Source organism: Thalassophryne amazonica, chromosome 2, assembly GCF_902500255.1.
Source record: "Thalassophryne amazonica chromosome 2, fThaAma1.1, whole genome shotgun sequence".
In the NCBI taxonomy this organism is placed as follows: Eukaryota; Metazoa; Chordata; class Actinopteri; order Batrachoidiformes; family Batrachoididae; genus Thalassophryne; species Thalassophryne amazonica.
The window spans coordinates 114,656,460-114,800,638 of NC_047104.1; the positions used below are offsets into that span (position 1 = coordinate 114,656,460).

The 144,179-nt window shown below is 42.4% G+C and overlaps 3 protein-coding genes across 3 annotated transcripts; 1 reads left to right on the top strand and 2 right to left on the bottom strand.

Annotated features, from left to right (window-relative positions):
* Positions 1–22,879: 22,879 nt before the first annotated feature.
* On the bottom strand, positions 22,880–44,619 carry LOC117504036 (NEDD8-activating enzyme E1 regulatory subunit-like). The gene is given in 20 exon segments (XM_034163398.1): positions 22,880–23,366; positions 23,469–23,518; positions 23,651–23,765; positions 27,637–27,729; positions 27,864–27,950; positions 28,282–28,321; positions 28,624–28,699; positions 30,144–30,277; positions 30,442–30,501; positions 30,642–30,733; positions 30,812–30,837; positions 30,839–30,873; positions 30,993–31,055; positions 31,147–31,256; positions 34,828–34,937; positions 35,388–35,467; positions 35,641–35,712; positions 37,454–37,484; positions 37,566–37,625; positions 44,594–44,619. Coding segments are annotated over 20 exon segments (1,470 nt in total). The 3' UTR covers positions 22,880–23,256.
* A 792-nt stretch (positions 44,620–45,411) lies between these two features.
* On the bottom strand, positions 45,412–62,531 carry nae1 (nedd8 activating enzyme E1 subunit 1). Its single transcript, XM_034192374.1, is given in 23 exon segments — positions 45,412–45,508; positions 45,622–45,675; positions 45,807–45,921; positions 49,782–49,833; positions 49,835–49,878; positions 50,013–50,099; positions 50,429–50,468; positions 50,772–50,847; positions 52,285–52,418; positions 52,583–52,597; positions 52,599–52,643; positions 52,783–52,874; positions 52,954–53,017; positions 53,137–53,199; positions 53,291–53,361; positions 53,364–53,399; positions 56,971–57,080; positions 57,535–57,614; positions 57,786–57,857; positions 59,617–59,647; positions 59,729–59,789; positions 61,964–62,067; positions 62,445–62,531. Coding segments are annotated over 23 exon segments (1,593 nt in total). The 5' UTR covers positions 62,495–62,531.
* Positions 62,532–65,066: 2,535 nt separating this feature from the next.
* Positions 65,067–89,412, top strand: ca7 (carbonic anhydrase VII). The gene is made up of 7 exons (XM_034192364.1): positions 65,067–65,112; positions 75,199–75,396; positions 83,231–83,349; positions 85,131–85,226; positions 87,884–87,946; positions 88,051–88,206; positions 88,815–89,412. Exons 1-7 carry the CDS (start codon positions 65,076–65,078, stop codon positions 88,932–88,934), a joined length of 789 nt encoding a protein of 262 aa, XP_034048255.1. The 5' UTR covers positions 65,067–65,075; the 3' UTR covers positions 88,935–89,412.
* The last annotated feature ends 54,767 nt before the right edge of the window (positions 89,413–144,179 follow it).

Consider the following 144,179-nt stretch of genomic DNA (forward strand, 5'->3'; position numbering starts at 1 on the left):
TCACATCCCACAGATAATAAGAACACGATTCCTCTCAGCTGAACCGGCTGACAGAAGCATGAAAAACACATGAATAGTCAGTGAAGCCAGACTGTTTTACTCCAGAATTAAATTACAATGCTGTGTTTCTAATTAACTTCAGCAATGAATAAAAAAAACAAACTGCTGGAAAATATCTTTTTTTTTTTTTTTTTTAACAATGTATGAAAAATAAGTCATATTCTCGTCAAAATTGATACAGCGGGAAATAAGAGAAAAATACAGTATGTGCTAGCAGCTCCAGGGTGAAACTTGAGAGTGTTGCAACCCACCCCATCTCTAACTCCTTACTAACCCCATCATAACCCCATTACAAAACTGACATTGGCCATACGAAATACTGCTCCCCCCCCACACACCAACATCATCTTACAGATGTGGTCTCATGGCGGTCTCACACATGCAACTGTGCCTACTCACATATGCCTGTGTTTGTTTTGGAGAGATGTACGTTATTGCAAATAATCACAATTTATGTCACAGGTCCATAAATCTTTTTATCATTTGTACTTGTGCAAAATATTAATATGTGTGAATAAAGATGACATACAGATGAGGACAAAATTATTGACTGGCCTGTACAAAGCCCTGTGTGTGTGTGGGGGGGGGGACCATCAAATCTGGAGGAGTTTGATAGATTAGCCATAAAAGAATGGGCTGGGATCCCTCAGAAGACATGTCTGAGACTTGTTGAAAACCACACAATTGACTATTAAGGTGCACTGACACTTGATGCACGCACTTGCATGCATGTCGTCGTGATGATCCCACCCGCTGTGTTCCCAGCTGGACGCCGTTCTTTATTCTACTGGCTGCCACACACTCTGTGCTGGACGCTGCGTATATAAAGTAATTATTTCATAGTGGATTAATCATTTTCTCTGCAAGTTGGCTGCTGAAAACGGCTCTAATCGCTTCCTGATCACAGAGGAGCGCGCCAGCCGGAGCCGTTCATGCACGCGCTGAACGAGCTGGAGAAGCATTTGGACCTGTCTAAAAACGTAATTAGTTGTCATGTTTACATTGTCATGGATTGGTAAAACGTTCTTTCCTTCTTGTGTGCATCTGTTAATGTATGTTTATGATAGATTTAACATCAGATTATAATCGTTCAGATGAGCTGCGCTCTGATGTGGTGCACTGATGCAATCACTCGCTCTGTTCACTTCTTTACACCACTTGACGTGCTGCATTTCGTCTTCGCGCGAGCAGATTGTGCCACATTGCATGACATTTATATGTGTGAAAGATTTTTTGAACATTTCAAAATTCTCTTTGCACAGTTGCACGTGCCGGCGCCCCTCTCACATCAGTCTGCACACGTTAAAGACAGTTACTCTCCTGCACGACACAGGTCGTGCAAGTGCGTGCATCAAAGTCGTGCAAGTGTTCAGTGCACCTTTAGTATCAGGAGGGCTAATAATTTTAACCCTGGTAGTTTTAGTGAAATAATTTTGTTTCTGTGTACAAGTAAAATAATGGAAGATCCTAAACTAAGATGTTAGAAATGCTGTATTGAAAATTCCTCTGTGAAAAAAAAAACGAAAAAAAAACCTGAGAATTTTTTTTTTTTTTTTTTGCGATTGTTAAATTTCACAGCGGGGCTAATAATTTTGTATTCATTTGTATGTGACAATGAAATGGCAACAGATGGACAGGCAGCGTTATCAACAAGCGTTTGAAATGTTGAAAATGTTGACGTTTGTGGGTCTCTGAGTGTGGCCCCTGGGTAGGGTTTCACTCTGTGGGTGTGGGTTCTTGACTGGATGTTGTTTGATGGTTCAGCTGTTGCCTGGTGGTCCCTGAAGTGAGGAAGGGGGGTGGAGGTGGGTGTGCTGCTTGATGTCAGCGGATCGAGAATGCCCTCCCTTTGGCCTCAGTGGTGCATCTTCATTTTTAAGGGACACTATGGTGGTTGAAGGTGCTGTGTGGTCTTGCCCTGTTGGGGAGACTTAGTTGGGGCATTGGCCCACCCTTTCAGTGGGGTGTGAACCCTGTCTTGGATTGGGGAAGGGGATCTGTGTCCTATATTTTGTGCTCACAGGGCTGGTCTGCTCCTACAGGCAGGAAGAGTTGGTGCCCCACTCCATGTGGCTGGTCTGGGTTTGCTGAGGTTACACAAGCTCTCCTGTGAGACACTGACTCTCAGGCTGTCTGTCTCTCCATTGCATGTGTCCTCGTCCCACGGGGATGGACCATTTGATTTGGGACATCAGTAGTGGTCTTTGGGCTCCCTGTGTGGCCGAGGGAGGCACTGACACAACTCCTCATATTCACTCACTTCATCACACATCTAATTATCACTCTCACACTCTGCACATCGATTTAAAGCTCTCACACACGTAATGTACACCTACATTCATGCAAATGACATTTACTTGTTACACCTCCTAACTCGAGGCAAAACCGTCATACAATAAGCGCTGTTCTCACAACTGTTTCTGCCATGCACATTGTATATGTTACTGTTCTTGTGACTATCTGCTGTTTTCTTAGTTACCAACTAAAATTTTGCAAAGATATTAAAAATTGTATATATTCTAAAGGGTATGCGCTCAATGTCAGTCAAAATGGAGTAATATATACAGACAAGAAGGGAGGGTGGAAATGTTCCAAAATGTTGATAAGCCACAATCAGTTCACACATTGACCCCAAGGCTGTTGCCAGCTGCCGCACACTGTCAGCAGCTGTTAAACACAGACACAAAACAGAAAAAAAAAAGAAAAAGGGTGATATCACATTTAGAATCCTAAATACTGACAAACTGCTACACTGTTTACTTAAACAACTGTTGTGCTGCTTTTGTGGAACATAAGTGAGAAGTGCTATAGCATCCATGTGTTATTGTGTCCACAGCGATCAACTGGACAACGTCACACTACACTCACATATGTAAATATAACGCAACGCTAAAATACCCTTGGCTGTATGAGCATTGTCTTCTTTATTATTTGCTGGAAAGGAGGGTTTGGTCGATAGTCAAATCTCTGATTGAAGAGGAACAATGCGGGTTCCATCCTGGTTGTGCAACAACCGACCAGCTCTTCACTCTCATAAGGATTCTGGAGGGGGTCTGGGAGTATGTCCATCCAGAATACATGTGTTTTGTGGACTTGGAGAAGGCATATGATCGGGTACCCCGGGAGCTACTGTAGGAGGTGCTGCAGTAGTATGGAGTGAGGGGTCCCTTCTCAGGGCCATCCAGTCTCTGTACTGGAAAAGCGAGAGCTGTGTTCAGGTGCTCGGCAGTAAGTCAGACTCATTTCTGGTGGAGGTTGGCCTCCGTCAGGGCTGCGCCTTGTCACCAATCCTTTTTGTGATATTCATGGACAGGATATCGATGTGTAGTTGGGGGTAGGAGGATTTCCAGTTTGGTGGGCTCAGGGTTTCATCGCTGCCTTTTGCAGATGATGTGGTCCTGTTGGCTTCATCAGCCTCTGACCTCCAACACTCACTGGATCGGTTTGCAGCCAAGTGTGAAGTGGGATCTTGTTCACAAGTGCATATAATGATGCTGAAAAAAGGTGAAAAAGTCATCATAGACTACTAGAACAAATTTCTTAACACACTTTCATTGTAAAGATAACTATAAAAGTGTGAAATTTCCCCTTTTTTCTGTTTTTCATACAATATGATCAAAGGACATAATAAGTGCCCGTAGTCTAAGAATCACCCATATATACACACACATACACATTATATATATATATATATATATATATATATATGGGTGATTCTTTAACTACGGGCACTATTGGCCTTGTAAATGTGTCAATGTGTAATGTAATGTGTCACATTAAATGTAATTTCCACCACACCATTGCCTTACAATATAAAGCGCCTTGGGCCAACTGTTTGTTGTGATTTGGCGCTATATACATGTATATATATATATATACATGTATATATATGTATATATATATACATGTATATATATACACACATGTATGTATATGTGTATATAGATATATAACACACATACACACACACACACACACACATTATATATATATATATACGAGGGCTGTCAATAAAGTTACGGTCCTTTTTATTTTTTCAAAAACTATATGGATTTCATTCATATGTTTTTACGTCAGACATGCTTGAACCCTCGGCGCATGCGTGAGTTTTTCCACGCCTGTCGTGACGTCATTCGCCTGTGAGCACTCCTTGTGGGAGGAGTCGTCCAGCCCCTCGTCGGAATTCCTTTGTAGGAGAAGTTGCTGAGAGACTGGCGCGTTGTTTGATCAAAATTTTTTCTAAACCTGTGAGACACATCGAAGTGGACACGGTTCGAAAAATTAAGCTGGTTTTCAGTGAAAATTTTAACGGCTGATGAGAGATTTTGAGGTGATTGTGTCGCTTTAAGGACTTCCCACGGTGCGAGACGTCGTGCAGCGCTCTCAGGCAGCGTCGTCAGCCTGTTCAAGCTGAAAACCTCCACATTTCAGGCTCTATTGATCCAGGACGTCGTGAGAGAACAGAGAAGTTTCAGAAGAAGTCGGTTTCAGCATTTTATCCGATATTCCACTGTTAAAGGAGATTTTTTTAATGAAAGACGTGCGGAGGGGTCCGCGCGTCGGGGACGCAGCCGCCGCGACGCTCCGCCACAGGAAAAACACCTCTGTTGAAAGCCTTAAGGACAAGTTGGAACATGTCCTGCCTGTTAAACAATTTCTCATATACTCACTCCACTGAAAGCCATCAAAAGCCGCCTGGATTTACAAATGGTTATCAACACGGAGGTGTTTTTCCTGTGCCGCCGCACCGCGTCGGCTGCGTCCCGACGCGCGGATCCGTCCACACGTCTTTCATTAAAAAAATCTCCTTTAACAGTGGAATATCCGGATAAAATGCTGAAACCGACTTCTTCTGAAACTTCTCTGTTCTCTCACGACGTCCTGGATCAATAGAGCCTGAAATGTGGAGGTTGTTCAGCTTGAACAGGCTGATGACGGCGGCTGAGAGCGCTGCGCGGACGTCTCGCACCGTGGGAAGTCCTTAAAGCGACAGTATCACCTCAAAATCTCTCATCAGCCGTTAAAATTTCACTGAAAACCAGCTTAATTTTTCGAACCGTGTCCACTTCGATGTGTCTCACAGGTTTAGAAAAAATTTTGATCAAACAACGCGCCAGTCTCTCAGCAACTTCTCAGACAAAGGAATTCCGACGAGGGGCTGGACGACTCCTCCCACAAGGAGTGCTCACAGGCGAATGACGTCACCGACAGGCGTGGAAAAACTCACGCATGCGCACGAGGGTTCAAGCATGTCTGACGTAAAAACATATGAATGAAATCCATATAGTTTTTGAAAAAAATAAAAAGGACCGTAACTTTATTGACAGCCCTCGTATATATATATATATATATATAGATAGATAGATAGATAGATAGATAGATAGATAGATAGATAGATAGATAGATAGATAGATAGATAGATAGATAGATAGATAGATAGATAGATAGATAGATAGATAGATAGATAGATTATGTTTATTTTCTTCTTCTCTACTGGTGGTTGGCTCTTACTGCGGTATTGAATCACTTCCTGTTCCGGAGCACAGCGGTGTTTTTCTGTATCTGTTAGCTGTTTAATCTGCACAGTTAGATTGATCTAGTTATCTAGATTACGATTTGTTTCCCAGTGTAATCTTTACGTGCCTTAACTAAAGCACTCCTTCTGCTGAATCACCTCTAAATTATTTACACATTATTCACTTTGCGTGTTTTTAGGAATCTGCTAGCTTAGCGTAGCTACTAGCTCTTAGCCGGTTTAGCATGGCGGCTTCTCCTGTCTCTCCCGCACTTTTCTGCTCTGGGTGTGAAATGTTTAGTTATTCCTCGGCCTCCTTTAGCAGTAACGGTACTTGTAATAAGTGTAGCTTATTCGTAGCTTTGGAGGCCAGGCTGGGCGAATTGGAGACTCGGCTCCGCACCGTGGAAAATTCTACAGTTAGCCAGGCCCCTGTAGTCGGTGCGGACCAAGGTAGCTTAGCCACCGTTAGTTACCCCCTGGCAGATCCCGAGCAGCCGGGAAAGCAGGCTGACTGGGTGACTGTGAGGAGGAAGCGTAGCCCTAAACAGAAGCCCCGTGTACACCGCCAACCCGTTCACATCTCTAACCGTTTTTCCCCACTCGACGACACACCCGCCGAGGATCAAACTCTGGTTATTGGCGACTCTGTTTTGAGAAATGTGAAGTTAGCGACACCAGCAACCATAGTCATTGTCTTCCGGGGGCCAGAGCAGGCGACATTGAAGGAAATTTGAAACTGCTGGCTAAGGCTAAGCGTAAATTTGGTAAGATTGTAATTCACGTCGGCAGTAATGACACCCGGTTACGCCAATCGGAGGTCACTAAAATTAACATTAATCGGTGTGTAACTTTGCAAAAACAATGTCCGGACTCTGTAGTTTTCTCTGGGCCCCTCCCCAATCAGACCGGAGTGACATGTTTAGCCGCATGTTCTCCTTGAATTGCTGGCTGTCTGAGTGGTGTCCAAAAAATGAGGTGGGCTTCATAGATAATTGGCAAAGCTTCTGGGGAAAACCTGGTCTTGTTAGGAGAGACGGCATCCATCCCACTTTGGATGGAGCAGCTCTCATTTCTAGAAATCTGGCCAATTTTCTTAAATCCTCCAAACCGTGACTATCCAGGGTTGGGACCAGGAAGCAGAGTTGTAGTCTTACACACCTCTCTGCAGCTTCCTCTCCCCCTGCCATCCCTCATTACCCCATCCCCGTAGAGACGGTGCCTGCTCCCAGACTACCAATAACCAGCAAAAATCAATTTAAGCATAAAAATCAAAAAAGAAAAAATAATATAGCACCTTCAACTGCACCACAGACTAAAACAGTTAAATGTGGTCTATTAAACATTAGGTCTCTCTCTTCTAAGTCCCTGTTGGTAAATGATATAATAATTGATCAACATATTGATTTATTCTGCCTAACAGAAACCTGGTTACAGCAGGATGAATATGTTAGTTTAAATGAGTCAACACCCCCGAGTCACACTAACTGTCAGAATGCTCGTAGCACGGGCCGGGGCGGAGGATTAGCAGCAGTCTTCCATTCCAGCTTATTAATTAATCAAAAACCCAGACAGAGCTTTAATTCATTTGAAAGCTTGTCTCTTAGTCTTGTCCATCCAAATTGGAAGTCCCAAAAACCAGTTTATTTGTTATTATCTATCGTCCACCTGGTCGTTACTGTGAGTTTCTCTGTGAATTTTCAGACCTTTTGTCTGACTTAGTGCTTAGCTCAGATAAGATAATTATAGTGGGCGATTTTAACATCCACACATGCTGAGAATGACAGCCTCAACACTGCATTTAATCTATTATTAGACTCTATTGGCTTTGCTCAAAAGTAATGAGTCCACCCACCACTTTAATCATATCTTAGATCTTGTTCTGACTTATGGTATGGAAATAGAACACTTAACAGTATTCCCTGAAACTCCCTTCTGTCTGATCATTTCTTAATAACATTTACATTTACTCTGATGGACTACCCAGCAGTAGGGAATAAGTTTCATTACACTAGAAGTCTTTCAGAAAGCGCTGTAACTAGGTTTAAGGATATGATTCCTTCTTTATGTTCTCTAATGCCATATAACAACACAGTGCAGAGTAGCTACCTAAACTCTGTAAGGGAGATAGAGTATCTCGTCAATAGTTTTACATCCTCATTGAAGACAACTTTGGATGCTGTAGCTCCTCTGAAAAAGAGAGCTTTAAATCAGAAGTGTCTGACTCAGTGGTATAACTCACAAGCTCGTAGCTTAAAAGCAGATAACCCGTAAGTTGGAGGAGGAATGGCGTCTCACTAATTTAGAAGATCTTCACTTAGCCTGGAAAAGAGTCTGTTGCTCTATAAAAAAAGCCCTCCGTAAAGCTAGGACATCTTTCTACTCATCACTAATTGAAGAAAATAAGAACAACCCCAGGTTTCTTTTCAGCACTGTAGCCAGGCTGACAAAGAGTCAGAGCTCTATTGAGCTGAGTATTTCCATTAACTTTAACTAGTAATGACTTCATGACTTTCTTTGCTAACAAAATTTTAACTATTAGAGAAAAAATTACTCATAACCATCCCAAAGACGTATCGTTATCTTGGCTGCTTTCAGTGATGCCGGTATTTTGGTTAGACCTCTTTCTCTCCGATTGTTCTGTCTGAGTTATTTTCATTAGTTACTTCATCCAAACCATCAACAATGTTTATTAGACCCCATTCCTACCAGGCTGCTCAAGGAAGCCCTACCATTATTTAATGCTTCGATCTTAAATATGATCAATCTATCTTGTTAGTTGGCTATGTACCACAGGCTTTTAAGGTGGCAGTAATTAAACCATTACTTAAAAAGCCATCACTTGACCCAGCTATCTTAGCTAATTATAGGCCAATCTCCAACCTTCCTTTTCTCTCAAAAATTCTTGAAAGGGTAGTTGTAAAACAGCTAACTGATCATCTGCAGAGGAATGGTCTATTTGAAGAGTTTCAGTCAGGTTTTAGAATTCATCATAGTACAGAAACAGCATTAGTGAAGGTTACAAATGATCTTCTTATGGCCTCGGACAGTGGACTCATCTCTGTGCTTGTTCTGTTAGACCTCAGTGCTGCTTTTGATACTGTTGACCATAAAATTTTATTACAGAGATTAGAGCATGCCATAGGTATTAAAGGCACTGCGCTGCGGTGGTTTGAATCATATTTGTCTAATAGATTACAATTTGTTCATGTAACTGGGGAATCTTCTTCACAGACTAAAGTTAATTATGGAGTTCCACAAGGTTCTGTGCTAGGACCATTTTATTCACTTTATATATGCTTCCCTTAGGCAGTATTTTTAGACGGTATTGCTTAAATTTTCATTGTTACGCAGATGATACCCAGCTTTATCTATCCATGAAGCCAGAGGACACACACCAATTAGCTAAACTGCAGGATTGTCTTACAGACATAAAGACATGGATGACCTCTAATTTCCTGCTTTTAAACTCAGATAAAACTGAAGTTATTGTACTTGGCCCCACAAATCTTAGAAACATGGTGTCTAACCAGATCCTTACTCTGGATGGCATTACCCTGACCTCTAGTAATACTGTGAGAAATCTTGGAGTCATTTTTGATCAGGATATGTCATTCAAAGCGCATATTAAACAAATATGTAGGACTGCTTTTTTGCATTTACGCAATATCTCTAAAATCAGAAAGGTCTTGTCTCAGAGTGATGCTGAAAAACTAATTCATGCATTTATTTCCTCTAGGCTGGACTATTGTAATTCATTATTATCAGGTTGTCCTAAAAGTTCCCTAAAAAGCCTTCAGTTAATTCAAAATGCTGCAGCTAGAGTACTGACGGGGACTAGAAGGAGAGAGCATATCTCACCCATATTGGCCTCTCTTCATTGGCTTCCTGTTAATTCTAGAATAGAATTTAAAATTCTTCTTCTTACTTATAAGGTTTTGAATAATCAGGTCCCATCTTATCTTAGGGACCTCGTAGTACCATATCACCCCAATAGAGCGCTTCACTCTCAGACTGCAGGCTTACTTGTAGTTCCTAGGGTTTGTAAGAGTAGAATGGGAGGCAGAGCCTTCAGCTTTCAGGCTCCTCTCCTGTGGAACCAGCTCCCAATTCAGATCAGGGAGACAGACACCCTCTCTACTTTAAGATTAGGCTTAAAACTTTCCTTTTGCTAAAGCTTATAGTTAGGGCTGGATCAGGTGACCCTGAACCATCCCTTAGTTATGCTGCTATAGACGTAGACTGCTGGGTGGTTCCCATGATGCACTGTTTCCTTTCTCTTTTTGCTCTGTATGCACCACCTCTGCATTTAATCATTAGTGATCGATCTCTGCTCCCCTCCACAGCATGTCCTTTTTCCTGGTTCTCTCCCTCAGCCCCAACCAGTCCCAGCAGAAGACTGCCCCTCCCTGAGCCTGGTTCTGCTGGAGGTTTCTTCCTGTTAAAAGGGAGTTTTTCCTTCCACTGTAGCCAAGTGCTTGCTCACAGGGGGTCGTTTGACCGTTGGGGTTTTACATAATTATTGTATGGCCTTGCCTTACAATATAAAGTGCCTTGGGGCAACTGTTTGTTGTGATTTGGCGCTATATAAAAAAAAATTGATTGATTGATTGATAGATAGATGCTGTCTTGTCTTATAAGATCCTACTGTCTTACTTACAATTTGTACATGTTCAATAAAGCCGCTCTATCTATCAATCAATCAATCAATCATAAACCATATTTATGTTTATGAGCTTCTGACAAGAGCAGAAGTTAGCTTTGAGTTAGTGGACGTTAGCGTGCAGTGTGCGAAATGTCATTTGAATCACGCTACAGGTGTTATGAATTTACAAAAATAGAGTTTTTAGTTTTAGAAGTGTTTATTTCTCACTAGCTTTTATATAATATATGACAAAGAGGTTATATTTACTCACAAATGAAACAGAGTTTGCAGCTCGCTACCAGCCTATGATGTCACTATGCTAGCACCTGCTAAATGTCTTGTAAATTACTTCAGAGGTGATATTAGGTTTCAAAAACAACGTTTTAAGTTTTATAAGTGTTTATTTCTATAGAATATATAAAAACATGTTATATAAACACATAAATGAAACATTTTTAGACAGACCTGCCACTGACGTCACTCTGCAGCTCTTCTCTGATTGGCTGTCACCTCAAACTCAAAAAAAAAAGGGAACAGATAGAAACAGAATATATCTTTTTAACCTTTTAAACCATTTAATACTTCTTAAAATAGGTCAAGGTTAGCCATCTTTGAACTTGTCCAAGGACTGTGTCCCAAGAATGTTTCACATGAATTTGAAGACTCTGGCAAAAGTCTTCGCAATACCCGCTGGCCATATTTGATGGCCTCAGGTAAAAATCAATCTTTCTCAAACATGACAAACCAAACAACCATGTGTTTCCTTCTTCATTATCACATGTGGCTTCTTGTGATGTATTTTGTGGATGCGCAAATGTGTGTATTTGCAGGATGTAAGGCGACACTCAGGTCTCGTAGGGAGAGACAATGACTGACCCCATTTGGAACGGCTGACTTCCAGACTCTCCAAAGGCCTGGCTACTAATGGAACAGGAACGCAGATGCATAGATCTTAGAAGTGTACAGGCAATAAGCCTAATAAGCCCCACCTCCACCCAGATAAAGTGTGCAACACACAAAGATCTGTTAAAATGCAACATTCCATTTGAATGCTTTTTTTTTTTTTTTTTTGTCTTGTGTCCTGTTCTGACTTCACTAGCATGGTCCACATCATGTAGCTGAATTACATCATAATTTCACATGGCTCCCATTAAACATGGTTATTTCTTCTGCTGGTATAGTCATCTTTTCTTGGTATTATGTTTGAAGAACATTTTGGCTCAACTCTACTTCAATATCAGACAAAACATTTAAAATGTTTTTATTTAGATTACAAGGAAGTGAGAATTGGTTGAACTAGTAGTCACAAAGCCAAATGTTAAGAGAAATACCATGTGGCTTGGATGCCCCGATTGCAGCTCTTGAAAAGCTGAATGAGAAATCAGTGTCTGGGTTTCCAGCTATCCAGGATCAAAACTAAGATCCATGCTTTCAGTGACTAATGGACCCAACCACACTGTAAAAAAAAAAAAATAGTTGAGAATACTTCAAATTTGCAGGCAACAGTCTGCACTAAGACTTTTATGTTATGCCGATGATGAAATATATGTTATATAGTTCATCAACATAAAACAACATAAAAGTCTTAGTGCAGACTGTTGCCTGCAAATTTGAAGTATTCTCAACTATTTTTTTTTTTTTACAGTGCATAGGAAGGTATATACAGCGGATAAAATAAGTAGAAAAGCTGAGGAGTTGGAGTGCTACTTGGAACTATACCTGTTTTAAGATGGTGCTCTTTGGTAGAGGGCTTGTTCAAATAAAGTCTTGAAAAGATACCAAGGCACTCATCTAATAAAAAAGTTAAAATGCCTTTATTTTATGGGCAAATCATAATTAAAAATGCACTTTTTTTTTCTTTAATATTTATTTCATTCATTTAAAAGAAAAACAGAAAAGCAAAAAACAAAAGCACCACAATACCAGAATGAAAAAGGAGCAGAAAGAAGAACAAGTCTTATGATTCTGCCCCTTTTAACAATACAATCTTTCAATATACAGCATCATAGTCAACATTATTTAACAGATTGCATTTCTTTAACTTGTCACATACCACTGACCCATTTCATAATTATGACCATTAATTAATAGATTACATCACTGACAGGTTACATTTAAACTTAAGACACTCCAAAAATTATTAACAGTTTACTTTTTTTTTTTTTTTGACTTTCTTGCAGCCCACTGACTTACTTCATAGTTTCATACTTACTTAATACATCTAATTAATATGTTTTTAAATAATGTAAGCGACCTTAATTCTTTAATTTCTTTATTAAGATTGTTCCATAATTTGACACCATTTACTGCAATACTCCTTTCCTTACTTTGGTTCTAAATCTTGGTTTTTAAAGACTTCTATTCCTTTCAATTTATAACTACTTACTCTTTTTTCAAACATATTTTGAATGTTTGTTGGTAAAGTATTTTTATTAACTTGGTACATCGTTGTAATATTTTTCAAATCAACTAAATCATGAAATTTAAGTACCCTATACTTAATAAACAATGGATTAGATGAATCTCTAAAACAACTGTTACTAATCACTTTTAAAGCTCTTTTCTGCAAAATAAATAAAGGTTGTATATAGGTTTATATGTTGATCCCCAGATTTCTACACAAGTAAGTTAAATATGGGACAATCAATGAATTGTACAATGTTAATAAACCATAACTATTTAATGAATATTTTACTTTATGCAAAACAGCAATGGCTTTCGCTATTTTTCCTTTTATGTAATTTATGTGTGACTTCCATGTAAGATCTTCATCAATCATGACTCCTAAAAATTTCATTCTTTTACCCTTTGTATATCCATTCCATCTAGTTGTAATGACACATTATTTTCTTTCGCTCTATCATTAACAATATGAAATTTGTCTTATTAATATTTAGTGACAATCTGTTTATATCAAACCAATGTTTAACTTTTTCCAACTCTGTATTTATCACTTGTGCTACTTCCTGTATATCTGATCCAGAGTAAAACAGCGTTGTATCATCAGCAAATAAAATGCTGCCAAGCACATTGGATACATTCACAAAATCCTTGTGGTACTCCATAAATAATGTTACACAATTCTGATTTGGTATTATTTATCTGAACAAACTGTTTTCTATTTTCTAAGTAGCTTTTTACCCACTGATGTGCAACACCTCTTATTCCATATTGTTGTAACTTGTGGAGCAATCTTGAGTGGTCCTATAACATCAAAAGCCTTTTTCAGGTCAATAAAAATACTTACAAAATATCCTTATTATCTATTGTTGTTGATATTTTCTCTATTAGTTCCATAATTGCCATAGCTGTCGAATGTTTTGTTCTGAATCCATACTGAGCATTATTTAAAATATGATGTTTCTCAATAAATTTATCCAATCTTGTTACAAAAACTTTTTCCATAATTTTAGAAAACTGTGGAAGCAATGATACTGGCCTGTAATTAGAAAAATTATGTTTGTCTCCATTTTTATATAATGGGACTACCTTAGCAATTTTCATTTCATCTGGAAAAACCCCAGTTGACAGAGACAGATTACAAATATAAGTAAATGGTTCAATAACAATTTCTATTATACTTTTTACAGTCATCATGTCTAAATCTTCATGGTCAGTTGATCTTTTGCTTACACAGTTTTTTACAATATTTCTTATTTCATCTTTTTCCACATTGTCCAGGAAAATACTATTGACCGTATTTACCAATGTACATAATTTATCTTCTATTATTGGTTATTTCCCACCAGACTTGACCCTACATTTGAAAAAATAATCATTAAACCCATTTGCAACTTCTTTTATATCATATATCTCTTTATTTTCCTAACAAAGTAATTTGGAATAGTTTTCTTTCGTTCCATCACTATCAATCACACTTTTTATAATTCCCCATGTTACCCTCATATTATCTTTACTCTTATTTAGTTTTTCACTGTAATAATCTTTTTTTTGTTTCCTAATTATTGTTAATAGTTTATTTTCATATTTTTGTATTTATGTTCTGATTCCTTTGTTTGCAATTTTAAAAAGCACCTGTATAAATAGTTTTTTCTTTGCACAAGCATTTTTATTCCCTTTGTCAGCCATGGTTTATTTACTCTTTTCTTACTAATTTCAATTAATTTACAATTTTTATTGTATGATTTCATCAATATTTTCATAAATGAGTTATATGCTACATTAACATCACTGACATAAAACTTCTTCCCAGTTTTGATTTTTAAGGTCATATTTTAATGCCTCTAAGGCTTTTACTGACTTATCTCTTTTAAAGTTTATATCAGTTTTTTTGTTGTACCTATTTTTATATTTAAATATTGAAAAAATTGGTAAATGGTCGCTAATATCTGTCATGAAGATCCCATTCTTGATAATTTCATCTGTTTCTGTTTGTAAATATATTATCAATTACCGTTGCACTTTGCGATGTAATCTGGTTGGTTTGTTATCAAGGGGAATAACCCCAAACTATACATTGTATTCACAAAAATCACTTGATCTTTGGCAGCTGGAGCTTTCTATGTTAATATTAAAGTCCCCACACATAAAAGCGTTTTGTTTTTAATTTGATGGAATAATTCAATTATTTTATCTGTAAGTTCAACAACACAAGAATCTGGTGCTCTGTATACACAACTACTAAAATATTCTTAGATGTTTCATGTACAAGTTCCACTGTTACAATTTCTATGACATCATTCATAATTGCCATTTCTTCAACAATTGTACACATCAGATCTGTTTTGTATACAGAGCAATACCACCACCGCCTTTTTTATATCTTCTGTTTACAAAATACAGCTCATATCCCTCCATTTGAACTCCATCCATGAGATCATCATTAAGCCAAGATTCAGTGATTGCAACAATACTAAATCTATTTTTAAACTGATTTAAATAATCTTTTATTTGTGACATTTTACAATACAAGCTTCGACTGTTTATATGTATGAGTGACAGGGTATCTTCTGCAATTTTTTTCACTATTCAGCTGTTCTAGTGTATAATACTCACAACCAATCGTTTTTAAGTCAAATATACTTTCATCAATATTAGTGTCTATGTCATATATTTTATCCTCTGTTTCCATGCTTGATCTGATTTTTTGTTGGTCCAATTACCAACAGATGTTATATTTTATTGTCTATTCAGGTCTGTATTTCGTAAGGTCCTCCATGTTTTTGATTTGTATACCGTTTGTTCCTTCTTTCACTCTAATCCACACCCTACAATTCCAGACCCATGTAGCAACAATATGTTTCTGTTTTCTTAGTAGTCTTGCTTCCCTAGCAATATCTGCATTTTTTTTTTGTTAGATGCTCATTTATATAGACACTCGTTCCTTTCAAATTCTTTGCCTGTCTTAATAACTCATATTTATATTTTCTGCTTGTAAATCGTATAACAATGTTAGATAGTTTATTTTTTCTATCTTTAGTTGGAATAGTATAACAGTCTGATATTGTATCTTGATGGATGACAACACCTTTTTGATATAAAAAGTTTGTAACTTGTTGTTCCAATGATTGTCTTTCTTCAGGTGGTGCATCCTCCCCACTGGCTACACCAGAATCCACCACCCTTGCATATGTCCGATGCCTTGTTTCTAGTCCAGATATTATAACGTCATCTTTTCTAGTAAATTGTTCAAGTTCATCTACACGTTGCTCAGTTTCTTAATGATCTTGTCCTTCTCTTTAACCAGATTTTGGAGTTCTTTAATTTCCACCATCAGTTTGTCTAGATTAGACATGTCTTTTGATATATGGTTTAATGAGGTCTTTATCTCCTCTATATCTTCCTCGAGTTTATCTGTTTTCCTGGGTGGTGCCATGCCGACTGTCGTGGCTCAGTATGGCCACTATTGATTACAAAAACAATTCTCACCAGTAGCCTCCACCACCACAGGTCCGGTAGCCGCACCCCAACCCTCCCCGTTGCTAACCTCGTTCACTTCAACGCATTTCGGCTAGAAGCCTTCATCAGGAAGTGGATAAAATAAGTATTGAACATATCACCATTTTCTCAGTAAATACATTTCAATATATTTCAAAAACTATATATTTCCAACACTCACTGGATCAGTTCGTAGCCGAGTGTGAAGCGGCTGGGATGAGGATCAGTACCTCTAAATCTGAGGCCATGGTTCTCAGCAGGAAACCGATGGATTGCCTATCTCCGGGTAGGGAATACGGCCTTGACCCGAGTGAAAGAGTTCAGTACCTTGGGATCTTGTTCACGAGTGAGGCGACGATGGAGCGTGAGATTGGCCGGCGAATCAGTACAGCAGGGGCGGTGTTGCATTTGCTCTACCGTTCTGTTGTGACAGAAAGGGAGATGAGCCAAAAGCGAAGCTCTCTATCCTGGTTCAATCTTCGTTCCTACTCTTACTTATGGTCATGAGGGTTGAATCATGACTGAAAGAACTAGTCATGGATACAGCGGATGAAATTTGCTTCCTCAGGAGGGTGGCTGGTGTCTCCCTTAGAGATAGGGGTGAGAACTCGGTTCATCCGTGGGGAGCTTGGAGTAGAGTCGCTGCTCCTTCGCATTGAAAGGAGCCAGCTGAGGTGGTTTGGGCATCTGGTAAGGATGCCTCCTTGGCGCCTCCCTAGGGAGGTGTTCCAGGCACATCCATCTGCGAGGAGACCCTGTGGAAGACCCAGGACAAGGTGGAGAGATTATGTCTCCACACTGGCCTGGGAACGCCTGGGATCCCCCAGTCAGAGGTTGTCAATGTGGCACGGGAAAGGGAAGTTTGGGGTTCCCTGCTGGAGCTGTTGCCCCCACGACCTGAACTCAGAAAAGTGGTTGAAGATGAAAAAGATGATATTTCAAAAAGAAATTTTCAAGTTATTCACACATGCATAGAAACCAAAAAAGATAACGACAGAAATTATGTGTAATAAATGGAATGGCGAAGGTAAAAAAGTATTGAACACGCTTACTAAAATGTGAGGTTCATGGCTGGTGAGGCACTGATTTCATCACATTCTGATTTACAAACATATGAACCTTACAGAGTAGCTTATTTACCGTTTGACAGCAGTTAACGGGTTATGTGTAAAATCTCATATCAGCATTCTTTACACATACACACTGTAGCACACAAGTTAATTAAAATACCTTATTATGGTCTTACCTTTACTTATAAATGAAGTCCACATGTGCCGCTCCTTTTGAACAAAAGCATTGATGACTTGCTGTAAGTGTTCCTTATATTCTTTCAGTTTTAAAGTCTCTCTGTCTCAGTGGAGATCACTGCCAGGGAAGAAAGTCGTCCTTTCTTGCTTTGAATGTGAGTGGTCGACCGCTCGTGTTTGATGAGAAAATTCTTGAGGTCACAATATTCCATCTGAATCCAGACAGTTGCAAGTTGAGAAAAGAAGGCAGGAGAAAAGGCGTTTTCTTGCTGGACGTCCACACAGCCAGACTTTACGTATGTCCCACTCCGTTTGAAAAGAGCAGGTCTTCTGTCCCGCAGTCTGAAACAAATCTTTTTGGTCTTCAAGTCCAGTTTAGAAAATTGTTTCAGTTTGCATATATAATCCTCAATTCTGAAAGTAAATAAATGGACCACTGCTCTGAACTTCCTAACTGCAAATTGTAGCTTGCTGTCACTTATTCTGCAGCTGAGGAGATGCTGCAAGAAAAATCCCTGGGATCACTAGTGCCCCCTAACATGAGGCAGGAGAACTGCGTGCCTCACTTGGTGCCTTTTTTTCAGCCCGTTTTATGATCACTCAGCACACAAAACACATTAAACACATACAGCTGTTGACAGAAACACTGCCCTTTATGTACATCAGCTAAACTATGGAATTTAAGTTCAAACAGCCAAAGTGTTTGACCATTTTAATAGGCTGCTGCCTCACTGCACGTCTGCTTAGTATTTGAATGGCAAATGTGAAAATTACATGATTTTGAATAAAAATATAAAACTGGGTGAAGTTAAAAGGAAAATACTTTATAGTACAAATCACTGCATAAATATAACCATTTAATTAATTTTTTCATTTTACATTTTTTCTTTCCATGATGACAGGTGAGGTTGTCCCTCACCTGCCTCCCCTGACTGCATGTCACTGCCTTCAGCCTGGTTCTGTCTGCACTGCAACTCCCTGCTTTCCACCGCCTGGAGCGGGCCCTGTCCTCCACTCTCAAGGCTTCTTGATTTCTCATCTAACTTTTGTTGCACATTTATTGTAAATAATTCTTCGTTTGTTCATTCCAACTCTCTTCATTGCTCCCTGCATTTGGGTTCATTACCAGCCTAGTTCGGTTCCGCCCAGACCCCCTAACCATAACACAGACAGTCTTCAAATCATGAAGGTTCTGTGGACCTCTTCTATGAACTCTGATCTTTAGTTCTTTCCATAGATTTTCTATTGGATTCAAGTCAGGTGATCGGCTGGGACATTCTAGCAGCTTTATTTACATTCACTGAAACCAATTGAGAGTTTCCTTGGCTGTGTGTTTGGAATCATTGTCTTACTGAAATGTCCACCCTTGTTTCACCTTCATCATCCTGGTAGATTTTTTTTTATCAAGAATGTCTCTGTACATTTTTCCATTTATCTTTTCTTCAATTATATGAAGTTTGCCACTGGCGTCTACTGAAAAACAGCCCCACAGCATGATGTTCCCACCTCCAAACTTCAATGTTGGTATGGTGTTTTTGGGGTTATATGCAGTGCCATTTACGGTGTGTCCAAAGAGTTCAATTTTGGTCTCATGTGACCAGACTATGTTCTCCCAGTACTTCACAGGCTTGACTAAATGTTGTGCATCAAAGGGTTAAACGCGCTTCAACATGCTTTTTCTTCAGCAGTGGAGTCTTCTGTGGTGAGCGCGCACAGAGGCCATGGTGGTTGAGTGCATTAATTATTTTCTTTGAAACAAGTGTTCAGTTACTTTCCACAAATTGTCCTTGGCTCTTGGGCAACTCTTCTAATTCTTTTCACTCCTTTGTCAGAAATCCTGCAAGGAGCACCTGATTGTGGCTGCTTTATGGTGAAATGATATCCTTTCCACTTCTGGATTATGGCCCCAACAGTGCTCACTGGAACATTCAGAACTTTAGAAATCCTTCTGTTACCAATGTCATCAGTATGTTTTGCAACAATAAGGTTGTGAGGTTGAGAGAGCCCTTTGCTTTTGCCCATCATGAGATGTTTCTTGTGTGAGACCTTGGTAAAGGCATCTTTTTATAGGCCATCAGTTGGTACCAAACCAGCTGATATTAATTTGCACTGACAAGGGGCAGGACTGCTTTCTAATTACTGATAGATTTCAGTTTGTGTCTTGGCTTTCCATAACTTTTTGTACCTCCCTTTCTTCATATGTTCAATACTTTTTTTCCTGTGTCATTTCACATTATTACACAATTTCTGTACATATTTGTTTTGGTTTCTTTATATGCGTGTGTTACTTGGGTTATTACTGACATCAGGTGAAAATTTCTTGTCAATAGCACCTTTCTAAATATGTTTACAGAGAAAACTGGTGACATGTCAAATACTTATTTTACCCAACACTGAGTTATCGCTGCAGTGACATTCATGTTCTGGTTCCTTGGCCTTTGAATTCAGAAAAAGCCTGGGAAGAGCTTATGGAACCATGAGGTGCTCGACAGAGGCGTTTGGAAGGAAGGTCCAAATCTATAGGGCCTGCTTCACTATACTGCTGTGAGACATGGATGCAGTGACATAAGGTCCAGGTTGACTGACCAGGTCTCTTTGGAGTGTCCTTTGGTAGCACTGGAATGGCTTTGTTTCACAAGAGCAGTTACATAGGGAGACTCAAATGAGGAGTATTACTTGCACTGAGGCAATGTCAGCTATGACATTTTGGACGTTGCACTTTTCTCTATGCATGATCCAGCACGCAGACACCTCAGCGTTGAGGACATCAGTAGCTGGACAACACCAAAGGCATGTCCTTGTTTCACTTGGCTACAGCAAATAGGCGGTTACTTTTGAGATGTGAGGATCAGATGTCTGACTGGGTGGCTGCCATCCAGGACTCAAGGCCATTCTGTGGTGTGGTGGAAGTGGTGACAATTTGACACAAGCGCATGATCCCAGACATGACAGACGAGATAAATTTCTGTTCCCTAAAAGTCATTTTTTCCAGGTACCTCCAAGCTCGTCATTATGTCCGAAGCTTGTTTCCAGAATTTCTGGCCCTTCATAAGCCCTCTGATTTTGAGATGTTTCTGAGGCCTCTCCCCTCAATGAAAGGGGTGATCTATTCAATATATTTAAGTATTTCTAACCTTTTAGGCTGTTCCACTGTGCTCAAAACTATATGGGAGACAGATTTGGTACTGGTGATCCCAGATGATGTTTGGAGGGAGGCATGGGTGGCTTGTGCATAAGGGTAATTTTGGCGATCCACTGCCACACGGGAAAAGGAGAGATTTTTCCTTGGGGGGGGGGGGGGGGGGGGGGGGGGTCTATCCCAGCAGTCACAGGGTGTGAGGCGGGGTACACCCTGGACAGGACACCAGTCTGCCGCCGGGCCACATATAGACAAGTTTTATCAAACACAGCATAATCACTGCACAGCAATTTACATTCAAAAACAGCAACTTCTGCAAATTCAAGGAAAAGCTTTTCAATGACAAGGAGGCAACATATTTTCACCGTTAATATGGTTTTTAAACGTTCCCATTTTAATGATGAGGAAGCCAAAATGCTGCTGTTATCACTGCGGCTTCCTTGGTTTCTGACTGGGTTTTAATGCATTGTACATATGCATTCCACAGTCACAGCTCCATCTGGTTGTAGGAAGAACAGCGGGACCCTGAGGGGTTTAAAATATGCTGGCCCCCTGCTGTTTCATGGAAAACATGCTGCATTCTCTGTTCTGGCAAGCCACTTTTAATTCAGTCCCGACCCCTTGAAGAGGTGAGTGCTGAAATGGTTGGAAAGCACCTAGAAAAACAGTTGACACTATCCAACATCCCCCTCAATCTCCTTCTGCCACTCACTCTCTTTTAGTCCTCTCAGACGTGTGGCTCTAAGTTCAACTAGTCAAAGTGAACATCTGACCTCTAACCTTGCGGGTAATATGAACACCGACCTGACACCTTACTGATCAGTTTGCCTCATTTCACTACGCAGGTTCATCCAACTCCCTCCTGTTTCTTGCTCTCCCTTTATTTCTCTCTCCTTTGCAGAAGCTGCCAGTGAATATTATTGTTGGCATTGCAGCCATTCTGCCTTCAGTGTGCTTGATACGCTGACTGATTTTAGCATTAACCACTAGCCTCCCCCCCTACGTTTACCCGCAGTCAGGCCTCCCCTGTGGCTAAAGATAAAGCTAGAGTCTTGTGGTAATGCAAGGATGCAACAGAGATAGAGTACAGATGTGTGTGCAGAAATATCGTCCATAAGGTTTCTCCATCTCAGGCTTCACAAGAATGTCTGATCTATGCAGCATGTGTGAGTTTAAAACCTTCAGCAAGCCTACGTGTGTCCAAGTTGCAGTGATAAATCTGACCTCTTAATATGGAACAGAGCAGCCGATTAAAAATAACAAAAATATGCATTCTAATTTACAGAATTATTTTTTTTTTGGGGGGGGGGCTTTTCACATGCCTGCCTGGGCTGTTTTAGACGGATTATGAGGATAAGTCAAGTGCCCTGAAATAATCCTTCAGTTATTGAATAGAAAATTTGAATAAGAGGCTGATTAAAACAAACAACGAACGCAAACACAAAGAGGCCAACATCAGCCTTTCGTGATGGAGAGTGAAAGCTGAAGGCTTCCTTTAAGAGCCTGGTGTTTACAAGCTTTTGCCTACAGCCTTTCGGGCACATGGGTGCATTGTTGGACTATTTTATTTTATTCATTTTATGTTTTTTGTTGTTCTTGACCTTGTGTGCCAATAAATTCTTTCATTCATGCTTTCAAAATGGACTAGAATGACATGTTCTTTCATCCCTTTACACAGCTCAAATCTGTTTCTTCACAGCCTGTCTTGCTTTGATGAAACTAACTTCAATGTCAAGTCATTACTCAGCTCTTCCCCTGAATGCAGCTGATTGCTGAATAGGCCCCTTCTTGACACAGAATGAAGTCACAGCATATAGCCATGAACAAGTAACTGGATATTGCAACAATCTTGTATTTTTCCATGAATTATACATTACCATAGTGCTTGTATTATTTAAAGATTGATGAAAACGAAATCTAAGACATACTTGGCGCCAGAAATCTTCATTATCCATTTTGCAAAATTACATATGGCCTCTGAAAATGGAGGAACTGTGTATAAAAAAAGGCCCCAATTCCTAAATAGCTCACGCAATAATTTTGTTAAACCCTACTTGCTCAGTGTTGGTCATTATACTTACAGCACAATGCATAATAATACACACAATTCTATTTCTCAAACTTCACAGGAGTCAAAATACTCTCATACACTATGAATAAAAATCAAATTAGTGTTTGTCTTTAATAGAAGAAAAAAATAAAAACAGTTTGAAGAATGTCTAACCTAATGAAAAACGTCAATTCAAAAGACAACTAGACAAAAGACTTGCAAAGTGCCACATTATTATGGAGAGATGGAAAATTTGACCCTTCACTCCGACCACCAAAAAAAACGACACAAGCCAAAAAAAAAAAAAAAAATAATCCATTGCAAACTTTTTGGTCTAGGTTTTAATCATCTGTACATGTGGAATGGGAGATAAAAAAAGAAAAATTACATTAATTAAGCTTTGATTTGCAAGTTTAATTTTCATTGTTGCACATCTAAGTTTTCTAAAGCTAAATGACAATCTCTCTTCAAGAGCTTCTGTGATGATGGCGAGGCTCTACTGATGTTTACTCAAAGCATTCTGTGATCTTGTTCATTACAAGCTCAGATCAATTCTAAGTAAATACATAAAGTAGGAGCATGAATCCAACTATAAGTTTTAAAATGCAGTCAGTTTTTCCTTTCCAAAAGATGAAGGTGCAGTTTACAATTTGAACTGAGTGAACAGGTTTCTTGAAGCAGAGTGAAGCTCAGTAACTACATTTACAGCTGAAATGTGGCAGAGGTCTGAGACATTGCATTGTAAAGAAAAGTGTTGTTGAAGGGCACAAACTGGTGGCTGATGATCTTGACAGCCTCCTGAGCAGCTGATCCTTAAAAAACAACAAAAAAAAAATCCAAGAGAACAATCATTTCATTTTTATTAGCCCTAAATGTCCGAGGTACATTTGAATCTACAAAGTCCTAAAACTTACCTCCCAAAAATGCAGCAACTGTGTGCGGCTCTGCGGCGCCATAACGACAGCTGCAGGAGAAAATGGATTGATTTCAACTTATCTAAACATGTTTGACATTTTACAAAACTTTCAAATTTAGTATTATGCAGAAATGTCAACAATTGGTCCATTGTGTAAGTGCAGCAGCGATAAAGACTTACAATTCATGGATATAATCATCTTTGATGTTGATGTTGAGGTTGTATTCCTGCAGCAGGCTGTTGACACAGAGCTTCAGTTTGCTGATGTCATCCTCCACCTGGTAGTTATAAACGCCTGGTAACAGAGAACAGGTCCAAGAAGGTTGTAATGTAGCCTGACAATTCTGTGTATTATGAAATATTATACATACTGTCTCAATGTTTTAAGGACACATACGCACGTCCTACGAGACACCTTAACAAAAGTGTCCACATATCAATCAAAATAAGCTTACGTGCCCTATCTTCCAAATAGGACAAGTGTCACGCCACGGCTTGTTTTCAGCTGATGCATTTGTCATTTTCACTCCCATCAGCCAAATTCTTGAACATTAAGTGTAGCTGTGCTCATATGTGTGGTGAGGTGCAGCATTGGTGCATTGCCGTTGCGAGGTAACATGAAGCAACTGCACCACATCCCACCAAAGGTTTACCAGAAAGTAGCACTTTATATGGTGGGATATTCAAACACACCTTACATATGTGGGTTTCTAGACATAAGAGTTCTGGGTTGTATGTACAGGGATGCACACTGGTGCATCAAAGTGCAATGAAGCTAAATGTAAAACAATATAAAACTAAAAAATAAAGAAAAAAAATGCTTTAATGACTTTGGTATGTACCAAATATTTATGTTTTCTTTCTCCCACGATGGGGTCAGCTACAGCAGTTACACCTCTGCTTTCTTCCAAATAACACACAACTCATTCAAAATATTGTAAATACAGGTCCATAATTCATGCACGTTTTTCTGAATTGGCTAATAAAAATAGGTGACACAAAATTATTATGTGGTTTAATTAAGAAAACTGTCATCAGCTGCACAATTCAGGAAGAGAAACGAGCAAAGGATAAAAGGTATGCAACTGTGCTCTCTGTATGATTAGAGTATCCATGTCATGAATGGTATGTTTAGGAACTGAGGACACTAATTGTTGAAGCTTTGTAGGTGGAATTCTTTCCCATTCTTGCTTGATGTATGACTTCAGTTCAACAGTCTGGGGTCTCTGTTGGCGTATTTTGCGCTTCATAATGCGCCACACATTTTCAATGGGCGACAGGTCTGGACTGCAGACAGGCCAGTCTAGTACCTGCACTCTTACTATGAAGCCACGCTGTTGTAACACGTGCAGAATGTGGCTTGGCATTGTCTTGCTGAAATAAGCAGGGACGTCCCTGAAAAAGACATTGCTTGGATGGCAGCATGTGTTGCTCCAAAACCTGGATGTACCTTTCAGCAGTTATGGTGCCATCACAGATGTGTAAGTTGCCCGTGTCATGGGCACTAACACACCCCCATACCATCACAGATGCTGGCTTTTGAACTTTGCACTGGTAACAATCTGGATGGTCTTTTTCCTCTTGTCACGACATCCATGATTTCCAAAAACAATCTGAAATGTGTACTCATCAGACCACAGCACACTTTTCCACTTTGTCTCTGTTCATTTCAAATGAGCTCGGGCCCAGAGAAGGCGGCGACGTTTCTGGATGTTCTTGATGTATGACTTTTGCTTTGCATGGTCGAGGTTTAACTTACACTTGTAGATGTAGTGACGAACTGTGTTAACTGATAATGGTTTTCTGAAGTGTTCCTGAGCCCATCCGGTAAGATTGAGCGTTGTTAGAAGGAAAGGTGATGTAACACAGTGGTAAACATACCACTGTTCCAGCTTTTTTGAAACATGCTGCAGGCATCCATTTCAAAATGAGCAAATATTTGCACAAAAACAATAAAGTTTAGCAGTTTGAACATTAAATATCTTGTCTTTGTGTTGTATTCGATTGAATATAGGTTGAAGAGGATTTGTAAATTATTGTATTCTGTTTTTATTTACATTATACACAACATCCCAACTTCATAGAAATTGGGGTTGTAGTAATGTGTGTACAATTAACACATGGTTCAATAGAATAACTCATACTTGCAACAAAACTGTTACAAGTTCAGCTATTATTTATATCCATCATTTGGATAATGTTGGGTCCTGTAATTAGCCAACAGAATTTTCATATCCGTAGGTAGTTTCAAAGATGAACATTTGCTGCAACTCTATTTTGTAGCAAAGCATGTTTTAGCCAAGCATAGAATTTGAGGCAGTAACCAAGGAGCTAATCGTTCCTCCCTGAAAGAGAGATTAATAAAGAGTCTAATGACAGACATTTTGCATATAAGTGTATGTTTATTCAAATTTGCAAGTCATGGATGTTTTGTTTAAGAGTTATATTGTAGCCTGGGGTTTTTTTTAATGTCAATTTCAATTGCAATTTAAGGGGCACTTCTAAAATTTTATGTTTGTGCAAAATTTGGTGTGTTTTTTTTGGGGGGGGTGACCCGGATGAGGAGGTGCTCCAAATGCATCACCTCAGGGAGCTGAAGGGAAGCTTTATTACCTGCCTTGCCAAAACCTCTCACTTCTGAGTTTCCTGTATAAATAGTGGTGCACCTGTCTCTAGGAATGAGTGTGATTAGGATTTGTTTAATCTTTCAGTTGCCCCTGTTTTTTCAGGGTCACCACAGCAGCACAAGTACAGATCCACATTGGGACGAGTACTAATCAGGACATACTCTGCTGAGCTTCTGAGATCTGGTGGGATCAGGTTCACACAAAACAGAGCAGCTGCTGACTGTCTGATTAACTCATGCACATGAATATGCTCAAAGCACTTTATACAATTACCCCTCACCTTCACACACACACACACACACACACACACACACACACACACACACACACACACACACACACACACACACACACACACACACACACAGAGAGAGATGTCAGGGTGCTACCACGCAAGGTGCTCAACTGACCAAGATTCAAACAGATGATCCTCTGGTCTAACCTGTAGACCACAGGTGTCAAAGTGATTCCAGAAAGGGCCAAGAAGGTGCAGGTTTTCTTTGTAACCACCATGTCCACCGGGTGATTTCACTGATTAACATCACTTTGAGCAGATTGAATGAGTTGGCAGTTTCTGGAATCAGTTTGACAACTATGCTCTAGAACATGTAACACCCAAAACATACCTATGCTTAGTTAAATGACTTAATACAATTGTTTGTACCTTTGTTGCACTCAGAATATGTGCAATGTAAACTGCAAAGTGTTGCTGGATGCACCCCAAATGCACTTGCGCAGGACAATTAGGGAATAACCCTGTTGTGTCTGATGATTTGCAGATGTTCATGCGGGTTATATGGTCGCAAATTGAGCTTTACCGACACCCCGTTAGTAGAGCCGGTAAAAAGAAGTTTTAAAACAAATATTTGTGACCGTAATCCAGCATGAACGTCCGCAAATCATCATACACAACAGGGTTATTCCCATTCTAAGCCAATTCCATCGTCTGCAAGCTTTATTTTTCCGTAGGTAATTCCGTTGGTGAGGCTTACCTTCGAGCCAAGGCAGTGTCACTTCAACAGCGGTCAGGACGCAGCGTAATCCATCAAACGTGAAAATCCATCAAATGTGAAACAGTACTTCTGTATCAGAATCCATATCAATACCTTTGTATGGTAGCTTACAATTCACCCGTTTTACCATCGTCGTCTGTACGCAACTTTCTTTCGCTCTCAGCTGACAGCGCCATTATTGACATCTGCATAGCAGCGCGCGCGGCCAGCCAGAGCGCGGAGTAATACATTAAATGCGAAATGGTAGAATATTTTGTCACTGTTACCCCGATATTATATGGTCTGAAATTTCACACAATTAACCAATCAGACTTGTGGAAAAAAATGTAACTGGATTAGAATGTACCAAAATAGAAATGGAATGATCCGCACCACCACAGCACTCCCATACAAAAAAAAAGCTTTATTCAAAGATACGTGATGTTTCAGGCGAACTGCCTTTCCTCAGATTAGAATGTGCCATAGGATGCAATATCACAAGAGGTGACAAAACTTAGACAAAAGTCTGACTAAATCTTAGCCGTACCTGGGTGGCGACAATGCTGCTGATAAAAGCGATCAACAGCACGAAGCATGAGGTAGAGGACCATCTCACTATCTGGACTGTCCATGCAAGAGGCTGAGAAGACATCAGTACTGTTAGTACATGAACTGCTTTAGGGTTTTTCTATAAAGATGTAGAAACAGGACACACACACACACACACACAATAAGAAGAAATATGTTAAGTAAGGAAATTAATCTGCAACTTACTGATTTCATCTTTATTTATTAAATCAGCACTATATTCTTCAGCCAAAGATCTGCAGTGCACCACCCTCAGAAAGAATGCATTCTTACCTAAATGCCAACAGAGAAGGCTAGAGATCAGGCTGCAAGGTAGTACATAAAACGCAGTATCACAGAAATATGTAACCTTGATGCCTGAATGCAGATGGTGCTATGATCAAACATGTCAGCATAACAAATCTCTCACAATCAGCGCTTAAAGAAATCAAATACCAATGCAACAGGTCAACACAGGATACTGTCTAATGGAGCTAAATGAGACGGCTTTGTGCTTCTGATTATATATTAATCACGCAATGAAGTCGTTATGAATTAGACTGTTGGTATCACAACCATCGTGCACATTAAGAGGAGGTCGTTTGTGAAAACATGCGATACTTACAGAATAGTTTGATGTCATTTTCAGAGATGCTTTCAGATGGCTAACGGAAAGAAAATTCATTAAAGAAATTAAGACATATCTCGAACAAAAAATATTTTCAATTAAATCATTGTAGACAATTTCACCGTCAGGCTGTACAGGTGATGAGGGTAATCTCACAAAAAATGTATTTATTTAATCTTGTTCAGGTAAAATACTGATATCTTGATTTAGTATCTGATATCAAAATTTAAGCACACTGTATATTTAATTAGGTCTTTCATTAATTAATTTTCCTTTAATTTAGACATTTTTTTTTAAACTAATGATTCCTAAAGCCTAGAGATATCCAGAATATCTCACCTTTCCAACAGACAGCAACAGATGTTGTACATGCTTTGAAACTGCTGCTGCATCCTGCATGGCCTTTTCCCTGTAACTGCAACAAACACAAAGGAATGATAACACACAATTATCACATCAGACACAAAGCATGCAACTTTACAAATACACACACAAAAAAAATCAGACTGTGTCATCAGAGTGCCTATATACGTCCTGTTGACATGGCAAGAGAACAGAACAACACAAACCTAGAAATGTTCCAATTATTTTTGTAATAATCATTGTGCAATTTCACTTATCCACTTTGCCCCTGCTACATCCAGTTGTGCTCAAAATCAGTTAAACACTTTATTGCTGCTTTAGCACCTTTTACGTACACTCAACAAAAATATAAACGCAACACTTTTGGTTTTGCTCCCATTTGTATGAGATGAACTCAAAGATCTAAAACTTTTTCCACATACACAATATCACCATTTCTCTCAAATATTGTTCACAAAACCAGTCGAAAATCTGTGATAGTGAGCACTTCTCCTTTGCTGAGATAATCCATCCCACCTCACAGGTGTGCCATATCAAGATGCTGATTAGACACCATGATTAGTGCACAGGTGTGCCTTAGACTGCCCACAATAAAAGGCCACTCTGAAAGGTGCAGTTTTGTTTTATTGGGGGGGATACCAGTCAGTATCTGGTGTGACCACCATTTGCCTCATGCAGTGCAACACATCTCCTTCGCATTATCCGTGAAGAGAACACCTCTCCAACGTGCCAAATGCCAGCGAATGTGAGCATTTGCCCACTCAAATCGGTTACGACAACGAACTGGAGTCAGGTCGAGACCCCGATGAGGACGACGAGCATGCAGATGAGCTTCCCTGAGATGGTTTCTGACAGTTTGTGCAGAAATTCTTTGGTTATGCAAACCGATTGTTCCAGCAGCTGTCTGAGTGGCTGGTCTCAGACGATCTTGGAGGTGAACATGCAGGATGTGGAGGTCCTGGGCTGGTGTGGTTACACGTGGTCTGCGGTTGTGAGGCTGGTTGGATGTACTGCCAAATTCTCTGAAACGCCTTTGGAGATGGCTTATGGTAGAGACATGAACATTCAATACACGAGCAACAGCTCTGGTTGACATTCCTGCTGTCAGCATGCCAATTGCACGCTCCCTCAAATCTTGCGACATCTGTGGCATTGTGCTGTGTGATAAAACTGCACCTTTCAGAGTGGCCTTTTATTGTGGGCAGTCTAAGGCACACCTGTGCACTAATCATGGTGTCTAATCAGCATCTTGATATGGCACACCTCTGAGGTGGGATGGATTATCTCAGCAAAGGAGAAGTGCTTACTATCACAGATTTAGACTGATTTATGAACAATATTTGAGGGAAATGGTGATATTGTGTATGTGGAAAAAGTTTTAGATCTTTGAGTTCATCTCATACAAAATGGGAGCAAAACCAAAAGTGTTGCGTTTATATTTTGTTGAGTATACTTCTCTTATGAATACAAGCAGTACCCACTGATTCCACACTTACACATTTTGAAGGCTGACAAACTTCTGAGAATCTGCCATCATATCTGGAATGGTTCCACGCACAGGCAGGTTGCCGTTCCCTTCATTGTCAACAAACTCCTTCACAGCTCGCAGCATCACCCAGAAGGGTGGAGTCTGTAAAACATACACACCAATAAAAAAGTACTGCATGCTACTTACAAAAAACAAAAGAAATCACAAAGAGCAATCATAACTCATTTTGGTAAGAACGTCATTCCCAGAGTACAAACTTAAATAAATAAATGTCATAAGTGTTCTGATGCCGTGGCTAAAGTCACCTCTGATGTGATGTTCATACACTCTTCACTGTTGAAGAGGTTGGTAATAACATCAGGAACCTGTAAAGCAAGTTACTTGAGATTTGTCACTGTGCTTCATTTTTACAAAGACGACACGTTTTGAATGAAGAGATGAAATAATTTTAAGGCAACCACTGTTACATGTGAAACAAGAAAAAACAGAGCAGGAGTTCTGGCACCTTGGTTGGATTCAAAGCAGTATTGACATTCTTTATGGCTTCCTCGAAGTTTTCTTCATCTTCAGGTACACCATTCTCATTCTTCAAGATCCCTGAGGAACACCAGAAAAGAATTAAATATAGTACATGTATGAGCTACAAAATCAGGTTCAACTTACAGGTGAGGATACCTTCTCGAATAAACTGTCTAAGGCCTCTTTCTCCCGGTAACTTTTGGTGGTTGACAGTCGTGCTACAAAGAATAAATTCCAATGTTATTCAAGTGTACACAAACAATAAATATCCACAAGAAGAAATATCAGCAGGTTCGTATCAGACATCATTGCAGAGTGCACAGAAAATCTACAGTACCTCACAGAGCCATTTCTCCAAGTATCTGGCAACAATGATGAGCCACGGTGTGTGACTGTGGTCCTACAAATGGGAAAAATGAACAACATAAAATGTCTACCCCTGAGACAGTCTACCATAAAGACATTAATATACCAAAGCCAAATACACATACTCTTTTTTCCATGGTGTCCAAGTCATAGGAGCCAATGTGATTTTTAAATTCTACAAACGGCTGGTCTAACCTTAGGTCTTCCAAGGTATTGTCTGGGTGCGATTCTATCACTGAAGGCAAATGCAGGAGAAAAGGACAATCTTTGAGCAAAGTGAAAACAGCTATGCTTGGCAGATAATTATAAATCATTTCCTTTGTTTATAGATGTGCAGCAGTACTAACAAATGAATTAAAATAGTCTCTACTGCCCTCTAGTGCCTTGTTGGAACACAGCAATTTAGCCACCTCCACTATATACATCACTAAGACGTCATTAAAAATTCAATGTACAACCCCAATTCCAATGTAGTTGGGACGTTGTGTAAAATGTAAATAAAAACAGAATAAAATGGTTTGCAAATCTTCTTCAACCTATATTCAACTGAATACACCACAAAGACAAGATATTTACTGTTCAAACTTACAAACTTTGTTTTTGTGCAAGTATTTGCTCATTTTGAAATGGAAGTCTGCAACATGTTTCAAAAAACCTGAGACAGTGGTATGTTTACCAATGTGTTACATCACTTTTCCTTCTAACAACACTCAATAAGTGTTTGGGACCTGAGGACACTAATTTTGAGTGTCATGATTGAGTATAAAAGGAGCATCCCCAAAGTCTCAGCCGTTCACAAGCAAAGATGGGGCGAGGATCACCACTTTGTGAACAATTGTGTGGAAAAAATACTCCAACAGTATTCCAATTTGAAATGGACAGACGCAAAGTGGAAAAGTGTGCTGTGGTCTGATGAGTCCACATTCAAATTGTTTTTGGAAATCGCGGCCCGGGTTAACAACGTCCGCCACTGGTGTTATTGACATGCAGGTGGTTGGTGTGACAGAGGAAGATACAGAGGACAGGGTGAGATGGAATCGATTGATCTGCTGTGGCGACCCCTAACGGGAACAGCCGAAAGCCAAAGAAGAAGAAGAATGGACGTTGTGTCCTCCAGACAAAAGAGAAAAGACCATCCAGTCTGATACAGCACAAAGTTCAAAAGCCAGCATCTGTGATGGTATGGGGGTGTGTTAGTGCCCTGTGATGGCACTATAAATGCTGAAAGGTACATCCAGGTTTTGGAGCAACACAGGGTGACTTCCAAGCAATGTCTTTTTCAGGGACGTCCCTGCTTATTTCAGCAAGACAATGCCAAGCCACATTCTGCACGTGTTACAACAGCGTGGCTTCATAGTAAAAGAGTGCGGGTACTACAGTAGATTGGCCTGCCTGCAGTCCAGACCTGTCACCCATTGAAAATGGGTGGCGCATTATGAAGCGCAAAATATGACAATGGAGACCTACAAAGCTTCAACAATTAGTGTCCTCAGTTCCCAAACGCTTATTGAGTGTTGTTAGAAGGAAAGGTGATGTAACACAGTGGTAAACATACCACTGTCACAGCTTTTTTGAAATGTGTTGCAGGCATCCATTTCAAAATGAGCAAATATTTGCACAAAAAACAAAGTTTATCATTACATTACATATCTTGTCTTTGTGGTGTATTCAATTGAATATAGGTTAAAGAGGATTTGCAAATCATTGTATTCTGTTTTTATTTTAGTGTAGCAAATAAATCCATTTTATCATTTTATTTTATTTTGGACAAAGAAGCATGAACTTTTTTGCAGATCTCCTCCTCAGGCTAAGTCTACAGATTTACTGGATAGCCACTCAAAATTTCAAGATGGCCGCCAATCAAGTTTTTAATCACACAGGGTATGTGATTGTGGTCATGTGTTTATGATTTTTTGTTGGTTTTATATAGCCTATGTAATGTCAATGGACAGGAGCATAATGTATTTTTTGCTAAAGATTTGATTTAGCATATATAAAACAAAGTTAGCAGCCAACATGGGCAGCCAAAATCCTTTGTCGTTTCTCATATTTCACACAGGGTATGTGCTTGTGGTCATGTGTTTATGAATTTTTGTTGGTTTTATATAGCCTATGCAATGTCAATGGACAGCATTATGTATTTTTTGCTAAAGATTTGATTTAGCATATATAAACAAGATGGCAGCCAACATGGCAGTCAAAATCCTTTGTCGTTTCTCATATTTCCAGTCGAAACAAAAAATACTCTTTTCATAAATGTTTGTTAAATGTGAGAATGTTCTATGTAAGTTATTGTCCACACATACCTTTGTGGCTATTAATTCATGTCTATGTCTAATTTAGATGTGGTGGTTAGTAATATATTTAGTTTGAAGGAGCGAATGTTAGCACACAACCAGGGCACAGTGGTAACTTTCACTGCTGTGAAACTCAGCGTGAGGTTCAGTCTCAGTTAATCCTGCTTTACTAATATTCACCGAGGTTTACTAACTCCAATATGGTAGAATAGTACTTGTTTTAGTGTAGTTTAGCTTAGTTTAGTGTCCCACATGCTGTCTAATAGTCCCATATCAATTAACTGGTAGAAAGTAGTTGGTAGATTTAGTTATTGTACCGAAATTCGTACAATCGTGGCCATCTTGAAAAATGGCCGGCATACTGAAATTTTGTGTGGCTATCCAAACTTTTCAAAAGAGAGGGTCTTAATCAAATCAAATCAACTTTATTTATAAAGCACTTTAAAAAAAAAACAGCTGCAGCTGAAAAAGTGCTGTACACAAGGGGACATATAAAGGTAAACTACAAAATACAAGCCCCCCCCCCCCCCCCCCCAAAAAATGAGCAATTGTACCAAATTTTATGATTCTTTAACAAACTGAAGTATTTTTCTGCTTATCTGCTGCACTATTACATTTTACACAACGTCCCAACTTCATTGGAATTGTGGTTGTACATATCAGGGCAAACTGGTCTTCAGGTTTAGTCTTCAAGACATTTAACTCATCAAGAGACTTCTGTAGTTTAAACTGAAGAAAACACCTGAATGGGTGGCAAAACACTGTGAAGTCCAGCTGGATTAAAGAAACCTTCTACATATCTCCTGGCTTAATGACTGAGAACCTCCATTGACTTTAGTCATAATTTTTTAATTTATTACCATGTGACATTCAGTGGAGTGTGGTTTGGCCTTAATTATTACTTAGAGATAAGAAAAAGATTATGATTTTCAGGTGCTGTCATGCAGACTATGGCTTCTGTACCTGTGCCTCAAACGATTCACTCACAAAACTGATTAGATATGTGCCATTTTTGTTTCTTTATCAGTTATTCTAACCTTATTTAAATGTGGTGCAGTAAACTTCAAAGATGCACTGAGGGCTCTTGCTTTTGTGTGTGTGAGTGAGAGATGGGGGGGTTACATAGTTTCTCAATCTCAGGCATCTTTCAAATTTGTGTAATCAGTGAGCAACACTCATAATACTTAAGTTACTAAAATAAGACTATGCTGGTTGTGGTTGGTCACATACATTGAGCCCCTCGTGCACACATATCTACAGCACAGGTAACAGCAACAAATAACATTTGAAGATTGTAACACCCAAAAGTTGATTGTGGCTTCTTCTTATTGCAGTTTCAGAAACATCCCCTTTTAATTTTTTATTTTTTGGTATTGGGGCAAAACATGATATTTACAGTACTATGCTTAGAAATTAGCACTTGCATTGGATAACGATCGAGAGAAGTTCATAATGCAGCTTCATAATGAGAAAACAAAACGCTGTAGGTATAATGGTGGTGATACTAACCTGTATGTTCTTTAACCACTAGTCTCATGTAGCCAACAAGGCCGTAGGCTTTACAGACTAGAAATGGTACAGATGCACTCCACAGAAGTGCGCCAAGTCTCAAACACGTACTGTTAAATATAAAAAGCACTTCAAAAAAAATCTAACATACAATATTGCTTAAACAATCAAGTGAAACCATATGCAATCAAGACAGAAGATGTAAACACACAAAGGCCCACCCTGACTGCGTGCACAGAATAAGGGATGCTGAGTGGTGCAAATACTTTAAGGGTGTGTAAAGGTTCTATATGCAATTGAGAGGGTGAATAAACTCATCACAAAGCTGAGCATAAACAGGCTTGAGTTACCATGTTTATTAGCATGTTGGAAGATAGGCCCATAAAGTCAAAGGGCTTAAAAACCAGCTGGAAGAAATTATAACAAATGGGTTTGAATATTTATCAAAATTAGTGTAGTCTAATTAAAAAAAGTATTAGTTGTATTTGAAGAACAGCTTAAAATAGCCAAATTACACCATAAATATTGTCCTCCAAAATATTCTAATATAGTGTGCTTACCTTTGTGACAACTGGACACCAATGACCAAGGTAAATCTATAGAAAAACTCTGGATCATTGTCCAGGAGCTGTTCAGGGCTCTACAGGAGAAACATAATTCAAACAAATAAATAAAATAAAACAATAAAATCAAAGTGAAGAGAGGAGTCTATTAACTACATTTACATACCTTCATAAGATTAGTATTCCTACAATTAATCTCAAGAGAAAACACTATGAATGCATGCACAACACAAGCTTGAACAATACAAACCTCTTCAACAAAGTTTAAACAAACATCACTGTTAAGTTCTTGGAGCAGCTCTGTGGCAGCCTGTGCCCTGTTCTGCAATGCAAAAACAGACAAACACACTTACAAAAACGAAGAATGAAAATTTAAACGCATTAGTAGAATAGAAACATGATCATATTTAAGCAAGAGAAGAGGATTTATATTCTGTAGTGATGCATGAACGCTAATACACGTGTTCGTATTGGCATTGATACTGACTAAATTTATGGACAAGATGATGATCAGATGTGACAAAACCACATTAGATACATCATCTCAATTTGATGTAGTCAGTGGAACAGCAAGGTGATGTCTGCAATATCTACAGCTTGTACGGACGAAAGTGAGGTTTCATACAGAAGGAATGCACAGTTGTGGTCTGATATTACAGACTGCACCAAATTATGCATTAACAATTAAACTACATGAAATTAATGAAGACTGAAAAGACTGTTAAAGCATTTCAAAACCACAACTAAAGCTTGTTGAAATTTTGAAATCATGATATAAATAACATACCTTATAGTAAAAAAGTCACATATTCTTGTGTAAATTCCTGTAAATCCATTCAAAGCCACAATGTCTTTTTTCCAATGAAAGAAAGTCTAGATTAATTAAAAAAGTCACATAATCTTGTCTGAAATCCTGTTTGATAAGGAATTTTTTTTTTTTCTCCAATGAGAGAAAAATTCTTACCATATTTCCTGACAGCACAAGATGCAGTTTGCTTTTCCCATTTCTTTTATCTTTCGGATGTGTTCATGAAGAGGACTTTAAATTCAAGCCAGCACCAATTCCACGGATTCTTGTCCTTATTAAACTTTTTCACAGTCTTTCTCGCCATCATCCCTCTGTCCGACGTCGCTTCGTGACACAAACATGCCGCAAAATTCTTCTTTTAAAAACTTAATAGCTCTAAAGGTATGCAATGTCCACATGCTACATTTAGCTTAAGAACAGCATTTGGAGCAGGCGCACAGCATTGCCATAGCAACTAACCAGTCCCACTTAACGACAACTGTCGTAACAGTCACGGTTTGAGTGAGGCATTTTTCTTCGCAATGATTTGTATCCGTTATACAGACCAGTAGCCGCGGATTTATAAAACTTGCATGATGTCGTTAAAAAAAAAAAGAAAAAAAAAAAAGAAAGAATCCTTTGCGATAGGCATTTTAAAACTCAGAGCCGATTGTCACGTGCCCGTGGCTCAGAGGACAGTGACAAGAGGAGACACAAATGAGAGGATTAGAAAAATAAAAGTATTTATTTAATAGTTTAAGTCAATAAATTAAAAGGTGCAAAGATGTGCAGCTGTGCAAAAAGGCGCTCTGTTACCGGTCGGCGCAGTGAGACGTCCTAAAAAGAGGAGGGAGAGAACAAAATGAATTAGTTGGGCCCACTTAAATAAGAGACAGGGACACCGGGCCCAGGTGCCCCTGATTATGGGCCGCCCCTGCTACAAGACGGGGCCGTCACATGATCACAAAGTAAAACACTAACACTCCACCCCTCCTCTCCATGATAAAATCTGTGGAATTCCACAGAGTTTTCACAGCCCTGTTGTTTTCATGGGGCAGCCAGTCACAGAAATACGAATTCTCGCCTTCGGATTTGCCACTTCGCTGGAAGTGACGTGTACTTGCGCCAACACCAAACTTTGTTTGTGGGTTGTATAAATATTAGAGTCAATGCACTGCCCTACAGGAACTGGCAGGAATGGGAGAAAAAGCATCCATCATGTGAAAGAATGCCATGTTCTGACCATGAATACGTCACTCAGTTCTGTAAAACATACCTTTCCAATGCTGGTGTTACTCAGGAAAAAACTGGAAGAAAGGATTGTGATCAGACATATGACAACACATAATACAATCAATTATCAGAATAAGTTGAGAATGTCATCTTACTTGTTGCCGACATCTTCTCCCTTCACTGTGTGCCCATCAACTATGGTGACAGCCCAATACCTGATAAAATGACCAAGTCAAATTCCAGACCCATGTAGCAACAATATTTCTTTTCTTAGTAGTCTTGCTTCCTAGCAATATCTGCATTTTTTTTTTGTTAGATGCTCATTTATATAGACACTCGTTCCTTTCAAATTCTTTGCCTGTCTTAATAACTCATATTTATATTTTCTGCTTGTAAATCGTATAACAATGTTAGATAGTTTATTTTTCTATCTTTAGTTGGAATAGTATAACAGTCTGATATTGTATCTTGATGGATGACAACACCTTTTTGATATAAAAGTTTGTAACTTGTTGTTCCAATGATTGTCTTTCTTCAGGTGGTGCATCCTCCCCACTGGCTACACCAGAATCCACCACCCTTGCATATGTCCGATGCCTTGTTTCTAGTCCAGATATTATAACGTCATCTTTTCTAGTAAATTGTTCAAGTTCATCTACACGTTGCTCAAGTTTCTTAATGATCTTGTCCTTCTCTTTAACCAGATTTTGGAGTTCTTTAATTTCCACCATCAGTTTGTCTAGATTAGACATGTCTTTTGATATATGGTTTAATGAGGTCTTTATCTCCTCTATATCTTCCTCGAGTTTATCTGTTTTCCTGGGTGGTGCCATGCCGACTGTCGTGGCTCAGTATGGCCACTATTGATTACAAAAACAATTCTCACCAGTAGCCTCCACCACCACAGGTCCGGTAGCCGCACCCCAACCCTCCCCGTTGCTAACCTCGTTCACTTCAACGCATTTCGGCTAGAAGCCTTCATCAGGAAGTGGATAAAATAAGTATTGAACATATCACCATTTTTCTCAGTAAATACATTTCAAATATATTTCAAAAACTATATTTCCAACACTCACTGGATCAGTTCGTAGCCGAGTGTGAAGCGGCTGGGATGAGGATCAGTACCTCTAAATCTGAGGCCATGGTTCTCAGCAGGAAACCGATGGATTGCCTACTCCGGGTAGGGAATACGGCCTTGACCCGAGTGAAAGAGTTCAAGTACCTTGGGATCTTGTTCACGAGTGAGGCGACGATGGAGCGTGAGATTGGCCGGCGAATCAGTACAGCAGGGGCGGTGTTGCATTTGCTCTACCGTTCTGTTGTGACAGAAAGGGAGATGAGCCAAAAGACGAAGCTCTCTATCCACTGGTCAATCTTCGTTCCTACTCTTACTTATGGTCATGAGGGTTGAATCATGACTGAAAGAACTAGATCATGGATACAAGCGGATGAAATTTGCTTCCTCAGGAGGGTGGCTGGTGTCTCCCTTAGAGATAGGGTGAGAACTTCGGTCATCCGTGGGGAGCTTGGAGTAGAGTCGCTGCTCCTTCGCATTGAAAGGAGCCAGCTGAGGTGGTTTGGGCATCTGGTAAGGATGCCTCCTTGGCGCCTCCCTAGGGAGGTGTTCCAGGCACATCCATCTGCGAGGAGACCCTGTGGAAGACCCAGGACAAGGTGGAGAGATTATGTCTCCACACTGGCCTGGGAACGCCTGGGATCCCCCAGTCAGAGGTTGTCAATGTGGCACGGGAAAGGGAAGTTTGGGGTTCCCTGCTGGAGCTGTTGCCCCCACGACCTGAACTCAGAAAAGTGGTTGAAGATGAAAAAGATGATATTTCAAAAAGAAATTTTCAAGTTATTCACACATGCATAGAAACCAAAAAGATAACGACAGAAATTATGTAATAAAATGGAATGGCGAAGGTAAAAAAGTATTGAACACGCTTACTAAAATGTGAGGTTCATGGCTGGTGAGGCACTGATTTCATCACATTCTGATTTACAAACATATGAACCTTACAGAGTAGCTTATTTACCGTTTGACAGCAGTTAACGGGTTATGTGTAAAATCTCATATCAGCATTCTTTACACATACACACTGTAGCACACAATTTAATTAAAAAACCTTATTATGGTCTTACCTTTACTTATAAATGAAGTCCACATGTGCCGCTCCTTTTGAACAAAAGCATTGATGACTTGCTGTAAGTGTTCCTTATATTCTTTCAGTTTTAAAGTCTCTCTGTCTCAGTGGAGATCACTGCCAGGGAAGAAAGTCGTCCTTTCTTGCTTTGAATGTGAGTGGTCGACCGCTCGTGTTTGATGAGAAAATTCTTGAGGTCACAATATTCCATCTGAATCCAGACAGTTGCAAGTTGAGAAAAGAAGGCAGGAGAAAAGGCGTTTTCTTGCTGGACGTCCACACAGCCAGACTTTACGTATGTCCCACTCCGTTTGAAAAGAGCAGGTCTTCTGTCCCGCAGTCTGAAACAAATCTTTTTGGTCTTCAAGTCCAGTTTAGAAAATTGTTTCAGTTTGCATATATAATCCTCAATTCTGAAAGTAAATAAATGGACCACTGCTCTGAACTTCCTAACTGCAAATTGTAGCTTGCTGTCACTTATTCTGCAGCTGAGGAGATGCTGCAAGAAAAATCCCTGGGATCACTAGTGCCCCCTAACATGAGGCAGGAGAACTGCGTGCCTCACTTGGTGCCTTTTTTTCAGCCGTTTTATGATCACTCAGCACACAAAACACATTAAACACATACAGCTGTTGACAGAAACACTGCCCTTTATGTACATCAGCTAAACTATGGAATTTAGTTCAAACAGCCAAAGTGTTGACCATTTTAATAGGCTGCTGCTCACTGAACGTCTGCTTAGTATTGAATGGCAAATGTGAAAATTACATGATTTTGAATAAAAATATAAAACTGGTGAAGTTAAAAGGAAAAAACTTTATAGTACAAATCACTGCATAAATATAACCATTTAATTAATTTTTCATTTTACATTTTTTCTTTCCATGATGACAGGTGAGGTTGTCCCTCACCTGCCTCCCCTGACTGCATGTCACTGCCTTCAGCCTGGTTCTGTCTGCACTGCAACTCCCTGCTTCCACCGCCTGGAGCGGGCCCTGTCTCCACTCTCAAGGCTTCTTGATTTCTCATCTAACTTTTGTTGCACATTTATTGTAAATAATTCTTCGTTTGTTCATTCCAACTCTCTTCATTGCTCCCTGCATTTGGGTTCATTACCAGCCTAGTTCGGTTCCGCCCAGACCCCCTAACCATAACACAGACAGTCTTCAAATCATGAAGGTTCTGTGGACCTCTTCTATGAACTCTGATCTTTAGTTCTTTCCATAGATTTTCTATTGGATTCAAGTCAGGTGATCGGCTGGGACATTCTAGCAGCTTTATTTACATTCACTGAACCAATTGAGAGTTTCCTTGGCTGTGTTTGGAATCATTGTCTTACTGAAATGTCCACCCTTGTTTCACCTTCATCATCCTGGTAGATTTTTTTTTATCAAGAATGTCTCTGTACATTTTCCATTTACTTTCTTCAATTATATGAAGTTGCCACTGGCGTCTACTGAAAAACAGCCCCCACAGCATGATGTTCCCACCTCCAAACTTCAATGTTGGTATGGTGTTTTTGGGGTTATAGCAGTGCCATTTACGGTGTGTCCAAAGAGTTCAATTTTGGGTCTCATGTGACCAGACTATGTTCTCCCAGTACTTCACAGGCTGGACTAAATGTTGTGCATTCAAAGGGTTAAACGACGCTTCAACATGCTTTTTCTTCAGCAGTGGAGTCTTCTGTTGGTGAGCGCGCACAGAGGCCATGGTGTTGAGGGCATTAATTATTTTCTTTGAAACAAGTGTTCAGTTACTTTCCACAAATTGTCCTTGGCTCTTGGGCAACTCTTCTAATTCTTTCACTCCTTTGTCAGAAATCCTGCAAGGAGCACCTGATTGTGGCTGCTTTATGGTGAAATGATATCCTTTCCACTTCTGGATTATGGCCCCAACAGTGCTCACTGGAACATCAGAACTTTAGAAATCCTTCTGTTACCAATGTCATCAGTATGTTTTGCAACAATAAGGTTGTGAGGTTGAGAGAGCCCTTTGCTTTTGCCCATCATGAGATGTTTCTTGTGTGAGACCTTGGTAAAGGCATCTTTTTATAGGCCATCAGTTGGTACCAAACCAGCTGATATTAATTTGCACTGACAAGGGCAGGACTGCTTTCTAATTACTGATAGATTTCAGTTTGTGTCTTGGCTTTCCCTAACTTTTTTGTACTCCCTTTCTTCATATGTTCAATACTTTTTTTTCCTGTGTCATTTCACATTATTACACAATTTCTGTACATATTTGTTTTGGTTTCTTATATGCGTGTGTTACTTGGGTTATTACTGACATCAGGTGAAAATTTCTTGTCAATAGCACCTTTCTAAATATGTTTACAGAGAAAACTGGTGACATGTCAAATACTTATTTTACCCAACACTGAGTTATCGCTGCAGTGACATTCATGTTTCTGGTTCCTTGGCCTTTGAATTCAGAAAAAGCCTGGGAAGAGCTTATGGAACCATGAGGTTGCTCGACAGAGGCGTTTGAAGGAAGGTCCAAATCTATAGGGCCTGCTTCACTATACTGCTGTGAGACATGGATGCAGTGACATAAGGTCCAGGTTGACTGACCAGGTCTCTTTGGAGTGTCCTTTGGTAGCACTGGAATGGCTTTGTTTCACAAGAGCAGTTACATAGGGAACTCAAATGAGGAGTATTACTTGCACTGAGGCAATGTCAGCTATGACATTTTGGACGTTGCACTTTTCTCTATGCATGATCCAGCACGCAGACACTCAGCGTTGAGGACATCAGTAGCTGGACAACACCAAAGGCATGTCCTTGTTTCACTTGGCTACAGCAAATAGGCGGTTACTTTTGAGATGTGAGGATCAGATGTCTGACTGGGTGGCTGCCATCCAGGACTCAAGGCCATTCTGTGGTGTGGTGGAAGTGGTGACAATTTGACACAAGCGCATGATCCCAGACATGACAGACGAGATAAATTTCTGTTCCCTAAAAGTCATTTTTTCCAGGTACCTCCAAGCTCGTCATTATGTCCGAAGCTTGTTTCCAGAATTTCTGGCCCTTCATAAGCCCTCTGATTTGAGATGTTTCTGAGGCCTCTCCCCTCAATGAAGGGGTGATCTATTCAATATATTTAAGTATTTCTAACCTTTTAGGCTGTTCCACTGTGCTCAAAACTATATGGGAGACAGATTTGGTACTGGTGATCCAGATGATGTTTGGAGGGAGGCATGGGTGGCTTGTGCATAAGGGTAATTTTGGCGATCCACTGCCACACGGGAAAAGGAGAGATTTTTCCTTGGGGGGGGGGGGGGGGGGGTCTATCCCAGCAGTCACAGGGTTGAGGCGGGGTACACCCTGGACAGGACCCAGTCTGCCGCCGGGCCACATATAGACAAGTTTTATCAAACACAGCATAATCACTGCACAGCAATTACATTCAAAAACAGCAACTTCTGCAAATTCAAGGAAAAGCTTTTCAAATTACAAGGAGGCAACATATTTTCACCGTAATATGTTTTTTAAACGTTCCCATTTTAATGATGAGGAAGCCAAAATGCTGCTGTTATCACTGCGGCTTCCTTGGTTTCTGACTGGGTTTTAATGCATTGTACATATGCATTCCACAGTCACAGCTCCATCTGGTTGTAGGAAGAACAGCGGGACCCTGAGGGGTTTAAATATGCTGGCCCCCTGCTGTTTCATGGAAAACATGCTGCATTCTCTGTTCTGGCAAGCCACTTTTAATTCAGGTCCCGACCCTTGAAGAGGTGAGTGCTGAATGGTTGGAAAGCACCTAGAAAAACAGTTGACACTATCCAACATCCCCCTCAATCTCCTTCTGCCACTCACTCTCTTTTAGTCCTCTCAGACGTGTGGCTCTAAGTTCAACTAGTCAAAGTGAACATCTGACCTCTAACCTTGCGGGTAATATGAACACCGACCTGACACCTTACTGATCAGTTTGCCTCATTTCACTACGCAGGTTCATCCAACTCCCTCCTGTTTCTTGCTCTCCCTTTATTTCTCTCTCCTTTGCAGAAGCTGCCAGTGAATATTATTGTTGGCATTGCAGCCATTCTGCCTTCAGTGTGCTTGATACGCTGACTGATTTTAGCATTAACCACTAGCCTCCCCCCCCTACGTTTACCCGCAGTCAGGCCTCCCCTGTGGCTAAAGATAAAGCTAGAGTCTTGTGGTAATGGCAAGGATGCAACAGAGATAGAGTACAGATGTGTGTGCAGAAATATCGTCCATAAGGTTTCTCCATCTCAGGCTTCACAAGAATGTCTGATCTATGCAGCATGTGTGAGTTTAAAACCTTCAGCAAGCCTACGTGTGTCCAAGTTGCAGTGATAAATCTGACCTCTTAATATGGAACAGAGCAGCCGATTAAAAATAACAAAAATATTGCATTCTAATTTACAGAATTATTTTTTTTTTGGGGGGGGGGCTTTTCACATGCCTGCCTGGGCTGTTTTAGACGGATTATGAGGATAAGTCAAGTGCCCTGAAATAATCCTTCAGTTATTGAATAGAAAATTTGAATAAGAGGCTGATTAAAACAAACAACGAACGCAAACACAAAGAGCCAACATCAGCCTTTCGTGATGGAGAGTGAAAGCTGAAGGCTTCCTTTAAGAGCCTGGTGTTTACAAGCTTTTGCCTACAGCCTTTCGGGCACATGGGTGCATTGTTGGACTATTTTATTTTATTCATTTTATGTTTTTTGTTGTTCTTGACCTGTGTGTGCCCAATAAATTCTTTCATTCATGCTTTCAAAATGGACTAGAATGACATGTTCTTTCATCCCTTTACACAGCTCAAATCTGTTTCTTCACAGCCTGTCTTGCTTTGATGAAACTAACTTTCAATGTCAAGTCATTACTCAGCTCTTCCCCTGAATGCAGCTGATTGCTGAATAGGCCCCTTCTTGACACAGAATGAAGTCACAGCATATAGCCATGAACAAGTAACTGGATATTGCAACAATCTTGTATTTTTCCATGAATTATACATTACCATAGTGCTTGTATTATTTAAAGATTGATGAAAACGAAATCTAAGACATACTTGGCGCCAGAATCTTCATTATCCATTTTGCCAAAATTACTATGGCCTCTGAAAATGGAGGAACTGTGTATAAAAAAGGCCCCAATTCCTAATAGCTCACGCAATAATTTTGTTAAACCCTACTTGCTCAGTGTTGGTCATTATACTTACAGCACAATGCATAATAATACACACAATTCTATTTCTCAAACTTCACAGGAGTCAAAATACTCTCATACACTATGAATAAAAATCAAATTAGTGTTTGTCTTTAATAGAAGAAAAAAATAAAAACAGTTTGAAGAATGTCTAACCTAATGAAAAACGTCAATTCAAAAGACAACTAGACAAAAGACTTGCAAAGTGCCACATTATTATGGAGAGATGGAAAATTTGACCCTTCACTCCACCACCAAAAAAACAACACAAGCCAAAAAAAAAAAAAAAATAATCCATTGCAAACTTTTTGGTCTAGGTTTTAATCATCTGTACATGTGGAATGGGAGATAAAAAAAGAAAAATTACATTAATTAAGCTTTGATTTGCAAGTTTAATTTTCATTGTTGCACATCTAAGTTTTCTAAAGCTAAATGACAATCTCTCTTCAAGAGCTTCTGTGATGATGGCGAGGCTCTACTGATGTTTACTCAAAGCATTCTGTGATCTTGTTCATTACAAGCTCAGATCAATTCTAAGTAAATACATAAAGTAGGAGCATGAATCCAACTATAAGTTTTAAAATGCAGTCAGTTTTTCCTTTCCAAAAGATGAAGGTGCAGTTTACAATTTGAACTGAGTGAACAGGTTTCTTGAAGCAGAGTGAAGCTCAGTAACTACATTTACAGCTGAAATGTGGCAGAGGTCTGAGACATTGCATTGTAAAGAAAAGTGTTGTTGAAGGGCACAAACTGGTGGCTGATGATCTTGACAGCCTCCCTGAGCAGCTGATCCTTAAAAAACAACAAAAAAAAAAATCCAAGAGAACAATCATTTCATTTTTATTAGCCCTAAATGTCCGAGGTACATTTGAATCTACAAAGTCCTAAAACTTACCTCCCAAAAATGCAGCAACTGTGTGCGGCTCTGCGGCGCCATAACGACAGCTGCAGGAGAAATGGATTGATTTCAACTTATCTAAACATGTTTGACATTTTACAAAACTTTCAAATTTAGTATTATGCAGAAATGTCAACAATTGGTCCATTGTGTAAGTGCAGCAGCGATAAAGACTTACAATTCATGGATATAATCATCTTTGATGTTGATGTTGAGGTTGTATTCCTGCAGCAGGCTGTTGACACAGAGCTTCAGTTTGCTGATGTCATCCTCCACCTGGTAGTTATAAACGCCTGGTAACAGAGAACAGGTCCAAGAAGGTTGTAATGTAGCCTGACAATTCTGTGTATTATGAAATATTATACATACTGTCTCAATGTTTAAGGACACATACGCACGTCCTACGAGACACCTTAACAAAAGTGTCCACATATCAATCAAAATAAGCTTACGTGCCCTATCTTCCAAATAGGACAAGTGTCACGCCACGGCTTGTTTTCAGCTGATGCATTTGTCATTTTCACTCCCATCAGCCAAATTCTTGAACATTAAGTGTAGCTGTGCTCATATGTGTGGTGAGGTGCAGCATTGGTGCATTGCCGTGCGAGGTAACATGAAGCAACTGCACCACATCCCACCAAAGGTTTACCAGAAAGTAGCACTTTATATGGTGGGATATTCAAACACACCTTACATATGTGGGTTTCTAGACATAAGAGTTCTGGGTTGTATGTACAGGGATGCACACTGGTGCATCAAAGTGCAATGAAGCTAAATGTAAAACAATATAAAACTAAAAAATAAAGAAAAAAAGGCTTTAATGACTTTGGTATGTACCAAATATTTATGTTTTCTTTTCTCCCACGATGGGGTCAGCTACAGCAGTTACACCTCTGCTTTCTTCCAAATAACACACAACTCATTCAAATATTGTAAATACAGGTCCATACTTCATGCACGTTTTTCTGAATTGGCTAATAAAAATAGGTGACACAAAATATTATGTGGTTTAATTAAGAAAACTGTCATCAGCTGCACAATTCAGGAAGAGAAACGAGCAAAGGATAAAAGGTATGCAACTGTGCTCTCTGTATGATTAGAGTATCCATGTCATGAATGGTATGTTTAGGAACTGAGGACACTAATTGTTGAAGCTTTGTAGGTGGAATTCTTTCCCATTCTTGCTTGATGTATGACTTCAGTTCAACAGTCTGGGGTCTCTGTTGGCGTATTTTGCGCTTCATAATGCGCCACACATTTTCAATGGGCGACAGGTCTGGACTGCAGACAGGCCAGTCTAGTACCTGCACTCTTACTATGAAGCCACGCTGTTGTAACACGTGCAGAATGTGGCTTGGCATTGTCTTGCTGAAATAAGCAGGGACGTCCCTGAAAAAGACATTGCTTGGATGGCAGCATGTGTTGCTCCACAACCTGGATGTACCTTTCAGCAGTTATGGTGCCATCACAGATGTGTAAGTTGCCCGTGTCATGGGCACTAACACACCCCCATACCATCACAGATGCTGGCTTTTGAACTTTGCACTGGTAACAATCTGGATGGTCTTTTCCTCTTGTCACGACATCCATGATTTCCAAAAACAATCTGAAATGTGTACTCATCAGACCACAGCACACTTTTCCACTTTGTCTCTGTTCATTTCAAATGAGCTCGGGCCCAGAGAAGGCGGGCGACGTTTCTGGATGTTCTTGATGTATGACTTTTGCTTTGCATGGTCGAGGTTTAACTTACACTTGTAGATGTAGTGACGAACTGTGTTAACTGATAATGGTTTCTGAAGTGTTCCTGAGCCCATCCGGTAAGATTGAGCGTTGTTAGAAGGAAAGGTGATGTAACACAGTGGTAAACATACCACTGTTCCAGCTTTTTTGAAACATGCTGCAGGCATCCATTTCAAATGAGCAAATATTTGCACAAAAACAATAAAGTTTAGCAGTTTGAACATTAAATATCTTGTCTTTGTGTTGTATTCGATTGAATATAGGTTGAAGAGGATTTGTAAATTATTGTATTCTGTTTTTATTTACATTATACACAACATCCCAACTTCATAGAAATGGGGTTGTAGTAATGTGTGTACAATTAACACATGGTTCAATAGAATAACTCATACTTGCAACAAAACTGTTACAAGTTCAGCTATTATTTATATCCATCATTTGGATAATGTTGGGTCCTGTAATTAGCCAACAGAATTTTCATATCCGTAGGTAGTTTCAAAGATGAACATTTGCTGCAACTCTATTTTGTAGCAAAGCATGTTTTAGCCAAGCATAGAATTTGAGGCAGTAACCAAGGAGCTAATCGTTCCTCCCTGAAAGAGAGATTAATAAAGAGTCTAATGACAGACATTTTGCATATAAGTGTATGTTTATTCAAATTTGCAAGTCATGGATGTTTTGTTTAAGAGTTATATTGTAGCCTGGGGTTTTTTTTTAATGTCAATTTCAATTGCAATTTAAGGGGCACTTCTAAATTTTATGTTTGTGCAAAATTTGGTGTGTTTTTTTTTGGGGGGGGTGACCCGGATGAGGAGGTGCTCCAAATGCATCACCTCAGGGAGCTGAAGGGAAGCTTATTACCTGCCTTGCCAAACCTCTCACTTCTGAGTTTCCTGTATAAATAGTGGTGCACCTGTCTCTAGGAATGAGTGTGATTAGGATTTGTTTAATCTTTCAGTTGCCCCTGTTTTTCAGGGTCACCACAGCAGCACAGTACAGATCCACATTGGGACGAGTACTAATCAGGACATACTCTGCTGAGCTTCTGAGATCTGGTGGGATCAGGTTCACACAAAACAGAGCAGCTGCTGACTGTCTGATTAACTCATGCACATGAATATGCTCAAAGCACTTTATACAATTACCCCTCACCTTCACACACACACACACACACACACACACACACACCACACACACACACACAACACACACACACACACACACACACACACCACACACAGAGAGAGATGTCAGGGTGCTACCACGCAAGGTGCTCAACTGACCAAGATTCAAACAGATGATCCTCTGGTCTAACCTGTAGACCACAGGTGTCAAAGTGATTCCAGAAAGGGCCAAGAAGGTGCAGGTTTTCTTTGTAACCACCATGTCCACCGGGTGATTTCACTGATTAACATCACTTTGAGCAGATTGAATGAGTTGGCAGTTTCTGGAATCAGTTTGACAACTATGCTCTAGAACATGTAACACCCAAAACATACCTATGCTTAGTTAAATGACTTAATACCAATTGTTTGTACCTTTGTTGCACTCAGAATATGTGCAATGTAAACTGCAAAGTGTTGCTGGATGCACCCCAAATGCACTTGCGCAGGACAATTAGGGAATAACCCTGTTGTGTCTGATGATTTGCAGATGTTCATGCGGGTTATATGGTCGCAAATTGAGCTTTACCGACACCCCGTTAGTAGAGCCGGTAAAAAGAAGTTTTTAAAACAAATATTTGTGACCGTAATCCAGCATAATGAAGTCCGCAATCCTCATACACAACAGGGTATTCCCATTCTAAGCCAATTCATCGTCTGCAAGCTTTATTTTTTCCGTAGGTAATTCGTTGGTGAGGCTTACCTTCGAGCCAAGGCAGTGTCACTTCAACAGCGGTCAGGAGCAGCGTAATCCATCAAACGTGGACAATCCATCAATGTGAACAGTACTTCTGTATCAGACTCCATATCAATACCTTTGTATGGTAGCTTACAATTCACCGTTTTACCATCGTCGTCTGTACGCAAACTTTCTTTCGCTCTCAGCTGACAGCGCCATTATTGACATCTGCATAGCAGCGCGCGCGGCCAGCCAGAGCGCGGAGTAATCCATTAAATGCGAAATGGTAGAATATTTTGTCACTGTTACCCCGATATTATATGGTCTGAAATTTCACACAATTAACCATCAGACTTGTGGAAAAAATGTAACTGGATTAGAATGTACCAAAATAGAAATGGAATGATCCGCACCACCACAGCACTCCCATACAAAAAAAAAAGCTTTTATTCAAAGATACGTGATGTTTCAGGCGAACTGCCTTTCCTCAGATTAGAATGTGCCATAGGATGCAATATCACAAGAGGTGACAAACTTAGACAAAAGTCTGACTAAATCTTAGCCGTACCTGGGTGGCGACAATGCTGCTGATAAAAGCGATCAACAGCACGAAGCATGAGGGTAGAGGACCATCTCACTATTCTGGACTGGGTCCATGCAAGAGGCTGAGAAGACATCAGTACTGTTAGTACATGAACTGCTTTAGGGTTTTTCTATAAATGATGTAGAAACAGGACACACACACACACACACACATAAGAAGAAATATGTTAAGTAAGGAAATTAATCTGCAACTTACTGATTTCATCTTTATTTATTAAATCAGCACTATATTCTTCAGCCAAAGATCTGCAGTACACCACCCTCAGAAAGAATGCATTCTTACCTAAATGCCAACAGAGAAGGCTAGAGATCAGGCTGCAAGGTAGTACATAAAACGCAGTATCACAGAATATGTAACCTTGATGCCTGAATGCAGATGGTGCTATGATCAAACATGTCAGCATAACAAATCTCTCACAATCAGCGCTTAAAGAAATCAATACCAATGCAACAGGTCAACACAGGATACTGTCTAATGGAGCTAAATGAGACGGCTTTGTGCTTCTGATTATATATTAATCACGCAATGAAGTCGTTATGAATTAGACTGTTGGTATCACAACCATCGTGCACATTAAGAGGAGGTCGTTTGTGAAAACATGCGATACTTACAGAATAGTTTGATGTCATTTTCAGAGATGCTTTCAGATGGCTAACGGAAAGAAATTCATTAAAGAAATTAAGACATATCTCGAACAAAAAATATTTTCAATTAAATTCATTGTAGACAATTTCACCGTCAGGCTGTACAGGTGATGAGGGTAATCTCACACAAAAATGTATTTATTTAATCTTGTTCAGGTAAAATACTGATATCTTGATTAGTATCTGATATCAAAATTTAAGCACACTGTATATTTAATTAGGTCTTTCATTAATTAATTTTCCTTTAATTTAGACATTTTTTTTTTAAACTAATGATTCCTAAAGCCTAGAGATATCCAGAATATCTCACCTTTCCAACAGACAGCAACAGATGTTGTACATGCTTTGAAACTGCTGCTGCATCCTGCATGGCCTTTTCCCTGTAACTGCAACAAACACAAAGGAATGATAACACACAATTATCACATCAGACACAAAGCATGCAACTTTACAAATACACACAAAAAAAAAATCAGACTGTGTCATCAGAGTGCCTATATACGTCCTGTTGACATGGCAGAGAACAGAACAACACAAACCTAGAAATGTTCCAATTATTTTTGTAATAATCATTGTGCAATTTCACTTATCCACTTTGCCCCTGCTACATCCAGTTGTGCTCAAAATCAGTTAAACACTTTATTGCTGCTTTAGCACCTTTACGTACACTCAACAAAAATATAAACGCAACACTTTTGGTTTTGCTCCCATTTTGTATGAGATGACTCAAAGATCTAAAACTTTTTCCACATACACAATATCACCATTTCTCTCAAATATTGTTCACAAACCAGTCGAAATCTGTGATAGTGAGCACTTCTCCTTTGCTGGATAATCCATCCCACCTCACAGGTGTGCCATATCAAGATGCTGATTAGACACCATGATTAGTGCACAGGTGTGCCTTAGACTGCCCACAATAAAAGGGCCACTCTGAAGGTGCAGTTTGTTTTATTGGGGGGATACCAGTCAGTATCTGGTGTGACCACCATTTGCCTCATGCAGTGCAACACATCTCCTTCGCATTATCCGTGAAGGAAACACCTCTCCAACGTGCCAAATGCCAGCGAATGTGAGCATTTGCCCACTCAAATCGGTTACGACACGAACTGGAGTCAGGTCGAGACCCCGATGAGGACGACGAGCATGCAGATGAGCTTCCCTGAGATGGTTTCTGACAGTTTGTGCAGAAATTCTTTGGTTATGCAAACCGATTGTTCCAGCAGCTGTCTGAGTGGCTGGTCTCAGACGATCTTGGAGGTGAACATGCAGGATGTGGAGGTCCTGGGCTGGTGTGGTTACACGTGGTCTGCGGTTGTGAGGCTGGTTGGATGTACTGCCAAATTCTCTGAAACGCCTTTGGAGATGGCTTATGGTAGAGACATGAACATTCAATACACGAGCAACAGCTCTGGTTGACATTCCTGCTGTCAGCATGCCAATTGCACGCTCCCTCAAATCTTGCGACATCTGTGGCATTGTGCTGTGTGATAAAACTGCACCTTTCAGAGTGGCCTTTTATTGTGGGCAGTCTAAGGCACACCTGTGCACTAATCATGGTGTCTAATCAGCATCTTGATATGGCACACCTCTGAGGTGGGATGGATTATCTCAGCAAAGGAGAAGTGCTTACTATCACAGATTTAGACTGATTTATGAACAATATTTGAGGGAAATGGTGATATTGTGTATGTGGAAAAAGTTTTAGATCTTTGAGTTCATCTCATACAAAATGGGAGCAAAACCAAAAGTGTTGCGTTTATATTTTTGTTGAGTATACTTCTCTTATGAATACAAGCAGTACCCACTGATTCCACACTTACACATTTTGAAGGCTGACAAACTTCTGAGAATCTGCCATCATATCTGGAATGGTTCCACGCACAGGCAGGTTGCCGTTCCCTTCATTGTCAACAAACTCCTTCACAGCTCGCAGCATCACCCAGAAGGGTGGAGTCTGTAAAACATACACACCAATAAAAAAGTACTGCATGCTACTTACAAAAAACAAAAGAAATCACAAAGAGCAATCATAACTCATTTTGGTAAGAACGTCATTCCCAGAGTACAAACTTAAATAAATAAATGTCATAAGTGTTCTGATGCCGTGGCTAAAGTCACCTCTGATGTGATGTTTCATACACTCTTCACTGTTGAAGAGGTTGGTAATAACATCAGGAACCTGTAAAGCAAGTTACTTGAGATTTGTCACTGTGCTTCATTTTTACAAAGACGACACGTTTTGAATGAAGAGATGAAATAATTTTAAGGCAACCACTGTTACATGTGAAACAAGAAAAACAGAGCAGGAGTTCTGGCACCTTGGTTGGATTCAAAGCAGTATTGACATTCTTTATGGCTTCCTCGAAGTTTTCTTCATCTTCAGGTACACCATTCTCATTCTTCAAGATCCCTGAGGAACACCAGAAAAGAAATTAAATATAGTACATGTATGAGCTACAAAATCAGGTTCAACTTACAGGTGAGGATACCTTCTCGAATAAACTGTCTAAAGGCCTCTTTCTCCCGGTAACTTTTTGGTGGTTGACAGTCGTGCTACAAAGAATAAATTCCAATGTTATTCAAGTGTACACAAACAATAAATATCCACAAGAAGAAATATCAGCAGGTTCGTATCAGACATCATTGCAGAGTGCACAGAAAATCTACAGTACCTCACAGAGCCATTTCTCCAAGTATCTGGCAACAATGATGAGCCACGGTGTGTGACTGTGGTCCTACAAATGGGAAAAATGAACAACATAAAATGTCTACCCCTGAGACAGTCTACCATAAAGACATTAATATACCAAAGCCAAATACACATACTCTTTTTTCCATGGTGTCCAAGTCATAGGAGCCAATGTGATTTTTAAATTCTACAAACGGCTGGTCTAACTTAGGTCTTCCAAGGTATTGTCTGGGTGCGATTCTATCACTGAAGGCAAATGCAGGAGAAAAGGACAATCTTTGAGCAAAGTGAAAACAGCTATGCTTGGCAGATAATTATAAATCATTTCCTTTGTTTATAGATGTGCAGCAGTACTAACAAATGAATTAAAATAGTCTCTACTGCCCTCTAGTGCCTTGTTGGAACACAGCAATTTAGCCACCTCCACTATATACATCACTAAGACGTCATTAAAAATTCAATGTACAACCCCAATTCCAATGTAGTTGGGACGTTGTGTAAAATGTAAATAAAAACAGAATAAAATGGTTTGCAAATCTTCTTCAACCTATATTCAACTGATACACCACAAAGACAAGATATTTACTGTTCAAACTTACAAACTTTGTTTTTGTGCAAGTATTTGCTCATTTTGAAATGGAAGTCTGCAACATGTTTCAAAAAACCTGAGACAGTGGTATGTTTACCAATGTGTTACATCACTTTTCCTTCTAACAACACTCAATAAGTGTTTGGGACCTGAGGACACTAATTTTGAGTGTCATGATTGAGTATAAAAGGAGCATCCCCAAAAGTCTCAGCCGTTCACAAGCAAAGATGGGGCGAGGATCACCACTTTGTGAACAATTGTGTGGAAAAAATACTCCAACAGTATTCCAATTTGAAATGGACAGACGCAAAGTGGAAAAGTGTGCTGTGGTCTGATGAGTCCACATTTCAAATTGTTTTTGGAAATCGCGGCCCGGGTTAACAACGTCCGCCACTGGTGTTATTGACATGCAGGTGGTTGGTGTGACAGAGGAAGATACAGAGGACAGGGTGAGATGGAATCGATTGATCTGCTGTGGCGACCCCTAACGGGAACAGCCGAAAGCCAAAGAAGAAGAAGAATGGACGTTGTGTCCTCCAGACAAAAGAGGAAAAGACCATCCAGTCTGATACCAGCACAAAGTTCAAAAGCCAGCATCTGTGATGGTATGGGGGTGTGTTAGTGCCCTGTGATGGCACTATAAATGCTGAAAGGTACATCCAGGTTTTGGAGCAACACAGGGTGACTTCCAAGCAATGTCTTTTTCAGGGACGTCCCTGCTTATTTCAGCAAGACAATGCCAAGCCACATTCTGCACGTGTTACAACAGCGTGGCTTCATAGTAAAAGAGTGCGGGTACTACAGTAGATTGGCCTGCCTGCAGTCCAGACCTGTCACCCATTGAAAATGGGTGGCGCATTATGAAGCGCAAAATATGACAATGGAGACCTACAAAGCTTCAACAATTAGTGTCCTCAGTTCCCAAACGCTTATTGAGTGTTGTTAGAAGGAAAGGTGATGTAACACAGTGGTAAACATACCACTGTCACAGCTTTTTTGAAATGTGTTGCAGGCATCCATTTCAAATGAGCAAATATTTGCACAAAACAAAGTTTATCATTACATTACATATCTTGTCTTTGTGGTGTATTCAATTGAATATAGGTTAAAGAGGATTTGCAAATCATTGTATTCTGTTTTTATTTTAGTGTAGCAAATAAATCCATTTTATCATTTTATTTTATTTTGGACAAAGAAGCATGAACTTTTTTTGCAGATCTCCTCCTCAGGCTAAGTCTACAGATTTACTGGATAGCCACTCAAAATTTCAAGATGGCCGCCAATCAAGTTTTTAATCACACAGGGTATGTGATTGTGGTCATGTGTTTATGATTTTTTGTTGGTTTTATATAGCCTATGTAATGTCAATGGACAGGAGCATAATGTATTTTTTGCTAAAGATTTGATTTAGCATATATAAACAAAGTTAGCAGCCAACATGGCAGCCAAAATCCTTTGTCGTTTCTCATATTTCACACAGGGTATGTGCTTGTGGTCATGTGTTTATGAATTTTTGTTGGTTTTATATAGCCTATGCAATGTCAATGGACAGCATTATGTATTTTTTGCTAAAGATTTGATTTAGCATATATAAACAAAGATGGCAGCCAACATGGCAGTCAAAATCCTTTGTCGTTTCTCATATTTCAGTCGAAACAAAAAATACTCTTTTCATAAATGTTTGTTAAATGTGAGAATGTTCTATGTAAGTTATTGTCACACATACCTTTGTGGCTATTAATTCATGTCTATGTCTAATTTAGATGGTGGTGTTAGTAATATATTTAGTTTGAAGGAGCGAATGTTAGCACACAACCAGGGCACAGTGGTAACTTCACTGCTGTGAAACTCAGCGTGAGGTTCAGTCTCAGTTAATCCTGCTTTACTAATATTTCACCGAGGTTTACTAACTCCAATATGGTAGAATAGTACTTGTTTTAGTGTAGTTTAGCTTAGTTTAGTGTCCCACATGCTGTCTAATAGTCCCATATCAATTAACTGGTAGAAAGTAGTTGGTAGATTTAGTTATTGTACCGAAATTCGTACAATCGTGGCCATCTTGAAAAATGGCCGGCATACTGAAATTTTGTGTGGCTATCCAAACTTTTCAAAAGAGAGGGTCTTAATCAAATCAAATCAACTTTATTTATAAAGCACTTTAAAAAAAAACAGCTGCAGCTGAAAAAGTGCTGTACACAAGGGGACATATAAAAGGTAAACTACAAAATACAAGCCCCCCCCCCCCCCCCCAAAAAATGAGCAATTGTACCAAATTTTATGATTCTTTAACAAACTGAAGTATTTTTCTGCTTATCTGCTGCACTATTACATTTTACACAACGTCCCAACTTCATTGGAATTGTGGTTGTACATATCAGGGCAAACTGGTCTTCAGGTTTAGTCTTCAAGACATTTAACTCATCAAGAGACTTCTGTAGTTTAAACTGAAGAAAACACCTGAATGGGTGGCAAAACACTGTGAAGTCCAGCTGGATTAAAGAAACCTTCTACATATCTCCTGGCTTAATGACTGAGAACCTCCATTGACTTTAGTCATAATTTTTTAATTTATTACCATGTGACATTCAGTGGAGTGTGGTTTGGCCTTAATTATTACTTAGAGATAAGAAAAAGATTATGATTTTCAGGTGCTGTCATGCAGACTATGGCTTCTGTACCTGTGCCTCAAACGATTCACTCACAAAACTGATTAGATATGTGCCATTTTTGTTTCTTTATCAGTTATTCTAACCTTATTTAAATGTGGTGCAGTAAACTTCAAAGATGCACTGAGGGCTCTTGCTTTTGTGTGTGTGAGTGAGAGATGGGGGGGGTTACATAGTTTCTCAATCTCAGGCATCTTTCAAATTTGTGTAATCAGTGAGCAACACTCATAATACTTAAGTTACTAAAATAAGACTATGCTGGTTGTGGTTGGTCACATACATTGAGCCCCTCGTGCACACATATCTACAGCACAGGTAACAGCAACAAATAACATTTGAAGATTGTAACACCCAAAAGTTGATTGTGGCTTCTTCTTATTGCAGTTTCAGAAAACATCCCCTTTTAATTTTTTATCCTTTTTGGTATTGGGGCAAAACATGATATTTACAGTACTATGCTTAGAAATTAGCACTTGCATTGGATAACGATCGAGAGAAGTTCATAATGCAGCTTCATAATGAGAAAACAAAACGCTGTAGGTATAATGGTGGTGATACTAACCTGTATGTTCTTTAACCACTAGTCTCATGTAGCCAACAAGGCCGTAGGCTTTACAGACTAGAAATGGTACAGATGCACTCCACAGAAGTGCGCCAAGTCTCAAACACGTACTGTTAAATATAAAAAGCACTTCAAAAAAAAATCTAACATACAATATTGCTTAAACAATCAAGTGAAACCATATGCAATCAAGACAGAAGATGTAAACACACAAAGGCCCACCCTGACTGCGTGCACAGAATAAGGGATGCTGAGTGGTGCAAATACTTTAAGGGTGTGTAAAGGTTCTATATGCAATTGAGAGGGTGAATAAACTCATCACAAAGCTGAGCATAAACAGGCTTGAGTTACCATGTTTATTAGCATGTTGGAAGATAGGCCCATAAAGTCAAAGGGCTTAAAAACCAGCTGGAAGAAATTATAACAAATGGGTTTGAATATTTTATCAAAATTAGTGTAGTCTAATTAAAAAAAGTATTAGTTGTATTTGAAGAACAGCTTAAAATAGCCAAATTACACCATAAATATTGTCCTCCAAAATATTCTAATATAGTGTGTGCTTACCTTTGTGACAACTGGACACCAATGACCAAGGTAAATCTATAGAAAAACTCTGGATCATTGTCCAGGAGCTGTTCAGGGCTCTACAGGAGAAACATAATTCAAACAAATAAATAAAACAATAAAAATCAAAGTGAAGAGAGGAGTCTATTAACTACATTTACATACCTTCATAAGATTTAGTATTCCTACAATTAATCTCAAGAGAAAACACTATGAAATGCATGCACAACACAAGCTTGAACAATACAAACCTCTTCAACAAAGTTTAAACAAACATCACTGTTAAGTTCTTGGAGCAGCTCTGTGGCAGCCTGTGCCCTGTTCTGCAATGCAAAAACAGACAAACACACTTACAAAAACGAAGAATGAAAATTTAAACGCATTAGTAGAATAGAAACATGATCATATTTAAGCAAGGAGAAGAGGATTTATATTCTGTAGTGATGCATGAACGCTAATACACGTGTTCGTATTGGCATTGATACTGACTAAATTTATGGACAAGATGATGATCAGATGTGACAAAACCACATTAGATATACATCATCTCAATTTGATGTAGTCAGTGGAACAGCAAGGTGATGTCTGCAATATCTACAGCTTGTACGGACGAAAGTGAGGTTTCATACAGAAGGAATGCACAGTTGTGGTCTGATATTACAGACTGCACCAAATTATGCATTAACAATTAAACTACATGAAATTAATGAAGACTGAAAAGACTGTTAAAGCATTTCAAAAACCACAACTAAAGCTTGTTGAATATTTTGAAAATCATGATAATATAAATAACATACCTTATAGTAAAAAAGTCACATATTCTTGTGTAAATTCCTGTAAATCCATTCAAAGCCACAATGTCTTTTTTCCAATGAAAGAAAGTCTAGATTAATTAAAAAAGTCACATAATCTTGTCTGAAATCCTGTTTGATAAGGAATTTTTTTTTTTTTCTCCAATGAGAGAAAAATTCTTACCATATTTCCTGACAGCACAAGATGCAGTTTGCTTTTCCCATTTCTTTTATCTTTCGGATGTGTTCATGAAGAGGACTTTAAATTCAAGCCAGCACCAATTCCACGGATTCTTGTCCTTATTAAACTTTTTCACAGTCTTTCTCGCCATCATCCCTCTGTCCGACGTCGCTTCGTGACACAAACATGCCGCAAAATTCTTCTTTTAAAAACTTAATAGCTCTAAAGGTATGCAATGTCCACATGCTACATTTAGCTTAAGAACAGCATTTGGAGCAGGCGCACAGCATTGCCATAGCAACTAACCAGTCCCACTTAACGACAACTGTCGTAACAGTCACGGTTTGAGTGAGGCATTTTTCTTCGCAATGATTTGTATCCATTATACAGACCAGTAGCCGCGGATTTATAAAACTTGCATGATGTCGTTAAAAAAAAAAAAAAAAAAAAAAAGAAAGAATCCTTTGCGATAGGCATTTTAAAAACTCAGAGCCGATTGTCACGTGCCCGTGGCTCAGAGGACAGTGACAAGGAGGAGACACAAATGAGAGGATTAGAAAAATAAAAGTATTTATTTACAATAGTTTAAGTCAATAAATTAAAAGGTGCAAAGATGTGCAGCTGTGCAAAAAGGCGCTCTGTTACCGGTCGGCGCAGTGAGACGTCCTAAAAAGAGAGAGGGAGAGAACAAAATGAATTAGTTGGGCCCACTTAAATAAGAGACAGGGACACCGGGCCCAGGTGCCCCTGATTATGGGCCCGCCCTGCTACAAGACAGCGGGGCCGTCACATGATCACAAAGTAAAACACTAACACTCCACCCCTCCTCTCCATGATAAAATCTGTGGAATTCCACAGAGTTTTCACAGCCCTGTTGTTTTCATGGGGCAGCCAGTCACAGAAATACGAATTCTCGCCTTCGGATTTGCCACTTCGCTGGAAGTGACGTGTACTTGCGCCAACACCAAACTTTTGTTTGTGGGTTGTATAAATATTAGAGTCAATGCACTGCCCTACAGGAACTGGCAGGAATGGGAGAAAAAGCATCCATCATGTGAAAGAATGCCATGTTCTGACCATGAATACGTCACTCAGTTCTGTAAAACATACCTTTCCAATGCTGGTGTTACTCAGGAAAAAACTGGAAGAAAGGATTGTGATCAGACATATGACACAACATAATACAATCAATTATCAGAATAAGTTGAGAATGTCATCTTACTTGTTGCCGACATCTTCTCCCTTCACTGTGTGCCCATCAACTATGGTGACAGCTCCAATACCTGATAAAATGACCAAGTCAATTAACGAGAAAAAAGGAATCATCAGCATTTTCAGGAAATAAATGACAGGTCAGGCCTAGTCTGGGAAAATGTGAACATCCAGAACACAATGGAACCCCCTTGCATTCTTGATGGCAAACACACAGGGAGACAACAGGTCCATCCCCATCTGCCAAAAGTAGTAATCCAGCAACTGTAGCCTGGTAAAAAGTGAACATTCACTCTGCCTCTTCCAGTTGCTGGGGCCCTCGACACTTTGGCACCTATGGGCTGGATCATGCACAATGAAACACCCTACATCACCCAAATACTGCAGCTGACATTCCTTGATAATGCAAGTGATACCCCACATTTGAGTCTCCACCGCTGGTTTCAATTCAATTCAAGTTTATTTATATAGCACATTTAAACACAGGTGCAGCTGACCAAAGTGCTTCACAATAATAGCAATACAATAACTGTCAAATATTAACAAAGGAAAAGAATGACAAATTTAAAAATACAGAGCAAAATAGCAGACCAAAGCATATACCACTTAGCCAGTGTTGAAAGCCAGGGAAAAGAAATGGGTTTTCAGTCTGGACTTAAACTGTCCCACAGATTCTGAGGACCTGACAGACAGTGGAAGATTGTTCCAGAGTCGTGGCGCTGCCACAGAAAAGGCTCTATCACCTCTGGATTTAAGCCTGGCTTTAGGAACAGCCAGGAGAAGCTGGTTAGCTGACCTCAGAGCCCTATGTGGAGTGTACGGCTGCAAGAGCTCACTCAGATAAACTGGGCCTATACAGTGCAGACACTTAAAAACAATCAGCAAAATTTTATATTTAACACGAAAGCCGACAGGGAGCCAATGTAAGGTGCAGAGCACAGGGGTGATGTGCTCATGCTTCTCTGTTTTAGTCAAAAGGCGGGCTGCAGCATTCTGTACACTCTGCAGGCGCTGTAGGGAGCGCTGGTCCAGCCCAACATAGAGAGCATAACAATAATCCAGACGTGAAGTTATAAATGCATGGATAGCTCTTTCAAAATCAACGAGTAAAATAAGATTTAATTTTGGAAAGAGTCCTCAGCTGAAAGAAGCTGGCCCTGATGACAGAGCTGATGTGGTTATCAAACCTTAACATGGGGTCAACTATCACCCCTAGATTTTTTACAAAAGGGCGGCAAAAAGTGGACAGAGGACCAATAACACCGTCTTGTCCCTGTAGAGGGTTACTTTGCCCGAACACTAAAATCTCAGTTTTATTTTTATTAAGATTCAGAAAATTAGTTCTCATCCAGACTTGTACATCATTCAGATAGTCCTGTAGTATTTTTATAGCAGCCTGGGTATCACAGGAAGTTACAGGAAGATAAATCTGAATGTTGTCTACGAAACAATGAAAACAGACTTTATGCTTTTTAAAAACAGACCCAAGACAGATCATGTACAAAGCGAAGAGAAGTGGTGCTAAAACTGAGCCCTGGGGCATGCCATATTTAAGAGGAGACACAGATGAAGAGTACTGTCCTACATTAACAGAAAAACTTCTGTTGGAAAGATGGGGCCAAAACCAATTTAGCGCTGAACCCTTAATACCTATGTGAGTCTCGAGGCGAGTCACAAGGACACTGTGGTCCACTGTGTCAAAGGCTGCAGATAAAGTGGCTACGGGTACGTACATCAGTATCTTCTGCGGGACTGCTAAAGGTATGGACCGAGGTTCACTGAAGATACGGACAATGTACGGATGAGTTTTGAAGCCTTGCTGGAACTTTAGCCGCATATGGTATGGGTACAGACATATTTGCGCATTCTGATTGGTCGGTAAGACACCCTCCGTATCTTTAGAACGGTCTCTGTAGATACGGGTCCATACCCGTAGCCACTGCCAAATCTAAAAGCAGAAGAACAGCAGAATTCCCTACATCAACAGTTAAAAGAAGGTCATTAAAAATTTTAAAAGGGCTGTTTCAGTGCTGTGTCTTAATTTAAAACCAGAATGAAACCCAGAGATGCTCTGAAGAGACCAAATATCAAACACAACCAGTCAGCCCCTTAGGTCACTGGTTAACTTCTAGGTCTTCACAACCAAACCGTAAAATAGGAAGCACAATAACCTTAAAGAAACTTGACCTTTTCAAAACACCTGAGGTATCTGAGGTGAACAACGACCAAAAACACAAATGTTTACCTGGAAGGACAAGGTTTTTTAGTATCTCTGTCCCAGTGGCTGTGGCGTTGATTAGACAAACATGTGCATTCTCCAAAGCTTCCTGACCATGGTCTCCCCACAGCCTAGAAACACACACCACAGACACACGTCAGGTTTTGTGAAAACAAACGGAGCCCGAATGATTTAACAGCAAATAATGTGAAGGCATAACTCTGACTACTGCTCTGTTTTTCCTCATCAAATATAATAACCAACAGTCAGTGAGGAAGGCCAATAAAGAATTTGACCTGACGGTAGGTTTAGTAGACAAATTAGAAATAAGTAAATAAATAAAAACCGGATCAAGTGGCATTTCAGTGTTGACTCTAGCTAGCACGCTAACATTTGGCGCTCCAGCCCAAACTAGACTTTTGCAGTGATGTATCACTTAAAATGCGTAAAGACGTTTACTGAGGAAATGTAGTTAATGACTAAAACTAGAAAAAGAGTTCCACTGTACCTCAGCTGTCTGTCGTATTTCTGTTCTTTGGACGGCTTCATGGCTGCCATTTTTGAATGAATGACGTCTCTAGATGTATTTTTACTTTCAGAATGGCAGATTCGATCCAAAATTCTACGCGATACATTTCATACAAGCACTTTCGACACTTAGATGCCGAGGAACATTATTTAGATTTTAAATAAATAAACAAAGGGTAAAGTCTCATTTATTACATTTAGAACAAAATTTGAAGACAGTGCATTTATTTTCACCTTGTTTTAAATGTACGTAGTAAATTCTTCACTTTCTCTGTTGTTTTTCAGTCTTGTGTTCGCTGGGCCATGGAAACAAGTAACTGTATTGTATATATTTTTATTGTACTCTTGTCTGCCTATCTATCTATCTATCTATCTATCTATCTATCTATCTATCTATCTATCTATCTATCTATCTATCTATCTATCTATCTATCTATCTATCTATCTATCTATCTATCTATCTATCTATCTATCTATCTATCTATCTATCTATCTATCTATCTATCTATCTGCTTGCCTGCTTGTCTATCTATGCACTTGCATATATTACAAAATAAACAAATAAAATCAAAAAGAGGCTGGAATTATCCAAAACACACTAAACATATAAATTGATATATCTTAAATATATGAGGTAAATAATGAGCTTTCTTAGGAAGTCATGGGACTAATAAATGTTATTTTTTGTCAGTTAATTACGATAATTATTCCAGATCGCTGATGTGCAGATATCAGTGTCTTACATTATGTCTTTAGTACCATGTAAATCACTGTATAATTCCATAACCACTTTCTCATTAACGACCATGCTTGGTAAAGAGGTTTTCCTTTGGTGTATTCCATTAGAAATCATCAGTCTGACATATCAATGGTATCATTTTAAATACTAGATATCTACAGTTTGAGTCTCAATACTGCAATGCAGTATTTTTTATTAACATTACATCAATTATGGAAAGGTTTTGTGTATGATTCACATTAAAACACAATATAATATAACAGAGTATGGGTGGCACAGTGTCAATGGTCACCATTGTTGCCTCACAGCAAGAAGGTCGTCGGATTGCTTGCCATCTGGTCATTCCTGTGTGGTGTTTCAATTCAATTTCAATTTATTTTCATTTATATAGTGCCAAATCACAACAAGGTTGCCTCAAGGCGCTTCACACAAGTAAGGTCTAAACTTACCAACCCCCAGAGCAACAGTGGCAAGGAAAAACTCCCTCTGAGGAAGAAACCTCAAGCAGACGAGACTCAAAGGGGTGACCCTCTGCTTGGGCCATGCTACAGACACAAATTACAAAATTTTTTTGCATGGACATGCAAAAACGTGTTTGCTTATCTATCTATCTATATTACTTGCTGATTTTTTTTACTTACTTACTTCTGGAGTGGGGGTAAATAGACAGATTGGGGCGGTGTCTGAAATTTTTCTGACATTATAGAGGACTGTCGTGGTAAAGAAGGAGCTGAGCTGGAAGGCAAGGCTGTCAATTTCTCAGTTGATTTACTCTGCTGTCCTCACATATGGTCATGAGTTTGGGTAATGACTGAAAGAATAACATTGCGGATACAAGTGGCAGAAATGAGATTCCTCCATCAGGTATCTGGGCTTACACTCCTGAAGAGGGTGAGAAGGTTGATTATCTGGGAAGGACTCAGATTGGAGCCGCTACTTCTTTGCATCAAAAGGACCCAGTTGAGGTGGTTCTGATATCTGGTGAGGATGCTCCCCGGTTGTCTCCCTAGGGAGGTCTTCCGGGCACGTCCAACCGGCAGAAGACCCAGGACATGCTGGAGAGTTTATATTTCCCATCTGGCTCAGGAATGCCTTGGGATACCCCCGGAAGACTTACGGGACTTAGCCAAGGATAGGGAAGAGTGTGATGAGCCAATGTTCTGACACACCCAGGCCCAGTCAGTCTGCGGTTGGCCTGGCTTGATGGAGAGTGTTTTGTGATAAAATGCTGAAACACCTGATGATGTTGAGGTACATAACTGAATCGTTGCCTTCAATCTGGTGTTCACAGCAAAGAACAATTACGCTCTGGCAAGAAGAGTGCTGAAACCACAGAAATCTGTGTTTTTCCTTTGTATTTTGTTTCAAGGGTCAGAATGGCACTGGGTGTGCGTCAAATGTGGGCTTATATCAACAGGTGTAGAAGTTAAAAAAAAATCCTCATGTTCGGTTCATTGTCGTAAGAATCACTTTCCTGCCACTAGAGGTCACTACATCCAAGCTTTCAGATCGAGTTAACCTTGAGAGGACATGAAGGGCTTTTAGCTACTATTAAACAATCAAACAAGCAAATACAGAAATAAAAAAAAAATAATAATAAGGCTGCAAAATGAGTGCATCAGTAACCACAACACAAAAATATTACAACATAATAAATTTGAAGTTTGCTCATCTTGCTAGTGGCATCAGACGGGATTATCTTTAAAGGCGTCGTGGAAGGGGGTGTACGCGAGAAGGGGCGTGTCAATAAAAGGACACGCCCCTTCGGTCACTTAACACCTTAGCGGTTCACGGTGCGGGTTCAGGTCCGTCCAGCACGTGTGCACGGTGCAGGGATCAAACAAACAAACAAACAAACAAACAAAGAGGATAATGACGGCACATCACTGGGGCTATGGCAAAGAGGACGGTAAGATCCTCCACATACTCAAACAGGAGATAATTAAAGTTTATTTTTATTTGTTTTACTCTTGGCGTGTTGGGATAAAACACAGGGTTGAGACCGTTTGTTAATGTTATTGTGCTTTAGTGGCTCACTGCCTCATTAATCCAGAGGAATTGTAGCTGTAGAGATTGTTTTTTAATGCCAGATTAGCTCCAGATTTAAAGGGATGACAGCTGTCTCCTTACTTACCTTCTGTTCCACTCAGTGGCAGGGGCTGAACTGAGATTTTTTTTTGGGGGGGGGGGGGGGGGAGCAGTTGTGACTCGAGTGCCTTGATTCGAGAGTGACGTCAACTCAGAACATGGCGCCATTTTGGGTCTAACTGTGTTGAACTACTGAATGAACCTTCTATGTTTTCAATATTTTTAAAATCATTTAACCACATACAGCAACACATCCAGGTACAGGTGCTATCAAAATAAATAAAAAAATAGTTAAGCTATCAAATTTACAGAAACTTACAATTTATGATTTTATTTAATTAATTTAAAGCCTGATTTACGCAGCTGCTGCTCTTTAACTCTGTGTGTGACAGTTTTAAAGTTCTCCGTCTCTGGATTATGCTTTATAATGGACTAATTTGACCCTCAACAAGCTTTTCTTTCTACAGTAATCACCTCCCAGTGAAAGGTAAGCTGTACATTTTCCTCTTTTACTGACTTCGTGCTGTAAATGTGATGCCGACTTTTCTGATCCTTTTATCAGCATATGTGTGTGCTATAAAAGCTGTTATAATATGATGGGAGACGAAGGATTAAAAGCAGAAAAGTGTCAAATCAGTCTTTTGTATTTGATTTAACAGGTGCAGGTGAGTGTCAGAGTTGAACTTTAATTTGTACCTCTGCACCTCCAGACTGCTTGGAGTTTTTAATGGAAATACATTGCGATCAGATGGGACATTTTATCTGATGTGAGTGAAAGATCTGCTGTACAAAATCTGTTATATATGGTGTTTATTACATGGAGAACAGTACAAAAACTTTAGGAAATTTTTTTGTCCGGTGACTGCAAATATCTGGTTTATACAACGACGGTTTAGTTGAATTTTACTGTACATGGGACTGAACAATAAATTTACCTCGCAAAGCTTTGATGCTGATGTCGGCTTCCATCAAACACGGCTGAATTTATTTTCCCTAATTTGTCTTCTGTTAAGATTTGAAGGGAATCTGTACATCTTGAAGCCCTTGCTGTGACTATTTGTGCATCCCAATGCACAACAACCTGGCATTTTCAGCAAATAAATAAATAAAATAGCTGGATTTACATGCAGACACATTAATTGCCAACGCTATTTTTGCCCCAAGATGGCACCATGAGTCACCTGACTGATTTATTTTATTTTATTAATTTTTTTTTTTGACTCGTCATGTCATCACTCTCTAATAAAGGCACTCTAGTTGTGACTAGAATCCCTTGATTGAGAGAGTAAGGACATGACGAGTTGGAAAAAAAAAATGGCCACGTGACTCGTGGTGTCATCTTGGGTTCAAAATAGTAGGTATGCGCATATGACCTAAATATGGTGTCTGCTGCTGTGGATGTATCAGCCTGAGAGACTTTCTAGGCAGTAGTGCTGAGTTTACATTTCGTGGAATGTTGGGTTTTTTTTGCAGTCGGGAATCCCCGTTTGATGTAGTTGAAATCCCCCCGCAACCTCATTTTTGAACAGCATTCCTCTGACGAGTAGAAGTTAGGAAATTCCATGACTGAAAAATTGCGTTGAGAAAGTCGACGAAATTCGCCTTGAAGGTGAGTAAGATTGGTTTTCAAATCATATAGAACACTTAATTCATGTAATTACATACCTTTGTGCGAAGTTTGGTAGTGATCAAAGCCTTTGCGTACATATTCTTATGATCCGCAAAACCAATGTTGAGTCAGCAAGACAGTGGACATGGGGAAATTGACGGTTTTTTTTACCTTGGAAACTGCTGTCAGAAAAGTGTTTATATGGCCAATCGTTGCAAATCACACATTTAAATGAGATAATAATTAGGTTTGACAGAGTACCATCATTTTGAAATGTAAACAATGAGACACCAGTCACGGCATTCTGGTGTTTGTCCCTTAAAACACACAGACATAAATTACCAAGATCTTCCCACCTACAAATACTCATAACTTTCTTCTTTTTTGATGTAGAACAAATATTTAAACACCATTTTGAAGGTGTCTATAACCTCTTTTGCAACCACAATTTCTGTTACAATTCCTTTAACTAATCCAGCTATTTTATTAATTTATTCATTGAAAATGACAGGTTGCTATGCGTTTGGATGCACAAATAGACACAAGGGCTTCAAGAAGTACAGTTTCCCTTCAGATCCGAACAGAAGAAAAATGTGGGAAAATAAAGTAAGCAGTGTGGGATGGAACCTGACATCATCATCAAAGTTCTGCGAGGTAAAATTATTGTTCAGTCTCATGTACAGTAAAACTCACCTAAACTGTCATTGTATAAACTGGATATTCGCAGTCACTGGACAAAAAAGTCTCAATGTTTTTGTATTGTTTTCCATGTAATAAACACTGTATATAACGGATTTTGTATAATGGATTTTCGCTCACATTGGATAAAATGTCCCGTCTGATCACAATGTATTTCCATTAAAAGCCTGAGCAGTCTGGACGTGCACAGTAACAGAGGTACAAATTAAAGCTCAGCGCGCTGACACTTGCCGATTCGAGGAAAGTGTGACCGGTGTCATTTCTGTGATTACAGTAGTGTTCAGAATAATAGTAGTGCTATGTGACTAAAAAGATTAATCCAGGTTTTGAGTATATTTCTTATTGTTACATGGAAAACAAGGTACCAGTAGATTCTCACAAATCCAACAAAGCCAAGCATTCATGATATGCACACTCTTAAGGCTATGAAATTGAGCTATTAATAAAAAAAAAGTAGAAAAGGGGGTGTTCACAATAATAGTAGCATGCTGTTGACGCTACAAACTCAAAACTGTTATGTTCAAATTGCTTTTTTTAGCAATCCTGTGAATCACTAAACTAGTATTTAGTTGTATAACCACAGTTTTTCATGATTTTGTCACATCTGCGACGCATTAATTTTGTTGGTTTGGAACCAAGATTTTGCTTGTTTACACCTCTTGTTTGCTTGTTTACTTGTTTTGGTTGGGGTCATTGTCTTGTTGAAACACCCATTTCAAGGGCATGTCCTCTTCAGCATAAGGCAACATGACCTCTTCAAGTATTTTGACATATCCAAACTGATCCATGATACCTGGTATGCGATATATAGGCCCAACACCATAGTAGGAGAAACATGCCCATATCATGATGCTTGCACCACCATGCTTCACTGTCTTGACTGTGAACTGTGGCTTGAATTCAGAGTTTTGGGGTCCTCTCACAAACTGTCTGCGGCCCTTGGACCCAAAAAGAACAATTTTACTCTGATCAGTCCACAAAATATTCCTCCATTTCTCTTTAGGCCAGTTGATGTGTTCTTTGGCAAATTGTAACCTCTTCTGCACATGTCTTTTATTTAACAGAGGGACTTTGCGGGGGATTTTTGCAAATAAATTAGCTTCACACAGGCGTCTTCTAACTGTCACAGCACTTACAGGTAACTCCAGACTGTCTTTGATCATCCTGGAGCTGATCAGTGGGTGAGCCTTTGCCATTCTGGTTATTCTTCTATCCATTTTGATGGTTGTTTTCCGTTTTCTTCCACGTGTCTCTGGTTTTTTTTTTGTCCATTTTAAAGCATTGGAGATCATTGTAAATGAACAGCCTATAATGTTTTGCACCTGCGTATAAGTTTTCCCCTCTCCAATCAACTTTTTAATCAAACTACGCTGTACTTCTGAACAATGTCTTGAACATCCCATTTTCCTCAGGCTTTCAAAGAGAAAAGCATGTTCAACAGGTGCTGGCTTCATCCTTAAATAGGGGACACCTGATTCACACCTGTTTGTTCCACAAAATTGACGAACTCACTGACTGAATGCCACACTACTATTATTGTGAACACCCCCTTTTCTACTTTTTTTTTACTAATAGCCCAATTTCATAGCCTAAAGAGTGTGCATATCATGAATGCTTGGTCTTGTTGGATTTGTGAGAATCTACTGGTACCTTGATTCCCATGTAACAATAAGAAATATACTCAAAACCTGGATTAATCTTTTTAGTCATAGCACTATTATTCTGAACACTACTGTACAAGCCCGACCGTTTATTTATTTCACACTGTGCTCAGACTCGGACCCACAGCCTGGATGTGCATCTGTTAAATCAGACACAAAAGGCTGTGATTTGACACTTCTCTGCTTTTACTCTTTCGTCTGCCATCATATGTTAATAGTTTTTGCAGTGCGCACGCTGATTACAAATGGATCAGAGAAGTCCGCAACTTTACAACACAAAGTCGGTAAAAGATGAAATTGTACAGTTTACATTTGAATTGGAGGTGATAATTGTAGAAAGAAAACTTGAGGGTCAAATTAATCCATAATAAAGCATAATCCAGCGGTGGAGAACTTTAAAACTGTCACTAAATTTGGCTTAACTATTTTTATATTTATTTTGATAACACCTGTACCTGGATGTGTTTGCTGTATGTGGTTAAATTATTTTAAAAAATGTTAAACATTTCAGTAATTCAGTGCAGTTGGAACCAAAATGGCGCCATCTTCTGAGTTGGCGTTACGCTTTTCAATCAAGGGACTCTAGTTGTGACCATCGTGCATGTGTTGCACATACTTTGTGAAATGGGGTGGAGTGGGATTTATTTCCATCCATCCATTTTCTTCCACTTTATCCGGAATCGGGTCGCGGGGGCAGCAGCTCAAGCAAAGCCGCCCAGACCTCCCGATCCACACACACCTCCCCCAGCTCCTCCGGGGGAACCCCAAGGCATTCCCAAGCCAGCCGAGAGATGTAGTCCCTCCAGTGTGTCCTGGGTCTTCCCCGGGGCCTCTTCCCAATGGGACGTGCCCGGAACACCTCTCCAGCAAGGCGTCCAGGGGGCATCCGCAAAAGATGCCCGAGCCACCTCAACTGACTCCTTTCGATGTAGAGGAGCAGTGGCTCGACTCCGAGCTCCTCCCGAGTGACCGAGCTCCTCATCCTATCTCTAAGGGAACGCCCAGCCACCCTGCAGAGGAAACTCATCTCGGCCACTTGTACTCACGATCTCGTTCTTTCGGTCATGAGCCAAATCTCATGACCATAGGTGAGGATTGGAACATAAATCGAGAGCTTTGCCCCCCTAGTCAGCTCTCTCTTCACCACGACGGTCCGATACAGCGACCGCATCACTGCAGATGCTGCACCGATCCGACTCCTGTGGGTTCACCACCTGCAGAGGGGGCCATGGGGGTCTGGTGCAGAGAGGATTGGGTGGCGGTTGAGGGCGGGTGGCCCGGCAGCCCGGTCCATGCTCACAGCCCCTGGCTGTTGGGATGTGGAATGTCACCTCGCTGGGGGGGAAGGAGCCTGAGCTTGTGCGGGAGGTTGAGAGATACCGATTACAGATAGTCGGGCTCACCTCCACTCACAGCTTGGGCTCTGGTACCCAACTCCTGGAGAGGGACTAAACGCTTCATTTTTCTGGCGTTGCCCATGGGGAGAGGCGGAGAGCTGGGGTCGCATTGCTTATTGCTCCCCAGCTCAGTCACCATGTGTTGGAGTTTACTCCAGTGAAGGAGAGGGTCGCGTCCCTATGCCTTCGGGTCGGGGACAGGTCTCTCACCATTGTCTCAGCCTACGGGCCGAGCGGCAGTGCAGAGTACCCGACCTTCTTGGAGGGGTACTAGATAGCGCTCCGACTGGGGATTCCATTGTTCTCCTGGGGGATTTCAACGCCCACGTGGGTGGCGACAGTGAAACCTGGAGGGGGGTGATCGGGAAGCACGGCCTCCTCGATCTGAACCCGAGTGGTGTTCAGTTGTTGGACTTCTGTGCTAGTCACAGTTTGTCCGTCACGAACACCATGTTCGAGCACAAGGGTGTCCATAAGTGCACGTGGCACCAGGACTCCCTGAGCCGGAGGTCAATGATTGACTTTGTAGTCGTATCATCTGACCTTCGGCCACGTGTCTCGGACACTCGAGTGAAGAGTGGGGCAGAGCTGTCGCCCGATCACCACCTGGTGGTGAGTTGGATCAGCTTGTAGGGGAGGAAGCTGGTCAGACCTGGCAGGCCCAAACGTATCGTGAGGGTCTGGTGGGAATGACTGGCGGAACCGTCTGTCAGCGAGGTCTTCAACTCCCACCTCCGGGAGAGCTTCTCCCAGATCCCGGGGGAGGTTGGAGACATGGAGTCCGAGTGGACCATGTTCTCCACCTCCATTGTTGATGCGGCCGCTTGTAGCTGTGGTCACAAGGTCTCTGGTGCCTGTCGCGGCGGCAATCCCCGAACCCGGTGGTGGACGCCGGAAGTAAGGGATGCCGTTAAGCTGAAGAAGGAGTCCTACTTATCTTTGTTGGTAGGTGGGACCCCGGAGGCAGCTGACAGGTACCGGCAGGCCAAGCGTGCCGCAGCCTGTGCGGTCGCAGAGGCAAAAACTCGGGTCTGGGAGGAGTTCGGGGAGGCCATGGAGGAGGACTGTCAGTCGGCCTCGAAGAGATTCTGGCAAACCGTCCGACGCCTCAGGAGGTGGAAGCAGCTCTCCATCAGCACTGTTTACGGTGCAGGTGGGGAGCTGTTGACCCTGACTGGGGATGTTGTTGGGCGGTGGAAGGAATACTTCGAGGATGTCCTCAATCCCATCGTCACGTCTTCCGAAGAGGAAGCAGAGACTGGGGACCCAGAGGTGGACTCATCCATTACCCAGGCCGAAGTCACCGAGGTGGTTAGAAAGCTTCTCGGTGGCAAGACTCCTGGGGTGGATGAAATCCGTCCTGAGTACCTTAAGTCTCTGGATGTTGTGGGACTGTCTTGGCTGACACGCCTCTGCAACATCGTGTGGCGATCGGGGACAGTGCCTCTGGATTGGCAGACCAGGGTGGTGGTCTCTCTGTTTAAGAAGGGGGACCGGAGGGTGTGTTCCAACTATAGGGGGATCACACTCCTCAGCCTCCCCGGTAAGGTCTATTCCAGAGTACTGGAGAGGACAATTTGACTGATGATCGAACCTTGGATTCAGGAGGAGCAGTGTGGTTTTTGTCCTGGTCGTGGCACACTGGACCAGCTCTACACGCTCCATCGGGTGCTCGAGGGTTCATGGGAGTTCGCCCAACCAGTCCACATGTGTTTTGTGGATCTGGAGAAGGCGTTTGACCGTGTCCCTCAGGGCACCCTGTGGGGGGTGCTCCAGGAGTACGGGGTCCGGGGTCCTTTGCTAAGGGCTATCCGGTCCCTGTACGACTGCAGCAGGAGCTTGGTTCGCATTGCCGGTAGTAAGTCAAACCTGTTTCCAGTGCACGTTGGCCTCCGCCAGGGCTGCCCTTTGTCACCTGTTCTGTTCATTATTTTTATGGACAGAATTTCTAGGCGCAGCCAGGGTGTAGAGGGGGTTTGGTTTGGGAACCACAGAATCTTGTCTCTGCTGTTTGCGGACGATGTGGTTCTGTTGGCTTCGTCAAATCAGGACCTTCAGCGTGCACTGGGGCGGTTTGCAGCCGAGTGTGAAGCGTCCGGGATGAGAATCAGCACCCCCAAATCGGAGGCCATGGTTCTTGACCAGAAAAAGGTGCTTTGTCCTCTTCAGGTCGGTGGAGTGTCCTTGCCTCAAGTGGAGGAGTTTAAGTATCTCGGGGTCTTGTTCACGAGTGAGGGGATTTATTTATTTATTGTAAATAAAGTGGCTGTTTGTTTACAGTACAGCAGTGTTGTCAAAGTAACTTTGAAAAGTTACTTTTTTAGTGACTTTCTTAGTTGCTTTATACAGTTACTTTATGCAGTTACTTCATTAGCAGCTTTATGCAGTTACTTTATTAGAATCTGCTGAAAACTTGCAACTAATAAGTAATGTAACTTGTAATCTAACTTGGTTACACTTAATATTCAGCAATCAGCAAAGTAACTAATAGTTACTTTTCTGAGTAAATCTAAATCTTAAAAATAACAAAGTTAGATTATACGAGGGCTGTCAATAAAGTAACGGTCCTTTTTATTTTTTTCAAAAACTATATGGATTTCATTCATATGTTTTTATGTCAGACATGCTTGAACCCTCGTGCGCATGCGTGAGTTTTTCCACGCCTGTCGGTGACGTCATTCGCCTGTGAGCACTCCTTGTGGGAGGAGTCGTCCAGCCCCTCGTCGGAATTCCTTTGTCTGAGAAGTTGCTGAGAGACTGGCGCTTTGTTTGATCAAAATTTTTTCTAAACCTGTGAGACACATCGAAGTGGACACGGTTCGAAAAATTAAGCTGGTTTTCAGTGAAAATTTTAACGGCTGATGAGAGATTTTGAGGTGATTCTGTCGCTTTAAGGACTTCCCACGGTGCGAGACGTCGCTCAGCGCTCTCAGCCGCCGTCGTCAGCCTGTTCAAGCTGAAAACCTCCACATTTCAGGCTCTATTGATCCAGGACGTCGTGAGAGAACAGAAGTTTCAGAAGAAGTCGGTTTCAGCATTTTATCCGGATATTCCACTGTTAAAGGAGATTTTTTTAATGAAAGACGTGCGGACGGGTCCGCACGTCGGGACGCAGCCGCCGCGACGCTCCGCCACAGGAAAAACACCTCTGTTGAAAGCCTTAAGGACAAGTTGTCCTGCCTGTTAAACAATTTCTCATGTACTCACTCCACTGAAAGCCATCAAAAGCCACCTGGATTTTACAAATGGTTATCAACACAGAGGTGTTTTTCCTGTGCCGCCGCACCGCGTCGGCTGCGTCCCGACGCGCGGATCCGTCCGCACGTCTTTCATTAAAAAAATCTCCTTTAACAGTGGAATATCCGGTTAAAATGCTGAAACCGACTTCTTCTGAAACTTCTCTGTTCTCTCACGGCGTCCTGGATCAATAGAGCCTGAAATGTGGAGGTTTTCAGCTTGAACAGGCTGATGACGGCGGCTGAGAGCGCTGAGCGACGTCTCGCACCGTGGGAAGTCCTTAAAGCGACAGTGTCACCTCAAAATCTCTCATCAGCCGTTAAAATTTTCACAGAAAACCAGCTTAATTTTTCGAACCGTGTCCACTTCGATGTGTCTCACAGGTTTAGAAAAAATTTTGATCAAACAAAGCGCCAGTCTCTCAGCAACTTCTCAGACCAAGGAATTCCGACGAGGGGCTGGACGACTCCTCCCACAAGGAGTGCTCACAGGGGAATGACGTCACCGACAGGCGTGGAAAAACTCACGCATGCGCACGAGGGTTCAAGCATGTCTGACGTAAAAACATATGAATGAAATCCATATAGTTTTTGAAAAAAATAAAAAGGACCGTTACTTTATTGACAGCCCTCGTATGTTACTTTATTAATTACATTAAGCAGCTGGCGACAAGTTGTCCACAGCTGCTAATGAAGTAACTGTAAATTATAACTGTATAAAGTAAGTAATGAAGTAACTTTTCAAAGTTACTTTGGCAACACTGCAATAAGTCCCTTGGGGTTGCCACAGCAAATCCAAGGTGGATCTGCATGTTGAATTGGCACAAGTTTTACGCCGGATGCCCTTCCTGACACAACTCCACATTACATGGAGAAATGTGACAGGGGTGGGATTTGAACCGGGAACCTTCCACACTGAAACCAAGTGCATTAACCACTTGGCCACCACCCCTGCACTTTGGCAACACTGCAGTACAGTACCATATTCCTTTTTGCTGGATGGCATCCAACAAACTCATGATCGTGCACAGTCCAGTAAGAAACCACCTTGATTATTGCAAGATAAAAAGGGATGTCATAGCGTTGAAGCTGTACAGGACACAATTGACTAATTGTCCAGTGTTTCTAATAATTACATGATAAATGAATAGCTCTTTCACTCTGTCTGACATTTGTTACCTTTGGGAAAAACAAAATTCCACCAATGAACAATAATAAAATTTCACCTGTAAACAATGACCATCTAGTCAGCATCCTTTATGCCTGTAATTACGTTATTTGCATTTGCTTTGTGACTTTTCTCAGGTCCTGCCAAGTGGCATAAAGACTACCCCATTGCCCAGGGCAATCGGCAGTCACCAATTGACATCGTCCCTCAGGAGGCTCCTCATGATGCCAGTCTGAGCCCCATTGTTCTGCAGTACGAGTGGTGTACCTCCATCAGTATTACCAACAATGGACACTCTGTGGTGGTGGACTTTAATGATTCAGATGACCGATCAGGTAAGGGGGGGCAGGAGTATTTGACTAAAAAATGCACTGACTTCACCGTTCATGAAGTCACTTGCTATGAGTCCAACCAATCACCGCTCAGATTTACACAGAAATTACACATTGTAACAACAAACCAACCAGTCAATCAGTTGAAATGTGTAATCAAATTTATAGTAACATTTATTTATTTAGATTTGGTGGAACAGAAAAAACCCAAATATTTTTTGTTTTTTATATTTCAAAAAGTTGCAACATTCTATACCACTGATTAACTCCTTGAACATGTTGGATTATCCTGATTTTTATTTGAGGCCATCAAATATGGCCATCAGGTATTGAGAAGACTTGATGTCCCTCTGTCTACCCATCCGTCAGCATAAGTCCAGTTCTACTACTGCCAGAGTCTTCAAATTCACAGGTGACATTCTTGGGACCCAGACCTTGGACAAGTTTAAAGATGGCTAATTTGGACATATTATAAGAGGTATTTTAAGAGGTTAAAAAGTCTCATTCTATTGCTGTTTTTATTGTATGATTTCATTGACGTGGTAACGTCACTTCCTGGTGTCGCTAGCTGCTAACTTTGCTTAATTTTTGGCTAACTATAACACCATTGTCATATATTATGTAAAAGCTAGAAAGAAATAAACACTTTTAAAACTGAAAACACTATTTTTCTAACCTGATGACACCTGTGGAGTGATTTACAAGACATCTAGCAGTAGTTAGCGTGCACATTAACACCCGCTAACTCATAACCAACTTCCACTCTTTTTGTAAAAAGGACATAAATGTAAATATTGTTTTTGATTGAGGTGCGTTATTGAACATGTAAAAATTGTAAGTAAGACAGTAGGATCTTAATTATGAATGTAAATAACCAATGTATTTTATATATATATATACACACACACTTTGCACTGGGACACCAGTTAAACAACTATAAATTATAAAGAAGACAATGCTCATACGGCCGAGGGTATTTTAGCATTGCGTTATATTTAGAGATTACAAACCATGTGCAGGGCTGGCTGCACACAAAGGTTGCTGATTATGCTGAAAGAAAGTGCAGCTTGCAGTTAAGTGAATGAGTGTATGTCTGTTGGATAGGAGATATAATAACCTGAGCTGAATGCGGTGATTATTATGAGTGTATTTTCTTTTATCACTGGGTGGATGAAACCACCCTGTCATTACCATGAATGATAAGCTCAGACTTGGGGCACTTTGGATGTAACAGTTTTCACTGAGTAAGCAAGAACAGTTATCGCTGAAACAGTTATAAAAAAGAAGCTCTGTGATTCATTTTTTTTTTTTTAAAGAGTCTATTTTTAAATGTGCTGCTGTTGTCACATTTCCATGTGTCACTCAAAGTGCTCTTGCACTGATACATCATAACACAGGTGTTTCCTTGTGGAATTGTTTTTTTGACAGTTGGGGGAGATGATGGTCTAGTTGTTAAAGCGTTGGGCTTGAGACCAAAGGATCCTCGTTTCAGATCCCAGCCAGACTGGGAAATCATTACGGGCCCTTGGGCAAGGTCCTCAATCCTTTAGTTGCTTCTGGTATGTAGTAGGTACCTTGTATGGCAGCACCCTCACATTGGGGTGAATGTGAGGCATTATTTGTAAAGCGCTTTGAGTGTCTGATGCAGATGCAGTCCATTTGCCATTTACAGTTTGCGGTACTGTTTTTTTTTTGTTTTGTTTTTTTTCCTTTATATAGCGCCAAATCACAACAGAGTTTCCTCAAGGCGCTTCAAACAGGTAAGATCTAACCTTACCAACCCCCAGAGCAACAGTGGTAAGGGGAAAAACTCCCTCTGAGGAAGAAACCTCAAGCAGACCAGTTAAAGGGGTGACCCTCTGCTTGGGCCATGTTACAAACATAAATTACAGATACAATTCATGGACAAACATACAAGAATTGCTGTTGGTGCACAGGACAGGAGGATCGCCAACACCAATAAAACTTGCATCTCTGTATAGAGCTGCACCTTAAACAGAGAAAAAACAGAATCAGGCATTAGAAAGGCAAAAAATACATATAATTTGCCAGCATTAATCAAGAAGAAAAACAGAAGAAATACTAAGGTGATCGCCGGCTGCTAGCCTTAAGCTTCACTAAAAGACCCAGAATTTAGGTAAAGTTGAGGCCGCAGCACGCTCCATTTACTAATAACATGAATTAAAAGAGTAAAAAGCGTAAAACAAAACTGTACCAGTATGCTAGCCATATGAAAGGGAAAAGAAGTGCGTCTTAAGTCTTGACTTGAAAGTCTCCACAGAATCTGAATGGTTTTATTGATGCAGGGAGACCATTCCACAGAACAGGGGCACGATAAGAGAAAGCTATGTGACCCGCAGACTTCTTATTCACCCTAGGGACACAAAGTAGTTCTGCACCCTGAGAACGTAAAGCCCGGGCCGGTACGTAAGGTTTAATTAGGTCAGCTAGGTAGGGAGGTGCCAGTCCATGAATAATTTTATAGGTTAGTATCAGAACCTTAAAATCTGATCTTACTGGGACAGGAAGCCAGTGAAGAGATGCCAAAATGGGTGTAATGTGGTCGAACTTTCTGCTTCATGTCAAAAGTCTGGCTGCAGCATTTTGAACCAGTTGGAGAGCCCTAATGCTAGCCTGCAGTAAACCAGAAAATAGAACATCGCAGTAGTCCAATCTAGAAGAGATGAACGCATGGATCAGGGTCTCAGCATCAGCCATAGACAGGATGGGATGAATCTTCGCTATATTTCGCAGGTGGAAGAAAGCAGTCCTTGTAATATTTCTAATATGGAGACCAAAGGACAACAAAGGATCAAAAATTACCCCAAGGTTTCTCACTTTGTCAGTGTGATGTATGACACACGAGCCTAGGCTGAGTGTTAACTGGTCAAATTGATGCCAATGTCTCATTGGACCAAGAACCATCATTTCAGTCTTATCAGAGTTTAAAAGTAGGATGTTTCTAGACATCCAACTTCTCCCTGCTGCAAGGCAATCTTCTAAGGATTTTATGTGAACGAGATTACGAGCAGTTATCGGCATATATAACTGAGTATCATCTGCATAGCAATGAAATGTAATCCCAAAACGCAGCAATATGTGCCCAAGGGGTGCTATATAAAAGGAGAAAAGCAGGGGGCCTAAGACAGACCCCTGTGAAACCCCAAATTTCATGTCACTAAAGTTAGAGGTAGTGTTACTGTACAAAACACAGTGAGAATGACTGGTCAAGTATGACATCTATGCAGGGCACTCCCAGTAATCCCAAAATGATTTTCCAGCCTATCAAGTAGAATATGATGATCCACTGTATCAAATGCAGCACTGAGATCTAACAGCAACAGAACCGTAGTGGTGTCCGAATCCATTGTAAGCAGAAGATCATTCACCACTTTAGTGAGAGCCGTCTCTGTGGAATGATATTTTCTAAAAGCAGCCTGCAGTGGCTCAGAGATTATTCTCAGTAAGATTGTCTACGAACTGCCGTGACACCACTTTTTCCAGAATTTTAGAGCAAAATGATAGATTTGATATTGGCCGATAGTTTTTCAATACACTAGGGTCAATCACTAATGGTTTAATCACTAATCAGCACCTCCAAATCCGAGGCCATGGTTCTCGACTGGAAAAAGGTGCTTTGCCCTCTTCAGGTCATTGGAGTGTCCTTGCCTCAAGTGGAGGAGTTTAAGTATCTCGGGGTCTTGCTCATGAGTGAGGGACGGATGGAGCGTGAGATTGATAGACGAATCGGTGCAGCGTCTGCAGTGATGCGGTCGCTGTATCGGACCGTTGTGGTGAAGAGAGAGCTGAGTAGGGGGGCAAAGCTCTCGATTTACCGATTGATCTACATTCCGATCCTCACCTATGGTCTTGAGATTTGGCTCATGACCGAAAGAATGAGTTCGCGGGTACAAGCGGCCGAGATGAGTTTCCTCCGCAGGGTGGCTGGGCCCTCCCTTAGAGATAGGGTGAGGAGCTCGGTCACTCGGGAGGAGCTCGGAGTCGAGCCGCTGCTCCTCCACATCGAAAGGAGTCAGTTGAGGTGGCTCGGGCATCTTTTCCGGATGCCCCCTGGACGCCTCGCTGGAGAGGTGTTCCGGGCACATCCCATTGGGAGGAGGCCCCGGGGAAGACCCAGGACACGCTGGAAGGATTACATCTCTCGGCTGGCTTGGGAACGCCTTGGGGTTCCCCCGGAGGAGCTGGGGGAGGTGTGTGTGGATCGGGAGGTCTGGGCGGCTTTGCTTGAGCTGCTGCCCCCGCGACCCGACTCCGGATAAAGCTGAAAAAAATGGATGGATGGATGGATGGATGGTTTAATCACTGCAGATTTGAAACATTTAGGAACAGATCCAGAAGTTAAAGAAAGATTAATCATTTCCAGCACAGTTGGCCCAAGAGTGTGCCACAGGTCCTTAAACAGTTTTGTTGGTATAGGATCAAATAAACAGGTTGTGCTTTTTGTTGACGTTACGAGTTTCGTCAGCATGCCTAGTGAGATACTATCAAATTCTGTAATACCTCAGTAGTGGCTCCCACCTCAATAGCAGGGTGTAGTGGCTGGGTTAAGGCATGCTGGGATATGTTCAACCTAATGTCATCTATTTTCTTCTCAGAGTAATCCAGGAAATTTTGTGCTGTAAAAGTAGAGTGAGCTACAGGTGGTTGTCCATGAATAAGTGTTGCCACCGTGTTGAACAAGAACTTTGAGTTATGCTTGTTTTTGTTGATCAAATCAGAGTAGTAGGTTTGCTTTGTAGCCAATAATGCATGCTTATAGTCTAAGATAGCATCACGCCACGCAAGGTGAAATACTTCTAATTTTGAACGACGCCATTTATGTTCTCGACCTCTTGCTTTATGCTTGAGGTCACGCAGATAATCATTGAACCAAGGTGACTGTGATTTGGGGGGGCACGGTTTCAACACAGGTGGTGAAATCATGTCGAGTGTAGTGTTGAGCACTGAGTTTAAACTATCCACAAGTCTGTCTACTGACTGGGTATTTGTCAAAAGTGAGGCTAAGACATCAGGCAGTCTAGCTTCTAGTTCAGTCTTAGTTGAGGAGTTGATGCATCGCTGCAGTGATAAATAAGGTTGTTCCACTAAACACGGCAGCGAAACTGTAAACTTAATAAGTGAGTGATCAGAGACCACTGATGTAAGAGGCATGATGTCAATATTCGTGACACCAATACCACGTGCGAGAACCAGATCCAGGGTATTTCCACTACTGTGCGTACTGTTTAAACCGGCGTCTGCCACGTGTGACTTTTACAGGTGTTAACATTATACAGCTTTTTACTAGTACTACTCCAGGATGGTATGAGGCTGCATACAGACAGGAGGTGGAACAGTTGGTCTTCTGGTATGGTCAGAACACCCTGGAGAAGAACCTGCTCAAGACTGTGGAGATATGTGGTGTGACCATTACCAGGCTTGGCATCAGTGTTCTCTCTCTGTCGGATTTCTTTTTCTATGGCATTATTACAAGGGTCGACTGACAAGTTACGCCTCCGACATCATTATTTTAATAAGAAGCAATTAATTGAAGTGAAGCTGGCATGAGAATAATTCTTATCGATTATCACTACACCAGACAGTTTTTTGCTTACAATTTCAGGCTTGCACAGAAAAGCCTTCAATATAATACATGCTCACAGTAGTCTGGAAAAAATGTCAATATACATGGATGTGCATTTGAAACAATGTGCTGTTATTGAATTCCTCACAGTGGAGGGTTGTGCACCCCTGGATATTCATCAGTGAATGAGTGCTGTCTGTGTGGATGCCTGTACAGTCAAGAGTTGATGTGGGATGTTGAAGTGTGAAAATCCACCCACAGCAAGTCTGCATGACCAGGCCCATAGCTGGCCTGTCATAACAACTACAGATGCACAGCCAGTGCAATGGTGTAGTCATCACAGAATTTTTGGACGATGCTGGCACTGTCAACTCCTAATGATATGTGGACAATCTGCAAAACCTGTGCGCACACTTGAAGAGGGTTCGTTCTGGAAAAGACGCAGTTCTGTATGACAGTGCTCGTCTACAAATGTGTCGACAAACAGGATGCATTGCCGCAGCTCAGATCTTAACACGCTCACCATACAGTTCGGATCTTTAATTTGCTGACTTTTTCCTTTTTTCTAAGCCGAAAGAACATTGCACTCATGATTCAGCGGTCCAGGCAGCTGTGCATTGCTGGTGCTGGGTGAAAACACCAGAGTTGTTCACTGACAGGATGCAAAAACATGGCTGGTGTTGGCGTAAGTGTGTGGGAAGGTGACTGCATGGAAAAGTAATGACACTATCTGACACAGAATAGCTCAGGTTTTAAGCAGATATTCTAATTATCTGAATATCTTGCTTATTATTGAAATAATTGTGTAGGAGGCAGAACTTTTCATCCCAACATATTATAAATCCAGTGCTGATTCATTTTAAGATTTGTTTAATTTCTCTTTTCTGGTGTATGCTCAAAATGGGATGAACAGGTTTTCTTATTTAACTTGTACTGAAAAAAGTTTAAATCGAATTTAAGTTTTCTTTATGGTGTTTATTACTGCTGTCGAGGAGGTCAAATTTTTGGTCTTGTCATCAGGATTACTAAATAAATAAATAATGAAGTGATTTTTTTTTTGTTGTTTTTTGAATCATTATGGTAGAGTAGGACATGGGTCAAGGAAGAACCTTTTAAATTTTTGAAGTGCAGCAATATAAAAAGACAAGATCCAGGAGGTCATATTAAAATTTAACAGTAGCTTCAGATAACGTCGTGGACACAGGAATTGTTTAACAGAAAATCTCAAAATGACATGAATGAATTTCACTGGTACATCCTGGACCAGTAAGGAGTTTAGTAAACTTTGAGCCTAGTGCAGTGTCTGCATAAGTTGTAATGACTATATTTATCATGTCTTCATTTTGTTTCTGTGTTATTTGTACTTTGTTGAAAGAACACTCTCCCACCTGCAGTTCAATTTGGTGAAGGAGGGGTGTGCTATGTAAGTGTCCTTTCATTTTGGTCTGAGATGGTGACTAAATGAAATGCACGATAAACGAGCAATCAGAAAGAGCAATCAGAGTTTTTGACATCAGCCAATCCAGAGCCAGATCACCTCCATAATCCAGTGGAGTCTTCCATGCGCTAATATCTATCTGTGGTGCAAATTTGTTGAGAATCCCTGAAGTAGTTTTGATGTAATTCTTCAAAGTGAACTCTTGATCCAGAATCTCGATTACCTCCAAAATTTAATGGCTCTTCCATGGACTATGTGTCTGTGGTGAAAATTTTCAGAGAATCTGTAAAGTAATTTTGACGTAATCCTTCAAAGCCTATAGTGAAACTTGATCCAGAATCTGTATCCAGATCACCTCCAAAATTTAATGTAGTCTTCCATGGTCTAATATCTATCTGTGGTGAAATTTTGTCAAAATCCATGCAGTAGTTTTGACGTAATCTTGCTGACAGACAGACAATTGAAATGATTGGACACTTAAGAATCCAAGTAGAAATGGTGGATTTTGCAGAAAATGGGTTATTTTTGTGTTACAGTAAAGCTTGAGGAGGAGGAATGGTGTTGTCAGAACAGTTTGTCTCTGGCTCGGCTTTGAAAGAGGGATTTAATAAAGTCTGCTGTTGCTGCCCTGTTGGCACACTTTTGTGTATGTGTGTGTGTGTGTGTGTGTACGTGCATGCCCTGCAGTGGTACTATGCTTTATGCACAATTAACACACGCCTGGATTGAATCTGTGCAGCTTGTTGATGGGTGAGAACGGACTTGTTCATGGGTGCAATCCCTAATGTCTTTTCGTCTTCTCTCATCGTCTGCAGTGATTCGGGGAGGCCCTCTGGACAACCCCTACAGGCTGACACAGTTTCACTTCCACTGGGGTGGAAAGAGCGGTCTTGGCTCTGAGCACACTGTTGCAGGGAAGAAGTATGATTCCGAGGTCAGTGTTTTGGAAACTGAACATCTCTGACTGACCAATCAATGAAATTACCTCTGCCAAGCAAGTAATGTATTGAGTCCCATTTGTTGTCTTTTTGTTTGTTTGAAAGCCATCTTCTAAACTGGTAGCAATTTTTCTGAAATTTGGTGGAGGGATAAGGCTTTGGTCAAAAAATAATCCATTCAGTTTGGAGGTGGATCCAGGATGAATTATGCTTTTTTGCAATTCATGTCCTACTATGCTTGCATGTTGATGAAATTGACAAACACTTTCAATTTATAAAGATAAAGATCAACTTTATTTATCCCGAAGGAAATTATTTTGCCGGAGTACAGAAACAGTAAACGACGGTTAGTTAAATATACACAATTACAGAAAGTGTTTAGTGGTTAAATAAAAAAAAAAGGTCAACTAGAATACGAGGTCTGTTTAGAAAAGTATCCGACCTTTTTATTTTTTTCAAAAACCATATGGATTTGAATCACGTGTGATTGCATCAGCCAAGCTTGAACCTTCGTGTGCATGCGTGTTTTTCATGCCTGTCGGTTGCGTCATTTGCCTGTGAGCAGGCTTTGTGTGAGCAGTGGTCCACCGCTCTCGTCGGATTTTTATTGCAAATAAATGTCTGAACGATTTGGAGCTTTCAATTTTTGCCAGAAACTGTGAGAGACCTCCAGGTGGTAACCATTCAGAAAATTCAAATGGCTTTCAGGGACGATTTTATGGGGATTACACAAATTAAGGAGTGGTCCAGCCGGTTTAAAGACCGCCCACAGCTGCTGAGAGTGCACCGCGCTCTGAGCGCCGATCGACAGGCTCACACCCCGCTGAAAGAACCAGATCATTTCCAACGTGAAGGCTTTGTTGATCCGAGACATCATCTGACTTACACAAAAATGGCAGGAGACGTGGACATCAGCACTTTTTCGGCACATTCCACTGTTACAGGAGTTTTTTTTCATGGAAAGAAAAGTGGACGGATGCGCCACAGAGCCGTTCATTACGCGGGACAAAACCACCTCGGTGTTGGTCTCACAGGACGGCTTTGAGATGGCTTTCAGACGGCTGTCGGTGGGTTTTCAGTCGTGTGACTAACCGAGAAATTGTGGATGAGCCTGAACATGTCCTGTGAGGCTTCATCACGGCGTTGCAAAAAGCAAGTGTAGAATGGTGCCTAAAATAAAATGCAATAAGTACAACAAAATTTAAACTAAATGACTGGAAGATATATTGCACAGGATGTTGGATAATATTGCTTGATATTAAGAAAATCTTAGCATTCTGGCCTTATGATGTCATAAAGAAAATGTATAGATACATCTTTAGATAAGTGCATACAGACGAGATCACAATTTTCATTGATTGGTCAGTGGAGGTACACACTCTTTGGGTGTCTTCATTTTGATGTGACATTTGTTTTAAGTTTTTGTTTTTTTTTCTTCTTCTTTCTATATGCCTATGTCAGGATAAGAAATCTCACTAAGCACTGAAGTAAAACCTGTCTTTAAAGCTAACGTGTAACATTTAGTTTATGAGCATAAGTGGAATATAGCATTCATAGCCATCAGTTCATTAGTATACGTATAATTACCAGTAACAACAAATTGTTTTCATAAGATCAGAATGAGCCCTTCATATCTACATAGGAGTGGACCCCATCGTGGAGGCTGCCATGTTATTGAGTATGTGATCAGAGATATACAGTAGAATGCGTGACTAGAGTCAATGTCTTTTATTCCAGTCCTGCTTTTTTCCTCTCTTGTCACATTTGCCCACTCTAGCTTCATTTAGTACACTGGAATGTTGTCAAGTACAAGTCATTTGCGGAGGCAGCAAAAGCTCCAGATGGTCTTGCTGTCCTTGGTATCTTTTTGGAGGTAAGACGTTTCTAAAAGTTAAACTACTTCCCCCCCCACTTCTTCAGCGGTGCTACATCCGGAGAGTACTAACGCTAATGTTACAAAGTATAATGGGTTGGTAAGATTCTGTCTCTCAGTAGGCCTTCAGGTTTCAGCTGTAGATATGATCATTTTAATATTTAACAGGGTCAAATATCATTTTAAACCAGCAATTATGTGCTTAACAGAATTTCCTTGTATCCCAAACAGAAGGTGACCCAAAAGAGGCATGGAAAGGTTTACTATGGTTGGTAGATATTTTGCCCAGCTCATTTTATATTGATTATCTGAGCAGGATTATGGTTCTGGATTGACATGGGGCATCAGTTTCTCAAAAACTAGCACATTAATCATATATCCTGTGACAGATCATCACCAGATTGTCAGATCTGTTTTTTGTCTGATCATGTGCATTTTTTGGGAAAAGTGGTGGTGGGGTGGGATGGTTTTGTATAGTGTGCCTACAGCCAGCGTGGTGACATTTAGTGTTCCAAGGTTTTGACTGACATACGCCATATTGTTTCCAATGCCAGAGTGACCGCATATTGATCACATTGTAAATGACACACATCTCAATATAGTGGGTTGTTTGATGCATGGTTTTACTCTCCAGAATGTTTCCAAATAACAGGATGTTGTGCTTTATGGATGAAAAAAAAAAAATCCAATTGAAAATGGACACAAAATGTACACTAAAAAATATGGGAAACTAACACAACATCCATCTGTGTTGGGAAATTCATGTTCAAGCTTATACATAAACAGTGGGTTCTACCCTTCAGGCTTTTATATTATAATTCTGACTGTCAAAAGAATGTGGTAATTTAGAATGATGAATTAAATAGCAAGCATATAATGTAAAAAAAATTTAATCTTGATTAATCAAGGTCACACCAGAAATACAGTGCATCCAGAAAGTATTCACAGTGCTTCACTTTTTCCAAATTTTTAAAAAAATGTTAGTCTTATTCCAAAATCGATGACAATTTTTTCCCTCAAAATTCTACACACAATACCCCATAATGACAATGTGAAAAGTTTTTAGATTTTTGCTAAATTATTAAAAAAATAAAAGAACTAAGAAATCACATGTACGTAATTATTCAAAGCCTTTGCTGTGAAGCTTAAAATTGAGCTCAGGTGCATCCTGTTTCCCCTGATCATCCTTGAGATGTTTCTACAGCTTAATTGGAGTCCACCTGGGGCAAATTCAGTTGATTGGACATGATTTGGAAAGACTCACACCTGTCTACATATAAGGTCCCACAGTTGACGGTGCATGTCAGAGCACAAACCAAGCATGAAGTCAAAGGAATTGTCTGTAGACCTCTGAAACAGGATTGTCTCAAGGCAGAAATCTGAGGAAGGGTACAGAAATATTTGTAGTTCTTTGAAGGTCCCAATGAGCACAGTGGCCTCCATCATCCTTAAATGGAAGAAGTTCAGACCCACCAGTATGCTTCCTAGAGCTGGCCACCTGTCTAAACTGAGTGGTCGGGGGGGAAAGGGCCTTAGTCGGGGAGGTGACCAAGAACCCGATGGTCACTCTGTCAGAGCTCAAGCATTCCTCTGTGGAGAGAGGAGACCCTTCCAGAAGGACAACCATCTCTGCAGCAATCCACCAATCAGGCCTGTATGGTTGAGTGGCCAGACGGAAACCACTCGTTAGTAAAAGGCTCATGGCAGCCCACCTGGCATTTGCCAAAAGGCACCTGAAGGACTCTCAGACCATGAGAAACAAAATTCTGTGGTCTGATCAAAGATTGAACCCTTTGGCCTGAATGCCAGGCAACATGTTTGGAGGAAACCAGGCACCATCCCTACAGTGAAGTATGGAGGTGGCAGCATCATGCTGTGAGGATGTTTTTCAGCGGCAGGAACTGGGAAACTAGTCAGGACTGAGGGAAAGATGAATGCAGCAATGTATAGAGACATCCTGGATGAAAACCTGCTCCAGACCGCTCTTGACCTCAGACTGGAGTGACAGTTCATCTTTCAGCTGGACACTGACCCTAAGCACACAGCCAAGATATCAAAACAGTGGCTTCAGGACTCTGTGAATGTCCTTGTGTGGCCCAGCCAGAGCCCAGACCTGAATCAGATTGAACATCTCTGGAGAGACCTGATGGAGCTTGAGGTGCTGCAAAGAGGAATGGGCAAAACTGTCCAAAGATAGGTGCACCAAGCTTGTAGCATCATATTCAAAAAGACTTGAGGCTGCAGTTGCTGCCAAAGGTGCATCAACAAAGTACTGAACAAAGGCTGTGAATACTTATGTACATGTGATTTCTTAGTTTTTTTTTTTAAATATATTTGCAAAAATTTCAAATTAACTAAAGGGTAATTGACTAATCTGAAAACAATCAATGGACTAATACAAAAGAATTTAGATGACTTGATTAATTGAAAAATAATTAATACACCAACTGATTACTAAATTAATTTGTACTTGCAGCTCTAGTCAGCTTGCACAAACATTTAATGTTGGTTTTTTTTGTGTTACCCCCTTAAATCATGGGCGAAAAACAGAAAATACTAGAGTAATATATATAGACAAAGAGGGTGGGGACAACCCTAATTTGTAGACTATAGTGGGCATTGACAAATGAAATCTAAAGAGTTATTTTTCCTATTAGGCAGGTGATGACCATAGATGGCTCCATGTGATAACAGATGCTCTGTACAGGGTAAAGTTTAAGGTGAGGGCTGTGCTTCTTGCTGGAATTTATGACATTATGTTTGTGCTTTGTGGTTCGCTTCCAGGTATATTGCAGGAACATAAACGTTATCATTTCCGCTACAGGGCAGTACCACAGATTTCAAAGGTTTCAACCCCATGTGCCTCCTACCCAGCAGCCTTCACTACTGGACTTACCTTGGCTCCCTGACCACACCTCCTCTCCACGAGAGCGTGATCTGGATTGTCCTGAAGGAGCCAATCACATTGTCTGATAAACAGGTGAGTGCTGGAAATATGTTGTAAGAAGCAAAAAGGCCATCGGTCACACATATTGTATAGTAAATTCAGTAAGTGAATTGATTATTCTAATCCAATTACATTTTTTCCGCAAGTCTGATTGGTTAATTGTATGAGATTTCAGACCATAAAATATTGCGTGGACGGTGTCAAAATATTAAAACCATTTCACATTTGATGTGTTACTTCACCCTCTGACCGCATTGCTGCGCAGGTGTCAACAATAGAAGACAATAATTCTCTATTGTCCACTGATATGGAAAATTGTCTTCAGCTCACCAGCACAAAAAAGACAACACTAAAATACAAACAGTCATACAAACACATGAATACAACAAAGGTAAAATACATAGAAGTAAAGGAAGAAGTACAATAAGACGGGTATTGGGATACCCGCCCTTTACTGCAGGCAGATATGGACAGGTAGCGTAAATGTATATCTATGCTACCGGCCCAGCAACACCTCAGTAAGTGATAATAATGATTAATAAGGAGGCTCGGGTGTCTGTAGCAACAGACACCTGATAAATAATTGAGATTTCTTTAGCAATGAGTGATGGGGGAAAATCTCTTTCTGTCTCCTCATGCAGCTGGGCATGTTCAGAATACTTCTGTTCACTGGAGAGGAGGACGATCAGCGGGTACGAATGGAAAACAACTTCAGACCTCCTCAGCCTCTAAAAGGAAGAAAAGTGCGTTCCTCTAATTAACGTGTCCACATGAGACTGAGCTTAGACTGTACTGATTTATCTTTTATAAGACACAGTTGTGGCCCTAAAGTTCATCGCTGCCAGACACTGAGATGAATGTCTACCTCTGCTGGTCAGAAGCTTTAATGCTAGAGGGGTGGAGTCAGACTGGAATAATTTAGGAGGAAAGCAAAGGCATTTTATTTCAGTGATGATAACACTGGTCTAAACTGTGTTGTGCTGTGATCAGTGCATTTATTTAATTTGGGTTGTTGATCATGTTGGACTTTAAAATATCAGATTGTTTACAGCTTAAAGGACTGAGACATGCATCGGCTGTTATTATTATGAGGAGTAGTATTTTTATTCTCTCTTGAGTCTAGATTGTTCACAACTGTTTTCTCATGTGAACTTACTTATTCTTAACATACTGCCCAAAAAGTCCAATAAATAAAAAATGTTCATACAATCTTTAAATAAATGTGGATTGAGCTTTGAAGTGTCTTATTTCTTTGTCTAGTGCATGTCGTTTTTTTTTGTTTGTTTGTTTTTATCCACAATGGAGTAGAAGAACCAGTTTTCTTCTCCAAAAAGAGAAGAGAATTTGATTTAATTTGTGTTCTTGTGAGGATGGATTTTACAGATTGGCTGTTAATGTGCAAAATTAAATATACACTAGCACCCTCTTGTCTGCTAGGTCTTGTAAATATGAAGGTTGATATGCCTAAATAGAGATGTCACCTTCTGGCTGCAGGAGATGGTGCACATGTTGAATGTGCTGTTCTCTACATAATGTTAAACACTGAGCTGATGAGGCAAAGGAACAGTTAATGGTCAGTAACATTGAACTGAAGATTGTCTAAACCCAGAAAAAACCTTTAAAAAAAAAAAACTGGAGGTAAATAAATGTCAGTCTGAAATACCAGAGTGGAAATTCACGTGGATTAAAATATGGTGGAGCAGAACACAGAACAGCAGAGGTGTGATTTGCTGTTTGATTAATGAGCTGTGGCTCTTTAACGAGCAGTTATTAAAAGGCTATCAAAATACCTGAAGTTATATTTCATCAAACGCCTTGTTAACTCATCAACTTTTGCAGATCTTGAAGGGGAAAGATGACTGATCACATACAAAGGAGATGCAGATTATGTAAAATGGGACACGACCAATCAGAGATTTCTGATGTCCACCAATCCGCATCCACATCACCTCCTAAATTCAGGGTCTTCCATGACCTAATATCTATCTGTGGTGCAAATTTGGTGAAAATCCCTGAAGTAGTTTGCAAGTAATCCTTCATAGCCTATATAAAGGGAAATTTTGATCCAGATCCAATGTAATAGTATACAGTAGTGTTCAGAATAATAGTAGTGCTATGTGACTAAAAAGATTAATCCAGGTTTTGAGTATATTTCTTATTGTTACATGGGAAACAAGGTACCAGTAGATTCTCACAAATCCAACAAGACCAAGCATTCATGATATGCACACTCTTAAGGCTATGAAATTGGGCTATTAGTTAAAAAAAAAAAGTAGAAAAGGGGGTGTTCACAATAATAGTAGTGTGGCATTAAGTTAGTGAGTTTGTCAATTTTGTGGAATGGTGTCCCCTATTTAAGGATGAAGCCAGCACCTGTTGAACATGCTTTTCTCTTTGAAAGCCTGAGGAAAATGACGTTCAAGGAATTGTTCAGAAGAACTGCGTAGTTTGATTAAAAAGTTGAGTGGAGAGGGGAAAACCTATACGCAGGTGCCAAAAATTATAGGCTGTTCATCTACAATGATCTCCAATGCTTTAAAATGGACAAAAAAAAAAAAACAGACGCATGGAAAAAAAATGGAAAACCATCAAAATGGATAGAAGAATAACCAGAATGGCAAAGGCTCACCCACTGATCAGCTCCAGGATGATCAAAGACAGTCTGGAGCTACCTGTAAGTGCTGTGACAGTTAGAAGACGCCTGTGTGAAGCTAATTTATTTGCAAGAATCCCCCGCAAAGGCCCTCTGTTAAATAAAAGACGTGCAGAAGAGGCTACAGCTTGCCAAAGAACACATCAACTGGCCTAAAGAGAACTGGAGGAATAATTTGTGGACTGATCAGAGTAAAATTGTTCTTTTTGGGGCTGCAGACAGTTTGTGAGACGACCCCCAAACTCTGAATTCAAGCCACAGTTCACAGTGAAGACAGTGAAGCATGGTGGTGCAAGCATCATGATATGGGCATGTTTCTCCTACTATGGTGTTGGGCCTATATATCGCATACCAGGTATCATGGATCAATTTGGATATGTCAAAATACTTGAAGAGGTCATGTTGCCTTATGCTGAAGAGGACATGCCCTTGAAATGGGTGTTTCAACAAGACAATGACCCCAAGCACACTAGTAAACAAGCAAAATCTTGGTTCCAAACCAATGCAATTAATGCCTCGCAGATGTGAAGAAATCATGAAAAACTGTGGTTATACAATTAAATAGTAGTTTAGTGATTCACAGAATTGCTAAAAAAGCAGTTTGAACATAATAGTTTTGAGTTTGTAGCGTCAACAGCAGATGCTACTATTATTGTGAACACCCCCTTTTCTACTTTTTTTTTTACTAATAGCCCAATTTCATAGCCTTAAGAGTGTGCATATCATGAATGCTTGGTCTTGTTGGATTTGTGAGAATCTACTGAATCTACTGGTACCTTGTTTCCCATGTAACAATAAGAAATATACTCAAAACCTGGATTAATCTTTTTAGTCACATAGCACTACTATTATTCTGAACACTACTGTATCTCTCCCCCTCCCCCCGAAAGACAACATTCCTACAGGCCAGCACTGATTAACCCAAACCTTGATAAGGCCCAATCAGGCTAGAACAACCTTTAAACTCTATATTTCATTGATGTCTTATGGTCCCAGATGAAGCACAGTTTGATTGACAGTGAATGATATTGGTATTCTTTCTGTATGTATCTATAGCTACCTACAATGGTAATATTTCCTATTCTGAAGTATCTTTAAATCCCCCTTCCAAATATACTCTACAAATATATGGACCTGATTGACAACCTGAAATATGATAGAACATCTATCCATGATGGGGTGGGGGGTAAGATATCGTGATCTGCAGTGTTGTAGAGAACCTTGAATCTTCGACTGGACTGGGTTGCTTGACGTGAGGACGTTTCGCTTCAAATCACAGAAGCTTCCTCAGCTAAAATTCTTGCTCTGGTAGTCTGACTTCTGTCTTGACTCTTGTAGAGAAGAATAAACCAGAAGCCGACAAAAGCTGGAGTTTTTAACCTAACCAGACCCCTCCTACCGAGAGGCCGACTGCTATAGGCTAGTGACTAAACAATAGCTCTAATTAGCACCTATTGTGCACTCTTCTAATGATGGGATGGAAGCCTCCCCTGATGGCTCCCTTGACGACTCTCCTGATGACGTGAATGACTCATTACCATGAACAAAAGACTGAAACTGCTTTGACCTGAGTACCCCATTGTAAACAGGGGACAAAGCGTGTCTGAGACCCACCCCCCGGTTAAGGCTGGGTTTCAACTGTTTTACAAAGAATGCTTCCTTGACACCTCTCTCAAACCATTTCTTCTCTCTGGCTAAGATTTTAACTTCCTTGTCCTCAAACGTGTGTTTAGTGTCTTTCAGGTGGAGATGAACTGCAGACTGAGGTCCACTGGTGACCTCTCTGCGGTGCTGGTATAGCCTCTTGTTTAAAGGTTGCTTAGTCTCACCTATGTAGTGTTCATTACAGTTTTCCTGACATCTGATATAATACACTACATTGCTCTGTTTGTAACTAGGGATCCTGTCCTTAGGGTGAACTAATTTCTGTCTCAAGGTGTTAACCGGTTTAAAGTAAACTGGGATTTTGTGCTGTCTGAAGATCCTCTGTAGTTTTTCCCCTACTGCTAAATAAGGGAGAGACACTCTTCTTCTTGTCTATCTGGTCTCTTTGTTTTCTGGGACTTCTGCACTTTGTCCAGGGACCATCGTGGGTACCCACATACTGTGAGGGCTTTCCGTACAAGTTGTTGTTCTTTAGCCCTTCCCTCTGCAGTTGTGGGCACCTGTAGGGCTCTGTGTTGAAGAGTCCTGATCACCCCGAGCTTGTGTTCAAGGGGGTGGTTTGAGCCAAAGAGCAGATATTGGTCAGTGTGAGTGGGTTTTCTGTAAACCTCTGTCTGGAGCTGCCTGTTCTCTCCAATCGTAACATCACAGTCCAAGAAGGCTAAATGGTTGTTTCTGGCATCCTCACATGTGAACTTGATATTGGAATCCACCGAATTGATGTGTTCTGTAAAGTCCTCGACCTCCTGTTGCTTGATTTTAACCCATGTGTCATCAACATATCTGAACCAGTGACTGGGAGAGATGCCCGTGAACGATGTCAAGGCTGTCTTCTCCACTCGCTCCATGTACAGATTGGCCACAATGGGGGATACCGGAGACCCCATCGCACAACCATGGATCTGCCTGTAGTAATTCCCCCTAAACAGGAAATACGTGGTGTTAAGACAGATCTCCAAGAGTTGGCAGATGTGGTCTGGTGGGAGTTTGGTCCTTTCAGGTAGAGACACATCCTCCAGCAGTCTCTGCCTCACAGCTGAGATGGCCTCAGCAGTGGGGATGCAGGTGAACAACAAAGTCACATTAAATGACACCATAGTTTCATCTGCCTCCAGCTGCAGGTCCTTGATCTTGTTCACAAAATCTTGTGTTCTCCACATGGTGGTCTGAGTTACCCACTAGAGGAGCCAAAATCCACTTGAGGTGCTTGGCCAAATTGTATGTGATGGAATCTGTGCTACATACAATAGGCCTGAGTGGCACGTCCTGTTTGTGGATTTTGGGCAGTCCATAGATGCATGGAGTGGTGTCCCCCGGGTATAGTCTGTAGTATGTCTGCCTGTCGATGAGTCCCTCTTTCTCCAGGTTTTGGAGGTAGCTAATGATTTTCTTCTTATAGCCACTCGTGGGGTCTCTCTTCAGACGTTCGTATGTATTGTAGTCACTGAGCAAGTTGTTGATCTTGGCCTCATAGTCCGATGTGTTCAGGACCACTGTGCATCTGCCTTTATCCGTTGGCAGGATAAGGATGCTTTGTAAGAACCCTTTCGGACAGATTCTTTACCCAATTTTCCCTGTTGTCACTAATTTGTCTGGGTGTATCTTTAAAACTACTCCCTCTGAGAGTACGTCTTTTCTGCACTAAAAGGTTGTGAAACTTCCTGATTTGCCGCTCCTTACTTTTTAAATGCTTAGCCATTTGAATTTTAACTATGAACTTTGTGATCTTCATGCATTTGCATGAAGCAAAAGGCACTAGAAGCAGGTCACACAGCAGAAAAGATCCAGCACAGTTACCTTAGGAGGATTTTGGGTCTTAGAAGGCTTCATTTTAAAATATTAGATCTCCAAAATAATCTTGATAGTCTTTACAAAAGGTTAGAAACCTTAGTGGGGGAAGAGGCCCATAATAAGATCACAAAGTTCATAGTTAAAATTCAAATGGCTGAGCATTTAAAAAGTAAGGAGCGGCAAATCAGGAAGTTTCACAACCTTTTAGTGCAGAAAAGGCGTACTTTCAGAGGGAGTAGTTTTAAAGATACACCCAGACAAATTAGTGACAACAGGGAAAATTGGGTAAAGAATCTGTCCGACAGGGTTCTTACACAGACAGAAAAGGATGTGCTCGCTAAAGGACTAAATTTCTCAGTGACCTCTAAACATATACCGACAGTAGATTACATCACTGCAGTAGAGTCAGCCATTAAACATAACAGTTTGTCAGAGTCAGAAGCTGGGGACCTCCGTCTAAGAGTCACAGCAGCGCTTAACAGTGCTAAGCCTCCTCCATCCAACATCACAGGAGAAGAACAGAAAGCTTTGGCAGCACTGCAGAAGGACCAAAGTATCCTTATCCTGCCAGCGGATAAAGGCACCCATGATGGTCCCTGGACAAAGTGCAGAAGTTCCAGAAAACAAAGAGACCAGATAGACAGGAGACGGAGACAAGAAAAAGATGAGTGTCTCTCCCTTATTTAGCAGGAGTTGGGGAAAAACTACAGAGGATCTTCAGACAGCACAAAATCCCAGTTTACTTTAAACCGGTTAACACCTTGAGACAGAAATTAGTTCACCCTAAGGACAGGATCCCTAGTTACAAACAGAGCAATGTAGTGTATTCTATCAGATGTCAGAAAAACTGTAATGAACACTACATAGGTGAGACTAAGCAACCTTTAAACAAGAGGCTATACCAGCACCGCAGAGAGGTCGCCAGTGGACCTCAGTCTGCAGTTCATCTCCACCTGAAAGACACTAACCACACGTTTGAGGACAAGGAAGTTAAAATCTTAGCCAGAGAGAAGAAATGGTTTGAGAGAGGTGTCAAGGAAGCATTCTTTGTAAAACAGTTGAAACCCAGCCTTAACCGGGGGGCGGGTCTCAGACACGCTTTGTCCCCTGTTTACAATGGGGTACTCAGGTCAAAGCAGTTTCAGTCTTTTGTTCATGGTAATGAGTCATTCACGTCACCAGGAGAGTCGTCAAGGGAGCCATCAGGGGAGGCTTCCATCCCATCATTAGAAGAGTGCACAATAGGTGCTAATTAGAGCTATTGTTTAGTCACTAGCCTATAGCAGTCGGCCTTTCGGTAGGAGGGGTCTGGTTAGGTTAAAACTCCAGCTTTTGTTGGCTTCTGGTTTATTCTTCTCTACAAGAGTCAAGACAGAAGTCAGACTACCAGAGCAAGAATTTTAGCTGAGGAAGCTTCTGTGATTTGAAGCGAAACGTCCTCACGTCAAGCAACCCAGTCCAGTCGAAGATTCAAGCTTCTCTACTATGGAAACCACCTGGACAACTGAGAGCCTACACAGAAACCTGCAGCGCTGTATAAAGTATACCGGAAAATCACACTTATTTAAAAGTACAGATACCCATTAAAAAAAATGACTTTGGTAGAAGTTCAAGTCACTGATTGAAATGCTACTCAAGTAAAAGTCTTAAAGTATCTAGTATTTATTGTACTTAAGTATGACAAGTAATGTACAACTAAATGTACTCAAGTATTGAAAGTAAAAGTAGAAGTAAATGTTCATCAAAAATGGACTGATTTTTTTTTTTTGTATTAAAGTTTTCTAGGCTTGTAAATGACTGGTAGTATTAAGTCAAAATACTGAAAATTGTGCACATCAAAAGTAGGCTACTCACTAGGTGTTCATAGGAAACAGTTATTTATTTCTATATGTATTTTTTTATTTTCATTGTTACATGGTTGTATCTTTTCTGTTGTTTTTTCATTATGTTCTTTTTGTCTCTTTCTCTAAAATTGTAACGTTATTAGTCTATTATTATTGACTATTATTGTCTATTATGTAGACTGTTGTTGTTGCTATAATATATGAATAAAAATAAATTTAAAAAATTACAATTTGACTCTTTTACGACAACGCTGAGCCATTAATTATACAGAAAACAAATCAACACAAATGTGCTGATGCGAACAGCTTAATGCTAACTTTAACACTGAAAACGCCATAGTTAGCGTCGGTCCTGTTTTTAAGTTATAAAATACATTTATCAACTGTTTCATAAGACCATAACAGGTCGGTTTAACATAAAAATATTAAATATTACTCACAGACATATGCTCTTCAGGGTTTTAGCAGGGAAAAATTAGGATAAAGCGTAATAAAACAATCAATCCACGAATCGTAGATCGAAGCACTGCGACCTGCAAATCACTGCTTCGATTGGTTCAAGGTTCAAAGCAAAGCCTGCAGAAAAGTTGATTACAGACCCGCTGCAGGTCTGTAATCAATGTAGAGAAATTATCATTTTCCTGACAAACACACCACAAGTGCTCAACTGCAAAAAAGCTTACCGGACATGCCTCATGACAAATCGGCCTGACTTCATTGCAGTCACTAATCAGTGGTGTCTCTGGGTGAAAACATGACTTTTTTCGTGTGTGTGTGTTTTTTTTTGTTTTTTGTTTTTTGTAACGAGTAACGGTGTGGCGCATAGAAAATGTATCGGAGTAGAAGTATGCATTTAAGGTCGGAAATGTAGTGATGTAAAAGTGAAAGTAAGCCGAATTAAAAAAAAAGACAAAAAAACTCAAGTACAAAGTCTCCCAAAACGTACTTAAGTACAGTAGTGAAGTATTTTTACTTCGTTACTATACAACACTGGTGACCTGGATATCTTTCCCCTCCCACCCCCACCCCAACATCAAGAATTCTATACAATATATCACTAAATTCAGCCAAACATAACCTTGGCAGTATTAAACAATGACGTAGGAACCTTCAATCTATATTCCTGATTACTTTACCGAAGTCTCAGGTCTATTTTAGCCTTACACATTTTTTTAATCAACTTGAGGCTAGCTTCTGACTCATAGCTAAAAGCTCCAGCCCTGTGTTGCTGACCCCTATTTGAGCATACCCTACTGAGCATACCCAGTTCTCATCATATTCTATTGAGAATGCCCATCCATGATGGAGCAGGGGGTAGGATATCGTGACCTGGATATGTCAACTCCCCACCCCAGTGTCAAGAATTTTGTACTATATAGCCAACCTTTGTGCATCCACAAGTAGATATGTGGTCAAGATGGTAATAAGATTTTTATCAAATGGTTTATAATCAGTCAAGGGCAAGCCCACAGCCCTGTGGCATACACTTTCAATGTTGTTTTCCACTTTGTCAGTTATGTATAAAGCTGGGTAGGATGACATGAATAATGCCACAGCAGACTTGCTTTTCAGGGGCAGGGGAAAGGTATCCTGACCTGGATATCTTACCCCTACCCACTCATAAGTGGGGAGATCAAATAATACATGAGCAGGGAAGAAATTATAGATGTGAATGGAGAGAATTTACACAAAAAAGGGGTCAGTCACTTCACAATGGAGGATCTTGCTTCTATAGCCAACCTTTGTGCATCCACAAGTAGATATGTGTTCAAGATGTTCCCACTCTTGTCAGCCATGTATAAATCTGTGTAGGATGAAATGTGTGATAATTACTGCAGCAGACTTTCTATGGTTGGGGGGGGGGGGGAATAAACCAGGACACCAGATCACCTCCAAAATTCAGTGGAGTCTTCCATGCTCAAATATGTATCAGTGGTGTGAATTTGGTGAGTTCCATGTGTCACAAGCCAGCCTCCTAGCCCAGGACAAAAAAAGAGGGGAGTCAAGGTTTAGGCCAATCAAAAGGATTTTATTGTAAATTATAATTAACTTTAAATAAAATAAAGACAATGAGGTGTGGTGTGTCAATATGTAAGGTATATGCAATGCATGAGTGCGTGAGCATGTACAGTAGTGTTCAGAATAATAGTAGTGCTATGTGACTAAAAAGATTAATCCAGATTTTGAGTATATTTCTTATTGTTACATGGGAAACAAGGTACCAGTAGATTCAGTAGATTCTCACAGATCCAACAAGACCAAGCATTCATGATATGCACACTCTTAAGGCTATGAAATTGGGCTATTAGTAAAAAAAAAAAAAGGTAGAAAAGGGGGTGTTCACAATAATAGTAGCATCTCCTGTTGACGCTACAAACTCAAAACTATTATGTTCAAACTGCTTTTTTAGCAATCCTGTGAATCACTAAACTAGTATTTAGTTGTATAACCACAGTTTTTCATGATTTCTTCACATCTGTGAGGCATTCATTTTGTTGGTTTGGAACCAAGATTTTGCTCGTTTACTAGTTTGCTTGGGGTCATTGTCTTGTTGAAACACCCATTTCAAGACCATGTCCTCTTCAGCATAAGGCAACATGACCTCTTTAAGTATTTTGACATATCCAAACTGATCCATGATACCTGGTATGCGATATATAGGCCCAACACCATATTCATATCATGATGCTTGCACCACCATGCTTCACTGTCTTCACTGTGAACTGTGGCTTGAATTCAGAGTTTGGGGGTCGTCTCACAAACTGTCTGCGGCCCTTGGACCCAAAAAGAACAATTTTACTCTCATCAGTCCACAAAATATTCCTCCATTTCTCTTTAGGCCAGTTGATGTGTTCTTTGGCAAATTGTAACCTCTTCTGCACGTGTCTTTTATTTAACAGAGGGACTTTTCGGGGGATTCTTGCAAATAAATTAGCTTCACACAGGCGTCTTCTAACTGTCACAGCACTTACAGGTAACTCCAGACTGTCTTTGATCATCCTGGAGCTGATCAGTGGGTGAGCCTTTGCCATTCTGGTTGTTCTTCTATCCATTTTGATGGTTGTTGTCTGTTTTCTTCCACGCGTCTCTGGTCTTTTTGTCCATTTTAAAGCATTGGAGATCATTGTAGATGAACAGCCTATAATTTTTTGCACCTGCGTGTAAGTTTTCCCCATTTTTCTGAGGCTTTCAAAGAGAAAAGCATGTTCAACAGGTGCTGGCTTCATCCTTAAATAGGGGACACCTGATTCACACCTGTTTGTTCCACAAAGTTGACAAACTCACTGACTGAATGCCACACTACTATTATTGTGAACACCCCTTTTCTCCCTTTTTTTTTTTTTTACTAATAGCCCAATTTCATAGCCTTAAGAGTGTGCATATCATGAATGCTTGGTCTTGTTGGATTTGTGAGAATCTACTGAATCTACTGGTACCTTGTTTCCCATGTAACAATAAGAAAATATACTCAAAACCTGGATTAATCTTTTTCGTCACATAGCACTACTATTATTCTGAACACTACTGCATGTGTAAATGTGACTGAGTGTAAAACCAAAACCGAACAAAACTGAACAAATGGTACCTGTGGAAGGAAGGAAGGAAGGAAGGAAGGGACAGAGAGAGAGAGAGAGAGAGAGAGAGAGAGAGAGAGAGTGCTACTACAGCCCTGCTTTTATCATGAGCCTCAGGTGACTCCAATTAGACATGGCCTGTCCTCCTGCAGGCAGAGGACAGGCCATGACACATGAAATAGTTTTGAAGAAATCCTTCAAAGCCTATATAAATAGAAATCTTGATCCGGAATCCGAATCCAATCACCACCAAAATTCAGTGGAGTCTTCCGTCTGTGGTGCAGATTTGGCGAAAATCCGTGAAGTAGTTTTGAGGTAATCCATCAAAGTGTATATGAAGGGAAATCGTGATCCAGAATCTGGATTCAGATCCGGATCACCTCCAAAATTTAATGGAGTCATCCAAGGCTGAGAGGCAAAAAGGCAACATAAAAAGTCATCCAGATCAATCAATCAATCAATCAATTTTTTTATATAGCGCCAAATCACAACAAACAGTTGCCCCAAGGCACTTTATATTGTAAGGCAAGGCCATACAATAATTATGTAAAACCCCAACGGTCAAAACGACCCCCTGTGAGCAAGCACTTGGCTACAGTGGGAAGGAAAAACTCCCTTTTAACAGGAAGAAACCTCCAGCAGAACCAGGCTCAGGGAGGGGCAGTCTTCTGCTGGGACTGGTTGGGGCTGAGGGAGAGAACCAGGAAAAAGACATGCTGTGGAGGGGAGCAGAGATCGATCACTAATGATTAAATGCAGAGTGGTGCATACAGAGCAAAAAGAGAAAGAAACAGTGCATCATGGGAACCCCCCAGCAGTCTACGTCTATAGCAGCATAACTAAGGGACGGTTCAGGGTCACCTGATCCAGCCCTAACTATAAGCTTTAGCAAAAAGGAAAGTTTTAAGCCTAATCTTAAAAGTAGAGAGGGTGTCTGTCTCCCTGATCTGAGTTGGGAGCTGGTTCCACAGGAGAGGAGCCTGAAAGCTGAAGGCTCTGCCTCCCATTCTACTCTTACAAACCCTAGGAACTACAAGTAAGCCTGCAGTCTGAGAGCGAAGCGCTCTATTGGGGTGATATGGTACTACGAGGTCCCTAAGATAAGATGGGACCTGATTATTCAAAACCTTATAAGTAAGAAGAAGAATTTTAAATTCTATTCTAGAATTAACAGGAAGCCAATGAAGAGAGGCCAATATGGGTGAGATATGCTCTCTCCTTCTAGTCCCCGTCAGTACTCTAGCTGCAGCATTTTGAATTAACTGAAGGCTTTTTAGGGAACTTTTAGGACAACCTGATAATAATGAATTACAATAGTCCAGCCTAGAGGAAATAAATGCATGAATTAGTTTTTCAGCATCACTCTGAGACAAGACCTTTCTGATTTTAGAGATATTGCGTAAATGCAAAAAAGCAGTCCTACATATTTGTTTAATATGCGCTTTGAATGACATATCCTGATCAAAAATGACTCCAAGATTTCTCACAGTATTACTAGAGGTCAGGGTAATGCCATCCAGAGTAAGGATCTGGTTAGACACCATGTTTCTAAGATTTGTGGGGCCAAGTACAATAACTTCAGTTTTATCTGAGTTTAAAAGCAGGAAATTAGAGGTCATCCATGTCTTTATGTCTGTAAGACAATCCTGCAGTTTAGCTAATTGGTGTGTGTCCTCTGGCTTCATGGATAGATAAAGCTGGGTATCATCTGCGTAACAATGAAAATTTAAGCAATACCGTCTAATAATACTGCCTAAGGGAAGCATGTATAAAGTGAATAAAATTGGTCCTAGCACAGAACCTTGTGGAACTCCATAATTAACTTTAGTCTGTGAAGAAGATTCCCCATTTACATGAACAAATTGTAATCTATTAGACAAATATGATTCAAACCACCGCAGCACAGTGCCTTTAATACCTATGGCAGATGATTGCAGGGTATCAGTGGACCCAACTAATTTTTGACTTTGCTTCACTTTTTTACACAAGGACAATGACATCACAAGTCTGATACATTTATTAGCCCCAGAAGACTGTTTAATTATCTCACTTATTTCCAAAGATATTGCAAATAAGTTCCATCTGCTTTTTCAGTCAGTGTTGTGGTAGGTAAGTGTACGGTGTGTACAAAAAGTCTGTGCGACGAGAGATCATTTTTGAGACCGACTTTTTACTGAGCAGGTAGCGTAATGAACACAGTGTACAGGTAGGGGGAGCTAGCGTCACGTACTGTAGAGCGTGACAAACCACGTGACAGATCTGGCCAATCTAACTCAAGGATATAACACAAATATTAGAGTGAATATTATTCTGACATATTCATAGAGAATATTACATCCCTCTTCTTTTGAAAAGATATAGCCATAGCTTAATCCACACAAATAAATTGAATGGGTAGACAAAAGAAGAAAAAAAAAAAAAACTGCTCACAATTTCAAATAGGTTGGATCATAGAAATAACACAAAACCTGCATGTAACATTTAGCAGAATTACAGCCTTGACAAACTTAAAGGTTTGGAACATTTACTGCATTTTAATGACACGTAGCAACAGAACACATAGTGCAACTTTTTTCTTTTTTTTTTTTCACTTTTGCTTTCAGCAACAAACAGTAGGCGAGCATGTATTACCTTTAGAGATCTAAAATGTCTCTAGGCTTGACTTGGCGACCAGACCGGGTGAAATAAGTGGCAGTCTGTGGGGCAGTCTGTGTTGGAGGTGTGTGCTCTGCTTTTTCAGGTGTGTGCTGAACACTGGAGTGATCAGTGGAGTGAGTAGAAGCCACTTCTCTAGTATCCATAAGGTGAATCCGGTGTTTGGATGTGGTAAGATCGGGCAGTGTCAGCAGCTTTTACGACGACCGCTGGCTTCCAATGTCCGTTTTCCTGAAAACGTATACTCTGTCCTGCATGTAGAGTTGACAATAGTTTGGAGGATCTGTTATAGTACCTTTTCTGAAGGTTTTGACAGAAGTCTCTTTTGTTGTGGGTATCACGACAACTTACAACTTTGGGCCTAAGCTGCTGAAGTGTGCATGGAATGATGGAGCGAAGCCGATGGCTCATCAGCAACTGGGCAGGTGTTTTGAAGTTGTCCACGGGTGTGTTGCGATACTCAAGTAGACTCAAATATGGGTCCTTACGGTCAGCTTTGGCTTTTTGCATGAGCGACTTGGCTATGTGAACTGCTTTCTCTGCAACACCATTGCTCTGTGGGTAGTGCGGACTTGATGTTATATGTTTAAACTCCCACTTGCTTGCAAATGTTTCAAATTCATGGCATTTGTACTGAGGGCCATTGTCAGAGATTACAGTCTGTGGAATACTGTGTCTCAAGCTTTGAGTTTGTGTATTACTGCAGATGCACTTGGGCTGTGGAGCTTGTCTAACTCAAAGTACCTGCTGTAGTAATCCACAGTAACCATGTAGCTTTCATTGTTCCACAGGAAGAGATCAGTTGCAACCGTTTGCCATGGCCTGTCTGGGATGGGGTGGCTTATCATGGGTTCTTTGGTGTTTGAGGGCCTGTGCTCCAGACACACTGAGCAATTTCCAACAAGGTCCTCTATTTGCTTGTTCATTCCAGGCCAAAACAAAACATCATGGGCTTGCTGTTTGCATTTTTCCATGCCCATGTGGCCTGTGTGGATCCGTGATAACATTTCTTTACGTAGTGAAGCTGGAACTATTATCTTTTTTCCTTTGAAAAGGATATTGTTCATTTCAGACAGTTCATCTCGATAGTTCCAATACTCCGCAATGCTCTGAGTGTTGTGTGTTGGGGGGTTTGGCTGGAAATTTTGGTGTTCTTTTCTTTTCTTTGCTCTCCAGGTGGTATGCAAACTGGTTTTTGTCTGTGGAGAAGGTGCTGGCAGAAGAGTCCTCCACCCTCATCAGCATGATTTGCAGCACCTGTGGATGATGCTCACATGCAAACTTAAAGACTTTCAGCTGAAGCAGATAATGAGATGGCGTTCTGCATTTAAGCCATGAGTGATTCAAGCAGAATTGCCGGGAACTCGACCTTGTGATGTTCATTTGTGAGACGCTGAGGACCGCGCCTGGGTTTGACACATCGTGCCTGTGAAGGAGGACGGGTGAGGGACACATGCTGTCAGCACACATCAGAGGTGATTGATTGTCTGAATAAGTGTTAACAGTAATTTGGTATTTTGTTACGCAGTATATTTGAACATTGATGAGAATTGTGCAGCTCGCTTCTTACGGCCGTGATCCTCCACCTGTTGTGAGAAGCTGCTCATTTACATAAAGCTTAAATTCAGATCTGAATGTGTTGCTGATAGTGTGTGCCTTTGAAGGATATTAGTTGTAGCTGTTGACTTACCTCACCTCTTCTAGCCTTCACAGAGTCAGTTTGTCGTGTCCACCTGGGGGGTGTTTGGCGGTGAACGTGAGTCCAGAAGCGCCAGGCTTCGATCCCTTTGGGTGCTGGAGAGCGCGCCGTCCTTCACTCCGCCAGACAAACGCACTTTTATTTGTACACTAAGTATTGCACAAGAGGGGGAAAATAAACTTGTTTTGTTTTTTGGAACCGCTTTCTGGTTATTTAGCGCTGGGTTCAGTCAGATGCAGGTCCGCTCCTCAACCCGCGTTGGCACATAACACTGAGGGCGCTGTTTTCTCACCTCAGGCCAACCATCTTTGATGGCATTTCTGAGAAGCGCGAGCTGTTTGTCTTTTCCTGTCTCTATTTGGATTTCTTTCAGTTTGGAGTCACTGACTGGTAAACTGCTGTATACTGTGTGTACCTGTAAGTCCATACCTTCTGCAAGGCTGTTGTCAGGGTCCTGTAGTGACTTTCTGGAAAGTGCGTCTGCAAGGGGAATGTCTTTACCAGGCTTGTGGGTGATCATTACATCATATCTCTGTAATTGGAGAATCATTCTCTGCAACCTGGGGGGTGCTGCAGTGAGTGGCTTACGTAATATGGATTCCAGAGGTTTGTGGTCGCTTTCTACGACGGTCCATACACGTACTGGTGAAAATGCTTGCATCCAAACAAGATGGCGTAGAGCTCTTTTTCAATCTGTGCGTAGTTTATTTCACTGTCAGTGAGTGATCTTGAAGCATAGCCTATGGGTTTACCTTCTTGCAGTTAAGTTGCACCAAGCCCATGTTTGGAGGCATCGACTTGTAACCTGAGCTCCTTTCTAGGGTCATAGTATGCGAGAACTGGTCCAGGTTCGCGTGTGATGAGCTCCTTCATTTTCTGAAATGCTGTGTCGTGTTGTGCATCCCACACAAACTCACTTGACTCCTTCAACGGCTGGCGGAGTGGGGCTTTGATTTCTGACAGCATAGGGGCAAACTTTGACAAGTAGTTAGCCATGCCAAGTATGGTTTCCAGCTCACCTTTATCTTTGGGTGGCTCCATGCCTCTGACCGCTTTGATTTTGGCTGGATCCGGTTTGACTCCATCTTTTGTGATTAAATGTCCAAAATAACTGACTTCTGTGGCACAGATGATGCTTTTGTCAGGATTGAGCTTGACTCCTTATTCTCTGGAATGCTGTAGCATTGCACGAAGATTTTGGTCATGCTCCTCTTTGCTTTTCCCATAAATGAGAACGTCGTCAACAATGGCAGTAACGCCCTCCACACCTTCATAAGTCTCATCCACTTTTTGCTGAAACTCATCCTGTGATGATTTGAGTCCAAACGGTAGGCGTAGAAATCTGTACCTGCCGAATACAGTGTTAAACGTAGTCAGTTTAGAGGACTCCTTTGTTAGTTTAATTGCCCAGTATCCAGATCTAGCATCCATTACACTGAAGTAGCTGGCTCCTGCTAGTTTGCATGTGATGTCCTCAAGTGTCAGCAGAGGATAATGTGGGCACTTGAGCACTTTGTTGAGATCTTTAGGATCCAAACAGACTCTGAGTTTACCTGTGCATGGCTTTTCAGTTGCAACCATCGAGTTCACCCATTCAGTGGCTTCTGTGACCTTGGTAATAATCTGTTTTTCCATGCTTTTCAGCTCATCCCGGAGACGGTCATGTAGTGCAAGGGGAACACATCTTGGCGGGTGTATGACAGGAACAGCCTCGGGGTTGATGTGCCTGGCAACTTGCTTCTGACGGATTGTTTGTTGCTGTGATGCCACTCTGAACTTCACACGGTTGTACGAGGTCTGTTAGAAAACTATCCAACCTCTTTATTTTTAAAAAAAAATTATATGGATTTGAATCATGTGCGCTTGCATCAGCCAAGCTTGAATCTTCGTGTGCATGCGTGAGTTTTTTCATTTTTTCACAACAAAAAGCATGTCTGTGTTGGAAGTCTGACAGGACAAGTTGTGACATGCCCAGCTGTTACACAATTTCTCGGATACTCACTCGACTGAAAAGCCACCGAAAGCCGTCTGAATCTTCCGAATGGTTTCCAACACGGATGTGCTTTTTGTTGTGCGCCATTAGCGGCTCCGTCCTGACGCGCGAATTCCTCCGCACGTCTTTCATTACAAAATCTCCTGTAACAGTGGAATGGCCACAAAAGTGCTGATGTACACCTCTTCCACAATTTCTCTGGTAGTCAGACGACGTCCCGGATCAACACAGCCTTCACTTTGGAAATGATCTGGTCATTTCAGCCTGTCGATGGCCGCTCGGAGCGCAGCGCGCCCTACGCCGCTGTGAGCCGTCTTTAATCCGGTTGTAATGATCTTTAATCTGTGTGACGCCCAGAGTATCTTCACCGAAAGCCGTCTGAATCTTCCGAATGGTTTCCACCTGGCTGTCTCTCACAGTTTCTGGAAAAATTTGATTCAGCGCTGCTCCATTCGCTCAGCCATTTTCCTGACAATGAAAATCCGACGAGGGGGGTGACCAGTGCTCCCCCAAAGCCTACCCACAGGCGAATGTCGCAACCGACAGGCGTGAAAATACGCATGCGCACGAAGGTTCAAGCTTGGCTGATGCAAGTGCATATGATTCAAATCCATATAGTTTTTTTAAAAAATAAAAAGGTCGGATAGTTTTCTAACATACCTCGTATACGCTTCTTTTATTTCTGTTTAGCACTCTTCTGGTTATTAATTGTATCTACTCTGAAGGTTATTTAACAACAGTCCTGTTGTGAATCGCTAGCAGTTAGCGTTCGCTAGCGGTTAGCATTCGCTAGCGGTTAGCATTCGCTAGCGGTTAGCATTCGCTAACGGTTAGCATTTGCTACAGGTTAGCTTTTGCTAACTATGTCGACACCTCCCCTCTCATTGTTATTTTTTATAGCTGTTTCTTTTCTACCCGTTTAATACTTCTGTTCGTTTTTCAGTTGAACTGCTGTGAATTTTAAGTAATTTTTACTCCTGTGTAAAATCTTAGGAGCGGCTAGCATTTTTGCTAGCGGTTAGCTTGCATTAGCTATTTCTGACCCTTATCATCATTTTTTCATTTCATTTTTTACACTCCTGTCAGTTAATTAACTGTTTAGTGTATTTTATAGCTGCTGCTTTTTTACCTGTTTAATACTTCTGTTAGTTTTCAGTGTAACTGCTGTGAATTTTAATTCATTTATTTGCATCTGTGTGACCTTAGGAGTGGTTAGCTTATCCATTATTGGTTAGCTCGTGTATGCTTGGCTACATTTTTGAATTTCTTAGTGCACAAAGTACACTACGTATTATACTTTACACCCTCCGTAAATCCTGCGTGATGTTGGAAGATAGGGTGGCTGTTTTAGAGAGCCGTGTCTGTAAGTTAGAGCAGCTTCTTAGCGCAGTGGAGTTAGATGTTACGGGCACTCCAGATGAGGTTAGTGTTGGGCCGGCTAGCGAGCCCATTAGCATCAGCTTAGAAATGCCGGCTGTGGAGGACAGCTTTTGGACTGTGGCTAGGCGGAGGAAGCCCCGTAGGGCTTGGTGCCTGGTTGTGGCAACCCGATCACACTCGCCAGTGCGAATTGTGAATTGGTTCTCCCCCTTGGATTTGCAAGATGTGAATTCTCTGAGCCCACGGGTGACTTCCAATCCTGTCTCCAGGCCAAAACACCGGACTTTAGTGATAGGGGATTCTATCACCCGCAAAGTCAGGTTACAGACGCCGGCTGACGTTAAATGTATTCCTGGGGCCAGAGCTCCTGACATTGCATCTCATCTTAGGGTGCTGACGCTACAGAAGGGAAGACAGATGAAGGAACATGACATGAGATATAGTCACATAGTTATTCATGTTGGCACCAATGATATCAGGATGAAGCACTCAGAGGTAACAAAAATGGACACAGAGAGGACTTGTGACCTTGCCAGAAAGATTTGTCGGCATCGATTAATAGTCTCTGGTGCCCTCCCCTCCCGGGGTACTGATGAGGCATTTAGCAGGCTGACATCATTAAATAGGTGGCTGGCGCAGTTTTGTAGACAGCAAGGCTTTAGCTTTATTGATAACTGGCCATCATTCTGGGGCCACTGTGGCTTGCTGATGCAGGACGGCCTCCACTCTACTGGGGAAGGCGCCACCATCTTGTCTGCGAACATAGATAGAGCTCTACAGGGAGGGTAACATTAGGAATCTACAGCAGGCCACAGAGCAGGTGATTAGAGACCCTGCAAGGCCTATGACAAATGTGGGTGTGGAATCCATTAGCTTAGCGGGAAATTTAGTGCAGAAAATCCACTATGGTGATAGTGCAGTTTATCTGGCAGGGAGGGAAATTCAACAAGTTGAGACTGTGGCCTGCTCCCGTAGACGTGTCCATAAAAATCATAGAGGGATATGCTTTGCAAACTTAATACCCATTACTATATTGGATCATGTTGAAATTGAGGATGGCCCAGTGGTTGTTCCAGCAATAGCAAAGATTTCATGTCTGCTACCTACAACGCACGTGTAATGTCTTAAATCCAAACCTACTTCTAGGCATCTTATATATGCTACTCTGGAACCACCCCTAAACTCAAACAGTTCAACGGTCAACCCCATTGAGGTCCTTAGACTGGGTCTCATTAACATAAGATCACTGTCCTCAAAATCATTGTTGATCAATGATCTAATTATTGATCATCACTTAGATATGATTGGGCTATGTGAAACCTGGCTTAAACCTACAGCTGCCCTCCCCTTAAATGAGGCCTGCCCACCAGCATATACATTTAGTCACGTCCCTCATGATGCGAAGCAAGGCGGGGGTGTTGCTCTTATTTATAAATCTAGGTTTAGCGTATTAGCTGTTGGGGGTTACAAATATCACTCATTTGAGCATCTGATTCTCCGCTCTGCTCAGGATATTACACATTGCCAAGGTCAGAAAAATAAAAATCAGTCGCATTACTTTGTCACTGTATATAGGCCTCCTGGCCCATATTCTGAATTCTTAGATGAATTTGGTGCGTTCATCTCTAACTTGTCAACTAGTGTAGATAACATTCTGATCATTGGTGACTTTAACATTCATATAAATAAGCCTTCTGATCCCCTCTGCAAATCATTTATGGAAATTGTGGATGCATTAGGATTTCGGCAATGCATTCGGGATTCGACGCACATTAGTGGAAATATCCTGGATCTGGTTCTCGCACATGGTATTGCTGTCGCGAATACTGACATCATGCCTCTTACATCAGTGGTGTCTGATCACTCACTTATTAAGTTTACAGTTTCGCTGCCGTGTTTAGTGGAACAACAACCTTATATATCTTTACGGCGATGCATCAACTCCTCAACTAAGACTGAACTCGAAGCTAGACTGCCTGATGTCTTAGCTTCACATTTGACAAATACCCAGTCAGTAGACACACTTGTGGATAGTTTAAACTCAGTGCTCAAAACTAAACTCGACATGATTGCACCACCTGTGTTAAAACCGCGCTCCCCCAAATCACAGTCACCTTGGTTCAATGATTATCTGCGTGACCTCAAGCATAAAGCAAGAGGTCTAGAACGGAAATGGCGTTGTTCAAAATTAAAAGTAGTTCACCTAGCGTGGCGTGATGCTATCTTAGACTATAAGCATGCATTATTGGCTGCAAAGCGGACTTACTACTCTGATTTGATCAACAAAAACACGCATAATTCAAAGTTCTTGTTTGACACGGTAGCAACACTTTTGCATGGACAACTACCTGTAGTTCGCTCTCCTTTTACAGCACAAGATTTCTTGGATTACTTTGGGAAGAAAATAGAAGACATCAGGTTAAACATATCCCAGCATGCCTTAATCCAGCCACTACGCCCTGCTATTGATGTGAGCGCCACTACTGAGGTATTACCTAGATTTACAGAATTTGACAGTATCTCACTAGGCATGCTGACAAAACTCGTAATGTCAACAAAAAGCACAACCTGTTTATTTGATCTTATACCAACAAAACTGTTTAAGGACCTGTGGCCCACTCTTGGGCCGACTGTGCTGGAAATTATTAATCTTTCTTTAACTTCTGGATCTGTTCCTAAATGTTTCAAATCTGCAGTGATTAAACCATTACGTAAGAAACCTAATCTTGACCCTAGTGTATTGACAAACAATCGGCCGATATCAAATCTATCATTTTTCTCTAAAATTCTGGAAAAAGTTGTGTCACGTCAGACATCTTACTGAGAATAATCTCTTTGAGCCACTGCAGGCTGCTTTTAGAAAATATCATTCCACAGAGACGGCTCTCACTAAAGTGGTGAATGATCTTCTGCTTTGATCTTCTGCACCCCTTGGGCACATATTGCAGCGTTTTGGGATTACCTTTCATTGCTATGCAGATGATACTCAGTTATATATGCCGATAACTGCTCGTAATCTCATTCACATAAAATCCTTAAAAGACTGCCTTACAGCAGTGAGAAGTTGGATGTCTAGAAACGTCCTGCTTTTAAACTCTGATCAGACTGAAATGATGGTTCTTGGTCCAGTGAGACATCGGCATCAATTTGACCAGTTAACGCTCAGCCTCGGCTCGTGTGTCATACATCACACTGAAAAATGTTGTGTGGGCCGCCAGAAGAGGAGGTACTGCTGGCCCACCACCAGAGGGCGCCCTGCCTGAAGTGCGGGCTTCAGGCAGGAGAGGGCGCTGCCGCCATGGACACAGCCGGGGGTGACAGCTGTCGCTCATTACCTCTTGACAGCTGTCACCCATCTACTCAACATCATCTCACTCCATAAAGACCAGACGTCATCTCCACCTCGTTGCCAAGATATCATACTTCATAGGAGTACCAGATCCGACAGTCGGGGACGGTGATCACCTGGGAATTCGGGACTTGGCGGCTCCAGTATTCACCAGGTTCTGGGGCGGCGGAAATCGTGTGGTTCCGGCTCTTCTCAGGACAGACGTCTTCTATCCTCGAGCCTGCCCACACGTCACCTCTGTGTATTGACTGTTATGATATTCTGTGATTGTCTGTATGTTCGTTGTGCACATTCACAACATTAAATTGTTACTTTTTGGCTCATCTATTGACCGTTCATTTGCGCCCCCTGTTGTGAGTCCGTGTCACTACACTTTCCCAACAGGATATCTCGGCCAGCGTCATGGACTCCGAGGGGCGTCACCCGGCTGTTGAACGACTAATGGGAGAGCAGGGAGCGTAGGCGTCCGCAGGAGACGTGATTGGTGAGCTGCAGCACATTCTCACCACCTTTACGGCTCGGTAGGATCAAATGACTGAGCAAAACATCCTCCTGAACCGCAGGGTGGAGGCTGTCTCCGCACAGATGGCGGCGAGCGCTCAGGGCGCTGCTGCGGCTTGTCCTCCTGGCGACCCTGTGCAGGATATAAACGTTCCAGTGGTGGTTCAACAACCCCTCCCACCATCCCCTGAAGCATACATAAGCCCTCCTGAGCCGTATGGAGGTTGTGTGGAGACGTGCGCGGACTTTCTTATGCAGTGTTCGCTCGTCTTCGCACAACGTCCCGTAATGTACGCGTCAGACGCTAGTAAAATAGCTTATGTGATTGCTCTGCTTCGGGGTAAAGCACGCGCCTGGGCTACGGCGCTCTGGGAACAGAACTCACGGTTGTTATCAGCATACACTGGGTTTGTGGGGGAGTTCAGAACAGTGTTTGATCACCCTAACAGAGGAGAGACCGCTTCAACTGTGCTGCTGTCAATGAGACAGGGACGCGAGAGCGCAGCCGCTTATGCAGTCAACTTCCGCATCGCGGCTGCGAGGTCCGGCTGGAATAACGTTGCGCTCCGCGCTGCCTTCGTAAACGGACTGTCGTTGGTTCTGAAGGAGCAGCTGGTAGCTAAGGAGGAACCGCGGGATTTAGATGGGCTTATCGATCTCGTTATACGGTTAGACAATCGGTTGGAGGAACGCCGTAGGGAGCGAGGCGAAGGACGTGACCGGATACGCGCCGCCCCTCTCCCTTCCGGGTTCGATAAGGCGCCGCCCTCCCCACGCTCCACAGCCGCAGCGCTTTGTGGGGCAACAGCTCCCCCTGCTGACGTTGTTAGGGAAACGCACAGGGCCAAAATGGGGAGGCTGATCCGTGGAGAGTGTTTTCTCTGCAGCTCAACTGAGCACACACAGAGAAACTGCCCCAAACGGCCAAAACGACAACAACCGCCCTTAGAGACTGGGCTAAGGAGGGGTCAAACCATTCAAGTGAGACACACACAAATTGCCACACGACTCCCAGTCACAATCCTGAGCGGGGATTTAACCCTTCAAGCCCGAGCACTGGTGGACACGGGGTCAGAAGGGAATCTGCTAGACAGCAGATGGGCAAGGGAGGTAGGGCTCCCTCTGGTGGCGCTTCCTTCGCCATTGCAGGTGCGGGCACTAGATGGCACCCTCCTCTCTTTACTCACACACAAGACAACCAGTAACTCTGGTAGTGTCTGGAAACCATCGGGAGGAGATTGAGTTTTTTGTGACTCCTTCTACCTCCCGCGTGATTTTGGGCATCCCATGGATGTTGAAGCACAATCCCCGGATTGATTGGCCGTCTGGGGTGGTGGTTCAGTGGAGCGAAACCTGCCATCGGGGGTGTTTAGGATCCTCGGTTCCTCCCGGTTCACAGGCTAAGGAGGAGGTCAAAGTCCCTCCCAATCTGACGGCAGTGCCGGTTGAGTACCACGATCTTGCTGACGTCTTCAGCAAGGATCTGGCACTCACCCTTCCCCCGCACCGTCCGTACGATTGTGCCATTGATTTGGTTCCAGGCGCTGAGTTCCCGTCCAGCAGGCTGTACAACCTCTCACGACCTGAGCGCGAATCAATGGAGACCTACATCCGGGACTCATTAGCTGCCGGGCTGATCCGGAACTCCACCTCCCCGATGGGGGCAGGTTTCTTTTTTGTGGGCAAGAAAGATGGCGGACTTCGTCCATGTATTGATTACAGGGGGCTGAATGAGATTACGGTTCGCAACCGATACCCGTTGCCATTGTTAGATTCCGTGTTCACCCCCCTGCATGGCGCCAAAATCTTTACTAAGCTGGATCTTAGGAATGCGTATCACCTGGTTCGGATCCGGAAGGGAGACGAATGGAAGACGGCATTTAACACCCCGTTAGGTCACTTTGAGTACCTGGTCATGCCGTTCAGCCTCACCAACGCCCCCGCGACGTTCCAAGCCTTGGTTAACGACGTCTTGCGGGACTTCCTGCACCGATTCGTCTTCGTATATCTGGACGATATTCTCATCTTTTCTCCGGATCCTGAGACCCATGTCCAGCATGTACGTCAGGTCCTGCAGCGGTTGTTAGAGAACCGACTGTTTGTGAAGGGCGAGAAGTGCGAGTTTCACCGCACGTCTTTGTCCTTCCTGGGGTTTATAATCTCCTCCAACTCCGTCGCCCCTGATCCGGCCAAGGTTGCGGCGGTGAGAGATTGGCCCCAACCAACAAGCCGTAGGAAGCTGCAACAGTTCCTCGGCTTTGCTAATTTCTATAGGAGGTTCATTAAGGGCTACAGTCAGGTAGTTAGCCCCCTGACAGCCCTGACCTCTCCAAAAGTCCCCTTCACCTGGTCGGATCGGTGCGAAGCCGCGTTCAAGGAGTTGAAACGACGGTTCTCTACTGCACCAGTTTTGGTGCAGCCCGACCCTAGCCGCCAGTTCATGGTTGAAGTGGACGCCTCTGACTCAGGGATAGGAGCCGTGCTGTCCCAGAGCGGAGAGACCGATAAGGTTCTTCACCCGTGTGCCTACTTTTCCCGCAGGTTGACCCCGGCTGAATGGAACTATGACGTTGGCAATTGAGAACTCCTTGCGGTGAAAGAGGCTCTTGAGGAGTGGAGACACCTGTTGGAGGGAGCGTCTGTGCCATTCACGGTTTTCACTGACCATCGGAACCTGAAGTATATCAGGACCGCCAAGCGGCTGAACCCCAGGCAAGCCCGCTGGTCACTGTTCTTCGGGCGTTTTGACTTCCGGATCACCTATCGCCCTGGGACCAAGAACCAGAGATCGGATGCCTTGTCCCGGGTACACGAAGACGAAGTCAAAACAGAGCTGTCGGATCCACCGGAGCTCATCATTCCGGAGTCCACTATCGTGGCCACCCTCACCTGGGACGTAGAGAAGACCGTCCGGGAGGCCCTGGCACGGAACCCGGACCCTGGAACCGGTCCGAAGAACCGTCAGTATGTCCCATCAGAGGCCAGAGCTGCAGTCTTGGACTTCTATCACGGTTCCAAGCTCTCCTGTCATCCAGGGGTGCGAAGGACCGTGGCAGTTGTCCGGCAGTGCTTCTGGTGGGCGTCTATGGAGGCCGACGTCCGGGAATATATCCAGGCCTGCACCACCTGTGCCAGGGGCAAGGCAGTACATAAGAAGGCCCAAGGGCTCCTCCAGCCGCTGCCGGTGCCTCATCGCCCCTGGTCCCACATCGGCCTGGATTTCGTCACGGGCCTCCCGCCGTCCCAGGGCAACACCACCATCTTCACGATAGTGGACCGATTCTCCAAGGCGGCCCACTTCGTGGCCCTCCCGAAGCTCCCAACAGCCCAGGAGACAGCAGACCTCCTGGTCCACCACGTCGTCCGTCTGTATGGGATACCCTCCGACATCGTCTCTGATCGTGGTCCCCAGTTCTCCTCACATGTCTGGAGGAGCTTCTGCAGGGAACTGGGGGCCACCGTGAGCCTCTCGTCCGGGTACCATCCACAGACGAACGGACAGGCAGAGCGGGCCAACCAGGACTTGGAACAGACCCTCCGCTGCGTCACATCCGCGCACCTGACGGCCTGGAGTAACCATCTGGCCTGGATCGAGTATGCGCATAACAGCCAGGTGTCTTCTGCCACCGGCCTCTCCCCATTTGAGGTGTGTTTGGGGTATCAGCCCCCGTTGTTTCCCGTGGTGGAGGGAGAGGTCGGTGTGCCCTCGGTCCAGGCCCACCTGCGGAAGTGCCGTCGGGTGTGGCGCTCCGCCCGTTCTGCCTTGTTGAAGGCCCGGACGAGGGCGAAGACCCATGCAGACCGCCGGCGATCCCCGGCCCCTGCTTACCAGCCCGGGCAGGAGGTGTGGCTTTCCACGAAGGACATCCCCCTCCAGGTGGACTCCCCAAAACTTCAGGACAGGTACATTGGCCCCTTCAGGATCCTCAAAGTCCTCAGTCCTGCCGCAGTGAAGCTCCAACTCCCGGCTTCACTGCGGATCCATCCGGTTTTCCACGTGTCCCGCATCAAACCTCACCACACCTCACCCCTCTGTGCTCCCGGACCGGCGCCGCCTCCTGCTCGGATCATCGACGGGGAGCCGGCTTGGACGGTGCGCCGGCTCCTGGACGTCCGTCGGATGGGTCGGGGGTTCCAGTACTTGGTGGACTGGGAGGGGTATGGACCCGAAGAACGCTCCTGGGTGAAGAGGAGCTTCATCCTGGATCCAGCCCTCCTGGCCGACTTCTACCGCCGACACCCCGACAAACCTGGTCGGGCGCCAGGAGGCGCCCGTTGAGGGGGGGGTCCTGTTGTGTGGGCCGCCAGAAGAGGAGGTACTGCTGGCCCACCACCAGAGGGCGCCCTGCCTGAAGTGCGGGCTTCAGGCACGAGAGGGCGCTGCCGCCATGGACACAGCCGGGGGTGACAGCTGTCGCTCATTACCTCTTGACAGCTGTCACCCATCTACTCAACATCATCTCACTCCATAAAGACCAGACGTCATCTCCACCTCGTTGCCGAGATATCATACTTCATAGGAGTACCAGATCCGACAGTCAGGGACGGTGATCACCTGGGAATTCGGGACTTGGCGGCTCCAGTATTCACCAAGTTCTGGGGCGGCGGAAATCGTGTGGTTCCGGCTCTTCTCAGGACAGACGTCTTCTATCCTCGAGCCTGCCCACACGTCACCTCTGTGTATTGACTGTTATGATATTCTGTGATTGTCTGTATGTTCGTTGTGCACATTCACAACATTAAATTGTTACTTTTTGGCTCATCTATTGACCGTTCATTTGTGCCCCCTGTTGTGGGTCCGTGTCACTACACTTTCCCAACAGAAAAAGTGAGGAACCTTGGGGTAATTTTTGATCCTTCGTTGTCCTTTAGCCTCCACATTAGAAATATTACTAGGACTGCTTTCTTCCACCTGCGAAATATAGCAAAGATTTGTCCCATCCTGTCTATGGCTGATGCTGACCCTGATCCATGCATTTATCTCTTCTAGATTGGACTACTGCAATGTTCTATTTTCTGGTTTACCACAGTCTAGCATTAGGGGTCTCCAATTGGTTCAAAATGCTGCAGTCAGAGTTTTGACACAAAGCAGAAAGTTCGACCACATTACACCCATTTTGGCATCCCTTCACTGGCTTCCTGTACCAGTGAGATCAGATTTTAAGGTTCTGCTACTAACCTATAAAATTATTCATGGACTGGCACCCTCCTACCTAGCTGACCTAATTAAACCTTACGTACCGGCCCGGGCTTTACGTTCTCAGGGTGCAGGACTACTTTGTGTCCCTAAGGTGAATAAGAAGTCTGGGGGTCACAGAGCTTTCTCTTATCATGCCCCTGTTCTGTGGAATGATCTCCCTGAGTCAATAAAACAGTCAGATTCTGTGGAGACTTTCAAGTCCAGACTTAAGACGCACTTATTTTCCCTTTCATATGGCTAGCATACTGGTACAGTTTTGTTTTACACTTTTTACTCTTTTAATTCATTTTATTAGTAATTGGAGCGGGCCGCTCTTCACTTTTAGTGAAGTTTAGGGCTCATGGCCAGCGATCACCTTAGTATTTCTCTGTTTTTCTTGTTGTTTAATGCTGACAAATTATACAGTATTTCTTGTCTTTCTGATGCCTGATTCTGTTTTTTCTCTCTGTTTAAGGTGCAGCTCAGTCCAGAGATGAGAGTTGTGTTCGTGTTGGCGATCCTCCTGTCCTGTGCGCCAGTAGCATTTCTTGTACGAGGGTCGGCTGAAAAGTTCTAAGGCTGACTATGATGCAGTTGTCGAATTGAACAAATTCAGGGTTATTTTTCTACATAGTCTCCCTGTAACTCCACACACTTCTTCCAGCGGTGCTTGAGTGCTTCAATTCCCTTGGCATAGAAGCTTTCTCGTATATTCGTCCGTGAATTGTTCTGTAATTTATGTTTTGTCGCATGGCCCAAACAGAGGGTCACCCCTTTGAGTCTGGTCTGCTTGAGGTTTCTTCCTCAGAGGGAGTTTTTCCTTACCACTGTTGCTCTGGGGGTTGGTAAGGTTAGAGCTTACCTGTGTGAAGCACTTTGAGGCAACTCTGTTGTGATTTGGCAGTATATAAATGAAAATAAATTGAAATTTAATTGAAATTGATGTGGATGGTGCACTCTCCAGGAAATTGCCCTATTCCCGTGAATACGTCAGAAAACCCATCCATAATAGAATGTCTGGGGTGTTAGAAACAGACATAATCAGTTTAATGATTTTAAATTCAAGGCACGCTTTAAGTCCCAGCACTGGTGGTGCATTAGTGTCGACAATGTGGACACCCAGTTGTAGTTTAATATCCTTGTACTGGCATTCAATGTTGCACTTGCCTTTGACCACAAGCGGCTCACCACCATATCCATAGAGGGGGCCAGATGACTGCTGTAGTGTGTGCTGAATCCCCAACTTTTCGAAGACATTTGTAGGGATTACATTAGTAGAGGCGCCAGTGTCCAGGTTGAATCTGACTGTACATTTGTTTTGACCAACAAGAATGTCTGCAAAAACCTGCTCTTTATTTTTGCCATCATTTTGTGTCACTGCATCAGTAAACAGATCTTCGTCGTCTGTGTACTTGTCTGGTTCATTGCGATTGTCACGAACAATATGTACTGATTTCCTTTGTTTAGCTCGACACACTTTTGCAAAATGGTTCCATTTATTGCATACTGTTCACTGCTTTCCTTTTGCTGGACAGCTTTCCCTTGGTGAATGTGCTTTATTTCCACAGTAGCCACATGTGTTTTTGTGCCTCTTGTCACCATCGGCTCTGGTGAAGCCTGCAGCTCTGCCATTTCCTTTGTTAAACTGGCGTGATTTCCATTGTGTTGTTTTCAGTGGCTGTCGGCTAACTGCATGTACCGACTGTTCACTGCCGCCTGATATGGTTTTCAGTTGTTCTTGTGCCATTTCGTGTGAACGGACTGTGTTATTGCCTTGTCTAATGGTAGATCTGACCCAGCGTCGAGTAGCTTCTCCCTAACTCTAGGAGAGCGGATCCCAAAAACAATGCGGTCTCTTATCATTTCCTCACTGTTAGCGTAGTTGCAGTCTTTCACAAGCAGCCTAAGGTCCGTTACAAACTGTTCAAATGGCTCGTTTGGTCCCTGTACTTTTTCATTGAACTTATAGCGTGCGAAGATAACGTTGCTCTTTGGCATAACATATGCTTCATTCAAGGATTCAAGGATTCAAAAGAATTTTATTGTCATACGCACATAGGAACATGTTCCCTGCACAATGAATTGTGTCTACTGCATTTAACCCATCCTAATTGCCAGTTACGAGCAGAGGTCGCCTTTAGGCACCCGGGGACCAGCTCCAGATGTACATCCCTGCCTAGGTCAACAGCAGGGCTGAGCAAACCATGACCGGCCTCATGACAACAGACGACACACACATAACACACAACACACATAAGCCGGCCCGGTACATGAACACATATAAAAAGCACACACAAGGTAAAACTAGGGAGAGAAAAACCTTCATAGCTGCTGCGTTAAACCACACAGCAGCAATGCAGGAAAAAAAACCCATCAGCACAAAAAAAAAACAATGATCACACACAGACGAGAGACGACGAGACGACGACCGAGATTTGATAAGTCCAGTTATCAGACAGAACACTCCGGAGGCAGCCTTTAGGCGCCGTCAACGGCCTTGTTTGTCCATCCTGGAGGGAAAAGGGGCCCAGCCCTGAACAGTCCACTGTCCACAGTCAACGTCAGAGCTGGAGTAGCGATCATAATATTCTTTTAAGGTCTTACGTTCATCTTCATTTAGCGTCCAGGTGTTATAAATGTCTCTGCCCTTTTCTCCGACCCAAAGGAGGAGGTAGCTGCACTTCTCGTCTTCCCCCTTTCTCTTCAGCGGTCCGGTAAACATTAGCTCGACGTGTAGCTTGAACTTTCGCCATGCTTCGGGCAAGTTCTTTGCATCCCATTCCATGCGGGGCGAAGGCACTCCTGAGGTGTCCATATTCTGTCAATTTACCGTTTACTCTGACACCATGTTGTGGTAGGTAAGTGTACGGTGTGTACAAAAAGTCTGTGCGACGAGAGATCACTTTTGAGACGGAATTTTTACTGAGCAGGTAGCGTAATGAACACAGTGTACAGGCAGGGGGAGCTAGCATCATGTACTGTAGAGTGTGACAAACCACGTGACAGATTTGGCCAATCTAACTCAAGGATATAACACAATATTAGAGTGAATATTATTCTGACATATTCATAGAGAATATTACAGTCGGGGTCTCCACATCAGATCTGTGGTGGATCTGCATGGTGATTTGGCACAAGTTTTACACTACCTTTCTGTTGAAACTCCACATTACATAGAGAGCAGGCATGGGTGGTCTTGAACCACAAACCTTCTGCCCTGGAAACAAGCACAGTAACTTTGTTCTCTGCCTGTCTTTCCAGAGATATAACACGGATCAAAAAACAAACAAACAAACAAAAAAATCTTGCATGGACTTTGAAAACTGATTTAGGCTAATTTTGGGGTGCTGAATCCAAGTCTGAGATCAGATTTCCTCTATCTCATCATGTTTTTGCAATCTGCATGCTCCTTACTGATGGATTCCACAAAAGTTGCTCATTCACTCACGAATTTGAGGCCACTAATCATGCACAAAAGCAGCTTCAAAAGCATAGTTTTGAAACCAGGTTCATGAAATGTGAACAAGAGCCGTAATATCGTTTATTATGGCTCCGAAGAGGTGTCTGAGACTGCAGCTTTTGCTTCAGTGCTTGAGACAAGAAACATGTTTCATATCTCAAAAAAACGTGACGTGATTGGCAAAAACTAACACCAGAGTCAGATTCAGCACCCCCAAATTACCCAAAATCCATTGAAAAACTCCATGCAAAAACAATCGTGTTGACCAGTGTAATCATTAATGTATTTTCAGAGAGTGACCTCATGATTTGAACTTGACCTTTGATCTATGGCCTTGACACAATTTGTGCTGTGAGTGGATGCTTTACTAAGTGTATGCACCAAGTTTGACTGAAATTGCTAATCGAATTTTGAAGATATTGAAATTACACTTAAATGAACAATCAAAAACTTTTAGCTGAGGTGTGTGTGTGTCTGGGTTACACCGATCTCCTTCCAAAGATCACACTGTGGCAAGTTGAAGCGATGACTGTGTTAGCAGTGTCATGATGTGGTGAATTGTGCACGTTCTGATAACATGTGGATGATCCAGATCATCATTCGAGTAACTGAGGCTGAATGTCACATATGAAACAGGCCAAATGATGTGCAAAAACCTCACAAATATGCAACTAAAATACTTCATTGTGTGCTATTTTATTTAAATGCTTTTTAAATCAGAGTTTGATCCTGTGTCTCGCATGAATAGATCTTCCTGTAGGTGGCAGCATTGACTGTTGTATCAGTCAGGGCTGGCTCCTCTAACCTCAGAAGTAAATGAAAAATACTGACAAATAAGTCATACCTTTTAGTGGTTGATTTAAATAGAAGATGCATATAATATTAATATATAACATTTGTCACATCAAAGAATAGAACTACTGATTATTATTATTATTATTTTTAATTCAGTGACCCTTGACCTTGCTTTTGTCTGTCCTCTGTTACAATGTCAGTATTTAATCAGGAAGTTGTAGTATCATGTTAGGTTTATGTTTCATGTAACTGCTGATGGTTGCAAACAAAAGGTTTGAATGATTTAATGAGCAAAAGATGATGCTGACTGCACTGTAGAGTATATTTAACACATACTGTCAATACTCATTTGAAAATAGCATCAGAGGCTCTGCTGGGACTCAGAATACCTGAATGGGCACATCATCATCAGCTACAATCAATGCCACGTGTAATCAGATATTACAGTCAGACCTCAAAAATAGAGTCTGCCATGTATATTTTTAGCAGCAAGGTATCGGCTTGCACCTTATAGTGGCACATTACTGACACAGCAACATCTGATCGTATGAACATGCAGCAGTAAAAAGGTCAGTAGTCATTCACAAGAATAATAAGAATAATAATAATAAAAGCATTCTGGATATTCTGGGTAGAATTTTGCAAAGTGTAAGAAAAATAGAATTTAAATAGAATAGAAAAATAGAATGATTTAATCTATGACAATTGTGTGCCTACTTGCGCAAACCAAAGATAAAAGTATATAAAATGTACAACTGTATTCTAACCTCTGGACAGATTGGTATTTGTGTTATGATGCTAAAAAAGTTATGTTTCTTTTTTTACAAAATTGTACAAAAATTTTGCTCTTCATTTTAAAGTTGAAGGAAGTTTTCCAAACAGATCTAAATTAAATACTTTGCAACACTTGATGCTGTTATTAGGGAATGACTGAACTGAAGTCCAAGATGGTCATGATCTGGCCATAAAAATGTTGATTCACCTGTGCAATAAATAACATACAGTAATTTGTTGTATATTGTGATTTGTGATAGGTTTTATATATATATATATATATTTTTTTTTTTTTTCAAAAACCATATGGATTTGAATCACGTGTGATTGCATCAGCCAAGCTTGAACCTTCGTGCGCATGCGTGAGTTTTTTCACGCCTGTCAGTTGCGTCATTCGCCTGTGAGCAGGCTTTGTGTGAGCACTGGTCCACCCCTCTCGTCAGATTTTTGTTGCGAATAAATGTCTAAACGATTTGGAGCTTTGCTGCATGTTTTTTTCCAGAAACTGTGAGAGACCTCCAGGTGGACACCGTTCGGAAAATTCAGATGGCTTTCAGGGACGATTTTATGGGGATTACACAGATTAAGGAGTGATCCAGATGGTTTAAAGACCGCCCACACCTGCTGAGAGCGCGCCGTGCTCCGAGCACCGATCGACAGGCTCAAACCCCGCTGAAACAACCAGATCATTTCCAACGTGAAGGCTTTGTTGATCCGGGACGTCGTCTGACTTTCACAAAAAGGCAGAAGGCGTGGACATCAGCACTTTTTTGGCACATTCCACTATTACAGGAGTTTTTTTCATGGAAAGAAAAGCGGAGGGATGCGCCATGGAGCCGTTCATTACGCGGCACAAAACCACCTCCGTGTTGGTCTCACAGAACGGCTTTCAGGTGGATTTCAGACGGCTGTCGGTTGCTTTTCAGTCGTGTGATTATCCGAGAAATTGAGCATGAGCTGTACATGCCCCAACATGTCCAGTGAGGCTTCATCACGGCGTTGCTTTGCGCCATGTGGCTCCACCGCGACGCGCGGAACTCCGCTCCTCTTTCCATGACAAAAACTCCTGTAACAGTGGAATGTGCCGTTCATTTCTAAACTGGACGCTGTCTTGATCCGGTATGTCGTCTGACTAGCACAGGAATTGTGAAAAGACGTGGACATCGGCACTTTTTCGGCACATTGAGACAGACGTGCGGAGGAATTCCGCGCGTTGCGGTGGAGCCGCATGGTGCAAAGCAACGCCGTGATGAAGCCTCACAGGACATGTTGGGGCATGTCCAGCTCATGCACAATTTCTCGGATAGTCACACGACTGAAAAGCCACCGAAAGCCGTCTGAGCCATCTGAAAGCTGTCCTGAGAGACCAACACGGAGGTTGTTTTGTGCCACGTAATGAACGGCTCCGTGGTGCGTCCCTCCACTTTTCTTTCCATGAAAAAAACTCCTGTAACAGTGGAATGTGCCGAAAAAGTGCTCATGTCCACGCCTTCTGCCTTTCTGTGAGTCAGACGATGTCCCGGATCAACAAAGCCTTCACGTTGGAAATGATCTGGTTGTTTCAGCGGGGTTTGAGCCTGTCGATCGGTGCTCGGAGCACGGCGCGCTCTCAGCAGTTGTGGGCGGTCTTTAAACCGTCTGGATCACTCCTTAATCTGTGTAATCCCCATAAAATCGTCCCTGAAAGCCATATTAATTTTCCGACCGGTGTCCACCTGGAGGTCTCTCACAGTTTCTGGAAGAAAGTTGATGCAGCAAAGCTCCAAATCGTTCAGACATTTATTCGCAATAAAAAATCCGACGAGGGGGGTGGACCAGTGCTCACACAAAGCCTGCTCACAGGCGAATGACGCAACCGACAGGCATGAAAAAACTCATGCATGCACACAAAGGTTCAAGCTTGGCTGATGCAATCACACGTGATTCAAATCCATATGGTTTTTGAAAAAAATAAAAAGGTCAGATACTTTTCTAACAGACCTCGTGTATATATATATATATATATATATATATATATATATATATATATATATATATTTCGAATTTTACATTTAAAGTTAGATTTAAAGTAATTTTTATAATCTAAATTAAAATTGAATAAAAACAAGTCATATTTTTTGATTAACTAAAAATAAAACAAAACAAAAAACAAGTATTTTGCCAGTGTTCCCAAACCTTTTCTTAGAAGTGTATCTGACTGCTCACTTAAACACTTGAACTTATTAATAATCTGATTTAATGCTTTCTTTAAATAAATAAATAAATGAATGAATAAATACAATTGCTGGGATTAAAACTTCTTTTAAAAAAGGGGTTAGGGGGTGGGTGGCTTGACCTAGACTCCTGTGACATATGTAATAGAATAGAATCAGTGAGACACGCCCACTGTGACTCGCCCACGCAGTCTGTGGAAAAGGGGGCGTGGCAGTCATCAGGTAATTTCCATTTAAAGCAACAGGAATAGAAACAGATGATTAGAGAGCTGAAAATATTCTTTTCTTTTAAAGTAGACCTGCATTGAAATAAATGTGGTCAGATTTCAGAAAGAAATAGCTGATATGTATTTATAAGACCCTTGTGAATGCAGTAAAGTAAATCTGTAAGCCCAAATTTGTAATTCAGCGGAGAAATCTTCATTTAAAAATGACAAATTTGCAGCTAAAATTTAGCCCTCTGTGAAAACAGTTTGTAGAGCTGTATCATTTCCATGACGTCAGGGACAAGACGGCGCGCTCCCGCCTTCAGTCCGATCCCGCATTGAAATTGATTTTATCTGTTAGTAATGTTACTTATACACGTCCTGGTTTCAACATCCAAAAGTAAGCTGCAATGAATGTGAGATACAGATCTGTGTGCTCAGATCAGCAGCGACATCGACAGCGGGCGCCATTCTTCCTCTCCCGCTCTCTGCCTCCGCTGCGCTTATTAACTCTGCGGGCCACTCACACCGCCCGTGTCTGCTTTGCAGCCGGTGTTGTGCCAGATTTAGCGCACAACACCGGCATCACTTCTCTGTCTACTGAATGGAGCTGCAGCACACTTGGCACAAGTCCTGAGATTACGCTCGCTGTTTTAATGCGAAGCGGCGGTACACCTGTTGCTGCAAGGACAGACTTCTTGCAGCAAAATCCACAGCACCGCACATCTCGGCAATCGGAGCCCCAGAGCTCCATGGATGCTGAGAGAGGTTTATATATTTTTAATGACTGGGATTCTTTGCGGGTCTCGCCTCCATATCCCGTGATGGTACCGGAGGCGAAAGACAGTAGATTTTCATTGCGACACCACTCAATCAAACGGGCGTATGAAAAAGTCCCCCAAAATAATTTTCAGGCAAAAATAAAAATAAATGTATACTCACCAAACGTGCCGCAAGACAATATGAAGTTTTAAAAAACCGTCGATCCTTCCGTATAAGACAAAAAGGTAAGCGACGCAAACTGACGTAAATCCACTAATTACAATTGGCGCAATGCATGCTGGGAGAGGGTCTTGTTTGTGACGTCTCGGCAGCGTCCATGATGAGAGGAACAATTTGCGGAGGGCTAAATGTTAGCTGTAAATTTATCATTTTCAAATGAAGATTTCTCTGTTGAATGACAGATCTGGGCTTGCAGATTTACTTTACTACATTCAGAAGGATCTCATGTGTAAATGTAAGTCATTTTTGTTCAAAAAATCTGACTGCGTTTTTTTCAATGCAGGTCTCCTTTAAATACATAAAGTGATTGACTGGGTTTTTTTTTTTTTTTTCGGCATGCTGAAACACTGTACATTAACAGCCCTTCGACAGCACATTATGTGTTTTGTTGTCTACACAGTCATGTCTGTTTCACTTAAGGTGAAAACAAAACATTACCGTCCTCAGTGATTCTGACTTTCTTTGTATTGTCAAGGCCGGCGCCTGCATCAGGCAATCAGAGGACAGACACGGTGCTGTTGCCATGGATATAAACAGCGCATGTAACAACACAAATGTTTGGCTGGTTCATATCTTCCCTACTTCTCTAAGAGCCGTTGATCCGTCGCCGTCACCCTGTCAGGAAATAAAACCGAGCCTGCAAAACTATCCAACCATTCTTTCCCCTAAATAACTGTATGGTGACACATGCCTCTCTCTGTTCATTAGGTGCTTTTATTTAACACCATGTTATCAATTTGTACGGAAGAGTGGTTTCCATGGGTAACAGTCTCATGATCTCAAACTCATCCTGTGTAAATTAGCGTCGGCTGTGTCAGGATGCCTCTGTCTGAACTTATTCCAGTGTCACTGACCAAACGGTCCCCCCTAAAAATCGGTCCACCCTGCCGTCACTGCGCATGCGTCATTTCTGTACATCAGCCGCGGTTCACATATTATCACCTCGTTTCTGCTTAAAACTGCATTCCTGTCATCATCTATCTCAGCAACAGATATCTGAAGCTTTTATCACCTTGTTTCTGCATAAAAGTGGCTTTAGAATGATTTAAGAGGTTTTACTTTGTCATCTGATGGTTAATAATCACATTATTCCCTTTGATCGCTTTGGGTGAAGAGACTCAATCTCTGTGGTCCCAAATGACACATGCGCAGTGAAGGCAGGACAGACAAATTTTTAGGGAAGCACCGTTTGGTCTGTGACACCAAGTTCAGGGTTGGGATTAGGGTAGAATAATAATAATAATAATTCTTTGAACAATAAAGAGCTTCTTGACTTTGCATCATATAACATTCAAGATGTTGGGAAGTAGCTTTGGTTCACTGAGTGGAATATAAATGGGACAGAGGTCGCTGGCTGTCAGTTTATGCCCCGTAAAGCCTTTGATCTACACACTATTTTCAGAAGATATTACAGCGAGTACTCAGTTATTAGATTTTATTTCCCCATGTACTTTGTTAATACAAAAGATTAGTTTTCTTTTTTTGCAACACACATCATGAAAACATTACTAGTAATCAAGCTTTTAGAGTTTTAGCTGTTTGAGTTTAGAAAATAAAAAGAAAGGATAGACAGTATGGTGGATCAGTGGTTAGCACTGTTACCTCACAGCAAGAAGGTCATGGGATCAATTCCCACCTCTAGCCTTTCTTTGTGACGTTTCCACATTATCCCCGTGTTTGCGTGGGTTTTCTCCAGTAATCCAAGAGCCAGTCATCAATTTTGACCTAAGTGACATCACTTAAGGTGACAAAGCAACACTTGGAATCCAGCCTCAGTGTACCATGGCCTACACAAAAATGTAGTACAGCCATCCCAGGGTGGCAGCTGTAGCTAAGTAGGGGTCAATGAAGAATTACACAGAAATAAAAAAAATTACTCCAATCATGTTGAAAACTATGCCACATTATTAGTCTGATCATATCACTTCCAAAAAGGTATAGTTTGGACCATCTCTGACTGAATGTCCTGGAGTTATGGGGTACAAACAGCAAGAATGGTGACAAAGGTCAATTTCAGTTTGTACAGGGGTCAAAAGTTAAAGGTGCTCCAATTTCAGTAAAATATGATGTAAATTATTCTGATGTGGGGTTTTAGGATACTTGAGTACCATTGGAATGACCTTTTGTCAAGCAAAATACTACTTAAGGCGTCTCAGATGAGGAATTCTTTCTGCTTGGGTTTTCTCTGTCCTGTTTCTTCTTGTCTTCCTCTCTTGGCTCTTGGTGGTGGGTGTCTCTCTCTCTCTCTGTCTGGCCACGCCCCGTTCTGGGAGCTTCTTTGCACACCTGTCCTTGGTTTGTAGTAATCACCTGGATGCTTATAAGGTTCACTGTTTGCCTTTGCTCTTTGCCAGATCGATGTGCCTAGTGCCTTCCTTCCAGCTCAGTTCTTGTTGTCTTGCCTTGCTTGTTTGTCTTATCAGTTTTTTGACTACCTGCCTGTGTACTCCGACCGTGCCTTGTTGCCTGATGCTTTTGATACTGTTGCTCTTTTTGGACTGCCTTTTTGTGTATTCAATTCAATTTTCAATTTATTTTCCTTTATATAGTGCCAAATCACAACAGAGTTGCCTCAAGGGGCTTCACATAGGTAAGGTCTAACCTTACCAACCCCCAGAGCAACAGTGGTAAGGAAAAACTCCCTCTGAGGAAGAAACCTCAAGCAGACCAGACTCAAAGGGGCCATGCTACAACATAAATTACAGAAATAATTCACAGAACAATTCACGGACGAATATACAAGAATTGCTGTTGGTGCACAGGACAGGAGGGTCGCCAACACAAACACAACTCCCATCTCTGGATGGAGCTGCATCAAACAGAGAAAAAACAGAATCAGACATCAGGAAGACAAAAAATACTGTATAATTTGCCAGCATTAATCAACAAGAAAAACAGAAGAAATACTAAGGTGATCGCCTGCCGCTAACCCTAAGCTGCACTAAAAGACCCAGAATTTAGGTGAAGTTGAGGCCGCAGCCCACTTCAATTACTAATAACATGAATTAAAAGAGTAAAAAGCGTAAAACAAAACTGTACCAGTATTCTAGCCATATGAAAGGGAAAATAAGTGCGTCTTAAGTCTGGACTTGAAAGTCTCCACAGAATGGTTGTTTTATTGACATAGGGAGACCATTCCACAGAACAGGGGCACGATAAGAGAAAGCTGTGACCTGCAGACTTCTTATTCACCCTAGGGACACAAAGTAGTCCTGCACCCTGAGAATGTAAAGCCCGGGCCGGTACATAAGGTTTAATTAGGTCAGCTAGGTAGGGAGGTGCCAGTCCATGAATAATTTTATAGGTGAGTAGCAGAACCTTAAAATCTGATCTCACTGGGACAGGAAGCCAGTGAAGAGATGCCAAAATGGGTGTAATGTGGTCAAACTTTCTGCTTTGTGTCAAAAGTCTGGCTGCAGCATTTTGTACCAATTGGAGAGCTCCAATGCTAGACCAAACCAGAAAATAGAACATTGCAGTAGTCCAATCTAGAAGAGATAAATGCATGGATCAGGGTCAGCATCAGCCATAGACAGGATGGGACAAATCTTCGCTATATTTCGCAGGTGGAAGAAAGCAGTCCTAGTAATATTTCTAATATGGAGGCCAAAGGACAACGAAGGATCAAAAATTACCCCAAGGTTCTTCACTTTGTCAGTGTGATGTATGACACACAAGCCTAGGCTGAGTGTTAACTGGTCAAATTGATGCCGATGTCTCACTGGACCAAGAACCATCATTTCAGTCTTTTAAAAGTAGTACATTTGCGTCCAGCCTGTCCTGCCTATTGAGCCTGATAGATCGATCTGGCCAACCATGGACGCAGCAGACGCAGATCCTTTCCAGTAGGCAGTACGCCACCACAGCCAGCAGTTAGCCCAGCAGAAGGACCAGTTAGCTGCCCTGAACTCTGGACTCAGTGAGTTGGCAAAGAGGCAAGACTCGTTCATGGACTCGGTGAGCACTCAGATGGAGCAACTATTAATCACCTTAAAACATCAGGCAAAGACCAGCACGACTCCCGTTATCACACCACTTCCGGGATCGTCAGCTGCCCCGCCGGATTCCGTTCCTGTACCAGAGGTCTGTAACCAACTCTCATGACCTGAACGTTTTTCTGGTGAGTCAGGGGATGTCAGACCCTTCATAACCCAGTATGAACTACATTTCGAATTAATGGCGCCAATGTTCCCGACCGAGTGGTCGAAGATAGCATTCGTCATCACTCACCTGACCAGTCGGGCGGAAGTGTGGGCTACAGCTGAATGGAGCCGGGACTCACGATCCTGCTCCTCTCTGGCAGCCTTCACCAAATCACTCCGGCAGGTATTCCAGCACTCCTCTCCTGGGCGTGAGGCAGCATGTGAGCTGATGAGGCTAAAGCAAGGTAATCGCCGTGCTGCTGACTACGCAATTGATTTACGCATCCTGGCAGTGAAGAGCGATTGGAATCCTGCAGCACTCCAGAACATGTTCTTCCAGGGATTGAACGACAGCATCCGGAGTCAGCTCATTGCGGTGGATCTGCCGGAGGACCTGGACAACCTCATAGCTCTGGCACTCCGCACCAGTTGTCGCCTGTCTGATCAACCTCGTCGCGAACGCCATCTTCCTGTGTCCACAACTGACCGGCCTCCCACTTCCGGTCATCCGGGCACCCTCCCCTCCACTTCTGCTGAGGAGCCCATGCAAGTGGGGAGGGCCCGTCTCACCACCCAAGAGAAAGAGCGCCTCCGTGTGGAGGGACTCTGTTTTTACTGTGGACAGTGTGGTCATGTTCTTTTACATTGTCCGGTCAAGGGTGCCCAGGTGCGGTAGAAAAGGGTAGTGCGGGTGAGTCAACGCTCTATTATTCCCTCTTCTCAGAATGTAATACATGCTGAGTTGAAATCTGATTCTTCCACCCAGGTCAGCCCTGTGTTTATTGATTCTGGTTTAGATTCTAATTTAATGTTGTCTTCTCTTGCCAGGTCCCTCCATCTTAATTTGTTTCACCTGTCACGCCCCCTGGTGGTCCATGCAGTGGATGGTCATGAATTAGGCCAAATTGTGTTCCGCACTCAATCAGTTCATATGACCATTCCAGACAATCATTCAGAACTCATTAGTTTCCATATTTTTGACATGATGACTCACCCGGTAATCCTGGGGCACCCCTGGTTGCAACGTCATAAACCCCGTCTAGACTGGTCTCATGGGAGAATAGAGTCCTGGGGACCGGTGTGTAATGATGTCTGTTTGAGTAAGCCTGCCAGCACCTCTGGTGTAGATAAGTCAGATCTAGAAGTGGTCCCTACCTGCTACTATGATCTCGCAGATGTATTTAACAAGGTTAAAGCCAAAACACTTCCACCACATCGCGAATATGACTGTGCCATTGATTTACTCCCGGGAGCTACTCCTCCCTGTTTTCTCTTTCAGTGCCAGAACGCGAAGCCATGAACACATATATTCAGGAATCACTCGCGGCTGGCTTGATTCATCCCTCATCCTCGCCCGCCGGGACAGGGTTTTTCTTCGTTGAAAAAAAGGACAAATCACTCCGCCCCTGTATTGATTATCATGGTCTCAATGACGTCACGATCAAAAACCGGTATCCTTTGCCGTTACTTTCATCCGCTTTCGAACTGTTGGAGGGAGCTAAGATATTCACCAAGCTGGATTTACGTAACGCCTACCATCTGGTTCGCATTCGCGCCGGCGACGAATGGAAGACCGCTTTCAATACTCCCACCGGCCACTATGAATACTTGGTGATGCCTTTTGGACTCACCAACGCTCCGGCAGTATTTCAGAATCTTGTCAATGTCATGTTACGTGAGTTTCTTAACAAGTGTGTTTTCGTTTATCTGGACGAAATTCTTATATACTCCCCTGATCTAGAGACTCACATTCAACAGGTTCGGTCAGTTCTCCAGACTCTGCTTCACAATAATCTCTATGTCAAAGCAGAGAAGTGTGAATTTCACTGTTCCACCGTGTCGTTCTTGGGTTTTGTGCTTTCTGAGGGTCAAATTCAGATGGATCCAGCTAAGGTGGCCGCTGTCCATGAGTGGGCGGTTCCAAAGTGTCTAAAGATGCTCAGAGGTTCTTAGGCTTTGCCAATTTTTTTCGCAAAATTCATTTGTAATTTCAGTATGATAGCAGCTCCATTACATAATGTAATCTCCTCTCTTCGTCCGTTTGAGTGGACCCCTGAATGCGATGAAGTGTTCCAGAACCTAAAAAATTGTTTAACAACGGCGCCCGTGCTGCTCCTCCCTGACCCCGCTCAACAGTTCGTGGTTGAAGTAGATGCTTCAGATATTGGTGTTGGGGCAGTGCTCTCCCAAATAAGATGCAGTGATAACAAGTTGCATCCCTGTAATTTTCTGTCTAAAAAACTCACGGATGCTGAACGAAACTACGGCATCGGAGATCGTGAACTGCTAGTGGTCAAAGTGGCCTTGGAGGAGTGGTGCCACTGGTTGGAGGGGGCACAGTTGCTTTTTTTAGTCTGGACCGACCATAAAAACCTGGAGTATCTCCGCACTATGAAGCGTCTCAATGCACGCCAGGCTCGGTGGGCCATCTTTTTCAGCCGGTTCAATTTTGTGTTGTCTTATCGTCCGGGGTCCAAGAATGGCAAACCTGATGCGCTTTCCTGTCTAGGCGAGTCCTCCTACTCCACTTCCACTCCCGAACCGATTCTTCCCGAATCATGTTTCGTGTCCACCCTCACCTGGAACACTGAATCTAAGATTAGATCGGTATTGGGTAATACTCCCACTCCCCTGGATTGTCCTGATGGAAAGTTGTTTGTTCCTACCTCCCTTAGGGGGGAGGTCATTCAATGGGCTCATGACAGTCGTTTTTCATGCCACCCGAGCGCCCAAAGAACTATGTATGTCCTATCTCAAAGATTTTGGTGGCCCAAATTGTCTGATGTCAAGGAATATGTAAGTGCTTGTTCCATCTGATCTGTGCCATGCAGAAGTCATCTACGCGTCCACCCGTGGGTGCTCTGTTACCTCTTCCCATTCCAGTTCAGCCCTGGACTCACATATCTGTGGATTTTGTGACGGGCTTGCCGCCCTCTGGGGGCAACTCTGTTATTATGACGGTAGTTGATCGATTTTCCAAAATGGTCCATTTTGTACCTCTGCCTAAGCTCCCATCTGCTAAAGAAACTGCTGTGGCCCTGTTGGTACATATTTTTAAAATACACAGGTTGCCTCAGGACATAGTCTCGGACCGGGGTCCACAGTTTGTTTCCCAGTTCTGGAGGGAGTTCTGCCGACTTCTTGGGGTCACGTCTAGTCTTACCTCGGGTTACCATCCTCAAGCTAATGGACAGACTAAATGTCTAAATCAGGAATTGGAGAAAGTCCTGCGTATTCTGTCCTCTCAGTTTCCCGCCTCCTGGTCCACCCAATTGTCCTGGATTGAACTAGCACATAACAGCCTGCCTACTGCTTCATCTGGTTTTTCCCCATTCCACGTTGTTTTTGGCCATCCACCTTCTCTGTTCTCTTCCTCAGGTCTGCGTTCGTCTGTGCCTTCTGCTCTGGGACTCATTATGCTGTGCCGACAAACCTGGGAGTGGCCCCGGAGGGCCCTGTTGCGGTCCTCCTTACGTTACAAGTCGGCGGCCGATCGTAAACGATCGGTGGCACCCTCATACATTCCAGGACAACGGGTCTGGTTGTCCACTCAACAGCTGCCGCTTCATGGTGTGTCACGGAAACTGGCCCCAGGTTCATTGGCCCGTTCCCAGTTGCTAAGGTCATTAACCCTGTCTCCGTCCGTCTTCGTCTTCCTAGGTCCATGAGAGTTCATCCCACTTTCCACGTCAGCCATCTCAAACTGGTCCGTTCCAGCCCCCTGTGCCCGCCTGCCGTTCCCCCACCGTCCGCCCGGTTTGTGGGTGGGGGAGGTCCCATCTTCACTGTGCGGCATCTCCTGGCTTCCTGGCAGCGGGGTCGTGGTTTCCAGTACTTGGTGGACTGGGAGAGGTATGGCCCCGAGGAGCGGTCTTGGATTCCCTCCCGGTTCATTTTGGACCCCGGTCTTGTGCGTGAATTTCATGATGATGGCCCTTGGGGGGGGGGGGGGAGTACTGTCAGATTCTGGGATGGTCGGGTTGTTTTCATGATCTGTCTCCTGCTTTGTCTTTCTGCTTGGGTTTTCTCTGTCCTGTTTCTTCTTGTCTTCCTCTCTGGCTCTTGGTGGTGGGTGTCTCTCTCTCTCTCTCTGTCTGACCATGCTCCATTCTGGGAGCTTCTCTGCAAACCTGTGCTTGGTTTGTAGTAATCACCTGGATGCTTATAAGCTTCACTGTTTGCCTTTGCTCTTCGCCAGATCGATGTGCCTAGTGCCTTCCTTCCAGCTCAGTTCTTGTTCTCTTGCCTTGCTTGTTTGTCTCATCAGTTTTTTGACTACCTGCCTGTGTACTCCGACCACGCCTTGTTGCCTGATGCTTTTGATACTGTTGCTCTTTTTGGACTGCCTTTTTGTGTACTGACCCCAGCCTGTGTATCCAGTAAACATCCTGTCTCTACTGAGCTGTGTCCCTGCGCTTTGCATTTGCGTTCAGCCTGTCCTGCCTATCGAGCTTGATAGCATTATGAGGAAGCATTTTGGCCATGTGCTCTGGGCATGATCCACCATTAAAGGTGCCTCAGTTTTGGGGACACCAGTAGCTGGAGAAGGTCAAGGGGATGACCATGTTCTACCTAGCTGCAGCAGGTAGGTGGCTACTTTTGAGATGTGAGCATTGACCGGTTGTGTGCCTCAGTGTTTGCCATCCGTGACCTAAGACAGTTCAGTAATGTGGTGCATGCTGCAACCTGACCTCTTTATATCAACCCTTCATTAGGCTGAATGTTTAGTTGTGTTGGATTTATTTACCGCCGATGTTGTGCATGGATCTTGTATTGCAAGGCATTTTATCAAACATATTGAATGTGCAGGATAGCAAACAATAGCATAAAACTACAATGCAATACAAAAAACAAATATACTATACAGCATAAAATGCTCGTGATCTAGCCAAAGCAGAAGGGGGCGATCCATCCATCCATCCATCCATCCATCCATCCATCCATCCATCCATCCATCCATCCATCCATCCATCCATCCATCCATCCATCCATCCATCCATCCATCCATCCATCCATCCATCCATCTCCTATACCTGATTACTCCTGGACAGGACACCAGTCTATTGCAGGGCACCAGCACAGCAAAATCACCAGTGTTAAATTAACACTGACAGTGTACATATGGTCCCACACTGGGTCAATGTAGGACTATATGTACACTGGCAGTCTGAATTTAAGACTGTCAGGGTTAATTTAACATGTGATTTTGGCAAAATTTACTGTGAGCTAACATGTTTTTTAGGGGGGGGGGGGGGTGTTTTTTTATTTTATTTATCTTATCAAACAATGAACAACAGTTTTAAGTGGAAGTTGATAATACAAGTACCATCTGTAGGTAAACCTTCCCTATAAAAAAATTCCAAAGCATTACAAAGGTCTAGGCATGTATATAATATAACGTTTATTCAACCAGGTAGAAGACCCATTGTGATCAAAACCTCTTTTACAAGGATGACCTGGCCAAGAAAGGCAGCAGCGCACGTCATAACCGACAGGTTAACATCAGCATGAGAACGTTGGTGATAAATAAAATACAGTCCTCTTGGTCATAGTAACATGGTAACGATGTAAAGTCTCAAACAGATTATAAATTAGAAACATAGGCATTGCGCAAAATGACCCCAATTGCGATCTCATAAAATAGACCGGAACGTGTTCAAAGAAGTCAGTCTGGGCAGTTTCAGTTTGGATTGGAGAACGTTCCAATCTGGGGGAGCTGTTGTGTGGGCCGCTGAAGAGGAGGTACTGCTGGCCCACCATCAGAGGGCGCCCTGCCTGGAGTGCGGGCTTCAGGCACGACAGGGCACTGCTGCCTCACAGGAGCCGGGAGTGACAGCTGTCACTCATTAACTCCTGACAGCTGTCACCTATCATCAACTCATCAACCACTCCATAAAAGCCGGACGACATCTCCACCCCGCTGCCGAGATATCATTTGCCTTCGAGGTATTTTAAGGTATTTTAACTCTGTTAAGTAGTAGGTACTACTGTTATTTCTTACTGTGTTCCTGTTTCGGAGGTGGAGGTGTTTTACCCACCATTGAGGAACTATCGCTGAGTGTATTGCTGGGTGTACACACACCCACACATAACTGTTTCTGCTTCCTGCCAGCAGTACCAGATCCGACAGCCGGAGACGGTGGCCACCTGGGGACTCGGAACTTGGCGGCTCCAGTATTCTCCGGGTTCGGTGGCAGTGGAAATCGTGTGGGATCCAGCTCTTCTCTGGACGGACGTCTTCTATCCTCGAGCCTGCCCACACGTCACCTTAGTACATTTGACTCTGTCCAAATTCTGTATGTCTGTATTTCGTTGTGCATGATTCACAACAGTAAAGTGTTGTATTTTTGGCTCATCTATTGTCCGTTCATTTACGCCCCCTGTTGTGGGTTCGTGTCATTACACTTTCACAACAGGATATCTCGGCCAATGTCATGGATCCCGAGGGGCGTCAACCATCTGTTGGACAGCCAATGGAAGAGCAGGGTGCACAGGCTTCTGCAGGGGGCGTGATCGGTGAGTTGCAGCAAATCCTCTCCGCCTTTACTGCTCGGTTGGATTTAATGACCGAGCAAAATGTCATCATCAACCGTAGGATGGAGGCTCTCACTGCGCAGGTGGAAGCGCGCGCTCAGGGCGCAGCTGCAGCTTCTCCTCCTGTTGACCCGGTGCCGAATATAGACGTTCCACTGGTCATCCAACGAACCCCCCCACCATCCCCTGAAGCTTACATAAGTCCCCCGGAGCCGTACGGAGGTTGTGTGGAGATGTGCGCTGACTTCTTAATGCAGTGTTCGCTCATCTTTGCACAGCGTCCCGTAATTTACGCTTCAGAGGCCAGTAGGGTGGCTTATGTCATTAATTTGCTTTGAGGTGAGGCACGCGCTTGGGCTACAGCGCTTTGGGAGCAGAATTCACAGCTCCTTACCACTTACACTGGGTTTGTGAGGGAGTTCAGAACAGTTTTTGATCACCCTAACAGAGGCGAAACCGCTTCGACAGTGCTGCTGTCTATGAGACAGGGACGTTGGAGCGCAGCTGAGTATGCAGTCGACTTCCGCATTGCGGCTGCGAAGTCCAGCTGGAATACGGCTGCGCTCCGTGCCGCCTTCATAAACGGACTGTCGTCGGTCCTGAAGGAGCACCTGGTGGCTAAGGATGAGCCGCGGGATTTGGATAGTCTAATCGATCTAGTTATACGTTTGGACAATCGATTAGCGGAACGCCGTCGGGAGCGAGATGAAGGACATGGCTGGGCACGCGCCGTCCCTCTCCCTTCCGGGTCCGAAAAGGTTCCGCCCTCCCCACGCTCCACAGCCTCTGCGCTCCGTGTGGCAACAGCTCCCCCTGCTGACGATGCTATGGACACGAGCAGGGCCAGATTAAGATCATCTTACAGACAGAGGAGAATGGCCCGCGGGGAGTGCTTTTTCTGCGGCTCAAATGAGCATCAGCAGAGAGACTGCCCCAAATGGTTAAACACGAACGCCCGCCCTTAGAGACTGGGTTAAGGGTGGGTCCAGACATTCACGTGGGATGTACAGGTATTTCCACACATCTCCCAGTCACGATCCTGAGCGGGGATTTAATCCTTCAAGCCCCAGCACTGGTGGACACGGGGTCAGAAGGGAATCTGCTGGACAGCAGATGGGCAAGGGAGGTAGGGCTCCCTCTGGTGGCACTTCCTTCACCTTTGAAGGTACGGGCACTAGATGGCGCCCTTCTCCCTTTAATCACACACAAGACACAACCAGTAGTTCTGGTGGTGTCTGGGAATCATCGGGAAGAGATAGAGTTTTATGTGACTCCTTCTACTTCCCGCGTGATTTTGGGCTTCCCGTGGATGGTAAAACACAATCCCCGGATTGATTGGCCGTCTGGGGTTGTGGCTCAGTGGAGCGAAACCTGCCACCGGGAGGGTTTAGGATCCTCGGTTCCTCCCAGTTTAAGTGCTAATGAGGAGGTTATAGTTCCCCCCAATCTGACCGCGGTACCGGTGGAGTACCACAATCTTGCTGACGTTTTCAGCAAAGATCTGGCTCTCACCCTTCCCCCCCACCGTCCGTACGATTGTGCCATTGATTTGATTCCGGGCGTGGAGTACCCGTCCAGCAGGCTGTACAACCTCTCACATCCGGAGCGCGAATCAATGGAGACCTACATCCGGGACTCATTAGCTGCCGGGCTGATCCGGAACTCCACCTCCCCGATGGGTGCAGGTTTCTTTTTTGTGGGCAAAAAAGACGGCGGACTCCGTCCATGCATTGATTACAGAGGGCTGAACAAGATCACGGTTCGCATTCGATACCCTTTGCCCCTGTTGGATTCAGTGTTCACGCCCCTGCATGGAGCCCAAATCTTTACAAAACTTGATCTTAGGAATGCGTACCACCTGGTTCGGATCCGGAAGGGAGACGAATGGAAGACCGCATTTAACACCCCGTTAGGTCACTTTGAGTACCTGGTCATGCCGTTCGGCCTCACTAACGCCCCCGCGACGTTCCAAGCTTTGGTAAATGATGTCTTGTGGGACTTCCTGCATTGATTTGTCTTCGTATATCTGGACGATATACTCATCTTCTCTCTGGACCCTGAGACTCATGCCCAGCATGTATGTCAGGTCCTGCAGCGGTTGTTGGAGAACCGGCTGTTTGTGAAGGGCGAGAAGTGTGAGTTCCACCGCACTTCTTTGTCCTTCCTGGAGTTCATCATCTCCTCCAACTCCGTCGCCCCTGATCCGACCAAGGTTGCGGCGGTGAGAGACTGGCCCCAACCGACAAACTGTAGGAAACTACAACAGTTCCTCGGTTTTGCAAATTTTTACAGGAGGTTCATTAAGGGCTACAGTCAGGTAGTCAGCCCCCTGACAGCCCTGACCTCCCCAAAAGTCCCCTTCACCTGGTCAGATTGGTGCGAAGCCTCATTTCGGGAGTTGAAACGTCGGTTCTCGACTGCACCAGTTCTGGTGCAGCCCGATCCTTGCCGCCAGTTTGTGGTTGAAGTGGACGCCTCTGACTCAGGGATATGAGCCGTGCTGTCCCAGAGCGGGGAGTCCGACAAGGTTCTCCACCCTTGTGCCTATTATTCTCGCAGGTTGACCCCGGCAGAGCGGAACTATAAACTTGGGCAATCGGGAACTTCTTGCGGTGAGGGAGGCTCTTGAGGAGTGGAGACACCTGTTGGAGGGAGCTTCGGAGCCGTTCACGGTTTTCACGGACCATCGGAACCTGGAGTATATCAGGACCGCCAAGCGGCTGAACCCCAGGCAAGCCCGCTGGTCACTGTTCTTCGGGCGTTTTGACTTCCGGATCACCTATCGCCCCGGGACCAAGAACCAGAGGTCGGACGCCTTGTCCCGGGTACACGAGGATGAAGTCAAAACAGAGCTGTCGGATCCACCGGAAGCCATCATACCTGAGTCCACTATCGTGGCCACCCTCACCTGGGACGTGGAGAAGACCGTCCGGGAGGCCCTGGCACAAAGCCCGGACCCAGGTACAGGTCTGAAGAACCGCTTATACGTCCCACCAGAGGCCAGAGCTGCAGTTCTGGACTTCTGTCACAGTTCCAAGCTCTCCTGTCACCCAGGGGTGCGAAGAACCGTGGCGGTGGTCCGGCAGCACTCTGGTGGGTGTCCATGGAAGCCAACGTCCGGGAGTATGTCCAGGCCTGCACCACCTGCGCCAGGGGCAAGGCTGACCATTCAAGAGCCCAAGGTCTGCTGCAACCGCTCCCGGTGCCTCATTGCCCCTGGTCCCACATCGGCCTGGATTTTGTCATGGGCCTCCCGCCGTCCCAGGGCATGACGACCATCTTCACGGTAGTGGACCGTTTCTCCAAGGCGGCCCACTTCGTGGCCCTCCTGAAGCTCCCAACGGCCCAGGAGACTGCAAACCTCCTGGTTCACCACGTCGTGTGTCTGCATGGGATACCAACAGACATTGTCTCGGATCGTGGTCCTCAGTTCTCCTCCCAGGTCTGGAGGAGCTTCTGCAGAGACCTGGGGCCACCGTGAGCCTCTCGTCCGGGTATCACCCACAGACGAACGGACAGGTAGAGCGGGCCAACCAGGAACTAGAACAGGTCCTCTGCAGTGTTACATCTGTGCACCCGACGGCCTGGAGCAACCACCTGGCCTGGATCGAGTATGCACATAACAGCCAGGTGTCCTCTGCCACCGGCCTCTCCCCGTTTGAGGTGTGTTTGGGGTACCAGCCCCCAATGTTTCCCGTGGTGGAGGGAGAGGTCGGTGTGCCCTCGGTCCAGGCCCACCTACGAAGATGCCGTCGGGTGTGGCGTTCCGGCCGTTCTGCCTTGTTGAAGGCCCGGATGAGGGCTAAGGCCCATGCAGACCGCCGGCGTTCCCCGGCCCCTGCATACCAGCCCGGGCAGGAGGTGTGGTTATCCATGAAGGACATTCCTCTCCAAGTGGACTCCCCGAAACTGAAGGACAGATACATAGGCCCCTTCAAGATCCTCAAAGTTTTCAGTCCGGATCCGCAGTGAAGCTGGGAGTTGGAGCTTCACTGCGGATCCACCCCGTGTTTTATGTTTCCAGGATCAAACGTCGTATGGGCCGGGGGTTCCAGTATTTGGTGAACTGGGAGGGGTATGGACCCGAAGAACGCTCCTGGGTGAAGAGGAGCTTCATCCTGGACCTGGCCCTCCTGGCCGACTTCTACAACCGACACCCCCGACAAGCCTGTTGTGTGGGCGGCTGAAGAGGAGGTACTGCTGGCCCACCATCAGAGGGCACCCTGCCTGGAGTGCGGGCTTCAGTCACGAGAGGGCGCTGCCGCCTCACAGGAGCTGGGAGTGACAGCTGTCACTCATTAAAATTCCAAAGCATTACAAAGGTCTAGGCATGTATATAATATAATGTTTATTTAACCAGGTAGAAGACCCATTGTGATCAAAACCTCTTTTACAAGGATGACCTGGCCAAGATAGGCAGCAGCGCACGTCATAACCGACAGGTTAACATCAGCATGAGAACGTTGGTGATAAATAAAATACAGTCCTCTTGGTCATAGTAACATGGTAACGATGTAAAGTCTCAAACAGATTATAAATTAGAAACATAGGCATTGCGCAAAACGACCCCAATTGCGATCTCATAAAATGGACCGGAACGTGTTCAAAGAAGTCAGTCTGGGCAGTTTCAGTTTGGATTGGAGAACGTTCCAATCTGGGGGAGCTGTTGTGTGGGCCGCTGAAGAGGAGGTACTGCTGGCCCACCATCAGAGGGCGCCCTGCCTAGAGTGCGGGATTCAGGCACGAGAGGGCACTGCTGCCTCACAGGAGCCGGGAGTGACAGCTGTCACTCATTAACTCCTGACAGCTGTCACCTATCATCAACTCATCAACCACTCCATAAAAGCCGGACGACATCTCCACCCCGCTGCCGAGATATCATTTGCCTTCGAGCTATTTTCTCAGCCGTACTCTGTTAAGTAGTAGGTACTACTGTTATTTCTTACTGTGTTCCTGTTTCGGAGGTGGAGGTGTTTTACCCACCATTGAGGAACTATCGCTGAGTGTATTGCTGGGTGTACACATACATAACTGTTTCTGCTTCCTGCCAGCAGTACCAGATCCGACAGCTGGAGACGGTGGCCACCTGGGGACTCGGAACTTGGCGGCTCCAGTATTCTCCGGGTTCGGTGGCAGTGGAAATCGTGTGGGATCCGGCTCTTCTCTGGACGGACGTCTTCTATCCTCGAGCCTGCCCACACGTCACCTTAGTACATTTGACTCTGTCCAAATTCTGTATTTGTCTGTATTTCGTTGTGCATGATTCACAACAGTAAAGTGTTGTATTTTTGGCTCATCTATTGTCCGTTCATTTACGCCCCCTGTTGTGGGTCCGTGTCATTACACTTTCACAACAGGAGCTGAAAAACTAAAGGCATTCTTTCCCACTTCAGTGCGGACACGAGGTACACGAAAACATAACGTGTCATGTGAGCGCAGAGCATAACAGCTTTCAGATTTCTGAAGCAAACTGGATAAATAGATTGCAACCAGCCCAATAAGAGTTTTGTAAAACAGAATAATCTAATATGTGTAATGCCGCACAGATAAAGAGGGCATGCCCACTTTATCTTACAACTCACAGTGGTAGGTGAGACGGCTACAACCAGTGATGAATCTGAAGGCACAATGATACAGAGGGGTTAAGGACTGTAGACAACTGGCTGAGGCACACCTATACACGACATCGCCATAGTCTAATAAGGGCAGGAAGGTAACAGTTATCAGGAGCTTCCAAGCAGTTAAGGAGAATCATGATAAATCCATCCCAGTCTCACGTTTTTTTCGTGGTCCCGTCACAAAATGAGTAAAATTTTTGTGATGGGGATTTTTTAACTCACTATTACTAATCCTACTCCTACCCCCAACCCTAACCTTAACCAGAACCATAACCATAACCTAACTCTACTCCTTCCCCCAACCCTTACCATAACCACCCCCCGCTTCACTTTTAATTTTGTGCAGCCATCACGGAATGAATTAGAATGACTTTTGCTGCTGTGACGAAAATGAGGCGCTTTTCATCACAATATCACAAACCAATAGATTAATGTATATCTTGTGCTGCTGAATCACGACTTGCCGTGAAACCAGGTTGGGTAAACCAGATTCATCCAATTTGTATATTGCCTAACAGACAAAGTATGTACCCTGTAAAATGCAGTGAATCCATGATCTCCATGCAACCACTGAACAGAGGAGGAGCCAGAACATATCCCTGTTGAATGCCACAAGTCACAGAGGAGACATTATAGACGCTGGCCCCACTCCAAACAGAAATCACTGTACCTATGTTATGCTACAATGTCCAGCAAATAACTGGGGATCCTATGAATTTATAGGATGTCTCAGTGAACCGTTTGATCAACATCAATACAGTCTTTGTGAAAATCACTATAGGCTTCAAAGATAAACTGCTGATTTTCCTGTTTGCTTTCAATGAGTCCTACTGTAGGATGAGGCGGATGGTTGATTTCTTGGACGTGAAGCCAGACCGCTGCAGTCACTAATTGAGTGGAAACAATGTTTTAATATGAGTAAATTTGTCCTTTATAACGTTGACACGCTGATGTAGTGTTTGAGATATGTCAGTCACGCTCTGCTCACATGTGACACTGATAGTGTAGTTCACCAAGCATTTTCAGTGGGCTGCGTTCTCCTGCATAACCTTGACTTTACTCATGGGCTCTTCAAACTCCATGAGGCGGTCCAAGAGCCGCTGTTTGCACAGGGTTTCTATAGCAACTCTGCACTCTCTCATGAGTCAACCCTGTTTATTTCCTCTGTTTAAAGTCACTGTCAGAGCCATTTTGGCTTTGTAGGTACAATCCATAAGTAAAAGTAGACAATCTTTGCACTCTAACATTACTCAGAATCAGAGATTTACACTAAGAGCTGTTTCTGTCAAGCGTGAAGCGAGCTGATGTAAACCAGTTATCACCGAGGTCAACAATCAAAGTAAACACAGCAGGATGGTTTCACAGGTTTTCTGTTGCATCCTTAACTTCAACCATTCTTATACGTTCACATACGTTTAAAACCCATATTTTGACTTTGCAGATTGTTTTATGGTGCATCAACAAGAGTTTATTGCCATGTTTTCATCTCCTATTAAATGGGTTCTCACAAATCTGTCCAGACACCATGTTTTCATTTGCAGTAACCCTCTTCACGAGAGATTTAAACAAATGTTTGACATCATTACTACTGTGGAATTAGTTATATTTTCTGGATCCTTTGCAAAAATAAAAGTAGGTATACTGCAGTGTAAGAATATCCTATTACATGTAAATTCCCAGACAGCAAAGCTCAACTATAATAGATGAATTGACTGTGAGCTAACATGTTTTTTTTTTCGGGGGGGAGTTACTTTATCAAACAATGAATAATAGTTTGATAAGGTATAGCCACTATACTGCCCTATACATCTATTGTCAACAGACTGTCCAAAAGCCCAGTCCAGTGTTGCCAGATGTACGATAATTATCGTATTTGTACGATAGTTTTGCCCTCTGTACGATGTACGATCAATAATGGGAAAAAATCCAAAATGTACGATAATTTCAGTTGGTTGCCCAAACACGCATCTCGCTCTGACACCCAAGAATCATTTCGCAGGCGTTGCACTTAGGCGGCATCAAAAACACACCATACACAGGGTTGCTGCTTGCTTTGGCCGGCCAGGGACAAAGTCATTTGAAAGCCCACCCCCTCTCCATACAAAGTAACGAGTTCCCAATTCTCGGCCCTGCCCCTCCCTCCCTGGGCTCGAGACAACTGACCTGTAATGTAGACTGTTTTGGCTGCACATGCGCACATACGTAGCTTAGCCCACCCCGCCACCATTGGAAATTAAAAAAAAAAAAAAACGCTAAAATAGCTACGTTGCATGCGTTTTGTTTGTGTACGATAATTTTGAGGTTTTGGTACGATAGTTGCATATTTCCAATCTGGCAACACTGGCCCAGTCTCACTTTTTTTTCATGCTCCCGTGACGAAATGAGTCAAATTTTCGTGACAGGGTTTTTTTTTAACTCACTTTTCCTAACCCTACTCCTACCCCCGACCATAACCTAATCTTACTCTTTCCCCCACCCTAACCATAACCACCCCGACCCCCCCCCCCCCCCCCCCCCACTTCGCTTTTAATTGCGTGCAGCCATCACGGAATGAATTTGAATGAATTTGTGCTGCTGTGATGAAAATGAGGCCCTTTTCGTCACAGTATCACAAACCAATACATTAATGTATAGTTCGTGCTGCTGAATCACGACTTGCCATGAGACCAGGTTGCCCACAACCACCAAACCCTCAAACAGGAGTTGCACTTACATGTTTCATGGACAGATGGGCAAGGTGATTCATTTATATTCCATTATGTTTTTTTGCAAGGAGTATTAAATGCATTAATACATAAAAACAGAATGACAACATAACATCAAGTGGAAATTAGTAAGTAATATAAGTACATCAAAGTTAAGTTCAGTTATACACTTGAATGTTTATTACTTTCCACCATTGGATACTGAGAGAAGACAGAAAAGGAAAATTTGATGGACTGCAGTGAATGTGGACACAATTATGCTATAAAAAGACC

Coding starts and splice junctions, on each gene's coding strand:
- ca7 (XM_034192364.1), top strand. CDS start 65,076: ATGACGGCACATCACTGGGGCTATGGCAAAGAGGACG. Junction 65,113..75,198: donor GGGCTATGGCAAAGAGGACG/GTAAGATCCTCC, acceptor GACTTTTCTCAG/GTCCTGCCAAGTGGCATAAA. Junction 75,397..83,230: donor TGATTCAGATGACCGATCAG/GTAAGGGGGGGC, acceptor CATCGTCTGCAG/TGATTCGGGGAGGCCCTCTG.